At 41.3% G+C, this 144179-nt stretch overlaps 1 protein-coding gene across 1 annotated transcript; it reads right to left on the minus strand.

The window, feature by feature from the left end:
- Positions 1-8868: 8868 nt before the first annotated feature.
- Positions 8869-70691, minus strand: LOC117426498 (SH3 domain-binding protein 4-A-like). Its single transcript, XM_034044137.3, has 5 exons — positions 70594-70691; positions 34910-35113; positions 31932-34282; positions 19060-19248; positions 8869-18385 (listed from the first exon to the last, which is right to left on the minus strand). The coding sequence occupies exons 2-5, from the start codon at positions 35028-35030 to the stop codon at positions 18161-18163; spliced, it is 2886 nt and encodes a 961-aa protein (XP_033900028.1). The 5' UTR covers positions 35031-35113; positions 70594-70691; the 3' UTR covers positions 8869-18160.
- Positions 70692-144179: the final 73488 nt, after the last annotated feature.

Genomic DNA, 144179 nt, shown 5'->3' on the forward strand with positions numbered 1-144179 from the left:
CACTTTTTAAATATACGTGAAACACATACCCGTTTATATCCCGTGTACCAATCTATACACCAACATTAACACACGCAACATACAAATGCACACAGGGACGGGGCACATTGCCACAGTCAACCATGCAGAAGTAGCAGTTGCTTGAGTGGTCAGTGGGTTCCCGCCAAATTCTTGGGATAACGAACTTCATGGCTCTCTTTTCCCCTCTGTACCATCCTACAAAAATACATTTATTTCACCCATGACTAATGTGTAAGAGATTCTCGCATCATTTTTCATATATGATATATTTTTTCAATAACATTGAAAATTGTAAAACATTTTAAAATTAAAAACTTTTATAATTTTAAAAATTTTAACAAATTTTATAACATAAAATTCCGAGCAACAATTGTCCATCTTACCTTCCAGAGTTTTTTTGCAGTGCTCGCAGGTGAAATGAGGTGCCTGGGTTTGTCTTGATCCCGACAGGCATGCCGAAATATGCCTTGTAGGCCTCACACATCTTAGCAGATGCTTCCACGGAGTACTTTTTCGCTCTTGTCTTGATAAATTGGCCGCAGACATAGCAAAATGCGTCTGCCGGATGCTTGCAGCCTCTTGATGCCATCTCAGAAAAATGCAGATAAGTATCCACTTAGGCAGCTGGAGCTAAACTGAACTGGTGGGCTTAAGGCCCCTGTATTTATACTACTATTTATATTACTGGAAAGTTCTAGAAACTTCTAGAAGTTACTCCAAGTTTACTCAGCACTGAATCTATCTGGAATGTTCTGGAAAATAGGTACAATTTCAAAATATCACTGTCCTGGTCACAAAAGCAAAGTTTGTGGGGAATAATAGCTATTTTCTATACTTTTGAGGCATAAGCAATTAGGAAATAACACTTGTTACCCAGGAACAAAAAAAAAAAAATTGTTACATGGTGTAATTTTCATGGTGAGCTAGTCGGTGTGTTATGATGTGGTCCTCATTCTCTTCTTCGTTCGTTTGTTCATTAGTTCGTTCACTTAGTGGTCCTCTTGCCCAAACTGCATACAATAAGAGTGGTATGAAGCGCAATAGACAGTTCATGAGTGGTATTAAAAAGTGACGGGTAGTAAAAAAGGATGTCTTTGTTGTGCAATATATAGGGCGCTTAGACCACACACACTCACATACTTGTCCAGGCGCCAGCGTATTGTGTAATTGAACGCCAACTAAACAATAATTTAAAAAATGGATTCTGACTGCAGAATGTTTCCCAGTGAAGCAGGGTCTGTTATGCATGAGAGGGGCTTGGCTCTGTATCAGGCTGATTGTTGCAGTGTTGGACGGAGAGGAAAGGGCCGGCACAGGCACAGCTTGGATCTCTTGTATGGTCCATTGAAATCTGACATCAGAGGAAGTGCAGTTGGCAAATGAAATACATGAGGCTTTATGGTATTGAGAGAGGCCCTGCCCTGGGTGATGGTATCAGCGCTGATACTACTGTGAATAAGAGCCAGCTTTGAAATGATCCTTTTCTTAAAGAGGAAATGGTTTAAAATCACTTACCTTGTTATGAAGTTTGCAGTCGTTCTTGTTGCAATATCCATTGTGAATAGGGTGTAGGATGTCTCTTATATAAGCTAACACATCATGTGTAGAGTGTCTCTTATATAAGCTAACACATCATGTGTAGGGTGTCTCTTATATAAGCTAACACATCATGTGTAGAGTGTCTCATATAAGCTAACACATCATATGTAGGGTGTCTCTTATATAAGCTAACACATCATGTGTAGAGTGTCTCATATAAGCTAACACATCATGTGTAGGGTGTCTCTTATATAAGCTAACACTATCATGTTTAGGGTGTCTCTTACATAAGCTAACACATCATTTAAGATTTAACTACTATTAAACAACCTCTGGAGGACAAGTATTTTATATGTTCAATGCATGGGATGGGCTGTGTACAGTATGTTTCTATAATCATATTAGGGTCCCTGCAAAAGACTACACCCTTACAAAATGTCCCCATAGTAAAAGCATAGCAAAGTGTAATAAAGTAACACATTCCAGCAAATAAACAGCCTGCACTATGCATGTGGATTCTAGCAATTAAGATTTGACTATGGATTATTAAACAGCTGTGTGAGCTCACTGGAGTTAATTAAAAAGCTACCAGGAGCTTTCCTAAATCAGAGGTGTCAATCACTTGCATTAGGTTTAGCACCTGTTGTACTCAAACATGTATAAATGAACGAGGAGTTTTAAATCTAGTTTGCTTTTGATTAATTCATGTCTCATAAATCCTACTGGCATGTCTTACAAGTCCCACATGATATGCAGTTGTAACAATTGTACGCTCAGTAAAATAAGCAGGGATTATATGCTACTCCTGACTGTGGTTTTGAAACTTGTTCCTTTAGAGAAAAATAACCATTCAACTGGAATCGTGAAGATTGCAACCCACCAAGACTTACCACTGAGTCAGATTGTTTATAAAAAAGATCTGTGATGGTTCTTTGAGGGTAATTCAAAATGAATCAATGAATTACGTCATCATAGCCAACCATGCTCTTAAAAAAACAAAACAGTGACAATATTAAAATTTGAACACAAAATACCAAATTCTTTAAACTCCGTAAATTAGTTGACATATTATAAGAACATAAGGACATAAGAAAGTTTACAAATGAGAGGAGGCCATTCTGCCCATCTTGCTCGTTTGGTTGTTAGTAGCTTATTGATCCCAGAATCTCATTAAGCAGCTTCTTGAAGGATCCCAGGGTGTCAGCTTCAACAACATTACTGGGGAGTTGCTTCCAGACCTTTACAATTCTCTGTGTAAAAAAGTGCCTCCTATTTTCTGTTCTGAATGCCCCTTTATCTAATCTCCATTTGTGACCCCTGTTCCATGTTTCTTTTTTCAGGTCGAAAAAGTCCCCTGGGTCAACATTGTCAATACCTTTTAGAATTTTGAATGCTTGAATCAGATCACCGCGTAGTCTTCTTTGTTCAAGACTGAATAGATATGCATTCAGTCTTGCATATGAATGCATTAACTGACACCGCTGTCTTTGTCCTGGGATTTTAAAGATTATTTTGAATGTAACAGTTCTTATTTCAGAATGCAGATTACAATTCGGGCAGGTTAGTGAGCATCAGACTTCTCAGTGTGTGAGTGTGTGTCTCAGTCACTTCAAGTCATACAAAGAGCATTTCAAGTGGTTTGAACTTGCAACATGACGTTCTTGAAGAGCACACGACCTTAGCCCACTGCGCCACTGTGCATTGCAAGTGGAGCGATAAAGTGGAGCGAAGCGATCAAAAAAAGGCGCCAAGTTAGAAGCAAGAATTGTGTGAATCTTGGGCCCCAGCACCTTTCCAATTGTGCCTATTTGCTTGATGCTTGACAAGATTGGCCTAATTTCTTCTCCTAACTTGGACTTTTGTGTTTGATATCACCCCTTTAAACGTCTGTTGCATTTTTCTAACTTGTTTTTTTACATTGACAATGTTTTTGTTATAGATATCACTTCTTTTTTACTTCATCAAATAATAAATAAAGTGAGGGAAAGATATTCGAGAATGTGTATGGTAAATAGACAGACAAACATTACAAGAGAATAATAAGTAGAGTAATATAAGAGAAATGAGAAAAGATTTGAAAGTAAAATAATGGTAGAAGGGAGTTTTGGACAGTATTGAAAGTGTAAACATTATATTCTTATAGTTGCATGAGTGGTGAAAACAATATTTTGGTAGGTATTGATATATTGATATTTATGTAGGTACAAAACTACAATGTTATGAATGGTTCAAAGGGTACATATGCATGTCGGTGCTAAAGGGTAGTATACTAACACATTTTAATGCTGGAAAAAAACATTATTCTCCTTGATATAGTGGTGTTATGAACATAGGCTAAAGCATTTGTAAAGCATTAGATCTCTTCATAAAAGGTCGTATACATTTCGTTTATGGTTTGACTTCAATAAGTGCAAGCACCCATTTTCCAGTAGCACCCACAGCAAGAACAGACACATAGTGTCCTGAAGTAACACCCTGTCCTTGGTGTATGATAATGGAAGCTAATTGGTAATTCCTGTTGACCACAGTAATTGTGCTATTCTTGACAGCAGTAAACTTAGCATTGTGTCACTTTGTAACAGTCCCTTCTGGTTTGGTTTCCCAAAACATAAGTTGGACTGCAATCAGTCATCCTGCTGATTGAATAAGTTCACGTTTCATGATTGGAGAAGTTTTGCATTGCCTACATTTGCTACCAGAAATCATTGCCCATTTGTCATTTCTACAAATGAGTTCTTCCAAACACATGGAATCTGTACCAGGAGGTACATGTAGGGGATAAACATGCAACACCTCTTGGTTTGATGAGCAGTAGTTACATGTAGTACATAGAATGTCATGACTTATTGTGACTGAAACCATGCGAGATACTTCAGGACAAATTTCAGACAATTTGGTGAGAAACTCTGCAACATGTTGCTGCTCATCTCTATTGAAAGGTTCTCCTAAGAAGTGACAAATATCCACAGTAGTTAGCGATGCAGTGGATGGCAAGTGATCCTATTTGTGAATAAAGCTCCTGATAGCCTCTTGTTGACTGTGCTTTAATGAATCCTTCAGAGGTTGCAAGTGAAGAAGGCACTGCAATGTTGCATTTGCATAGCATGATGTGAAATTGGGGTTGCTCAAGCCTCTGAATGGATGTGTAAGTGCAAGTGTTCTCTTAGAAGATTGAGGCTTTTGCTGTTCCTGAACATTAATGATGGCTCAGTGAATGAAATGCGCATGAACTTTTACCTTGTGTCCCTTGTGCATGTTAGTCTCCTTCAAGCTTATCAACTTAGGACAATAAATCCCTCTTTCCCGATGGTACTCTTCAACTGCAGTTTGACATGCAGGTGGGGTCAAAGTTAATAAGGTGGATACCGCTTAAGGAAGTAACTGTGGAAAGTGCAACAAAACTTTGTCCATTGGAGAAAATGGAGTTACCACGATCCATCATAACTGCTTTTAGAGTCATCCCCTGGCATTTGTGAATGGTGATTGCATGAGCACCAATGACTGGGAACTGCTCTCGAACAATGTAGACTCTATCCATGATTTCAAACTTTGAGCATAAATGTAGAAAGGTATGGGTGACTCCATTGTTAAATTTGATGGTTATGGTTTTGAGCATACTTGTGTTTTCCATACAGCAGGAAACAGCAGGAAACAGCTGAGACCAGTGGCAATGTCAATGTTCTTGCAAATTTGCTTAATACAAATGAAAATGTGATACATTTACTACCAAACTAAATACAAATGCAAATATGTGACAAATGCTAAATGGACTTCAAATACTTTCCCATACAACAAATGTTAATTTATTAACATGAAATTGGCAGAGGCCTTTATCCAAGGTGACATACAAGGAAAACAGTTTATATAATAACAACATAAACACAGTAATCACGTAGTTCATAATAATTAACAGGTATGTACCAATATGGGAAGCAAGTTACATAAAACAGTGTTTCCCAATCTTGGTCCTGAGGAGCCAGTGTTTGCTGATTTGTGTTCCAACTGAGCTTTAAATTACAAATTTAACCCTCAGTTGAATGAATAAAATGTCTAATCAGAGCATTTGAATTATTTGTAGAAATTGCTGCTACACAGGCCTTAATTAACACTAATCTAGGACTACCTAATGTTAACTCAGGTAAAGTAGTCCAAGATTAGTGCTGATCAGGGTTTGTGAAAGCAGCCAAATGAGTTGGATATTTCAAGTTATTTCTAACATTGCATTAAGTCACTAATTGTTAGTTCAATTGGGGGATCAATTTAATAATTGAGAACTCAGTTGAAACACAAACAGACATAAATGATGAGATATATGTATATATTTATATATGTGTGTATTGCACAATTATTATGTGTACTTGTTTTGTTTGTTATGTTTAATAAACATGAAGTTCTCAAAAGTTTAGTTTGCATCTTTCAGGTTAATCAGCTTTACCAGCAATACTGAAAAGTCTCTCTACTTTATTATGAGCATTATTATTGAAAACTGTTTAAAATTGAAATATTTTTGAAGCTTTCCCATGATTTGAAATTCAAATGCAAATTCTTATATTTCAGAATATACAAATACCAAGTCAAATGCAAATAGTTCAGCACATTCCATTTAAATTATTATTATTTATTTTTTAGCAGACACCCTTATCCAGGGCAACTTACAATTGTCACAATTATATCACATTACGTTTACATACAATTACCAATTTATCCAGTTGTTTATACTGAATCTAGGTAAAATACCTTGCTCAAGGGTACAACAGCAGTGTCCCTCACCCGGGATTGAACTCACAACCCTCCGGTCAAGAGTCAGGTGTAATGAGGTATAAATACTGCTGTTTAGGAATAGAGCACTTTTTTTACTATACACACATTACATTTACATGCAAACGTTTCACACATCTGTGGTTTTACAGACGAGACTGAAGTTGGCTTTTAGCGCATAAATGTATTTGTCTACGTTGAAGAAGTAGCCTTGAATTTAACTGGTCAAATCACTTTAGGCCACCGATTTCTCTGCCGGTACCTGACAAGGGGCAACCCCTCTGCAAGCCCCTCTTGTATTTAGCCCGGGCCAACGTGGTTTACTGGGGAAGAACAGCGGGTAAATATGTCACATATGCCAATTGCTCAGCTTCTGATTCGCTCTTTATGTATCTACGTTGAATAAGTAGCATTGCATTTAACCGGTTAAATCATGTTGGATCGCTGATTTATCTGCAGGTACCCAGTGAGGGAGCCCCCCCTCTGTAAGCTACACCTGTATTTAGCCCGGCCCAATGAAGTTTGCTGGGGCAGAACAGCGGGTACACTTGCTACATGTGCCAATTGCTCAGCTTCTTATTCGCTTTATGTATCTAACGTTGGGCTGGGCTAAATACAAGTGGGGCTTACAGGAGGGTTGCCCCTCTTCAGGTACCTGCAGAGAAATCGGCAGCACAATGTGATCTGACCCGTTAAATGCAAGGCTGCTTATTCAACATAGATACATAAAGAGAGAATAAGAAGCTGAGCGATTGGCATATGTAGCAAGTGTACCCGCTGTTCTTCCCCAGTAAACCACGTTGGGCCGGGTAAATACAGGTGTAGCTTACAGAGGGGGTGCCCCTCGCTGGGTACCGGCAGAGCAATCAGCGGCCCAATGTGATTTAACCTGTTAAATGCAAGGCTACTTATTCAACATAGATACATAAAGCGAATAAGAAGCTGAGTGATTGGCATATGTGGCATATTTACCCGCTGTTCTTCCCCACTTTTGGCTGGGCTAAATACAAGTGGGGCTTGCAGAGTGGTTGCCCCTTGTCAGGTACCGGCGGAGAAATCAGCAGCCCAAAGTGATTTAACCCTTTAAATGCAAGGCTTTTTCCAGCAAAGAAGTTGTGCAATTGGCACATGTAGCAAGTGTACCCGCTGTTCTGCCCCAGTAAACCACGTTGGGCCGGGCTAAATACAAGTAGGGCTTGCAGAGGGGTTGCCCCTTGTCAGGTACCTGCAGAGAAATCAGTGGCCCAACGTGATTTAACCTGTTAAATGCAAGGCTACTTATTATACAGTGATAATATAAACATGTATTCATTTCTACATTTATTTATATAAAAATATTTCTTTTTAAATGTATTTATTCCTCTATGCATTTGTTTAAATCATGTATTTATTTCTACCAAATAAATTATTCCTTTATTTATTTTTATTTAAACGAGGAACTACAGTTTATCAGAGATCAGAGATTTAGACAAGGAAGCTACATGCCACTCTTGTGTGCAATTCCATTTTACGGTATCTATGAAACAAACAGGAAACTAGAAATTTTCAAACAGGAAATCGAAAAGCTGGATGTAAGCTTAAAAAGGAACGCATTTCAACAACTGCGCAGTGGCGCAGTGGGCTAAGGTTGTGTACTCTTCAAGCCCGTCATGTTGTAAGTTCAAGCCACGGTTTTTTTTTTTTTCTTTTCCCTGTTATATGTGCTGTTTTAAAACATAAATAATGTGTTTAATAAAAATGGAGTGGAAATCAAACCTCTTGCATACCCTGGTTTGTTTTGACTTTGACCAACATGTGGAATCACATGATTGGTAGATGTCCAGTTATTTAGCTTTTCTGTTTGAATAGTCGCTACACACCCTTTAAAAGCAGACGGAAGAGGAAGAAGAAGGAGAATAACAATTTTACCTTAGTTTGATGACTTATATCTCATTGTGTATAAGAGGTATGTACGTTTTTTCACATTTGAGGTAAGAAAGTTTCAGACTTTTGATACTGGTACAGATGGTAATTCTAAGTGATTTAGTTTTGCCGCTGCAACATGGTAAAAACAGCTAAACTCTTTGAGCTGTATAGAGACTCTCGGTAGTTTCAAACAAGTTTTTCTAACTTGTACGAGGAACTACCGTTCCTCTCAATCCATGGTTCAGTCTAATCAGTTTATGGTCCCAGGGTTTTCTGTCCTTGATAGAAGGTTAATTTAATGATTCAGAAATGTGCCTGAGTTGTATGGTACTAGTTTTGTAAAATTAACAGGTTTTCATTTGACAAAAATGGCACACTGTGAATTTTGGTGTAAAGACCTTGATAAATGGGGCTCATAGTGTGGACTACCTAAACACCAAGGTCTTTCTCTAGGTGAGAGTGTTCTAGTTCTATACCCCTCATTTGGTATTTGGATCCTACATTTATGGCTGACGTGTAACATTTACATTTGTCAAAATTGACATGACCAAGTCCTTTACAGGAGACTGTATTTACACAAATCATAATGTACCGTATTAATAGTACACGTGTAGTGCAAGCCAGTGAGTAAAGACACCAGTGAGGTTTGTATCAATGTATATTCAGAAAACACAAAAAACAAGCAAAATTCATACAATTTAAACAGCTGTAAATGTACATTTCAAAACAATAGGTGGGGTTTCCTGTTATACATACGAGTGCAATCATCTCCAGTCTCTTGTAGAAAATGTAACTGATTGTTATTTTTGTTCTCTGCAATTTGTACAAAAAAAGCTTTTAAACAGAAGTATCGGAAAGGCAGAATGTTATTTCTGTTTATATTATGGCACTGCTATCACAGGAATTGTAAAAAAGCCTAAAAAAGGTACAAAAAGCTTCAGTCCAAAAACATACAAATATGCCGTTGTAAAAAGCAGTTAATTGTCATGAACTATTCGATCATCTTCTTTCTAGAGAGAGTGTTCTTATGCAGGTAACTCCACCAGTAAAGAAAAATGGGAGGCAGATTTAAGAAATAATAATAATAATAAAAAAACACACAACAGACAAATCTTTGTACTGAAAAAGAAAATGGAGTTTTGTCTGACTGTTCTTTTTCGTGTTTTTCTTCATGTATATTACGAGCATCCGACAAGTATTTTTACTGATAAATAATTGCAGAATATCTGAGGGTAGTAGGATCCATTTTACCCCACTGCTCAATAAATATCTTGGATCCTCTGAACAGATAATTGCCCCTCTTCAAACATGTTTGATAATGAGCAACCCATCCCATATACCCTGAATAGAATCTACCAGTGATGCAGAAATACAATAAGAAACTTAACAGGTTCAATGACAAATGCTTTGACTAGAAGTCTTTTTCAGTGAAATTTGTAGTTAGGTATTAAGTAAATGGAATAAAACATGTTAATTAATTACTCAACACAACACAATGCAGTCTCTCGGTTTCCCTTGTTTGCACAATTATTGAGTATCAATCAATAGCAAATCTGACAGTGTGATTTAATATAGAACCTGCCATGATCAAACTAACTAAAACATTTAGATTTTGAAGTCATTATTTGTCTTACCTGTCTTTTATAATTTTGATATGAAATCATTTTTATTGAACTCTTTTAGAAATGTGTCATCTCTGGGGTGAATTGTGAGATTGTAGTCCTGGGCTAAATGTAATCTCTGATTAAACTCGATAAAGAAATACATATCCCAGTTTACACAGTGATAGCTCTTGAGGTTTAAGAAAGGTCACATGTACATCATGAATCAGTTGCATTTGCTATTTTTGCAACATGTTTTCATTGACAGTTTACGGCCTCGGTACGGTAGTACAGCATTACAAACGTCAGCACCCAGGATGATAGGAAAAGACTCTTTCAATTGACTTTTAAAAGACTCAATGTGGAAGTTAATTGCTATTGATTAGTATTGATTAGTACTCAATTGTAAATGTGGGGGAAGGTCAACTTTTCTTATTTCTTGTTTACCTAATGGGTGTTTATCCTTAAAGACCCATTAATCTGAATAGATATAACAAAGACTGCTCGTCAGAGCCTGTGACACAGTCATGCCCGCCCCAAGGGCATAAATAGACTGCATGCACAGATCTCAATATCATTTTTCCTTCAAGACTGCTGCAATCATAGACGCAGCGACCTTGAAGGTTAATTGTTACATTTCTATTTCTGGGAACCAGGGTTATGATAATAACCCAACCTATCAAGTATGAAATGTAACCATTACCTCATGGGTAGAAATACCAAAACTGTTGCAAGGCAATTATTGCAGACAACTGGAATGCCACAAGTTTGGCCAAGGCCACCTTGCATGTTAACATTAGGAACCCCAGCACAAGTAGCTGGAGCGAAAAATTTTGAGGGAGAACTCACCGCTATATTTATGCTGTAAGGGTCGACCCTGAGGCCGCCCTTAACACTCTTGTTCCAAAACCAGGGTTTTGTGGATCCACGACATTCATCCGATAGAACCATGGATATATTGTGAAAAGTGTTGAATTTAAATCAAGGGAAGTAATGTTAAAACTTTACAATGCATTAGTAAGACCTCACCTAGAATACTGTGTTCAGTTCTGGTCACCTCGTCACAAAAACAATATTGCTGCTCTAGAAAGAGTGCAAAGAAGAATGATCCCGTGTTTGAAAGGCATGTCATATGCAGATAGACTAAAAGAATTGAATCTATTTAGTCTTGAACAAAAAAGATTATGCGGTGATCTGATTCAAGCATTCAAAATTCTAAAATGTATTGACAATGTCGACCCAGGGGACTTTTTCAACCTGAAACAAGGACCAGGGTTCACAAATGGAGATTAGATAAAGGGGCATTCAGAACAGAAAATAGGAGACACTTTTTTACACAGAAAATTGTGAGGGTCTGGAACCAACTCCACAGTAATGTTGTTGAAGCTGACACCCTGGGATCCTTCAAAAAGCTGCTTGATGAGATTCTGGGATCAATAAGCTACTAACAACCAAATGAGCAAGATGGGCTGAATGGCCTCCTCTCGTTTGTAAACTTTCTTACTTTCTTTTAAAAGTATGCAGAGTAGCCCACACTACTGTATCGCAAATGTCCCTGACAGATGCGCCCTAGAACAAAGTCCACGAAATCGCCATGCCCCTGGTGGAATGGGCAGTGAGCTTTTCTGGAGGGGGCAAGTTGGCTCGCTCATAGGCAGTCTTAACTGTGTCTGTAATCCATTTTGACAGCTTCTGTTTAGACAAAGTTTTCCCATGGGACTTAGCCCCATAACAGATGAAAAACTGTTCAGACTGCCTCCAACTCTCAGTTCTGTCCACATAATTCGCTAAAGCCCGCACAGGACAAAGCGTATGGAGCTGTCTCTCCTTGTCAGCCTAGAAAGGAGGATCATGAAAAGCCTCAAGCTCCACCATCTGGTTAATGTGGAATGTCAAGATGTTTTTTTGGCAAAAAAGCAGGATTGGTGCAATGCATAACTTTTGCCCTGGCTTCTACAAAAATTAAGCAGACTTTTGCAATTGAAAATACTTGCATCTCACCCACCCGCTTAGCAGATGTGAAAGCCGCTTTCATAGACAAATATTTCAGCTCTGCTGAATGCAAGGGCTCAAAGGAGGTCTTCATAAGTGCTTCAAGCATCACATTAAGCCTCCAACGAGGGACAAAATCCTTCAGAGGCGGCCAAAGCTGCCGAGCACCCTTTAAAAATTGCCCCGCCAGGAAGTGAGCTCCTGGGGAGACTGAATCAATCTTAGTATGGCAAGCCAAAATGGCCAAATAGACCTTTGATGTAGAGGGGGGGTTCCCATCATCAAAGAGGTCCTGTAAAAATTGCAGTACTTGTACCCATGCTGGGAATGCGTGGTGATGCCGCTCTGGCATTCTTGAGAGGTCTGCTGCCCAGTTTATCACCCCAGGCAGGTGTACTGCTCGCAGAGAGAGGAGATGATCGTGCACCCATAGCAACAGCTTGCGGTCTACTCTATGGAGACTGGGGGACCTGGGGCCATCCTGGTGGTTTATAAAAGCCACCACAGTAGTGTTTTCAATCCGGGCAAACATGTGTCTCCCATGAACCTCCTGTAAAAATTTTGCAAGGCTAGAAACACTGCCTGCAGCTCCAAAATATTAATATGGAGCCCTTGCGAGAGGGCACATGTGCAAAAGACCCAAAGGAAGGGTCTGGGAAGCTGCTGCCATCAAGCCCAAGTTTCTGGAATGTCACTACTGTGTTGAGCTGAAAATGTTTTAGACAAGCGGCTATTCTCTGCACTCTGTCGTCTGACAGTGTGGACAGCATGGACGTGGAGACCAGGTGCACTCCTAAATAGGAGGCTGACTGTAAGGGTAAGAGCTGGCTCTTTGCACAATTCATGGACAGGCCCAACTGATGAAGGTGGTATGTGACAAGTTCCATGTGAGCCTGGTTTAATGGGGATGTGGAAATACGTGTCCTTTAAGTCCACGTGGTGAACCACTCGCCTGGCCTGACTGACTGCAACAGTTGTCGCATGGTCAACATTTTGAACCTCCATCGACTCAGATACAGGTTGACCTGTTTGAGGTCGAGGATTGGTTTGAGGCCGCCATCCCACTTGGGATGAAGAGGGTGTACCATGCAAATAGCCCGCTTTTGTAGCAGGGCTGTCACCTCCTGAGACAACACCATGGCTGGCCTCCCTGCTTCTGCCACACGTCCGCTCCAGCTCATCCAAAACTCCGCTGCTCGCCTGGTGTTCTCTCTGCCTCGCTTCTCCCACGCAACTCCACTACTCCCGATCACTGCTCGCATCCAGTTCAAGACTCTTGTACTAGCCTACAGATGCCTTGGCCAGATTGCACCCAGCTACCTCCAGACCTTCATCTCTCCCTACACCCCCACTCGACCTCTCCACTCCGCCTGCACTAGAAGACTGGCTCTACCTCCTTTATGCTCCCCTGCCTCCAGAGCCTGCTCCTTCTCCACCCTCGCTCCGCAGTGGTGGTATGACCTTCCTACAGATGTCAGGACTGCCCAGTCCCTGACCACATTTCGGCGCCTCCTCAAGACTCACCTCTTCAGAAAGCACCTGTAGAACTGTTTTTCCCCTGGGACACATCACCCTTCCTTAAATGCGCTTGACTTGCTCTTATCTGCCCCCTATTTTACTACATTTAATCCTGTACTTTAGAGTACTGTAATCTGTCAAGTGTTATTTAATCTGCAGTATTTTGTATTTAATTATATCCTGATGTAGCTATCACTGACACTGTTATCTGCTGTATTATTGAATCGTATTTTGTCACACTTGTACTTGCTTGAACCAAAGTCATTGTATTTTATCTTGCTCTTAATTGCATTATTACTTGTACTGTGATTCTTGAAATGTATTTGTTTACGACTGTAAGTCGCCCTGGATAAGGGCGTCTGCTAAGAAATAAATAATAATAATAATAATAATGGGTCTGTGACTAGAGTAGTAGTCACGCCCTGGTTTGAATTGCAGAGAATAGCCGGTCTGTACAGTAGTGCACACCCAGTTGTCTGTGGTGCTTTGGCACCAAAACTGTAGGTGACTCCCTGAAAATGTGCCGTGGGCCTGCGGCAGCAAATTGCAAGGGCTGTTGCTTAGCTTGAGGCTTAGCCTGAGGCTTTTGCCTGTGCCTGATGGTGGAACTTGTTAAAGTTCCCCAAAAGCACAGCTGCAGGACAGTTATGAAATCCCCCTCTGACTGTAGCAGCTGGCTGTGCCAGTCTCTGAGGCTGCTGGGGCCTTGGTCGCCAGTTTGGCACTGGTTTCCATACTGGAGGTGGCTGCATGGGAAGCAGGCGCACCAGCTCCTCCTGTGTGGACTCTCTTGTGCGTTGACAGCATTGTAGCATCTCATCTACCGCGGGTCCAAAAGTATGCCCAGGTGTAATCCAACAGCAATGCTTTACCTCCGTCAGCCACTCGTGCCTGGGAGAGATTCCTGCCCACTGCCTGTCTGTTCAGCTTAGAGATATGTTCTTATTAACAAGCCGCAGCTCATCTAACTGTTGCGGTGTGTGTCTGTGGTTCTGGGAGAGAGACCTAAGCAGACAGCTTTGGAAAGCTACCGAAATGCTGTTATAAATTACCCAGCCGTGCAGCGAACGCACCAGCTGAGTAAGCCCGCTTAAGGATCACCTCTGAGACCTGACACTGTTTATTGGGCAGGTAGCGTCTTTATAAAAGAGCGCTAACTTGGGTGTCTGCACCAAAGAAGCGATGGCCGCATCTACTGGAGGGAACTCAAGGCAGGGAAACAGACGGAGCTGTAGCCGGGTGACCCCAAGATGAGTGCACCTCGAAAAGAAAATCCGGGTGCAAGGGGGGGGGGGGGGGGGGGGGAAGTGTGAGAGGACGTAGGCTGGTCCTCAAAAATGGACTGTTTCCGTGTCTCATCAATAGGCCAAGGGACTTGTAATGCTTCAGTAGCTCTTTTAATCAGAAGCAGAAGCAGAAGCAGAAGCTGTGCCGACAGAGAGAAGGGTAACTCTGGATCACCCATCTCCTCAGAGGCGGCGATGGAAAGCAGATTGTCTTGTTGTGAGTCTGCGCTTGGTGCCCCTTGTTGCTCCAAGAGAACAGCGGGGGCTGGCAGAGCAGTGCGCTCATGCAACAACTCAGCCACTATTGTGCCTTGCTGAGAAACAGCTTCCCAGAGCTTGTCCAGCTTTCCAGAGTCCACTGATCTGAGACCAGTGACATTTTCTCCTCCTCTTTTTAGAAACAGGAGGAAGGAAGGGAGAGGCAGAGGATGACGAGGAAGACCGTGTCACTTGTTCAACAATCCTGCTCTCCCTTAGCACAGCGCCCTCAGAGAAGGATGCAGCCATCCCCTTAAAGGGATGATGATGGGGAGCCCTGTCCTGGTGGTACAGATGTGGACCGCTCCACGGAGCTGTGAGTCACCTGTTTCTCTAGCGTACGCTTAGAGGACACATAAAACTCAAAGAAACTGCGTTCTGCGAGTGCCTCCTTTGCATGCTCCGGTCCCAAACAGGAAGAGCACCTCTGGTCTTGAACCAGAGATGGTATCACTGTTTTGTACTACAATACCCCCTTTTTAACCAAGTCTGAACGGTGACGAACCGAGGTTGAACAGAGCAGACAGTAAAATGAACCAATCGGATCCCAGCTGCACCATGCCTGAACACTAGTGCTGCTGTAAAGTACCTTGTAAGGCACGGTTCAGTGAATGCTAGACTCGGTGGTGGTACCTTAGGTACGGTCTGGTTCGATGGTACACTCGGTACGGTACACCTGGTACAGCACAATTCGGGTACCCTGGTGCAGTAACGTCGTTCGCTGTTCGGTATGTATACCATGTCGGGAACGGAGCAGGTCTGTGACCCACAGTTACTGCAGAAGCAATATATAGGGATGCCCATCTATATAGCTTTTGGCAAACCAACACAGCCCTAAGACTGGGAAAAGCCCACTGTCAGAGCCCTGACAGCCTTCGCAACAGTACTGCAAGCAGAGACCAAGACGGCATGAAACACTGCAGGAAAAGACTGCAAGCAATCAGACCCGACGCAGAGCTCGCCTAGCAACTGTGTAGTGAATCAGAGTGGTAACCTCATTCGTTGTACAAAATTGTACCGGTGGGAACAGGGTAGGCTTGGGCCTACAATTACCAATTAAGCAGACTATAGGGGTGCCCACCTAAGCGCTTCTGGCAAACCGACACAATCCTAAGACTGGCAAAAGCCTGCTGTCAGAGCCGTGACAGCCTTCGCAATGGCACTACATGCAGAGACCAGGGCGGCAACGAAACACTACAGACAGCCAGACCCGAAGCAGAGCTGAGCCCAGCAACTGCTAGTGAATCGGAATGGTAACCTCGTTCGATGTACAGTGTACCGGCAGGAAAAGGAGCAGGTCTGGACCCACAGTTACCACAGGAGTGATTCATAGGGATGCCCACCTACATTGCTCTTGGTTAATCGAACAGTCCAAAAACTGAGGAAACCTATTATAATAGCCTTTTTACACTTGCACACCCGCGCCGAGCCATCATCGGTCATTTTGATCAATTTAAAATAAACGCAGCGGCGCCAAATTGAAGTAATACGGTAATCTTTTTTGTAATCTACCACTATTATCGCTGATAATAGTGCAGACCATGGGTCAAACCAATGTTCGTGTTGGGGTGCGTATTTTTATTTTTTTTAATCAATGTCGTCCTTCTGGAGTCCTCTGAATGCCTTTTAATTTGTTTGTTTTTTTAAACCGTTTAAATGCAAAACCATAACAAAACATGTATAAAGGTTTTTTTTTATTTCTTATTTGTCCTGCGGTTGCCTTTAATTACTTTTTCTGCCCATACTACTACTTTGTATATAATGTAGAATACGTGATTGTAAACATCTAACACTAGTACGTACAATACTCTTTCAAATAAACGTGTTATGATTTTGAATGTACGGTTCTTAGGGCGGTATTATTGTCATTGCTTGAGCCTGGCTCCACTTTCTTTACAAATTAAGCACTGGTGCTGCGGTCCCATATTTCTCAATTCCTGTGAAATCTTTTGGTAGACTTTATCATTTTGGACAGTATGACCTCGTGATCATTCAAAACAAATCCACACCACTCCTCTGTGCACCTGTGTCCACTGAATTTGACGTCACGTTCCACAGTACAGCTTCTACTTTGAACAGTAGTGCGAACACAAGCAGAATTAATGTGGCAACAAGACACTGTGGGGAAAAAACTGCAAGCAGTTTTAACACGAACCGCGGGTCTCGGTCGAACAGGTGCGCTACAATTTCTGTGAAAAGACAGAGAAAAAGACACACAGAAAAACTATTTTTCCCCACACAAAACAGTAAACTTGTTGTTATTATTATTATTATTGTTAATTATGCATAATTTTCATAATAAAAAACAACATTTTTATATTCAACTTCAACGAAGCTAGCAGTCTCAGAGAGAACACAAGTAGTCGACTTAAGGTATTCGATCCAGGGGAAGGGGCAACGGAGCCGCTGGCTTAGCGCGGAGCACAAGGCCACTGAGGGAATACCAAAAACCATGGCTGAGTGCACAATACGTGTAAATAGCAATTACTATAGTCATGTAATATAATTATAATCACATTAACAGTGTAATTACACAAGTGAATAAGCAGATAAAAGCATCTTCAGCAGTTATCTGTTTGTAGTCTCTCTCAATCAGGTCAGATGAAAGGAAAAATGATATTGAGATCTATGCCTGCGGTCTATGTATGCCCTCGGGGTCGGGCATGACTGCATTTGACGAGCAGTCTTTGTTATATCTATTCAGGTTATAGGGTCTTTAAGGATAAATACCCATTAGGTAATAGTTACATTTCAAACTTGATAGAGAACAACACATTAGTAAATAGATTAATTTAATATCTGTGGACAAATACCTCTTAAAGGTAATTACTCAAGTATCAGCACCCCCTAGTCTTCAATGTCACTGAGAAAGATTCCTCATCAGAACATCTGTCATTGAACAAAGTTATTTTTTTATTTCTAAACTTAGGACATTAGTTCATTTTATCCCTCCCAAAAATGTGTTTCTGCAACAGCAACCGACTAACAGGCTGGTTGAACAACATGGTGATTATTTATTCAGGGATACCAAGATATTTAGTAAGCAAGGGGGGGTCTGAGTGGAGTAAAGCGGACCATCTCCCGGTTCTGGACTTGTCCCAAATACTTCAAGGAGTGTGACCCCTGGGTATTTCACCATTGGGTACTCTGAGTATTTTGTTTAGTCAGTAGGATTTATTAGACAATGGTAGGAAAAAAAAATAGGAGGGGTAAAGAAAGGGTTTTAAAACGTTTGAAATAGTAAATGAATAGTGAACCCCTGGCAGAGTCTTTTCCGGGGTGTTAAATGGCGAAGTCGTCCTGCACAGCCGGGCTGAAGGCCGAAGCTCTCAGGACGTCCAGGCAGTTGACGAGGATCAGTGTGCCAGTCAGGTGCTTCCAGCGCTTGGTGATGGGGTTCTTCATCCTGTCCAGCCCCATATGGAGTTCCTGGAGCACATCGCGGTAGCTGTCCCCCATCTGGGCAGCCCAGGTCAGCAGGAAGTCATAGGCTGGCTTCCACATCGCCTGGGAGGGAGGGAGGCACACAAACAAAAAGATATTTTTCATTTCAAATATACACTCTTGTGGATCATGTATGCCAGTCCTTGCCAGAGCTGTAAATTAAATAATGAGGTGTCCTGGAAAAACGTAACTTATACCTCTGTGCAAAATAATGTTTCATTTGTTTGAAGTAACATTTCTTATTTACTATTACCTGTCAAATGCAAATTTCTGAACACTGAAATGTTTGTGGGTTCATTTATTTATTTATTTATTTCCCAGAAAACAGTATTGAATTGTAATATTAAGAAAAATTAGATGAATCTGAAATTGTGATATTTTTATTATTATTTTTTTGTAGCAGGTGATCAGTTTTAAGAAAGGAACAGTATACCGCCTTGACAGTATGCACAGATACGGACACTTAATCATTGATGTTAAAGAAAGTTTCATCACAGCTGGATATATGTAAAAATGTTACGTATAGATAGCACACCTACATTTTTTCGCTAGTTTTCTCAAAGCTTGTTGGGGGGGGGTTAGAATATATCTTGAGCTTTGCATTACTTCATGGAGCACATTGTGTTAACTCTACAAACTTTGCTGCGGTCACCCCTACGCTGTACATGCTATAAAACAGTTTATATTTTTCCTTTTCTGTAAATGCAGTTGGCTGGCTCCTCTCAGCTCAGACCTACCTCAGAGTCTAGCACTCCATTCTTGTCTCTGTGAGGAGCTTCGTAGGCATCCATCTGTTGCTTGGAGACCTTGGCCAGTTTCTCTGCCAGCTCCCTCCACCTCGCAGCCAGCTCCACAGCCGTGGTGAGCAGCACAAAGTCCTGGATGAGCCGGGCAACCAGGCCCTGGCAGTCTATCTTCAGCAAGGCCTGCGGGGAAGAGAGTGTGTACATTAGAAAATACCTTCAAGGGATCCAAAATCTATTGGTACTGGCAACACGGAGGCGTGCTTTGATTCAGGGAAGTCTCTGGGATCTGCTAGCAATGTTGTGTGAAGGAAGACTGCAAGGTCAGCTGCAGTGTTGGTTTCATTTTCAGACAATACTGAAGAGAGTTTGAATACAAAAAAGGGCAGCGGGATGGGAGAAGACAGGAGGATAATAAAGTTAACCATTACCAGCTGGCAGCACGCAAGAATCTAAGGAATTACAGGAATGACAGTGCAGGTATGTTCACAGGTGAGTGCCCTTTGCACCACATCTGAAGACAGGAAGCAGCTACAGTAGTGCAGCAATTGAAAAGGTGAGGGAGACACATTTTTTTTATTCTGAAATGAATTCATTGGATACCTGCCGATATGAGTAAGAGCAACGAGAATTCGGCACACCCCCTATTGACCAGCATTTGACTAGAGTAGGATTCAAATTCAAGCCTACCTTGCCTTGCCTTTTAACCCCCAGCATTATTCTTATTATCTACACTCAGGTTTTCAGCAGGCAAGCTCCCCTGGGGATCTCATTTATTTATGATTGCTTTTACAGTATCTTGCATGCTGATGCTGTCGCCGAATCGTCCGATGTGACACAAACCTGCATCTCAATGGGTAAACTAAATTGCTTGTACCAGTTGCCAGTACCAACCCAGTGAATGTGGCTCTGCCTTGTGTATTAGATTTAGCCGCTGTGACCAACCATGGGTTTCCCTGCAGCCAGTGCATAGCAGCTTTGCAGCAGCTTTGCTCGCCAGGGAGCCAGCAATGTTCTGCACAGCCGGGGCTCACCCCAGGTATTCATTAGAAACCTTTCTGATGAGATCCCAGCATGCTGTCTTGGACCCTGTTAGAAAGCAGCGCGACTGACTGACTACTGCTAAGAAACAGAGAGCTGTGCAAAAGCATGATGGCAGTGGTCAAAATGATGGTGGGACAAAACATAAGAATCTTTTTTTTTTTTTTTAATAAATTTAGTTGTTGCCAATTATTTGTATTATTTTCTCCCAGTTTAGAATGGCCAATTATTTATTATTTTTAAGCTCAGCTCACCGCTAACACCCCTACGCTGACTCGGGAGGGCGAAGAAAAACACACACTGTCCTCCGAAGCGTGTGCCGTCAGCCGACCGCTTTTTTTCACACTGCGAACTCACCATGCATCCACTCAAGAGCTACAGTGTCGGAGGACAACTCAGCTTTCGGGCAGCTTACAGGCAAGCCTGCAGGTGCCCGGCCAGACTACAGGGGTCGCTGGTGCGTGGTGAGCCGAGGACACCCTTGCCGACCTGCTTCAGAATGCACCTCTCGTTGCTGTTTCTGTTTGCTGAAACTACTTATCGAAGAAGGAATGCTCCAGAACATCACACTGGGAAATCTAGGCTGCTGTGGATGTGCTGATGCTGTACTACTATAAAAAAATACCTCTTTCTGAATCAGCTGAGCCAGTAATAAAAACCAAAAAGAAGCTAAAAATAATAACTTTGCATAAAGGCCTGCCTTTCTGGATGGGCCATGTTTCATGCCATCTGTCACGACTGACAGACGATTCATCTGATTCTCATACAAACCTCCATTCACAATGAGACACGGCGAGGCAGCACTGCAAGCAGAAGCTAACAGACAGCTTGATCCTCAGGTTCATAATTCAGCAAAATAAATCAAAGGACCGAACAGAGTAATATATAGAATACATTTATTGTATACATTGTACCAGAATGATGTTTAAGGGTAAGTCACTGGCTCTGGTAACAGTATTTCAAAATCATATTATGCAAAGTATTTGGTGACATTGACTGCTCATCATTTTTGTGATCAAATGACTGTCCAAGCAGGTAATATCGTAAAGAGTGAGTAGCCCATTTAATGGCAAACACTCCTTTTCGACTACGGAGTAGTTGCACTCCCGAGGTAGCATCTTTTTACTGAGATACAGTATTGGGTGTTCTACTCCGTCTACCTTTTGGGACAAGACTGCACCCAAACCCAGCATGAATCTCTTGGTGAAATCAGGTGTGATAAGGGTGATAAGGGTGGGGGCCTGGCACAGTTTATGCTTAATAGTATCAAACACCCCCTGACCTCAGCTGACCACTTAATTAAATATGGAGCACTCTTTTTGGTGAGGTCAACTAATGGGTTAATCACTGTGGCACTGTGGTAATAACCGGCTAATCCCAGTAGTGACCTCACCTGAGTCTTAGTTTTGGGGATCGCCGCGTTGACCAAAGCCTGAATTTTGGTGACCACGGGTCTTTTGCCATTAAAAATCCCAAATATTGAGTTTCTGTCTTGGCAAACGCACATTTTCTCAAGTTAGCTGTCAGCCGGGCTGCCCTTAGAGACTGAAGGACGGCTGTAACTCTAGCCAAATGCTCTCGCCAGGTGGAGCTGTAAATCACCACATCATCAATATACGCTGCTGCATATTCATGATGTGGGCGTAAAACCTGGTCCATCAGTCTCTGAAAGGCAGTGGGCTCACCATGTAGCCCAAATGGCGTGGTTTTAAAGTGAAACAGCCCATCTGGAGTTGAAAATGCGGTTTTCTCTCTAGAACTGCGGGTTAAAGGGATCTGCCAGTATCTCTTTGTCAGGTCCAGAGTCGAGATAAACTTCGCCTTTCCCAGTCTATCTAGAAGTTTGTCGACCCGAGGCATAGGGTATGCATCGAACTTGGCAATAGTGTTTACCTTCCGGAAGTCCACACAGAAGCGATTGGTGCCGTCTTTCTTGGTCATTATGACAATTAGACTGCGATCGGGCTGTCTAATTTCGTAATTCACCTTTCCCTACAGGGACCACTATGTCCACTGCAATGCGTTCAAAAGGAATGGAAATAATCGGCAGTGGAACCAAAGGGGCAGGGCGCACTCGACCCGGCGCTACTCGCTGGCAGTCTGGACATGTGGCTACATATTTCGACACATCAGTAAGAAGACCTACCCAATAGAATCGAGCCAATATCCACTCCCTTGTCTTGTCAGCTCCGAGGTGCCCCGCAAAAGGGATATCATGCGCCAGCCTCATGACCTCGGTCCGACAAGACGGGGGAACCAATAATTGTGTTACAGGCTGTCCTGTGCCCGCGGCTAGACTTATCCTATACAGTAATTGCCCCTTGATAATGAAGTGTGGATATACTAACGCGCCAGCGCCATCAACATCCTTACCTTCAATAGACCGGACCTGCCCCCAAGCGTGCTCTAGTGACGGGTCATTATGTTGGCCCCACACTATGTCTGCGCTTGAGTGCCACATGTCCGGTATATTGAGAGGGGCCGGAGTAACCTTGCCCTCTTGGTCACACTGCCTTCCGACTCCATTTGACTGACGTTTGTTACCATTCAAGCACTCTCCCACCAGACCCCAGCCTTGTCTCAGTGATGTGCCCTCCCATTTTGCGGTCCTTCTCTCTTTATTTGTTTTTCTAGGACGGAAAATAGGAGTAAACATTTCGGCTTGAAAAGGAAACACATCACCAATTCGTTCCTTTTTCTTTTTTTCTGCCACGTTTACGTGTGCGGCTGAGACTGCCATTATTTGCATTAATTATTTGAATTTTGGCCAGTGTCGGCACAGAATAACTGGATCTGGCAACCTTTCTGCCACCCCTACTACCATGTGACGTTTTATCGGTCCGACCAATAAGTATACTTTTAGTATGGGGTATGCCGGCGTGTCTCCATGGATACAGGAGATGGCCATCTGACCTCGTGGCCACCACGACACACCACCCAAGAGAGCTGATCTAATTAAGGTTTGCTCACACCCTGTGTCCACTAATGTGTGGGTTTTCACATTTCCTAAAACCACATCAATCTTACAAGGCCCCTCCCGACCATTTCCCCCGCGCTTACCTATCTAAAGTGCCACGCGGCCACGTCACACTCCATGGCAACGGGGCATGACCTGGCCAGATATCCCTGTTGGTTGCACCTAAAACAAGTTGGGGGGACAGAGGGGGCATTGGTTAAATATTTTTCCTGTTGCTGGTATGGCAACGGGGCAGGGGCAGCACCTCTACCCCAGCTGGGGGCCAGCCTTGGTCTCCATGAAGAGGAGGCAAGGGGGCCCATTGGGGTTGGAGGTCTGGATCCCGGTGGTGGTCATGGCGGAGGAGAGAGAGGAGGGGCTCGGCTGCTCCGAAGGGTGGTAACCAACAGTATCCCTGTCCGGGTAGAGACTAGGGAGTCCTCATAATCCTCTGCCTGTTTCACGACATCTTCCAGGGTGTGGGGGTTGTGGCGCTGTATCCAGGCTTGGGTACCAGCGCCGACCACATGGCAGAATTGCTCCACAACCACTGCTTCCCCCATTGCAGGTTGGTTTTCTTCTCGGGGGTCACCCAGTGTACCATGTGGTCACACAACTGCTCTGCAACCACCCTGGGGCGTGTCCCCAGGGATCTTCAGTACTCCCTGAACCGTACCCGGTGGGTCTCTGCCATAATGTTGAGGTGGTGGAGAATGGCCAGCTTGACCAGGTTGTAACTGGCAGTGTTGAGGTCGCTCATAACCTGGTAGGCTGCCTGAGCCTCCCCGATCAGACAGGGTCCCAGCTGGCTCGCCAGGAAACACGACCAGGTACGCCTCTGGGTCATCCTCCGCCGTCATCTTCATCGCCCGAGCCTTCAGTGCTGACAATGCTGGTGTTCCTGTAGGGGCTGGTGCTGTGGAAAACGCTAGCACTACCTGTTCAATGAGCTCAGTGTTGTGCTCCTCCCTCTTTCTCTCCTCTGTCTCCCGTCTACTGTCCAGCGCCTCCAGCAGCTCTGCTAGTGCGTTGCGGTCCATGATCCCATGTTCTGACACCACCTGTGACAAAGTGGCTGAGTGGCAGCAGGGGCAGGTGTGATGCAGTGCGTTAAAGTAGCAGACAGAGATAATTGTAATCCGGTTTGGAAATGTTTTATTTTGGAGATTTCAGGTCTGGCGACCAAACAATAATTCCCCGGCAATACACACCAATGTGTACAGCACGGGGTATATAACAAGAACAGACAGTCCCAAATAATAAACGATATCTGCCCCACAATAATACAAACACGGCCAGTCCTGGGTGCGTGCAGTAGTGCTCGTGGTGGGTGATACAAGTTTATATTTGTGACTGGTGCAGTGTTGTCCGGTTTAGTGCTGGCCCTTGGCGACAGCTCCAGACCTGTGTTAGCTGTCTAGTAACGTACAAGACAAGACAAGACAATTACAAACAAACAAAACACAACACTCACGGTTTTACTTTCTGTGGTTACTTTTACTGTCCTTCTTGGTTCTACTCACATTAAACCAAAGCGAAGGAACAGATTACAATTCTACATCCCTTTTTATGCTGTCACACATGACAACTCGGTAAATGAGTGCAACCAGCTCTCCAATCTGTGGCTGCCACGTCATTTCCCTTCCGGGTCAATGCGCTATTGCAACGGAGTCTCGCCCCCTTCCAGGCTGGCCGACTTCCCTTGAACCCTGGGAAAGAACTGTCAGACCAGCTCATCCAAGGAACTCTGTTCTCGCTGCTTAGCGCCTTCGCAGGTCGGGAGGGAGATTTACAACCAAGAATTATTGTATTTCTGTCACAATCCCTTAATTGGATCCTGATGTGTTACTAAATAACTGAAAGATCACAAACCATTACACATGAAGTTAACTTTCCACCAAAAGTGGAGGAAAGTTAACTTGAGTTCAACAACATTGCAGAGAAACCAACATTGCCCTGTTGTGATGATTGACATGAAAAGTATTCAAGACCATCTTCCTATTAGGGTGTAACAGTACACTGATGTCACAAACAATGTGTATCATGATATGCGGATAACGATACAATATGTATCATGATATGCAGGTCACGATACAATATGTATCACGATATGCAGGTCTCGATACAATGTGTATCACGATGTGCAGGTCATGACACAATATGTATCAAGATATGAATGTCACAAAAAAATACGTATCAATATATGCAGGTCACGATACAGGGTTAGAAACTAATAATATATTGGTACCTATTTAAACTTGCTAGTCCAGATGTAAACATCATTGCTAGTCCTGATGTTGGATTCAACAACAGTTGGGGTCCCTAAAAATAGGCTTACATTTTATTTTCCTAAAAAATAAACACTGTTATAAATTTAGATTAAAAATAAATAAATAACAAAGGCACCTTAGTAAATGCTCCTACAGATCGATCAATCAACTGTTTGCACCTCATTACTGAGCGATTATTATACTGTGTGCTGAGAAACTGTGAAGCGTGTCACCTTGCCGACCATGAAGCTCTGCCTGAAAGTGACACTGATGACACAAATACAATGTTTATTTCACTGTTCATTATATGTGCTGCTATTTACAAAAATGCTGGCTGGTTTGTGGAGTTCGGGGTTACAGCCTGTGAGTGATTAAATAACTATGAATTACTACCTACAATAATTAATGTACTCACGTACACATGCAGTCTTCACTAAAGTCCCAATTTAAAGACAGTACGTTTCACTGTAGCCCTCGGGATGAAATTGTTAGCTAGGTGGCTACATTTTTTTATTAGCAGTGGGAGAAAACTGCTTCAGCAAGTACAGTAGAATCTGCCAGATCTGACGGACGCTGAATCTATTAGGTTGGATACTAATGAGAGCACAACAAATACAATAGAAAAACAAGGGAAGCGCAGATCTTTTCCAGAAAGCTGGGAGGCTTTATATAAAACCTATTTCAATATGTGAAGGATCGCCTTCCGGTTTGTCAGAGCCGCCAGTAAATGTTTTACTTTTAAAACACTGCAATAACTGTTCTGATTGTGAAGCATCCACGCTATAATTTGACAGAATAGGTGATTTATTTGCACTGTGCGGGACCTTATTTTCCTCCATTGGTGCTTGAGCCCCAGAGCACTCACAGAATCCCCACTTATGCATCTATTATCAGCGATTAAAGCCTGGTTTTAAAACAAACTGATTATCGCTCACCAGTACTTTATTGGTATAAGAAAAGTGTGTTTTAGAAAAGTAATTTCAGCTTCCAATCTCTTAAAATATGCTGACGATAATGTAAACACCACCAAGCTACAGACAGCGAGTCCCAAACTTTAAAACGTGTTATTATTATTATTATTATTTGTTTATTTAGCAGACGCCTTTATCCAAGGCGACTTACAGAGACTCGGGTGTGTGAACTATGCATCAGCTGCAGAGTCACTTACAACTACGTCTCACCCGAAAGACGGAGCACAAGGAGGTTAAGTGACTTGCTCAGGGTCACACAATGAGTCAGTGGCTGAACCGGGATTTGAACCGGGGACCTTCTGGTTACAAGCCCTTTTCTTTAACCACTGGACCACACAGCCTCCTAACACTTTGTGTTACTGTTGTATTTATAGGTAAGAACTCAACTCTATTACGATTATATTGTGTTATTATGTTTTAAGCAACATATTACAATAATGTTCATTATGGTTATTGTTTATTTATTAGTTTTAAAATGTTTTGTAAAACGTGGCCTATTTTCTTATCTCGTTAGTACAAGCGGTCCCCTTTGCGAATGACATCTAAAGTATTTGTTTTTTTTTTCTTTTGTGGTGGGGGTCGCAACCCGGTATAAATCTCCACAGTTTTGTAAAATGACTTTACATTTCCTTCAATGATGCAACGTGTTTCAGTAAATTCAAATAGCCAATAAACTTTGCATCCCACGCAGAGGGAGAACTCAAATGTAAAACATCATAAAGTGAGGTTGGCATTGCAGGGGAGATGAAGGGAGGTTTCAATTCCGAGTGACTGTTTTGTAAGCATTATGAATGCTTGTTCACCACTGCATTTTTTAATGCAAGACTGTGAAAGTGAGACTATATCTGTACATTTGTTTTAAGTACTCGCCCAGGAGAACTACTGAGACACAGACATCAACTAGTCCTCGTCAGATTTAATTTGCCTCAGGCGATACAATATGTATCACAATATGCAGGTTACGATATATGTGATGGTCTTGATGGGCTACTTGTACGATGCATAATAAGATCAAATGATCATTTAGTGACAGACTATTTTATTTAAAAGACAAATATGAAATGAGACAAGTACAGTCGGCACAGCTTTATCGGGTTGTCCTGGGAGAAGGAAAAATATCCAGAATAATTGGCTGTCCCAATTAAACAAGAGGCACTTGAGATTACCTTAGTCACACTTTTTGGTTTCTTAATGAAAAGAAAAATAATGAAATCACACCACATCACATTATGATTAAATCTTAAATACATCATTATCACAAGGCGAGGCACCTACAATGTTGACACGCCAACTTTCTTTGCAACGGCAGCTTGAGAAATCACAGGAGACTCCTCCTTCTTCAAGAGTTCAAACGTGGGTTACGCAATTTAAGTCACAGGGTAATCACGTACTCACTGCACTGTGCTACGCGACCAGTCTTGCTCTGAAAAGCGATCTCTGTTCATCATTTGAAAATACTGTATCCCAATTAAACGACAAAAAAAGCAATGGGAAGAACCGTCTCCCAGAGCTGTATTCCATTTAAGCAGCAATCCCAATTATTAGTATCCAGATTAGGCGGCGCCGAATGTATACTTTATAAAACACACTCTTCGTTCAAGCTAAGATGAGCAATGTTGTGCTTTCGGGTCATAATACAAACAATATATTCCTCTATTATGATACAATGCATAGTGCAAAGAAAGCATGCACGATGAATTGATACACCCTGACTACCAACACTGTAAAAACTGTTATCAAATAAAACCCATTAAACAGAAACAAAACAAAAACAAACTGTCTGGGCATCCTGCATGGGTATCCAGTATACTGGACGAGCGTGCAGCTGATGAAACATCACATCATCCAAACTATCAACAAACACCACCCCCACCACAAGTTCAATATAAATACAGAGCGAGACCACAGCAAGTAAGCATGGATGCTACCATAAGGAAACTGTTTCACTGCAGCGAAATAAACCTGGCAGAGTGTTCTCCCATGTACCCAGCAGACAGGCAATTTGAAAATGGGGAAAAAATCAGTTTGCTTTGGGCAGCACACTTGGAAAGGGACACTGACACTAATAAGATTTATCTTTTCCTCCTTCCTTGATCATGTGGTCCAACAGTATACTGATAAATCTGTGTATCTTACAATCTTTTAAAAGTTAAAAAGGACCAGTGTCACTCTACTTATATTTAGACAACTGATTTGTCCAGAGAGAGAGAGAGAGAGAGATGTTGTATGGCTTTCTCCAGAAAACATAAATAAGCGTGATTCCCTCACTGGTACCATCCTCTGAGGCTGTCTGGTAAGCCAAACACTATTAAACTCAGGGCATAAGTGACAGAATTACTGAAGTTCCTGTATCAGGCAGAACCAAAGGCCCAACAAACAGTGCCCACATTTAAACCCTGCAGAGAACACAGCGGTCAGTCGAGGCATAATTGGAACATTCCCCAAACCTGCTTAGAAATATTATACGGCTGATCTTATACTGTACCTAGCAAGCAAAGCACAGTCTAATTACTAAGCAAACGGGACACTTGGAGGATGTTATTGAATCTGATAAACCCTACTTCAGAGTCCACAGTAATTTCCATAGAGGTAATTAAACACATAGATTGGATTTTTATTATTAAAGGTGTAGTGACATACTGTGATTAGAAGTTACATGCTGAAATTGAGGCTCTCCAGTTTTTAATATGTTATCAGTAGAACCAAAACCGTTTCGATACAAATTAACATTTTTGTTTTGCTTTGCAGAGCTACAGCAGAGCTTGGTAATTACATTAATAACCTCCTGCTGCTGCAGGTAGCAGTGTTTAAAAGTGACAGTCTCGGGGCTCCCGAGTGGCACATCCAGTAAAAGCACTCACTAGAGTGCAGGATGCGCTCTACAGCCTGGACGTCGCGAGTTCGAGTCCAGGCTATTCCACAGCCGACCGTGGACAGGAGCTTCTAGGGGGCGGCGCTCAATTGGCTGAGCGTCGCCCGGGGGGAGGGAGGGTTAGGTCGGCCAGGGTGTCCTCGGCTCACCGCGCACCAGCGACCCCTGTAGTCTGGACGGGCGCCTGCGGGCTTGCCTGTAAGCTGCCCAGAGTTGCGTTGTCCTCTGACGCTGTAGCTCTGAGGCGGCTGCACGACGAGTTTGCAGTGTGTAAAGAAGCGGGCGGCTGACGGCACGTGCTTCGGAGGACAGTGTGTGTTCATCTTCGCCCCTCCCGAGTCAGCGCAGGGGTGGTAACGGTGAGCTGAGCATAACAAAAATAATAATTGGGCATTTCAAATTGGGGAGAAAATAAAATTTAAAAAAAAAAGGGTCTCTTCACACAGGGGTTGTACCGACTGACTGGAGAATTGCTAACATAATACCGATTCACAAAAAGGGAGACAAAACCGAACTAGGTAACTACAGACCAATAAGCCTGACTTCTATTATATGTACTCTTATGTAAACTATAATAGGATCCAAAATGGAAAATTACCTATATGGTAACAGTATCCTGTGAGACAGTCAGCATGGTTTTAGGAAAGGGAGATCGTGTCTAACTAAACTGCTTGATTTTTTTGAGGATGCAACATCAACAATGGATAATTGCAAAGCATACATCATGGTTTATTTAGATTTCCAGAAAGCTTTTGACAAAGTCCTGCTTAAAAGATTAATTCTCAAACTGAATGCAGTAGGGATTCAAGGAAATGCATGCACATGGATTAGGGAGAGGTTAACATGTAGAAAACAGAAAGTACTGATTAGAGGAGAAACCTCAAAATGGAGCGAGGTAACCAGTGGTGTACCACAGGGATCAGTATTAGATCATCTGCTATTCCTAATCTACATTATGATTTAGATTCTGGTAATAGTAAGCAAACTTGTTAAATTTGCAGATGACACAAAAATAGGAGGCGTGGCAAAGACTGTTGCAGCAGCAAAGGTCATTCAAAATGATCGAGACAGCATTCGGAACTGGGCAGACACATGGCAAATGACATTTAATAGAGAAAAGTGTAAGGTACTGCATGCAGGCAATAAAAATGTGCATTATAAATATCATATGGGAGATACTGAAATTGAAGAAGGAATCTATGAAAAAGACCTAGGAGTTTATGTTGACTCAGAAATGTCTTCATCTATACAATGTGGGGAAGCTATAAAAAAGGCTGTGGCAGGGCGATTGCCCTGCACAGGTGGGAATTAGTGTTGGTATCATTTGTATGTGGAAATGGGTTTATTGTGTGTCTTTTTGGAGTTGATTTCTGTGATTAATTGATTGTTTACAGATGGGCGCTCGTTTGAGACTTTGCTCCCTGCTGGGTTTGGTTGAGAGGAGGGGCAGTGGATGATTGGCTGTGCCAGTCCTCAATCAGCAGGTGGGCGGGTCTCGACCGAGCGTCCGTCAGTTTAAAAACACCTGGTGGAGATCGCTCGGGGCGACTGCAACGCCATGCTACAGAGGAGAGCTGCGTATATTCGAGAGGAGAGAGTCCGCTCTGCAGGAACGACAGCTACTCAATCCTGAAACTGCAAGCGGTGCTTGTGAAGGCAATGCCCAGCCAAGGCCATATGAAGCAGCAGGAGTCGTTGTATGAATACCGGGTCACAAGTAGGTTAGTTTAGGGGATAGTGATTCCAAGGAATGTATAGCAAGTGTTACGTAGTAGCCGGTTCCTGGAGCGGGACGCCTCATTTATAAGGCAAGCGCTCGCCCTTTGTGACTCCTTTTTATTTGTAGTTTTTGTACTGTGTTTTATTTTGCCTTTTGTTCAGCTAGCTGTATGTGTCCTCTGTCCGTTACCATCGCTGGTAACGTCACATGACCCCTTTATTTTATTTTGTTTTGTATTAATAAATCCTGTGCGCCTGTGTTGGCGTTTAAACTCTACCTCCCATGTCTCTCTGTATTGCTTAAGCAGAAATTACCCACACATGTGACACGAGCACACTGTCACAAAGGCCAACAAGATGCTCGGATATATTGTGAAAATTGTTGAATTTCAATCAAGGGAAGTAATGTTAAAACTTTACAATGCATTAGTAAGAGTAGAATATTGTGTTTAGTTCTGGTCACCTCATTACAAAAAACATATTGCTGCTCTAGAAAGAGTGCAAAGAAGGGCGACCAGAATTACCCTGGGTTTAAAAGGCATGTTGTATGCAGACAGGCTAAAATAATTGAATCTATTCAGTCTTGAACAAAGAAGACTACGCGGTGATCTGATTCAAGCATTCAAAATTCTAAAAGGTATTGACAATGTCGACCCAGGGGACTTTTTCGACCTGAAAAAAGAAACAAGGACCAGGGGTCACAAATGGAGATTAGATAAAGGGGCATTCAGAACTGAAAATAGGAAGCACTTTTTTACACAGAGAACTGTGAGGGTCTGGAACCAACTCCCCAGTAATGTTGTTGAAGCTGACACCCTGGGATCCTTCAAGAATCTAACTTTCTTATGTTCTTATGTATCTGAAACACTCCCATCCCCCTTCCTTGCCTGAACTGACTTATATCAACCTCTCTCTTCCCTCTTGTCCTAAACTGCCAAAGCCTTTATGTCTAAGTTGGGCTAACAGGTTGTAATACTAGATGTGTATTTTGCAGAATGTATCTGGTTGCAACTGCATAGTGAAAACTGAGCACTTACTGTCATGAGGTACTTCTGGAAGGACTTCCTCTCTTTGTCGTCACCGTTGTTGCAATACTCCTTCAGCTTCTCCAGCACCGAGGCCACCTTTTCCGGCTCACTGTCTATATCAGTTCGGCAGAAAAATGACAGCGGCAGATTGTAGTAGCCCAGCGCATCGGCAAACGCCCTCCAGCTGCCAATGTTCTCCATCAGCATCGTCCTTACTGACGCATAGATGTACGTCAAGAACTTGCAAGGTTTCAAAATCTGATCCAGAAGCACTGTAGTTGTGAGATCAGACCCGAAAAAGCTAGGTTTGATTTTGCCGACCACCAGCACATTTTTGGCATGCACAAGTCCTATCTTGCCTTGATAGTACCCTATATACCACTCTTTGGTCCATAACTGTCCTTTCAATTTGATTTTCTCCTCACTAAGCAACGCAATCATATCTCCCTTCCTGTACTCCAAGAGGTACTGGTTCTTGTTTTGCCTCATCACGGTCTTGAGGAGCTTGCCGTACTTCAAACTAGTGATGCATCGGTCTTGGAACATCGGATATTTAGTTGTTACAGCGAGTGGAGACAGTAAAATCTTCTCTACCTCTTTCTTCTTGAGGAACCTCCTCTGCCCTGTGGTCTGTACCCCTGTTTTTGGCAGGGGTTGAGGCGTCTGTACGCAAAACTGCGCTAGGATGATTTCGTGGTCATCCTTCACTTGAACCCGGAGGGTGAAGTCCGATAGGTCATCCACGTTGCGGGACGTGATCATGTAAATCAATCGGCTCACTTTCCCCAGCTTCACCTGAAACCCCCGTACGATCCTGGTTTGCTCATTCTCTTTGACCTCGTAGTTGGACATATTGGAATACATTCCGATTTTCAAGTCCTGTGGCCTCCCAAGCACAAACTGGTGCTTCCCCCATAGCTGTAGGGCCACTGGAGGGGCACTGTGGGCCTGCTTCCCCACCTCGCTCACCATCAGGGTCTTGGGTGCACAGTCATGCCCAAAAATAGCCACCACGGTTTTGAAGGAGGGATGGATATGTTTAGGCCCATACACACCAAGAGTGACTTTCTTCACCACGTGATCCCATACCGTGGAGGGTTGCGTAAGGTTCTGTGCTTGAACGATCACCGCCACATACATGCAGGGCTCCAAGTTGTCTAGCTGCACCTGCACAGTGTCCCCACAGATGTATGCTTGGGGTATCGGGGAGTAAGGCCCTTCTTTGCAGTCACTCCTAACGCAGACAACATCGGCTGTGTTTCTGCTGTCCTTCTTCACCTCCACAGACACTTTCATTTCCAGGGTGATAAAGGTCTTGATCTCCATGTTGCTCAGCTTGATCTCCACCACCGGGCTCACTGTGGAGTACTTGTCACTGTTGAGCTCCAGCGGTGGGTCTAGCAGGGCTTTCATGGAGATCTGCTGAGTGTCTCCAGGAGCCACGTGGCCCTCAGGGATGTGAATACTGATGCTGGTGTCTGGTAGCTGGATGGCCCCACCACAGCTATCCAGTTTGCACACTATGTTTGTCTCCACCGGTTGCGTCTGACCCCAGCCTGGGTTCTGGCCGAGAGAGTCCAAGTCATGGCAAGATCTGGCAAGCTTCCGATGGTTCAACCAAGCTGCCCTAAAGTCCTCCCTGCTCTGGAATTGCTCTGGGGCCGGGGCTTTCAAACCGGAGAAGAACCCAGAGGAGGCCGGAGGGGCATTGGACTGGGCTTGGAGGATAGAGAGCTCTGAAAGGCTGTAGGAACGCTTGCTCCTGAAGAAAGGATTGTCCTGCCTCAGCGCCTGGCACACTTCCAGCTTTGGACTAGAGGGAGTGTTGTCAAAGATGCTGTTGCTGACACTGTTGGTAGTAGAGGAGATAGGGGAAAGGGAGTCAAAGAGAAGCAAGTCCACCGCTTTCAAACCCGTCTGCTCGCTGCTATTCTGATCAAGCGGTGGCTGCACAACCCCATTGAGAAAGGGGTTGGTGGAGGAGCAGTTCAGAAACGGATTGTTCTCATACATCTTGGTAGACTGCTTTGTGACGACCTCCGTCCACTCCCCAAGGAAGTCAAGTTCTTTGGCTCCCTCATTGGCACTGCGCCCGGGGTTGTCTATCATCCCGCTGTCACTGAGAGAGGAGTTGCGATGGCTGACCGGCAGGACGTAGGCAGCAGGAATGTAACCCATTTCGGTGTTGTTGTGGGCATACCACCAGTCTCCTCCGGAGGTGTCCAGCACGTATAGGTGGTCTCCCTTGCAGAACTTCAAAGTGGTGAAGCTGGTGGGGCAGTAGTCCTTGAGGGCAACAACTTCTCGTGCATCTACAAAGGAGGCAGACTTATCCAGGAGTAAGGCACTTGGAGAAGGCACTGCAATGAGAAGCAGCAGCAGCAGCATTTTTAAGAAACTTCTCAGAACTACAACAACTTATAATATTAATCTGCCTTTGCTCTTGCTTTAAAATATGGTTCCATGTCTCTAGTTTTGGTTACTTACTGACACCATGTCTACCTCTCACATTTCTCCAGTTTTAAGGTCACTACATTGGCTTTATTTTAAAGTGTTGCTCCTCACTTACAAGGCTATCCGTGGTTTCGGTCCTGCCTATTTGAATTGCTTATTCCTTACAAACTGGCCCACACTTTGAGATCTGCCAATAACAATCTCGTAATTCCAAGAGCTCAATTAAAAACGTATGGTGTGACGGCATGTAGTTTTCGAGCTCCTTCACTTTGGAACTCACGTCCAGGTTCTATTCAGAATACTGAGTCAATCAACATTTTTATACCTAAGCTTTAAACATTTTTAACTTTTATTTACAGCTCTTTTTATTGTGTTATATTTTTTGTAAAGTGCACTGGGATGAAACTGGTATATTATCTTATGCGATTTAAATTATTTACATTTTGTTTGCTTTTAGTACTTCTACTGCATAATGGCACTTTGGTTAGCTGCAGATTACCAAGCTGAAAGCCTAGCGAAGTAGAATCACTCACCTTTGACATCACTGAAGCTTGGCTCAGGCATCCCGTCACTCAAGTCAATGAGGGTCCCTTCTGATTTGCAGCGGGGGAGCACGTAGTTGTTATTCGTAGCACGGATTCTCTGAGCAGCCATATTGGATCCTTTCCAGTTGCAGTCCTATTATTCCACATCCATGTTATCAAGGACTAGGGATTATTGAGCTCTGCCCATTGTATCTAAAGAAATTAAATACACCAGTATGTTACAAACATATCCACTGCTACAAATTTAGAGAAATCACATACATTTTATCATAGCACATTAATTTCTGCCCTCTATAACCTACATGAGGATAGTTGGTCTTGATTAAGTAAAGCTGCACAACACCAATGCATAAAACAGCACAATCCACAGTTAAAAAAGACAACAGTGGCAACTTAAAGCATAAGTAGCAGGGTTCCGAAAAATATGTGTTGCAACAACTGTTTATATAACTTAACTGTCATTTTTCATTACCAAAATCACTGCAGGAAATGCGATTAAAAAAAAAAAAAAAACGTAAGTGCTCTGGCTTTTCTTTTCCGTACCACATCATGGATCGTTATTGCCGTGTTACCTATCTGACAATGTGGGCAATTATCTTTACACTATCAGTGCACTAGAAAAGACATTTTGAAAAGAGCTTTGGAACATACTTTAAAGGTATAAGTGTAAAATGTTGTCAGGATGTTAACAATGAAAAGAAAAATTACAGGTAAACTATTTAAACAGTTGTGGCAACACGTGGGCACATGTAACGCTATATTTTTCAGATCCCCACTACATAGTCTCTAAGTAAGTACATTTTCTGGTGTGTGAATTAAGTCATAATCCTGAAATACAAAGTGAATGTAATTTGAATAGTGATAATTTGCTTAAGAACGTGCTCTGCCGCTGACATTTAGGTTGGCTGTTGACTGAAAGACTCACTTGCTCATGACATATCTTGCCATGTATGTACCCAATCGCATCTTTAAATACACAAGAAAGAATTTGATACAGACACCAACAATGTGAATTTACAATTTACATTAACTGTAATGAATAAGGCTGCAATTCCTTCAAGGGTTTTTGGGGACATATAAACCATGAGAGAGCTAGCTAAAAACCTGACAATGAATCGGGCTCAAATCTTCCTCCTCATAAATTAAAGGAATATGAAATCTGGCTGTCATTTCGATCTGCTGACTTTGCCAGTCGGTTTGTACAGCTGTTCTGAGGAGAAGTGGATGAAGACATTTGTGTTTATTACATTTAAATGTCAGCCCAGTGTAAAACATACAAAAGTATGCCTAAGTTTCAAAATACTAAAAGAAATGTAATAAATTCTAAATCACAAACGTTTTCTCACATCTTTTTCAATGTCATTGAAAAAACATTTCTCACTGAATTTATTTTCTTTGAATAATTCTATATGTAGTACTATTGAGTGTTTAATATTTATAGATTAAACTGGCATTAGCCAGTATGTATAGTGTGTGACAAATGTATTTTCATATTCATGACATTATGGATTTTCCATTCAAATGCTGTACACACGCAGTCTTATATACAAATGCATGATGCAGTCAGTTATAAATTAGTGATGGAGGGCTTCTTATGATGGCTTTACTGATTGGATACAAACATTCCCAATATGTAAAAGCTTGATAGTTTAAACATGTTTAAAACTAAACGTTAACCTTTAGGATGTTAAACGGAATCCAACACCCCTAGTCAACACCTGTCCTGACTCTCTGGTCATTAATCCAATAGGAAGGACTTGCCAGGGACTTCATAGCTTGTGTTTAGAGCCAATAAATGGAGGAATGAAAGATTACTTGAATATATCAGCCTAGGAAGAAAGCAGGTATAATGCTTGAGAGAGGCCCAGGACAGACCTGCAGGCAGGGGGTGTTCTGGTCAGGATTGAGGTAGGTGTTCATCGTCCCCCTCTCTACTAAATAAATACATGCATTAAATAAATACATGCTTGTCTTGAATCTGTTACACTAGGTTTTGATACAAGCTTGATTTACCACAGTGTATAGGTAACAAGCCAGTACATAATGTAATAATTAAGTTTTGTTGCAGCTGTGATAACAGCCATTACAGCCTGCCTGCCCAGTCTCTTCAAAATGCTATTATGTGGTTTCTATGGTTCCAACCTTGCAGCAGAAATTTCATTTTGGGACAGGTTGTTCTGAAACAAATGCCCTGGCACCTCCCCCAGCACTCCAGTAAAGAAGAGTGCAAGAGAGAAAGAACTATTTACTAGGGAGAAAGTCACAATTAATAGGAGTTAAAACATTGAAGCATTATCAAAACTGCTTTCCTAAAAGGAAAATAAGAAATAAACAAATAAAATTGATGTAGGGCATATGTCGTTTCTGTCGTTTTTGTTTCAACCATTTATTTTGCCACTGGGCCTATTTGTTTTGTCTAGTTTTTTGAAAACATGCAGCTTCTTGTGTTGGAGTCTCTGTCCCCGTCACAAGCATATACACATTTTAACAATCTGCAGGACATTCGTAGGTGCATTTGCTGTGGGTATTAATTAAATACATATAGGGCCCTTTGTTTTTGGTTTACACTACATTTTTACAGAAAAATTCCCGGGTTTTACAAAAACTATTATTCGTTTTTTCCTGATTTTCACCAGAATTTTGGACCACTCAAGTGTATAAAAATAGATGATTATATTAAGAAAATACAATACATTACATTGGATAAATGTGTTTATGTTAATAATAAAATAGTCTATGTGTATATGCGATGCTGTTTGCTTAAAGTAAGGCAATGTAGAGGAAGCTATACACACACACACTCATGAACATGGTATCTGTATGTACTGTTAATGAATCTCACTGCCACCACATACACATTTCACACTTTACAGGTAGCGCGGATAGTTAACAGCTTTCAAAGCAATTACAGTTGATGTTAGTGAACTACTTTTCATGTTAAAATGGGTAGAAAAAGAAAAACGGTATAAACTGGCAATGCCTTCTCCAGACAATTGCGGCATCACTCTGTTTACATTCTGAAAAAATCAACCACACCGACTTCCCGTGCTGCTTTTTGCATCCTCAGTGTCCCGCCTGGCTCAGATGATGTGCAGAGTATTTTTTTTTTTTTAATTCGGCTACAGCCAAGACTGCAGGAGAACGAGCCTTGGAAAAGACACTTTAAAAAACTGCTGCAAGCCTGCACTACACATGACTTGGAATTTATAATGAAGCCCCTTATATCAGGCATCAGGCAGGGCTTCATAAGACTGGTAAATGTATTGAAATATATCATTGTAATGGATGTGTAAGGATTTTAAAACTCTTGCTTCCCTGACCTTGTAGCTCTTTGACTTGGCATGTGGCCTGAAATACACCCATGTTGGAGTGACTGGCTTTCATAACTCAAGAGTGCAGTTGTGACCTCAGAGGGAAGATAACCCCTTTGTTTCTGTTTAACACTAGAACCGCCGAGATTTCGGACTACATACAACCGTCGCACCCACAAAATTTGCGGCTCCATTTTAAAACGGCTTTGATATGAAAATGAAAAACAAACAATCGGATACAACTTAATATTTTTATTTATGAACATCACACATAACATTTTCAGAGCAGAAACACCATATTTACATTGAAAATTAAACTTTTTTGTTGAAACTGTCTGTAAACATTATGTGATTTTCCTGTGTTTAATGTAAACTCTAAAATAGGGGTCGGGAACCTTTTTACCTAGAAGAGCCAAACAAACAAATATTTTGAGAGAAATTTTTCAAAAGAGCCACAGCAAGGTTTACATTCGTGTATTAGAAATATTTGCGAATTTTTATGTAATAACAACAGCAGTATTGTAAGACTTGCGCTGGTTGTAGTTCTGGTAGTTATATACAACACCAGTAGGTGGTAATAACGCTGCATTTTTTTTCACTCTGTTTTGTTCACTGACATAGTGCTGGTTTCTAGCACTCCTAAGACACCACAAAAGTTGAGAAACAGGCATCATAAACAAGTGAATAACAATAAGTTCATTGCACCCTACTTACATTAATGAGATAAGTGCTTTGTAGTTGGGGTCGTAACTGGTGAGATTCAGCTTCATGCAGGCATTCAAGCTTTCATCCGTTAACCTTGAGCGCAGGTTGGTTTTGATGTTGTTCAGATGTGAGAAGGACTGCTCACGTGTGTATGTTGAGCCAAACATTGTCAGCACGGCAAAACTGACACAATGCATTGTGCTGAAAGTGGCTGGAAGTTCATTCCAGGTTTTCAGTTCGGAAAAAAAAGTGAAAAATTTTGACACCCACATATCCGACACCTTCAGTTCAGCAGCTTCCAGCTCAAAATCTCCAATGGAGATGCCAGGGATGATACTTAGGTTTTGTGCGTCCACTGCACACATGTGGATGAGTTATGACTTTGAACAAATCGGCATGTCTGAGGAAGTCCGCAAAACATGATTTGAATGACATCAGTAAATCAGGCGTGAAGGCTGCGAGCTGCCTGAGGTTGAAATGATGAGCGGGGTCCCTCGCTAAGCAATCCTCTCTGTATGCTCGCAATGTTACGAAGTGCAGGAGACAGACACTTTCAATGTCCCTGATAAACAGCTCCAGCTTTGTTTCAAATGCAAACACTGCCTGTTGCAGGGACAAGATTGTGTTTCCAAATTTGAAAGAACAGAAAATTACACTTGAGAGTCAGTGCAAGGACTTCATGAAATTATTAAAAAAAATGTCCAAGAGAGTGCTTTGAATGCGGCAACGCAGTTACAACTGAGAGCAGCACATGTAAAGAAAGAGACTTTTTGCTGAAGTGACTGTGTGTGACAGAAATATAATGAGTTCTGGTTGTAAATCTCCCTCCCGACCTGTGAGGGCCCTAAGTAGCGAAAGGGAAAGGCTTTCGGCGGGTTGTCCTGACAGTTCATTTCCTGGGTCGGAAAGTCAGTCAGCCTGGAAAAAAGCAAGATTCCGTTGCAGGAACGTATTGACCCGGAAGGTAAATGAGGTAGCAGCTGCAGGCAATACAGTCAGCTGTAATCGTTTACCAAGGGGTAAATAAAACAATAATTTTCCATACCGGATTACAAGTCTGTTTATAACTGCACTGCATCACCTCTGCACCTGCTCATAATCAGCAACCACTTTGCCACATTGTGTTAATGGAAAACTTTTTACAGCGAGAAAGAAAAATGTTTATCTCCAATAAACTAAGATGTATGTAGGCCCAGGAATATTTTATTCACCACTTAAACTCCAGATGTAAAAATGAAACCCCTTCCCAGGTACCAGATTTTGAAAATAATAATAATAATAATAATGTTTTCAAACCTGTAACTGCTATAAAATGTTAACATATTGTGAGAGTGTAGTCCTGGGGGAAAAGAAAACAGGACTACACCTCCCAGAAGGACATGGGCTGAAAAACCCTAAGTTAATTGTAAATTTAATTGGTTAATTGTTTTTAGTAATGATCCCCTGCACCTGGCTATCACTGTCAATTAGAGCCCGGTGCAGAGTATTTAAAGAAAGCAGCCAGTCTGTTTGGGGTTGCTGTGTGGAGAGCCCGTTTGCTAGGGTGTGCAAGCGTATGAAAAGGAAGGTACTGTGTGGAAGCCTTGTTGGGATTAGTGTTATTTGTTTAAAAACTGTTTGTTTTTGTTTGATTTTGGTTTTTGCAGGTAAGCAGCTTAGCTGTCCTGTTATATAGTTTAGGTTTCTGTTTTGTGTTTTAGTTTAGTGCTCAAGAAAAGAGCAAGGTGTTTGTTTTGTTTTTGTGTTTGTTTATTAAAAAATAGTGCGTCAGCGCTGTTAAAACCTTCAAATCCTGTGTCCTGGGACTTTTTTTTTAAAGGGGCAACGAACCCGAGTGGGTGCGGTTCTGTTACAATATGATAAATAAAACACAAATAAATGACTTAAACTGTGTTTTTCATTAACCCTTTATTCTGCTGTGTACTACATACCCATACTCAGTATAGAGATAAAAACTTTTTTTTTCAACAAAGAAAGCAAAAACGCTGCTGCTAATAATAATAATAATCGGTAAACAGTAATTATCAAATAAAAATCAAACAATATCAAAACGTGTGCCAGTATCGACTTGCTCTGTGCCATTTATTGAAATGTTCAATACAACAGAACCTGGGATTGCCTACGCAACCACTGCACATTTTTCTTTTGTCTTTTCTTTTGTTTTCATTTTCGTAGCAGACCCTGTACCTTTTTTACGGTGTCTGCTTCACTTGTGTCGGAGGGATAGTCACAAATGCGTGTACACAGCTACTTTGCGCAGGCATTGTGATGGATCTGGCTGCCGCATTGCCTGTACCCAGTGCTGTGTTTTGATAGTATTTCGTCACAGTACTGCCATTTCAAACTAAACAGCTTCCTGTTTGCAGCTGTAAAGTAGCTGCATGCTCTTCTGTTTGTACAGTTTATACTGTTCTTGGCTCCACATCCTCTTCATCATAATCGCTGAGTGATAAGTTAGCATCACTGTCGCTGGTATCGAAATCCTCCGAACTTCACTCCCGTTGCTTTCGCTAAAAACTATATAAACTATAAACAAGTAAAACTAATAATAAATAAAAAAATAATCATTTAAAACACATTATATATATATATATATATATATATATATATATATATATATAGACACATGTAAAAGCTGAATGGCTATATCTCAGCCTTCTAAAACACCCACAGCTACAGACTGGAATCGCTACATGACACGCAATTGGATACAAATGTCACTTGACCCTCCCCCGACTTTCACTGCACATTCCACAGTACTTGCACTGCCTTAGAGAAGGAAACCTGCAACGCTAGACTGAGAAACTGATCATAGAACAGAATGGGAAACTTGACTTACGTAGGTACGGCATGGTACTGTAAGTGGGTTTTCAATTGACGTACGTGCGTACGTCATGGTGTTGAAGTGGTTAAAAATATTTTTGTGATTGAATGTTTGTGTGCAAATTAAGTGTGCTAGCAGTGATGTCACAGACTGTTAAGAGTTTGTTTGTGTGTGTTTTATATTTTTAAGACACACGTGAATTTAAAAGTTACCTATAAATACAGATTACATGAAAAATTGGGGGTATATTTTAGTTAAAAGGACACTGAAATGCAGCAAAGGGATGCTGCATGCATTTGAGTGTCACATTTTCACTATTACTCGTTACCCTGTCTGTAATTATGGCTTGTCTTCAGAAGAGGAGAGTGCACATTACACTATGAAAATAGCATAAAATGAGTATAATTTGTGTAAATGTAATTCTGTTTAAAACAATTTACGGAACGTTTAAATGTGTTATTGAAGTGTACTGGTAATTCTGTAATGATTATAAGTGAAGCTAGACATGGTTTTATTTAGTTTTGATTGCATGATTCCAATGGACAACGCAAACACTCAAGTTTCACGGTGGGGTGCACATCTGTGTAAACAGGTGCAAAATCAAATGATGGAGGACTGGCATCATGGTAGGGATCAGTAATAAACACCCAGTCCCCTGCTGTTCTTGGCTCCACATCCTCTTCATCATCATCGCTGAGTGATAAGTCAGCATCACTGTCGTTGGTATCGAAATCCTCCAAACCAACTTCAAAATCTTCATCACTGAAGTGATTAAGAGATCGATTTTTGGTGCTGCCATTGAAAAGCAGAAGCACACTTTAGATTGACAATGGTGTAATTCTCAAATGCTTTATGCGTTTTTTTTTTTTTTTAAAGATAAGGAGCTGTTAACGTGTTTCTCTCATTATAGATACAGGTTAAAAAAAATAAATATGTGTATGTATGTATGTGTGTATATATAGGAGCTGCACACACAACAAATAGTGCCTACATTTTTTAAATCAGGAGGAATGGGCTCAGACTCCAGCTATGGGCGAGTGTGGTGCGTCTGTCTCCATCCTATACACACCCATGGGTGAAAGTGGCCAATGATCATTTTATCTGAAACGCCTGGGGTTAAATCAATCATTTGGCCAGTGGTCTGGGGTGATACATGCATTCTGAGCCATTTTAGACCACTTTCAGAACTTTCAAAATTGAACTTGACTTTGTAGAAAAAGAAATTCTGAAATGACTTCACTTATAACTTGTCATTTTACCAGATGGATCAACCTGACAATCACACATGAGGCTAGTTAACAAACATAGTTTTTGAAATGTTTCTCAAACCTTTTACATATAAGCCCAATTCACATAATATCAATTTTATAAAACCTCAGCTGCAAAATCATATGCAATACAGGGTTGTGGTAATGTGCCCCGCCCCTGTGTGCATTTGTGTGTTATGTGTTGTATGTTGCGTGTGGTGTGTTAAATGTTGGTGTATAGTCATTGGTACACGGGATATAAACGGGTCTGTGTTTCACGTGTATTTAAAAATGTAGATTTGTATTTAGGCACGAGGATGGCACATCACTTCACGTGCATTTAAAGTATGTAATATGTGAGCACAGGGTTGCACGTAATTCATTCACGTGCTGTGATTCAAGTGAATAATTAATTAGTAATTGAATCCCAGCACAACAGTATATATAGACACATTTTCATTCACTCGGGGTTGGGTGTTCGTGAGTGGAGAACGGGCGAGAGAGAGAGGAGAAAGAAAGAAAGAAAGAAAGAAAGAAAGAAACGTTTGTTTTGCTTCACTCATCGTATTATTATCTGTTTACTGTTTTAGTCCGTTTTTGTTCGTCTATTTATTTTGGCCTCAAGTGCCGTGTCCTGTTTTTGTGTTCTGTTTAAACCTTTTATTTTGTTAATATACGCTGAGTGCTACCATTTGCACTCATCTTCTCATCACCACCGTCTGTGTGTGTTTCTCTCTCTGGTCTGAGTTCCTCCGTGCAGCCAGCCTGTCACAAGGGTTCATGCAGTTTTTTCTGATACAAATTTCAAGGACTTTTCAAATACCTAATTTTAAGGATTGTGACAATTTGATAACTAATATCCAACTGTAAAAATAAAGTTTTTGCATTAACAGTTTATTTAACTGTATAATAAAAAAAAATCTAACATACTCACTGAGGTATGTTTCAGCATAACATTTTCACTATGTACTTACTGAGCATGCATTAGTTACAAATACATGCAAGTAGCACCACATGGCACAACCAGGACAAATGGCACCTCTGCACAGTGCTACATGTAAAACTCCCACATACAGTTTATTAAAGCAAGGTGTTAAACAAAGAAATGCAAGTACTGTTCTTTTGAAGGCAAGTATTCCCTAAGTAAGGCAGTACAAAATACTTGCCATGTCAGCAGCATTGTTTTACTGTATAAAAAAAGACTTAATTCTGATGCATATATATATATATATATATATATATATATATATATATATATATATATATGTTGTGAGGAAAGGGTAGTGTCGCCTTTAAGAAATGGCGGCGCTAGGGGAGAAACTACACAACCCAGAAATCCGAGTGCCAATTGATTGGGAGGGGTTTCTGGGTTTATAAGGAAGCAGGGCAGAACCATCGGGGCGATGTGTGATCGTGAGGAACACCGCCCTATTGTTCTGCAGAAAAGAAGCCTGCAAACTCCAGTGTGTTGGTAGAACATCGTAAGGTAAAGTGATCGTTTGTATTTAGAATATAGTTGAGTATTTAGTTTAAACGGAGCGCGATTTTCCTCTTGTTGAGGTAGCCTTTTGTTTTGGGAAAGTTTATTTATTTCTTTCGTCGTGTTGCTAGTCGAAGTTTATTTTTACTTCTCAGCAATTTAAAAGAGGCCCGCAGTGTTCCGCGCTGTGCGGTTGTGCGCCGTCACAACAGCAGGGTGTTTAAAAGAGGCCCGCGGTGTTCCGCGCTGTGCGGTTGTGCGCCGTCACAACAGCAGGGTGTTTAGTTTTATGCTTTACGACCAGGAGGTGTATTGGTTATTCACGCGCTGCAGAGACAGTGAATAATAACCAGAAAGAACGGAGTTATTAGACTGGAAGTGCAAGACATTGTTTATTGTAATACAGATACAAGACACATTGCATACGGTTTACACAGGAAAAGTGGACACTTGCTTTTAGTTGGGACACAATTTGCTTCCGTGGACGACCAGGAGTTGGCTGCAGGGGTTCCTTCCCCACAGCCCGGATATAACTTGTTCTATCTTTGTTCACTTCTCTGGACGTCTGGGGTCATCTCCATTGTGTTCCTCGGATTCTTCTTTAAAGGGGATCCATCCTGCGTTTACCTGTGTTCCAGGACAACTCCAGCAGAGGGAGCCTGTCTTGTACTTACCTGTGTTGCAGGACTACTCCAGCAGAGGGAGCCTGTCTTGCACTTACCTGTGTTACAGGACTACTCCAGCAGAGGGAGCCTGTCTTGCACTTACCTGTGTTACAGGACTACTCCAGCAGAGGGAGCCTGTCTTGGACTTACCTGTGTTACAGGACTACTCCAGCAGAAGGAGTCCATACTGTACTTACCTGTGATCCAGGACAGCTCTAAGGAAGAGAGCTGGCCCTGTTCTTACCTGTGGACTGACTCACTTCGGCGGAAGGAATCTCTGTACTACTCTCCTGTCTCCACGTCTACAGTGGCCAGTGTGGTTCGCTCCAGTGGACTCGGTCCCATCTAAGTGGATCGTGCACAGGCCAAAGCCTGTAGACATGTAGTAGTCTTGAAGTAGCTTAGAGAGGGTCGAAGAAGTGAGTTAGTCAGTGGCCCGTAAAGGCATTAGCCTTTGGCAGAAACTGCTGTATTGTGTAAATATTGTAAATAAAACATACTTGCCTGCAAACGTATCGAGTCTGTGCCAGTTGGTGGGAACGGGAAACCAGTGGTCAGCAGCACCACGCTACTGGATCGTTTACAATATATATATATATATATATATATATATATATATATATATATATATATATATATATATATATATAGGGCTTCTGATTTGCGGTTTTAACCGATAAAACCCGATAAAACACCCCCGATACAAAAAAAAATAAATCGGTGGATAGCCAATAAACACCGGAAAACACCGGAAAAACTGTGGAAATGGTTAGTCTATTCACGTTGACTTTACCATTTTCACATTTAAAAAAATAAAACCTACTACAAAAATAATAATAAATACATTTCCCTGTGCTGCTGGGCAATGTCCCGCCTTCCTGACTTGTATCTATCATTGATTAGTTCTGAATACTTTAAACCCACCCCAACTACTGAGTGACAGCACATTTCTATTGGAGACTCCGCTTGGGAGATTTAAAATGAGATTACAATCAAGATGGTGGCTTGTTAGCAGGATTTAAAGCTGTATTACAGTTACGGAGGATTTAAAACAGAATTGTGACGAAATGTACAAAAATGCCTACACACAAAAACCCCAGAAGAATGTGCCCATGACCATAGAGATTTCGTTGTGGAAGACAGCAAAGGAAACATCTTAAGTGTGCAAGTACTGTCGAGTTACTATACATATTTTGACACAAAAAAAAACAAAAAACGCTCAAGCATTTTGGAAAGTAACCAAAAACACAAATTTCATACAGTACATCAAAAACCAAAGCCCCCAAAAAAAAACGATTTACATAAAACTCAAAAATAGCTAAAAAATAAGCACCGAAAAATATAATTAATAAAACCTCAAAAAAAAAAAAAACCATATATATATATATATATATATATATATATATATATATATATACCCACCTGATCCCCAATTTTTAAAACATTTCTACATGAATCATAGGTATGGACCTGGAAGAGGTCATTTTGACAGGTTTCCGTCTACAGAGCACTTTCACCCATGCACACCTCAACCTTGCAGCTCCTCAACCTGTTTCTCTGACTCTTGACACACACACACACTTTCTTTTTATTGCCAGACTCTATTTCTAGAATAGGTCCTGACTTATTGGGCCATACAGTATTGTAGTTTATCTGTTAAATTACATGCTGTTAGTAACTGCAGCAAGACTAGGGAGTACTTTTATTTCTGTATGTGAAACATGAACTTTTGAACACTTGTAACTTTTCTTTTCAGCTTTCTTTTTTTTGTGCTCTGGGCGTCTTGCCAAAAAACGAGATGAGGATGAGGATTTTAGTTTTTTTTTTCTCTTTAAAGTTTTTTTTTTTTCTTGTGTTAAATTTCAAGGACAGGAAAGCCTGTCTTGATTTCAGTGAGTTGGATTTAGATGCAAAAACATTTTTGAATACATTTATGAATGCCAGTTCTTGCTTGCCAAGGTAAACAACATTTCTGCTCATCCAGTTGGACATCAATCCGGGTTTGACCAAAAGTTTTGAGTGTAACAGTGGCTCACAAGTGACTTTGAGAACACTCATGTTTTTGTGCTGACTTCGATAGACATCCTAGATTGCTGTAGCCAGTGCTGTTCCATATCGCCTTTTCTGTACTGAACAAAATACAGTTCCAGCAGTATAAGTTTTTTAATTGACAGCTACCAGTAAGCCACGGGTACCTTTCATAATTTGAATTTTGGAAGTGGTGAGTATATCCCTTCCCATCCTGTGTCAGTTCAGGTATTTGTGAGAAAGTTTTTCTTGAAAATTGTTTCGTTACCAAATCGACTACATTGTATCCGTTGTCTGATGACATTTATTTATTTTTTTTAATTTGTAAAAAGCAATTCTAAATATTACTTTGAAGTTTTCAATATAATTCTCAATAATGGTTTCTATAATAAGCAATGTTGTGTGAAATTCAGCTATTCTTACACCCTTACCCTGGCATTTATATATGTCCCGCCTCTGCTCACTAATGATTGGACAGCTGCCCTGGTTTTGCAGATCTTTGACTTTCCCATTGGTTAAACTCCAAATTATGTCCCGCCTCTGCTCACTCATGATTGGATACCTGCATAACAAGGGGCAGGTCACAGTAGGTTAAACCTACTAAGACCTTCAACTGTTTATGTCCTACCTGCTCACTTATGATTGGACTGCCGTGAAGAAAATGCAGTTCTATTGGTTGATTTTATTTTGTATACAATGAAATTCTGCACGATAGAAATCGGTGTGTTTAATCTGTTAATCGGAACAGCCCTAATTATATATATATTTACAAAAAAAAATATATATATATATTTAAATATATATTATATATAAACATACGTTTACATGCCCATTTTCATGCAGACACAGATACAAATGAATTAGGTGCTTCACAATCCTCCAACACAGCTTCTGATTCCTTAGATATTTTCCATAAATACAAACAAAAGCACTTTACTTGGACACCAGCCTCCGGACCTTTTCAAGCCTTAGATTTTTTTATTGATAAATGTGAACGAGAAATAAGCCAAATTAATTTTCAACAACACACTAATTGTTTAAACTTGACAACAGATGAATATCACGCCTTACAGAATATACAGAAATGTAATGACATCAAAATAAAACCTGCTGACAAAAGGAGGAGCTGTAGTAGTTTGGAAAAACGATCTATATATAGAAGAAGCATCTAAACAACTTTCTGACACTAACTTCTACACGAAAGTCCCAAATGATCTTACCCAACTGTTACAAACTACAGTCACATCTACTATCCATTCTGCCATCCAGAATAACTTATTACCAAAATCTGCGTCTAATCTTATTGTTGAAAACCCTCGCTGTAGCCGTTTTTATTTACTTCTTAAAATTCATAAGCCTACCAACCCAGGCCATCCTATTGTATCAGCATGTTCCTGCCCCACTGAAATAATTTCCAAGTTCGTTGATGATGTCTTCAGACCCACTGTGGAATCTCTACCTTCATACGTTAAAGACTCTAACCATTTTTTGCAAATAATAGATAAGTTTTCTTTAAATGGTAACAGTGAAAATATAACTTTCTTCTCAATGGATGTCAAAAGCCTCTACACAGTTATCCCCAACAGTGACGGTTTACAAGCACTAAAATACTTCCTTGATAAACGGACAGTAAAAGAACCTGCAACCGATATTCTTTTGCAACTAGCCCAACTCGTCCTTTCTTTGAATTGTTTCATGCCCTGATACTATCCATGATACTTTTACTTGCATTAGTAAAGGAATAGTATATTGCATTGGCTGCATCAAATGTAACAAGCTATATATCGGTGAAACAAAACGACGCTTGGCTGATCGCTTCGTGGAACATCTGAGAAGTATACGAATTAACACCTCTACCTTTCCTGTCGCCAGACATTTTAACAGAAATGACCACACTATAGAAGACATCACAATTTGTGGGATGGTTCAATGCTATGGCACTTATGCTGTCAGGGAACAAAAGGAATGTGAACTTATTTTCAAACTAGGCACTTTGGAGCCATTTAGAGCGAACATTCTATTCTGAGGTCATCATCATCATCATCATCATCATCATTCTGGAAGTGCTGTACTGTTGGTTCATTCATTTTTTTACTTCTAATTAATGAAAGGTGGTTCTAAATTCTTTTATATAAAGTGGTTCCAGTCTCTCCAACATATTTGATTTCATCACATTTTTCACAGGCTATTCCATAAACATTGCTATTTTTACAGTAGGTATTAGTTTTTAGTGGATATATTAATATATACTGTATATATTATTTATTTCTTAGCAGACGCCCTTATCCAGGGTGACTTACAATTACAAGATATCACATTATTTTTTACATACAATTACCCATTCATACAGTTGGGTTTTTACTGGAGCAATCTAGGTAAAGTACCTTGCTCAAAGGTACAGCAGCAGTGTCCCCTACCTGGGATTGAACCCACAACCCTCTGGTTTTTTAAAAAATGTACACAAAAAGTTTAAAAGATTAAAAAATCTTTTATTTTCAGGTCGTTTTGGGCAAAAGGCCTTCTTCAGCTGTTTAAAAAGAAAAGTAAACAGCGCAGTAAACTTGTTGTTATTCAAGGATTGTAATTATACAAAAATTCTGTGGATGATGTCATGATTATTAGAATAGAATGTTCATTCCCAGAGGTTCCAAAGTTCCCAGTGCTGTAGGTATTTGTACTCCACTTTCCAATGATTTGCATTGTGTGCCTCACACATATCTGCATAGGGTGGTACAAACCTCAATCATCTGCCATAAAGAATAAGAATACTGTACCTAAAAAGATATGTAAATAGATGCGTGTAAGCCATACAAATAGAATGCAACAATACAAGAAAACCCTAGAGTTTCTTTATGTCTTCATTTGGTAGATCTGTAGAACAAATATGATTACACTTACATACAATACAGTTTTTTAGTTAGTTTTTTGGGGGGGGGTGGCGGAGTGTCCCACCCCTATGTATTATTATTTGTATTTTTGTTTGCGGCACGGATAAAAGCGCTGCGTCTTTTATTATATTTAAAAACCCCGTGAGGATGCATGGCTGATCAGCTACTGATTATTTAACTAGCTGACAGTCATGCATCCTTACCAAACGCATGCAGACTCTGGCCGAGGGATAATAAGATAATTAACAACTAGTTAATCCCTCGGCCAGAGTATATAAACCTGCAGCTCTCTGCACTCGAGGTTGGGTGTACAGAGGAGAGTACGGGGAGCGGAGTGAGCGAGCAACATTTAAAAAATCAGTAGCTGATCAGCCATGCATCCTCACAGGGTTTTTAAATATAATAAAAGACGCAGCGCTTTTATCCGCGCCGCAAATAAAAATACAAATAATAATACATAGAGGCGGGACACTCCGCCACAGGGGGTTATTTTGCTGTTTTTTCCCCCCTCTTTCCTACCTCATCTCTTCCTATCTCGCTAGCTAAACTGTCCTGAGGATCACAACTTTCAGGCTCACTGTCTTGGTCGGCAAATAGAAGACCAGCAGCCTGCAGTGCAGTGTGTTTTTTTGTCATTCTAAAAATAAAAAAGAAAATAAACAAGAGGAGTAATTCAAGACATAAATATACAGCACTGCCAGGGCAAACTTATTTTCTTCAGACATGTTTGAGGGAGTTTGAACCTGTGGAAGTTTCCCGTGTCACTCAATCTAATAAGCTGCCAGCTATGCCCTTCCACACATATTTAAATAATATTTGACTTTATTGTAAATCAATCAGAAAAAAACATGTAAACATTACTTCAACTAATTTAGCCGTAAGCATTTTTTTTAGCAGTAAGCATTTTACAAGCTCTCATTAACAGCAATGTACATCCAAAAAGAATGACATACTATATATTTATATATAGGTTTATAAAAATCCTTTTAGATTGAATTAAGTAAATATCAGAAACTAACCTCAGAGTAGAGAGATGCTGATGGACTGTACGGAAAACTAGTCCTATACTTCACAGCGCAAGCACCGCCTCCTTCTGTTTTGTTTGGCTGTCAACAACATCACTTTCATATGTGATTTCCTAAAAGAAACCTGAATGACAGCATATATTAAATAATAGACCAATCGAAAGCAGAAGTTGTGGTGCTTATTGTGGTGATGTAATGTTTTCAAGTTTCTTGTTGTTTTAGCCAATAGCTTCTGTTTAGTAACGGTACAGCGATATGTCGCAAATTCTCACCACTGGCACAGAGTCGCTGGCATTCAAAGTGTTAAGTGTACAAAAATGTACCCGCCACTGTGGCGTATAAGTGTGAAATTTACCCGCCACAAACCAAATTAACCCGCGTTTGGCGGGTGGGCTGGTGTTAATTTCGATTCCTGCAATTGTGTTTATAGTTTTCTCCATTTTGGAAGACTTCGATATTATTGATATTGAAATACGTGCACGATATCGATATACAATTTTCATAGCGTTGCCCATCCCTAATATATAAAATCAGAGGTCGGCACAGGTACCCGAAAATCCGGGTAAAACCCTGGTTTTAAATTACCCGACGCTACCCGGGTCTCTTTTTACAACCCGGTTTTCGATTTATTAATTTGAGAATTTAAAGAATATGTAAAAAATATGACAATACACCTGTAAGCGCGGGACTCTGGCCAGCGTAAGAGACCATATTAAAACAAGCTTTTGCATGAAGCCTTTTCTTAACTGACAGGATATCAGTGTTTTACAGAAAACAATAACACAGCGAGCGGCAAGTACACCTCAATAATAATAGCAGCAGTGTGGAGTAGTGGTTAGGGCTCTGGAGTCTGGACCGGAGGGTTGTGGATTCAATCCCCAGTGGGGGACACTGCTGTTGTACCCTTGAGCAAGGTACTTTACCTAGATTGCTCCAGTAAGAAAAACCCAACTGTATAAATGGGTAATTGTATGTAAAATAATGTATAATGTATATTATGTATAATGTGAAATAATGTATAATGTGATATCTTGTAACAATTGTAAGTCGCCCTGGACAAGGGCGTCTGCTAAGAAATAAATAATAATAATAATAATAAATAATAACTGTGGCAACTATTCTCAGGAACTAAATCGTTAACATAACTAAAGGGCTCTACAGTGTGACTAATTTGGTCGCATATATGACTAAAAATTTGCTTGCGTGAACGTAAATTTTTATTTAGACACACATGAAATTTCTAAAACGTGATCTTTTTTTTTTTTAGCCAACAGTATAAAACATAAAAAAAACAGATAAAACTCTCATAGCTCAATTGCAATGTACTCTGGGAATGTAGTTTATTGTTGTCCACTGCGCACTGTTAATTACACATTAAAAACTACAAATCCCATACCCTGCCAATTTCACTGATTTATCAGTGTGATGGCTACTCGTTTCCAGACAGTTTGAAAACTTATCAAACCAAGATGAGGAAAATTACAGATTATTTCATGTGATTGGAGAAGTTTCAAAAGAAAAATGATGAATAAAATTCAGATATCAGGGCATGAAGTTAAGGTCATGAAGAGCAAGGCAATGTTGCTTTCATTGGGCGTTCAGGGGCACCAAAGCAGTTCTAGGGGGCAAAAATGCAAAACATAAATCCAACCCAAGGGCACCATTCATAAAACAGCAAAAACAAACACAGAGAGCCTATTATGTTGAATAAATTTGAATTCAAACAAACACAAATCAATGTTTTCTGAGAGATTCATACTAATTGTTACAAAAATAAAATATAGGTCACTTTTCCATTGTAAAAATAAAATGGTATAAAAATATTCAATTTAAAAACAAATTTTCATAATGAAAAAATACAAAGGGTAATTTGGCAAAAAATAAATATTCAGGGTATTTTTTTTATTAAACTCCGTCACACACCACTGACTAATAGATAGATTAGAGGCTTTGATACAGCCTTAGTGATACAACTGCACAAATAAGCAATGTCAGTGAAGAGAAAGTTAAAAAAAGATAGCATTTCAGACAAGCTGAAGATTTACTCATGGCTGGAGTTTAATAATGATAGTGGTCAAATCAGTTGTTCGATCTGCAGTGTCTGCACAGCTGTAGTTTGCTGACCGCTGTTTCAAAACCTGTACAAACAACTCGGCTTTGAAAAAAAAAAAAATAGAAATAGAAACTTCGTCAGGCAATGGAGAGTGCTCAGCATCACAATGATGAACAGCTGGATGTACATAATGTTAGATGTTTACATTTGAGAGACTTCATATAGTTTCACAGTTCTTGAACGGCCACTTTCAGACCCAGGGAAATGTGCTGCTCTGTGGGGATTTCAACGCCAGGACAGGCTCAGAGCCTGACTGTATTAGCACACAGGGTAACAGCCATGTATTTGGACAGACCCCTCTGTACCTCAGACCCACCACAATACAGAGAAACAACCCTGACCGTGCTGTAAACATGAATGGGAGAGAGTTAGTGCATCTGTCAAGCCCTGGGTCTGTACATCGTTAATGGCAGGATAAAAGGGGACTCTTTAGGGAGGTTCACTTACTGCTCAGCTCTTGGGACAAGTGTAGTTGACTATGCCATCACTGACATGGACCCCTCCTCTATCAACGCATTCACTGTCAGGCCACAAACCCCCCTGTCAGACCACAGCCAAATCACTGTGTTCCTTGAAAAGAATTGGACAACCCAGGAACACGCACACACAGCCCTGTAAGCTGTACAACTTAAACCAGACATACAGATGGGCAGCAAACAGCACAGACGAATTTACCAAAGCAATTAGTTCCACCAAAATCACTAACCTTATTAATATTTTCAATATAACACAATACCAACATAACAAGACAGGCGTAAATCTGGCCGTTGAATGCATAAATGAAATATTCCAAAAAGCAGCAATTAAGGCAAACCTAAAAAAAAAAAATCAGAAACCCAAATCCAAAGTAAAATGGTTTGATGATGAATGCAAAACTACTAGGAAAAAACTAAGACAATTATCTAATCAGAAACATCAGCAACCACACAACCCAGATTTTCGTCTGCAGTACTGTGAAAACTTGAAACAATATAAACACATCAAACCAAAAACAAAAAAAATCACATGCACAAAACTCTCACCGAAATTGAAGAATCCATCGATCAAAATCAGTTCTGGGAAATGTGGAATAATTTAAACACAACAAAACCGTAGGAATTGGCTATTCAAAATGGAACTATTTGGAAAGAATACTTTGAAAAAAGATTTAAAATTGGAACAAAAATGAATTCAGGAAAAATTTAAAATGCTTGAGTCACCAATTAAAAATGACCAAAACCCACTAGACACCCCAATCACCCTGCAATAGTTAACAGAGAAGCTCCAAACACTTAAATGCAGAAAACCCTGCGGCCCTGACAGCATCAGAACTGAGATGCTCAAATACAGCAGCCCTGAGCTGCAGAAGGCCTTGCTTAAATTATTCAACCTGGTACTGAATTCAGGCTGTTTCCCTGACATCTGGAATCAAGGGCTTGTATCCCCAATTTACAAGAATGGAGACAAATTCGACCCCAACAACTACCAGGGCATCTGTGTGAGCAGTAACCTGGGGAAGGTGTTCTGCAGTATTCTAAACACCAGGATACTGGCCTTTCTTACCGAACACAACGTCCTGAGTAAGAGTCAGATTGGGTTTCTACCAAAACACAGCACTACTGACCATATTTACACCCTACACACCCTTATTAATAAACACGTCCACCATAAACATAAGGGCAACGTTTTTGCATGCTTCATTGATTTTTAAAAAGCATATGATTCTATTTGGCACGAGGGTTTACATTATAAAATTCTCCAAAGCGGAGTAAGGGGTAAAGTTTATGTTATAAATCAATGTATTCGGAAAAAAAGTGCAGAATAAAAATTGACAACAAAAGAACAGAGTTCTTCTCACAGGGGCGTGGAGTGAGACAGGGCTGCAGCCTGAGTCCAACACTGTTCAATATATACATCAATGAGTTAGCGGTGATGTTGAAACAGCCTACAGCTCCTGGCCTCACTATACATGACATGGAAGTCAATTTCCTGCTCTATGCAGATCACCTGGTCCTGCTGTCACCCTCAGAACAGGTGCTGCAACAGAAAATGACTCTGCTAGAGCAGTTCTGTCAGACCTGGGCCCTAGCAGTGAATTTGAAACAAAATCATGATCTTCCAAAAAAAGGCCAGATCTCAGGAAAACAGATACCACTTTACTCTAGGCAACACCGGCCTAGAACACACACTGAATTACAGTTACCTCAGACTAACAATCAATGCCTCAGGGAGCTTTGGCCTCGCAGTGAATGCATTAAAAGAAAAAGCTCACAGAGCTTTCTATGCCATCAAAAGAAGGCTATATAAAATAAATCTACCCATTAGAATCTGGTCCAAAATTTTTGACAGCGTCATCCAGCCCATTGCGTTATATGGAAGTGAGGTATGGGGTCCACTCAGCCAGCAGAACTACACAAAATGGGACAAGCATCCTGCAGAAACTCTGTATGTAGAATCCAGAGGAAAACACCGAATCATGCATGCAGGGCTGAATTAGGCCGTTACTACTGCTCATCCATATTAAACAGAAACGACACCCTTGCAGAGTATCTCATCACTGTCAGAGTGGCGCACCCAGTAAAGGCACTCCGTGTGGAGTGCAGGATGCGCCCTATAGCCTAGAGATCACAGGTTCGAATTGTCATTGCCGACAGTGACAGGGGGTTCCTAGGGGGCGGCGCACAATTGGCCGAGCGCCACCCAAGTAGGGAGGGATAAGGTCAGCAGGGGAATCCAAGGTTCACCACGCACCAGCAACCCCTGTGTTTGATAGTCTGCAGTGGAGCCATTCAGATCTGTGCTGTCCTCCAGCACTATAGGTCTGGTGGCTTTGCTGTGGATCCACAGTGTGAAAAATGGCGGATTGGCAGGAACACATTTCGAAGGACGCATGTATAAGCCTCTGTTTCCCGAGTCACCAGGGGGTTGCAGCAGTGAAACAGGATAAAAACAATAATTGGGCATTCCAAATTGGGGAGAAAACTGAGGTAAAAATGAAAAAAAGGCAGAACTACTGAGAATGTATTACACAAAAATAAATGAACAGAAATCGATGCACTTCTCAAGATTGTGTTTCATTCACTATTATGTTATCTCTCCTACTTGTTTCATAATGCAGGGAGCTACTACTTGAACCACATATCTACTTGCTCAGTTTTGGGTTTTTTTGGAGTAAGAATTTGAGCAACACTAATACTTATCAACCAATTTGTGTTCATTTTTAGCGTAGGTGTTTTGGGGGGGGGGGGGGGGGGGGAATAACAGCAAATTACAAAACAGCAATGGTCATTGGAATGTCTATATAAATAAGCCATTTATATACACTGAAGATATGAAAGGAGTTAGAATGTGTATTGCACCATTGCATTTTAAAGTATTGCAAGTTTAAGACCATTCTGTCTAATCTCGTCTTTCTGCAGTACTGTACTTGACAACTGTAAGTTCACATTATTAATGGTCCAAGCAAAGTTGCTGTGGATCCCTATTGTTATTGTTAAGATTATTAGGCTTCCAAGCTGGCAACAGCTCTTGTAAATTACTGTGTGTGTGGGACTGAGTAGGAACTGCTTTCTGGATTTCAAATAAAAAATATTGGACTGTATTTAAGAATTACAACTAACTGAATTGCCTTAAAGCTGTGGACTGTGTATAAAAATACTTCGAGATCTCCGATGGCAGCTGAGATATCGCGGGAGTTGGAGGACATTAAGAAGCACGAGTGCAGGCAAGCGCAGCACGCAAAGTGCAGCGTGGTAAGTGCAGAGTTTATCTGCGTCTTGTAAGCAGTTTTGAAGCAGTACCATATGTACGACTGTTACCAAAGTAAAATTTTTAATTATTTTTTTTTTCACAGGAATTTCAAAGGTTGAAGGCTACAACTGTTTTACTGATTTTTTATATATATATATATATATATATATATATATATATATATATATATATATATATATGTTAAGCCAACTATTAGAAGTGGCTATAAGTCAACTTTAACTATTTTTCCTCTAAAAGACTTTATATATTTTAATTTATTAATTCCTGAACTTTCACAAAAGACACCCCTGTTGGTATGATATGAAGGTTGGTGGAGATTGCGTGGAACTATTTTCGCTCATACCACAAAATCTTTGAACCAAGTACTAAAAATTAAGCATGTATACACAAGAAACTTGTATTATATTTATTTGCTGTTAAAGCTTACCTTCATAAATGTTTTAATACTTTGTGAGCATGAGCATGAGCAACTACGTTTTCTGAAAACTAATTCCGATATCAAAAGTCATGTAAACACAGTTTTCGGAAAATGCATCGGAATATTCCTTGGGTCAGTTTTCGGAAAACAGCACCTAGAAATTTCCGATTCAATTCCGAAAACGAACCAAATGTATATCATGTAAACGCACTTTTCGGAAAACTTATAGTGTACTGCACATGTGCAAACTTTGACCTTCATTCCTGCACGTGGTTTTAGAAAACAGAGAAAATAATAATATGTAGTCAGTCTGCATGGATCCATTTGCTCCGTTGAATCTGATTTTGTCATATACTTGTGCTTGCTAGAACCAAAGTAATTGTATTTTATCTTGCTCTTAATTGTATTAATACTTGTACTGTGATTCTAGAAATGTATTTTTGTTTACGACTGTAAGTCGCCCTGGATAAGGGCGTCTGCTAAGAAATAAATAATAATAATAATAATAATAATAATAATAATAATAATAATAATAATAATAATAAAGTTAGGGATAAGGTAATATTTGTCCATATGTATTTTTTTAATAGCCCATACTGAAGCAGCACATGTTTTCCAGCTTTAAAATTACGTGATAATTTAAAATAATGTCTGCAAAAGAAACTGGTAATATAGAACAGGATGAGCTGTTGGAAAGGCTGATTGCACATTGTGGGGAATCTGAAAAGAGGTATAGGATAGTAATCTTTGAATTTAAGTCCTGACACTTCGATAAAGCACTTGTTATTGGATTGGTCTCCATTCTATCGCAGAGAAAATGTCCGGTCTGTTCAAATCGTACTTAGGGTACTACAGTACTTTGCATGCGAAAATATCCTGCTTTTTCCGAAAACTTCAATCCATGTTGTGACAGGGTGGCTGAGTCGTCTGACGTCAGGCCAGAAGCAGGAAAGGAAAAATACTGACACCAGGGACTGCAGTTAAAATAAAGAAAGACGCGGTGGAGCCGCAGTTTTATTTACAAATAACAAAAATAAATAAAAGGTTTGAACAAAAAGAAACTTGCTCACAGAGCGAAAATAAAACAGGTAAACACAACAAAATCACAAGCACAAAATAAATGAAACAACACAGGTCAGGCTGGGCAGATTGCCTTCACTGTTCCTATGTCTATTCTTTTAAGTTTCAGTTTTCGCTCTCCTCCTCACTCTCTACGCTCCTCTCGTACACCAACCCTGAACATGGAGAGCTGCAGGCTTTTTATACAGGTGACCATCTCCCGATTAGCAACAAATTAAATCACCTAATCAATTCGGGAGATGGCCACCTTCTGCACGAGTTTACTAATTACCGTGTGGATGGGGCTTCCCATCCCCGCTACTAAATAATAACAAACAAACGGCTACGCCGTCACATCTATAAACAAAACAATAACAAAATATGTGGCGCTTCGCCGTCATATAAATACACTAACTAAATTATAATACAATAATAATAATAATAATAATAATAATAATAATAATAATAATAATCAAATACAAAATAACACAGGGGCGGAGGGGGACCCCGTTCTAAAAATAAATAAACAAAACAATGTACAGGGCACCTCGCCCTGTTACACAAGTATACAGTTGATTTCTAATTAGACTTTCTATCGTTAATCATGTAAACACAGAAAAGTGACGTTTTAAGAAAATCAGTTTTCTGATTCAGTTTTCCGAAAATATTAGTTTTTGGGAAACACTTTGCACCACAGGAGCCGCTGCACAGTGTCCACCGAGCACCGCATGCACCGGGTACTGTGAGCACTACGTGCGGTATATATATATATATATATATAGACACACACACACACACACACACAAGGAAAGTCTGTCATTTGTGAGAGAGGATAGGCTATAAGAATTCACTTTCTTGTTACGGAAACAACGTTTCCTGTAAAGTTATTTATTATAGGTGACAAAACATGGCATTTTTACATTCTTTACGAGTTTTATTTTATATTTGCTCACCTTTCAGTGCGTCCTAATAATGTTTTTATTTGGTTGAATAATCCTTAAACTTTGATTTGGTTGAATATGTTACTTTCTTTAAAGAAATGTGTTAATCCTGATGAAAATGACTTAACACAAATGTTATCATTAATTTGAATCTAATAATTGAAAGTATTTCTACCCACAAAATAAAATACTCAACCTTAACATCAAAAATACAAATACTTAGTGATAAAATGTATGATATTATTATTATTATTATTATTATTATTATTATTATTATTATTATTAATAATAATAAAAAGTCTTAATAATCTATTGAGTTAAAGTTAAGTATGATGCAAGCAAAAATGCTGATGTACATTTTAAAAATATTTAAATTATTATTGATTAGACATTATGCAAGCAAGATATTTCAGTTTTTTTATTTTTCTTAAAAATATTTCCCAACATAAAACCAATGTCACCTTACAATAATTGATTTTGAGTTTCAGTGTTTTAAAATAAAATATCAAACAGAACGAAATTTCAATGTACCATTTGTAATTCAGTAATATGAGAGAATTGGTCAGGGGTCTGAATACTTTTGCAAGGCATTGTATATATAATAAACATAAGCACATCTTATGGTCTCAGGTTGACTCATGTAAACGGAACTTGTCAAACAGTAAGAATGCTCATATTTGAATAGTCTTTCAAAATTCAGAGGGAATTTGCGATTAAAAACGCTGTACCCAATTTAATTAGTGGTGACAGCGGGTCCCTTCTCCTGTACAGTGCAATGGGTTTCATTTATTACTCAGGACAGCTCGTATGTATCTTAAAAAAGGGTGGCAGGAGGGTGACTTCATACTGATTTCAAGTCCCAACTCGGAATGGTAGACTGCATTAACCTTCTACTGTCTGAACTCACATTCAATTGATTGACAGTCATTATGCTTGTAGACAAAATGTTGAGTCTATATCTAAAAGATTAACCTTCAGCAACTGAACAAAATGTTGGCAAAATGTAAATGTTTATTTTCCATCAGGCTCAAATCCACCTGGATCTGAGCTGCTTTGAGCTTGTTTGAAGAATCCCAAGTACTAGCACTGAAGAACTTCCTTGTTCCATTCAAATCACGTGACACAGTGACCTTTCAACTCTACTTGCTCCACATACTATTCATTTATATGCAAAAAATCCATAAAGTCACAAAATTATTGAGTGTTTACAAGATACTGCATTGTGCTCCGAATATTCTTTCAATAACATACATGATTGAGGGGAATTCTGAGACCCAGGACTGGGTGCAGTAGGGCTGCTGAGAGCTTCTCACATAAACTCTGTAAACATGGCAGCTATACAATGTACTGTAATCCCAGTAAAACTGACGAGCCAGGGAAATAAACAGAAGGTTTTAAGCTTCACAAGCAAGGTTATAGACTGTGACTCACCACACAGAAAACAGGTTCAAATAAATTAAAAAATCTGTCCTTTTAAGAGAAGTGCGTACTGTAGTTTGGAGGATTAAAGCAATGTTTTAATGCAGTGGCGATGGATTAACAGAATGTCTCACAGGAAACCAGTGGAAAGCGTGTGGGCAGGACAGAGCAGGGGGCTGCTGTACTGTATTGCTGCTCTACACTCTTGCTGCCTGTGTTTATCGAAGCTGGGGGAGCCGACCCCAAAACAGGAAGTGGCTCACAAAAGTGGAAAGGAAATGCCTGGTGACGGGGAACCCCAGCCAGATTGGAGCTCTTTATAGTGGCTTCATTGTGATTAAAAGGATGCTACCCCCTCCCCTTTTGATCTAAATTTGGATTCAAGATCTGAAATACCGCAGGCAGAGGCCAACATTCCCTGCTCTTTTAGCCTAAAAATCTGATTATTTTTAGTTTATATATGAAATTGATGCATATGAAGAGTAAGGGACTACAGACTGCAGTCAGGCACAGTGAAACGTATTATTTTGAGTCACTAACAAAATAATTTCAGTAAATCTTACATAATATGTATGCCATTATTTTGTTCTAGGCCTCACATTTTACTATGTAAAAAGAAGCACACACTGTGCTTCACATGTATGATTTTGTTACGGTATTTTTTAATTAAGCTATGCGTGTGGGTGTACTGATTATTGCTGTGTTACTCACTTAGAACCATTGTATATCTGTAGTTGAATAATATTATATAAAGTATTCAGCAGCTGCAGAATACAGGTCCACAACCAGGACTCTGGTATAATCTACTACTCTCACAGCAGAGAGACAGGGAGGGGGAGAGGGAGCCCCAGTCCTGACTGAGCACCGCCCGCCTCTCTCCCATTCTGTCCTGTGCCTCTCTCAAGCAGAGACTGACAAATTGTGTCAAATTCTGTGGTGCTTTTCAGGGAGTGAAACCTGTGAACTAAAAAGTCAGATTCAAACTCCATTTGATGACTTACCCTGTACATGAATAAAAATAAATTGCAGCAAAAACACTGAATGGGCAAAATAAACAGAAACCTTGTCCATCTATAGCACACACACACACTTGTGTAAATGGGATGTCCCTCACATGACTGATTATTTTATATACGACATCCCGAGGTGCATTATTCCATAATATATAAATCTGCATCTCCCTGTCGCTGTCATTCACAATGGGGGAAAATAAGACAGCAGGCCTAACAGACACTGACAGACAGATAGACCTTCTGTATCCAGGACATCATGAATTCCTACTGATTCACAAGGAACAGTATTATGTCTCAGTATTATGTAGCCATCCAGGCTGGTGATAACAGAAGCATATGAATGTATCTCTCCAGAACACCTTGCAGACTTGTCACGTCATATCAGTGTGGTCCTGGCTGCCCTGCTGACAGTGTGACGGCAGGTGTTTGTACAGCACAGAAGGCATTAACAGTAAGCTGTTTTGTAATGTTGCAGATAGAGCAGGTCCATGGAGATATAACATCTCTGTGAACTTCCTTTTGGCAGTCGCATTGTAGACAGAGCATGACAGATAGCGAACAGACAATTGCAAGGCAAAACAGCCGAGGTGACTATAACAAGTGCACACTTTTCTAGCACTTAAAATATACTGTGTCTCAAATTGTTTATGTATCTCAAGCAAAAAAAAAGTGACTGCATTTTACAAAAGTAAGAGAAAGAGAAAAAAAATAGAAACACATGACATATGACTGTCAACGAGATGTATGGTCAAGATGGGCAGGCAGGATGGCACTGATTCTACGACAAACAGCTCACAAGATGTTCAATTGTACTGGAAGATTATGTGACTGTTCCTCAATGAATACCACAATGAATTTCTTCATAGCAAATGTCCCGCGTCCAGATGCATAAGAAGAAAGTCCCGATATTTACACATTTTGCTCTTCGTGCGGCTGACACATCTGCTTATCACTAACTTACCGGTATACAAAGGTAAGAACGCTTCATTGTGTCTATGTTTACTGTCCTGCTGGTTGTATGGTGTTGAGTTGAGGGGATACGTCTATTAGTATATGATAAGAGTGTTTTTTGTGTATGACCCCTTTCATGTGTATGATGCACATAACACCACCCACACGATGGCGATTGAAAAGCGCATATTTCTGCAGTTCTGTTGTGTGAACTGTGCAGAACTTCAGAAATCTGCTCTACAAGAACGTACTCATTAATTTCTGTACTGCCGTTAAAGCGGCAGGGGTCGTATTTGTTTTTCCACGGCTGTAAAACAAATCCTCAATATTTTTGGAAGGTCGTAAATGGCTGTTTTTTAGTCGAGAATTACGACGGTACACCCCTTATCTGGAGCACTGTTTACAGGTGTTTTAGTTTGTTGCATCACATATTTCATTGTGAGGCCATTTCTGTTAAGTACTGTAATGAAGTCCCACTAACATAGTAAGGTGTATTCCTGGTTTTAATTGGACTGTTCCAGCCAAGAAATCTCAATCACGTAGTCTGTATTTATTCAATACCAATTTGAGTATTTATTTCAGCTTGTTGTGCCCAATTATACCTGACCTTTTTTTTCTCTTTATTGAATTTAGTAGTTACATTTTATGTGATTACTTTTGGAACACTAATAGAGATACTGACTTGGCAGAATTCTCTGTTTATCAAGGGAGCCTCTCTGCCTATAGCCTGCTCTAGATGAGGGAGCACCCTTTCTCTCAGGGGAGTGGAAGCATCTCAGTCCCCATGCCTCAAACCTCTAGACGAGGGAGCACCCTTTCTCTCAGGGGAGAGGAAGCATCTCAGTCTCCATGCCTCAAACCTCTAGACGAGGGAGCACCCTTTCTCTTAGTGGGGTGAGCAGTTCAATCATGCCCTTGGCTGGTGGAACCATCCTCTTTTTACATGCTTCACTCCCCCATTGGTGTTCTTATAGACTGTTAGAGCTTAAAAGCTTAGAGCCCCATTACTATGCCAACTGATGACAGAGGAGTTCTTTGGATTGCTGCTGTGCCTTGCGATGAAGGCATTTTCAGTAAAAGGCAAGCATAGCTGTCTTGTTATTCCCAGGAAGTACAAATACACCATGACTAGGGCCCTGTGAAAAATCACAATTTCACGGGCTGCGCGGAAATTGTGAAATTAGCCCAATAATGTGATTTTTACAATATTATTAAGAAATAAAAATAAGTTCATAATTATTTGTATTTCATACAAAAAAAAAATCACATTAACGAAACTGCTCTGATATGTGCCTGCGTGTAATATTCGCCATGCACACCATGTGACTATATGCAATCTAAGCGGGAAATTAAAATACTACACACTGTAAATAAGAAAATGGATGTCTCTAAAAAGACTAAAAATGTGTCTGCAGTAGATCACGTAAAGCAGTATCCAGCAGGAGTTTACACAGCAATTGAGGTAAGCTCTTCTGTACGTCCTGCAACGTTACTGTAGATCACTACTGAACTCGTCTGTTGACAGCAATTATTCACCGAAAGAGAAAGGCAGAAATCCAGCGCAGTACTGTGAGTGCTTTACTTGCAAAGAAACAAAAAACGGTGACTTCCATATTCCAAAAGTCCACTTACTATTTTTTGACCTGACAGAGGCGTTTTGAAAAACCAAAAGATACAAAATTCTTCAGACTGAGTGTAGCAAATGGTGGAGTGATTCCTTCATCAGCCCAGCTGAGACGAGAGTACTTACTTAAAGCTGCCGAGTATCACGAGCAGGAGATTATGGAATTGGTAAAACAGTCTGGTTGCTTGTCTGTGGTCACTGACGAGTTGACTGATGCATAAGATCAGTATGGGTTACACATTGTAATTGTTTTGCAAGACCTAAATGGTGAACATGCACCTGACGTACTAGAACTGAACGCTGTCCTTGCATATACACTTTAACTACAGGCTGTTAATTACAACACCGTTTCACAAGCTATTGTAAAGTGCTTGAATAGCTTTGATATTAATTTTGATGTCAGTGCATTTATCTGTATATTTGCTGTTTAAAAAAAAAATAATAATAATCTGTACACGTAATTTATAACATAGTTCCGAGCACATTCTGCGAAATACGATATTTACATGTGACACTGCCGTGAATTTTAAAGAAAATTTCCATGATTTTCACAGGGCCTTAACCATCGACACACTTAAGAGCACGTCTGATGTGTTGGCGTGACTGAGAAAACAGAAGACCCCATTTAAGGGTCAACAGCTTGTGCCTTCTGCTTACAAATGAAGGCTAATATTTAACATTAATTAATTGAAAAAGGCTACAAAATGTACTGGTTTAAAATGGTGGCCCTTACAAGGTGAAAGCTTGGGGAAGAATCGCTTTCTCCAGGATTGCATTTTATATTATAATTCTTGCTTATACTCCATCAATTTGAATTTAAACTTCTGATCGTGAAAATACATAGAACCTACACAGAAGTGTTGTGATGTTGTGTAAATAAAACATTTCAGTACTGTATGAATTATTAAATGCGTACTTGGCTGAAGCAACGAAGTTAGACAAAAATTTGTAAACAGAACCACAAGTTTGCTTGAAAAGAAAGGACTGGTTCACTGCTGCCTGCCAGGCACCTCACAGTCATAGAAAGTTCCACTGTCATCACACGCTGTTTGCTGAGAAACAATGGGGCCATTTGTGGTACATTGAATAAATGAGCCAAGTTGTTAATGTTCAGCAGCTTGCCAAGACTGATGTAGTGCCACCTCCTTATTTCTGTACACACACGCAAACACACACACACACACACACTGCAATACAACCTCAGCTCAACAGGAAGAAGAAGAAGAAGAAGAAGAAGAAGAAGAAGAAGACGACGACGAAATTAAAGTTGCAAGTATATTTTTGGAATCAAAGTGCATACAATTCTTTTCTCTTATTAAATTACTTCCTGCTCTAATAACAAATGCAACATGTTTAATCAGTTCTTAAGACACTGGGTATTGAAGAAACCGTTCAATCAGTGTCTCCTCAAGTTCACTGCACTGAGCTATGCTTATAAATAGTTAGCACATTTCACTTCAAAGCAAATAGGCCCTACTTGTTCCTTACTGGTCTTATAAACATTTTTATAGTCCACCTGGGAACTGCAGGGGGTCCCACAAGCATTGTACACTATTAAAGGAAGTCTTAGCAGGAAGAGGAGGGCGGGGTACATTGTTTTGATCCAAGGGGCAGGGGTTGTGTACAGCATTGTTATTTTAAATAGACTGCCCATAATTTGAATACCAATTCAAACAGCCCCTCGTTACATTTAAATAACCGACATGGACTGCCAATATCTGTTTTAACCGTAGTTGTTTCTCTTTAAATTATTACATTTACAAAGGTTTATGTTTACTCATTTCACAATATGATTGGGCAAAGACTTCAAGCGCAACCACCTTCTCACACTGTGGTTGTCTGATTTTTTTTGGATCGACATTATGTTTCCATCAACAAGACGAACAAATTTCAAGCGAACTTTCAAAATTTCACCCAAAAATATACTTGACCTTTATCATACAAAAACAGGTTTCCATTAAACTGGATTCATAATGACGTCACAAGCTTAAAAAATGGTTATGGCAAACATTTTCTTGATCTGAACAAAAAAAAAAGTTTGACATTTACATCCATTTTCTTCTATTTGCTCACTAGACTAGCGTATAAACTCTAGAAAATAACCAACCTCGCTGTGCATTCTGGTTATATAATGTGTTGCTGAACTGAAAATAGACCAGAAGGAACGACATGTTTCAGGTCGTCAACTGCCCACAGCCACCCGGGCTGATGATGAAGAAAGACTTGAGTACGCCCTGTTGTAACAAATGAAAGACTAATGGAAAGTAACACGCAGTGTTCATCCTCTGGGCATCTACTGTAGTTCTCAATAATAGCTCGTCAGTCGAATAACTGTATTTAATCATTAGACCGACTGAATCGTTTATATTTATTTTTATTTATTTATTTTAATGAAATGCCGCGGCAAATGTCTAATTGTCTGAGATCTGATGTCAATTAAAGACATTAAAATAATATTGTTTGAATGTGTAAAAAACATTTTCTACAGAACGAAATCTAAACTTTTTATAAGAAAATGTTTTATTCTATATCAAATTGTCGTTCATATTTTAAAGGAAAAGACAAACTTTATGCTGTCAATTAATGATTCATTAACATTGCTGTGATAAATTAGTTTTGGCACTGTGTTCTTCTTGAGTTTCAGGTTAACTGGGTGACTAACACGTTTGAACTTAACTGTGATTATTGTCTCTTGCTGATATTGAATGATCTCTCATTCAAACTACGCAACTGGTCAAAAATGTGTATTGTATTACTGCAATATGAATCAAATAAAACATGGTTGCATTTTATTCGGGACTCGTCAGACTTTTCATATTTTTTGAAGTTGTACTGTTTCCCTCATATGTAATTGAAGTAATTGTTTATTTTATATTATAATTGAATGTTGTAATACTAACGGACATGATATATTACGTGCTATGAGGTCAGTATTTTCTAGTGTCCGCCAACATGACTGTGTCGACACCCGCATATGAGTGTTATTTAAGTTGAATCACTGTAATTGTCCGGTGCTCCTCAACAAGTTTTTTTTTTTATATTACAATATATATATATATATATATTGTAGCGATCCTGGTTCACGCAGGCAGGCACACCCTCCCCTGCCAGCCTCAATTCCGCCCCGGACTTGATAACACTATGTAACACAATTTTTGTTCCTGGGTAGTAAGTGTTATTTCCTAATTGCTTATGCCTCAAAAGTATAGAAAATGGCTATTATTCCCCACAAACTTTGCTTTTGTGACCAGGACAGTGATATTTTGAAATTTACCTATTTCCAATGAGAAAACGGGCGAATTTGTGTCTTTTCGTTCACATAAAGTCAGAAGAAAACAACATATGAATCCAAATTAACATGTATTTATACTAAAGTAATACAAAAATGACTACGAAAGATTTAGAAGTGAGTAGTTTTTCGAGATTTATGATTATACTGTAAATCACTTTCACGAAATCAGCCCCCAAATATAGTCTCCCATCATGTTCTCGTTATACTGTCCTTGGTAGCGGCGTTCAAAGTCCAGTATATCCTGGTGGAAGCGCTCACCTTGCTCCTCCGAGTACGCTCCCATGTTCTCCTTGAATTTATCAAGATGAGCATCAAGGATATGGACTTTGAGGGACATCCTACAGCCCATTGTGCCGTAGTTCTTCACCAGAGTCTCAACCAGCTCCACATAGTTTTCGGCCTTGTGATTGCCCAGGAAGCCCCGAACCACTGCGACAAAGCTGTTCCAAGCCGCTTTCTCCTTACTAGTGAGCTTCTTGGGGAATTCATTGCACTCCATGATCTTCTTTAACAGTGGTCTGACGAAGACACCGGCTTTAACCTTTGCCTCAGACAGCTTAGGGAAGAAGTCTTGAAGGTACTTGAAGGCTGACGACTCCTTATCTAGAGCTCTGACATATTGTTTCATAAGGCCCAATTTGATGTGCAGTGGTGGCATCAGCACCTTCCGGGGGTCCACCAGTGGCTCCCACTTGACGTTGTTCCTCCCCACAGAGAACTCGGTCCGCTTGGAAGGGTCCACCATGCAGAAGTAGCAGTTGCTTGAGTGGTCAGTGGGTTCCCGCCAAATTCTTGGGATAGCGAACTTCATGGCTCTCTTTTCCCCTCTGTACCATCCTACAAAAATACATTTATTTCACCCATGACTAATGTGTAAGAGATTCTCGCAACATTTTTCATATATATTTTTTCAATAACATTGAAAATTGTAAAACATTTTAAAATTAAAAACTTTTACAATTTTAAAAATTAACAAATTTTATAGCATAAAATTCCGAGCAACAATTGTCCATCTTACCTTCCAGAGTTTTTTTGCAGTGCTCGCAGGTGAAATGAGGTGCCCAGGGTTTGTCTTGATCCACGACAGGCATGCCGAAATATGCCTTGTAGGTCTCACACATCTTAGCAGATGCTTCCACGGAGTACTTTTTCGCTCTTGTCTTGATAAATTGGCCGCAGACATAGCAAAATGTGACTGCCGGATGCTTGCAGCCTCTTGATGCCATCTCAGAAAAATGCAGATATGTATCCACTTAGGCAGCTGGAACTAAACTGAACTGGTGGGCTTAAGGCCCCTGTATTTATACAACTATTTATATTACTGGAAAGTTCTAGAAAGTTCTAGAAGTTACTCCAAGTTTACTCAGCACTGAATCTATCTGGAATGTTCTGGAAAATAGGTAAATTTCAAAATATCACTGTCCTGGTCACAAAAGCAAAGTTTGTGGGGAATAATAGCCATTTTCTATACTTTTGAGGCATAAGGAATTAGGAAATAACACTTACTACCCAGGAACCAAAAAAAAATAATTTGTTACACAGTGTAACCAGGCTGCAGTCCGACGAGTGAGTGCTGGGGTACCTGCGGCTACTTCTGACACCAATGCTGTGATCTCGGTTCCCGCAGGCAGGGCACATCACACAGGGCGAGGCAATCCACACACAGGCGGTGGGCGGACGCGAAACCAGGACCTCTCGCACCGAAGCATAGGGCCGATACCGCTGTACCAGAGCCGACTCCCTTGCAAGGAGCGTATATCGGGCTTATGTCTCTGTGTGTGATTACGTCACCTACCAGCCCTGCTGCTGCCTTCCCCCGTGCACGGTACACTAGTGGGGAGCAATTACATCTGTGGCCAAAAGTTTCCCAGCACTACATAATTAACCAATGGTGCTTCAAAGTCGAATATAACCTGCTGAACAATGCTACGTTAACATATTGAATTACTACTTTGTAGTTTTCCATGTGACTGAAAAAAGTATGCGCTAGCTCATAAAATTCGCTCGGAAAGTATTTCCATTGCATTTGTGCGCATCATTTATCGTACAGGATACATTTTTATCCACCCCTATCAAACGTATTTTGATTTATTTATTTTGATTTTATTTATTTATTGTTCCCGCGCATGTTAGTTATCGAGCTTGTTTTTTTTTTGTTTGTTTGTTTGTTTGCTTGTTTTACGCATGAGTTTTAGCGCATAAAAAAGTTGAATGGAAACACTATTGATGAGATGGTTCGTGGTGGTTAGTGCTTGCTAATGAATACAAGTCAACACCAATGGATTTACAAACACGGTCAACAAGATAAAGAAGCGAGGGATTGGAATGTCCTATCAATTATAACGGGAATGAATCACTAACCGTCCTCTAAAAGTAACTCTCAAAAAAAAAAAAAAAAACTTGAAAGAAAATTCCAGCAGAAACCAATACTGTATGTTGCTACTTTCTGTGGAGCATATATCAAACGGAGCGGTCTGACCGACTCAAAAAGGAATGGAATGTACTACTAACAGTTATGAGTCAAACACATTTTGTTTCTGTTTTTCTTTGAAGTCAAATACTTTTGTACTTGTTTTAAAATGAAAATAAAAATTAGCTTTACTAAAAGAACAGTCATCCACGGCAAAAGATATTGAAGTTGGCTGCAAAAAAAATCCAAAGCTAGCTCCAACAACACATTCTCTCGAAATATAGTATATTATTAAATGCGAACAGGTTGAAAACTAAACAGAAACTGTTCCTGTCCATCAAACATAAAACACTGCCGTTTACAGCGCTACAGTGTATATCTGTAGCAAAAGGAACCTTCATATTCAACCATGGCAGAACACAAATGTATTAAAACTGAGCTTCAGGTACTATTCATCACACAGACAGTTCAAAAGCAAACTGCACACTTAAGACATTTGTGTGACTTACCCGTGCAAATGTGGATGAACTCGTTTACACTAGATGTTCCTCAGTAGGTACTATTCCTTTGTCAGTTTTCACTGTGCTGGTGAAAGATGAGGTTACTGGTGATGTCATCGTGTGAGGGAGGGGCTGGAGCCAGCAGCCCCGCTGATGTCACTCAACCGCGCTGTTCAGATTACTTCCAGCATTCCAGCAAATTGCGCACTAAGAGTCACACGTGTTTAAAGAATCTGTACATTTATGTGCAGCCCTTCAGTGATATTTGCTATTTCTTTCTCTTTGTAACTTTAAGGAGAGTGCGTTGTATAATTAAAAAAACAAATCCACATTCATCGACCTTTTCAGTGTTGTATTAGAACAAGTTATTACTCAAGTCATCTGTGGTTTGAAGCAGTGGTGTAGTCGAGGGTATATGCAGGTAAACGGGGTTTACCCACTTTTAATTTGGGCAGTATAGCGTTTACCCACTTCTCATATAAGGGATACAGAGTTTACTCGCTTCTACTGACAGTCATTGCGCTTTAAAAAATCGTTTCTTTTATTTGCAGAACCATAACACCTCCAAATAACGTATATCATTATTAAAGGAGGCAACCTCAGTAACCTTCCTCAAGGGAATATTTTACAAGAAAACACTCGACCCGCTGCAGAATAAAGTTGTTCAAAAAGGGGGGAAGGGGGGCATCCCTCTGTCTCTCTCTGGTCATTCAGCAGACACCCACAATTGACGTAGCAGGTAACTAACAAATCCCCCCCTGTACAGTGCTGAATAACAACTATTTGGGTGGGGGGGACATTATTTATTTTTTTGGAAGAGAGATTTTTTTTTTCTTTAGTTTGTGCTATTTACAAAACCCAAATCATTCTTCAAACAGTGTTGTCACTGTCCCTGTGGAACTGAGTGCCGGAAATGCATTTAATGGCTTTCATTTTTGCCCCTGATGTCCTCCAACCCCCCCCCCCCAAAAAAAAAAACGTAAACAAAATCTAAGTTCCTACCATGCAGCTGCCTGGCCTTGAGCACTAAACAGGGGAGTATACTCACTTTTTTATTTACCACTTCACCACTGGTTTGAAGCCTGTCAAGTTGTAATAGAAATTACAGTTAACAGGTCCTGTACCATAAATTGACATACGAAACTACAGCTCAGTGCCTATCATTTAAACCACTTACTTGCAATAAGGGATCATAGCTTTCACCTGGATTCACCTCGTCAGTCTATTTCATGGAAAGAGCAGGTGTTCCTAATGTTTTGTACACTCAGTGTATATGCTAATGTAAGTATAGTTTGCAGTAGGTTGTCTCCTAAAGAGATCAAAGATTAACTCCAAGCATGCATTGCGTATTGACAGTACCACAGTTTTGAGCTTTCTTGATGTTTTAAGATTGGAGCATGTGGCGACGTCCTAATAAACCCCATATAGATATGGAATCCAACTGAGCAGTTTGTATAACAACAGTAAATGTTTTACAGTTAACTGATCACATACAGGTTTAAATGAACTCTGCAGGGTAGCTGACAGATAAAGACATGGGGGACGACGAACCATTAATGCCTGCTTCAGGGAATTTGAAACAAACACTATGGACTTAAACCGTTCTTGCCGGCTGTAGATAACCACTTTTGAATTTCCTTCAGCCTCTCGCATTGTACATGTTTACCTTTACACCACTTGTTTTCTAAAATTTCAACCCCCAAATGAAAAAAAGAAAATTTCAAAAATGTAAGCGGCATACTGTACACATTTGAGAAAGGACAGGTTTTTAAATTGGCCCTAAAACTGAAATAAATTAATATGTAAATTGAACATGATTCATACATTTTATCCTACAGACTGATGCCGCTGACATAGTAAGATTAGGGACGGATCTTTCCCAGGAGGTAGAGGGAGTAGGGCATTTAGTATTGTACATTAGCAGGGAGCTGTTTGCGTAAGAGACTCAGAGACCAGGTATGCTGTAATCGAGAAAGAAATGCATAACCGCCATAAAAGAACAAAATTAACCAAAAGCAAACTTCTGTGCGCCTTCCTGTGTGTGTGGACCCGTCCGCATGCATACAGTTTTTGTAAAATGCCCCAAACAAACGGCGACCTCGCAGGGGCCCCAATTCTGCTGGGGGCCCTATGTTATGTTTTTGCGTAATTTGCATATAAGTTAGTCTGGCACTGACCCCGCCACACACAGATATATTAAACACATGCTAGACCAGCAAAATGGTATTTAAAAAAGTAAGAGCCAGCGCCATCTTGTGATCTGCAATTTTGTATTGCTGGCAATAAATAGTTGTGCACTAGATGGTGCTGCTGCTTACTATTTATTTATTTATTTATTTAGACGCTCTTATCCAGGGCGACTTACAATCGTAAGCAAATACATTTCAAGTGTTACAATACAAGTAATACAATAAGAGCAAGAAATCCAATAACTTTTGTTCAAGCAAAGTACAAGTGTGACAAACCACAATTCAATAATACAGCAGATAATAGTGATAGTTACATCAGGATATGATTAAATAGTGATAGTTACATCAGGATGTGATTAAATACAAAGTACTACAGGTTAAACACTTGGCAGATTACAGTATTCTGAAGTACAGGATTAAATGCAGTAAAATAGGGGGCAGATAAGAGCAAAATAAAGCACATTTAAATGAAGGGTGATAGTGTCCCAGGATACAAACAGAGGAGTTCTACAGGTTCTGTTTGAAGAGGTGAGTCTTAAGGAGGTGCCGGAATGTGGTCAGGGACTGGGCAGTCCTGACATCTGTAGGAAGGTCATTCCACCACTGCGGAGCAAGGGTGGAGAAGGAGCGGGCTCTGGAGGCAGGGGAGCGTAGCGGAGGTAGAGCTAGTCTTCTAGTGCAGGCGGAGCGGAGAGGTCGAGTGGGGGTGTAGGGAGAGATGAGGGTCTGGAGGTAGCTGGGTGCAGTCTGGTCAAGGCATCTGTAGGCTAGTACAAGAGTCTTGAACTGGATGCGAGCAGTGATCGGGAGCCAGTGGAGCGAGCGGAGTAGTGGAGTAGCGTGGGCGAAGTGAGGCAGAGAGAACACCAGGCGGGCAGCAGAGTTCTGGATGAGCTGGAGCGGACGGGTGGCAGATGCAGGGAGGCCAGCCAGGAGGGAGTTGCAGTAGTCTAGGCGGGAGAGTACCAGGGCCTGGACCAGGAGCTGGGTAGCATAGTTGGTGAGGAAGGGTCGGATTCTTCGGATGTTGCTCAGGAAGAATCGGCAAGTACGTGCCAGAATGGAGATGTGCTGGGAATAAGAGAGGCAGGGGTCTATTGTAATGGAAAGACACTTTGGCTGATTTAACCTACCTATTATATAAGTATATGGCACTTATACGGGTCAATAGAATAACACTGGTCAATATAATAACACACAGACAAAGATTTATCGATCACTCGTGGGAACTAGAAGACTTATGGCTGTGTCTTTTCTGAAATCAAATAGGTGGATCCACAGACTTGTATTTTGTGCATGTTGCTGCTACCTGGCCAAAAATAATGATGATGCAAATTCAGGAATGGAAATCAAGAATGTAAACACAATCACCAGGCTTCCGAGTTACCCAAAGCTGTTTATAATTCCAAAAAGGTACTAAAAGGTCCAATAATTGTGTACCTGGTCAATATTGTAATATCTGTGTGTTCATTCTGCTTAGGTCATTATTTACCAGGCTTAATGTCCTTTTCAACCGCTGTGTCTAAATTATCGAAGCAGGAAAAGCAAAACCACATAAAAGGATATTAAACAGGTAAGATATTAAATATTAGGAACATGAAGATTGTATAAAGTACCCTTTAAGTAGAATATGTTCTTTCCTTCAATGGAAAGGTAAGGCCCTATTGATGACTACAGTTAAATGCCACTGTCCCACAAGACATGTTTACATATAGCTGATGTGTAGCAGTGCTCCTGGTCTCTCCTGGGGTGTTTATGTCAGGGTTGTTGATCTTTGCCAAGTCTGTGTGAATTGCCCCTGGGATTACAGAACAGTGAGGGATAAATGCAGGAAAGGTTGTTTGAAAACAAAAGGAGCACAGAACATCAATCGTCATCTGTGTAGTTTAACATTTCTTCTGGAGAAACACGCTTTCCTGAGCCATAACTTCAAACGCTCGATCATAAACACTGAACTATAAGAAGACAAATATTTTGGCTTCAGCCTTCAGACACATGCATTAGTACTATGAGTTTGGCAGTTTTGTGTTACCATGTTTATACACAAGTACAGTGTTTGAGAATGAGGTGTGATATAGTCTAGATATAGGCTTTAGCCATTTTTGGCAGTGCATTCCAGTACAGGGAATACAGGGCAAGGACTAGGGTTTGTTGATTCCGATATTGGCTTTTTAGCAAGTGCTCCTTACTTTAGCAAGGTCTAAAAACCTCTACATTCATTTGTGTTTAATTTTGTAGCATTCCTCCTTAATCTGTTCCAGGTGGGATATGTGTTTAAGCATTTCGTCTTTTTAAGGCACAGTCGTTCTGTCGGAATTCCACTACCATCAGATTTCACCTGTTTTTGACCTGTTTTGTTTTTTCACCTGCTCTTTTCAAAATGTCCTCTCTAGTGCACTGATAGTGTAAGGATTATTGCCCATATTGTCAAACAGGTATACAGCAGTAACGATCCACGATGCGGTACGGAACAGAAAAGCCAGAGCATCGTTCTTCCTGCAGTGATCTCTACCCCAGTGCATTTGAGCGGCCATGAAACAGCTTTGAAACAGATTTTAAAGTTATAAGTGTAAAAGGTTATCAGGATGACAACAATGAAAATAAAAATTACAGGTACATTATTTAAACAGTTGTAGTAACACGTGGGGAGGCATAACGCTATATTTTTCAGAACCCAGCTACTTACTTTTTAACCTCACGATTAACAGGATTCACGGTTCCATGATTTATTATGGTTATTCTGAAAAGTAAACAACAAAAACATACCATATGTGAAGTATAAAAAAGAAGCTTACAGTTAGCTAAATATTTACAGTATGAAGCAGTTCTTGTATCTAATATCTTCCTCTGGTATATTCTACAGATGTACACAATAGAATCTGTTTTCTGTCAATCCTGACACATCAACTTCAGAGGAAGCTCAAATTGTATTAGAAATTAAGCGCAAGCAATACCTTCCTAGAACAGTGTTTCAAAGAAAAGCAGTGCTTGACGCAAACCTCCGAATAGCAGCGTGCATTCTTACCGAATGACTCAGCACTGTTTTTTCATGTGGAAAAAGTACTGTAATTGTTTTATCATTCATGTCTGGACAAGTTGAGCTTCATGGTACTTAATCAATTCGCCAGTTTTCTTTTTTAAATTAAATAGATTTATGTAGTTTAATATCAGTTAACCCTTGAATTCCCAAATGACATTGAATCTAATTCCATGCTGGTATCTCACCCTTTTTAAAATGTCTTGGTGCTGGTTTGTTTATTGTACACTGACTGGCCAATGAAGATAAACTTAGAAAACCCTCAAATCTACATATATGCAAATGTATGTGGTCATGTGGCACGTCATGTCATCCACTAGACTTATATGCACTGTGAGAGTTGTTCAATTATTTCACCACAACCATAATAAAGCAGAACCCACAGGGAAAATATTGAAATATGTCTGATTTTGTCGCTCTCTTTGTTTCTCCCCTAGTCATTTTAGGAGAAAGGCATATATCAGATTTAAGACAAATGAGAAGGATACTTCAGAGACGTGAAAGAGACATGGATGACAAGGACCTCAGTGACTCAGGGGGGCTGCTAGTGGGTGACTGTGTGACGAATCACCCTTCATAATGCTGGTCATTATATTGCACCTGAAACCAGTGCACAACCAGACGCTGTCAAGAGTGTTTCTGTGCTGATAAGATGGACCAATATTACTACCAAGGGAAAGAAACATGTTATTTTTATTATAGGAAAAAAACAGTCTTGAAAAAAGCATATTTTGCAGTGTAAAAATGCAATATAAAATTGGGTCAGCAATTGCTTATCTGGTACCATAGCATAACCATTAACCAGTCCCCCTGCATCTAGTAGATGTAAGAAATACATCTGTGAGAAATACCTCAAAGAACAAATGTGGAACCTCTCACATCAGCTAGGTTAATGGTGTACCAGAGGACCTTGGAGGTTAGACGTAATCCTAAAAGCTACGTTGAGAGCACACAGGTACATTAAACAATTTTACATCCATTAGGAGTAGAGAGTTGCACAGGGACAGGTTAGCAGTTGCACTGGTGTTCCAGCTGTACTTAGAGAGATGTGTATTAAGACCACAGAAGTACTTTAAACTTTTTTCAAAGTCACCAGGATTTGCCGGCTGCAGCAGAAAATGATACAAAGTGAGTTTAAAACAAGAATAATAAATTCGATAGCAGGGGTATTTCACACACACGCCAAGTTGCTCTTTCTCTGAGTACCAAAGAACAACAAGTGCTTTCTCAGAACAAAATGAATATGGCCAGAGGTTAAGCACATTATTAAATATGGTCTAATATAATAAAGCTGCTGGTCGTGTCCAGAGAGGGAACAGTGCGCTCCTTCATAATCTTGCACTCAGTTTCAGTGAGAACATCAGCAGAGTTTCCCTGGTTGCCATGGTGACCGCAGAGTGGTTCCGCTCCTGCCTGATCAGTATGCTGCTCAAATGCCACTTAACACAGCGAGTTTCAATCTGCACAATAAAAATACATGATCAGTCTTATCAGTGAAAGGGTGTTGTATAAATTAGGGGACAGCTGTCAAATAGAGTTTTGTTAAACTTTTTTGTTTGTTTTTTTGCCACTTTTCTGATATACAGGATCAGGGTGTCTCATAAGTCAAGCATCCCAGGCAATATCGGGACCGACAACGCTGGCTCTTTATTCACTATCTGACATACACATCAAAGAAACATGAAATATTGAAAACAGAGAATTGGTTAAAGGCTCTTGTACAGGAAAATAAATCACTTTTACAGTTTACCATCAATGTGGACTAACAAATCGTTTAGGACTGTTTTAAGGATTTTTAAGGACTGATAAAGAGAGAAAGAATCAAAGCTGTAAATCTCCCTCCCGACCACAGAGGGCGCTGTGTATGGTTGGTAGTACACTTCCCCATAGATGGGTCACTCAATGGTGGGTGGAAACCAGAAGTCGGCCATCTTGGAGGAAGCGCATAGCTGCATGTACCTGAAACAATTCCCATGCAATCAGCTGCGGGCCAGGCAGCGATTGGTTACACCGGGGCGCCGGGCTGATTGCAGGGAGGAGTTGGGCAGCACAAAGGGGATGCAGCTACATGACTATGGCCTCTTGTGCTGGAAACGTAACTGATGGCCGGTGCTTTGTCTGTTTATTTTGTGTTACATGTTTGTCCCGGATTTTGAAGAGCACACTTTCGTGCACGGGATGTAGATTGGGGATTATTGTTTTGTTTTGTTTTGGGTTTGCAAGCCTGTCGTGTACCCCCTGATACCATCGCTGGTAGGAGCGGCCTAAAAAATTAATATGGCTTAAAAAAATGTCCTTAACAAAAAAAACGTATCTTTTAAATCACCCCTGTTGACTGTGTGCACCACACATTAAAATGATCTAATAGCACGTTTACACTTAAATTTCAGACCTGAGCAGATTTAGAGTTGATTGGATTCAAAGATTCTTATCATTTGAGCCACTCATTTACACTTGTGCAGTGCTCTAAACCCACTCTGAACCTCTATGCACACGCATAGCCCCTAAACTAAAGACCTCAGACTTCATATCTCCATGGCACCCTGTGACAGCGAATAAATCCTAGTCAACAATCTCCCTCCTGACCTGTGAGGGTGCTGTGTAGCAGGAACAGTGTGCCTGGATGGTGTTGACTGGATGGTTTGGCAGTTAATTCCAGGGTCAGCCAGAAGCCGGGCATCCAGGAAGGGGCGGAGTGACAATGCAGAAGTCATGGCCCTTATGCAGTACATGAAGTGTCAGTCATGGATTTGAGGAGACATGATTGAACTATCTAGCCAGGGGGCATGACTGAAGGTATAATAGGGGATGTGACAATGTAATCTGTTCCTTTTATTGTGGTTATCAAAAAGGAAACAGACTTGAGAATCGTATCGTGAGTGTTAAGTGTTTTGTTTGTTTGTTGCTAACTGTCTGTGTTTGTCGTTGTTATATGGCTAACACGAACCCGGGAGCTGTCACTACCAGCCAGTACCAAATCCGTACTACACTGCACCACTGTCACTATTATTGCCTTGCACCACACCTGCACTAAGAGCACGCACTATCAGGAGAAGTGACTATGTCTGTGTTGTGTGTTATTCTTGTGATATTATTTTGGGACTGAACCCAAAAATAAAATAACCGTTTTGAACCATGAACTTTGTATCTGTCATTGTTTGGAGCACTTGCATCACCTGTACACATGCGCACTGCAAACCACTCGTTCACACGTGGTGTCAGAAAAAGGAACGTTGCAACGCTGACCACGCTGTTGCAAGTGCTGGAGCAAAGACAGGAGACGGAGGAGAGACAGAAGGAGTAGAGATACACGGCACTGATTGAGAGGATCGGGCTCGGAGCCACACCCTAAGTACCAGTAGGACCCGTGATGGTGCCCCCTAAGCACGGGCGCAGAAGATGACGGCGGAGGATGACCCGGAGGCGTACTTAGTTGCCTTCGAGCGGTTGGCCACCACCACATTATGGCCAAATGTATACTGGTCCAGTCAGCTGGGCCCCTGTCTAATCCCAGGGCCCAGGCAGTGTACCAGGCCATCTCTAATGAGGAGGCAAGCTAGTACGACCTGGTCAAGCAAGCCATCCTCCAGCGCCTGAATATCACAGGGGAAACACACGAGGTGAGGTTCCGGGAATACCAAATACTTTGTTAACTTATTCATATACATGACTAACTGTCCTAAAACATGTATCGAATATTTATTATTCAAATCTAAAGGAATACGCAAATGTTGTTCTACATAAACAAGGCTTGTAATCACAATAACCACATATATTCTACCTTGCTTCTCTCAAGACAATGGTTTAATTCCAATCATAACCTCTAGATGGCAGTATAATACCACAAGTTCTATATAGATATATTTTAAGCCAGTTTGCTATCGCTGTGAAGCTCGGACACTCCAGCTTTTCTATCCATTCCTGCAATTTGTTGTCACTCTGAGGGATTCTCGGGAGTTACCCTCCTGCCTCAACCTTTTGTCTAGCTATATCAACTGACATTCTTCAATTTCAAATCTAACCCCCTGCCCCTCACCTCCCCACCTCCCCTCCTCCCCTTTGAGGGCCTGGTCATGAAGCCACGCACTTATCTTCCCTGCGACATCTTCCTGTTGCCAGATTCGTGCTTCCTCACTGGCTCAGCTCCTCCAAACTGACCAACCTCATCAAAGCACTTTATTCAACTTTCAAAGTCATCATTTCATCAATATGAGCCGCCAGTCAGATACGGAAACCATGTCCTACGACTATCAACGTTTCAGTCAAAGTGTCCTCCTACTCTGCAATAGACAATACACTCATAGACTGCTCACAACCAAATCAATAGGTTTTGCAGCAGCCTCAGAGCAACGCAGTCTTCATCCTCTGCAGCAGACCACCAGACTCTACCGATGGCAGTCCACCGTTCACTATTACAGATAACCGCTTCAGCAAATCTCTGCTCTCTACAGCAGGCCACTGCACACTATTGACAGCACTCCATTGTTTACTTTCTCAGATCTCTGCACTGTTCAGCAGATCCCGTCCTCTACTGTTAATTGCTCCTCACTAACAGATCTCTGCTCCCTCTTCAGATCTCTCACTATTGCAGCATGCAAAAGTTGCTTTAGTCTACAGTTTAAATCTGTAACTGCACTTCTCCAGAGCTTCCAACGCTCCAGCTTTCCTCCAATATGCAGATCGTGGCAGCATTCCGCAATCAAGGCTAATGCTAATCCCCATCTAATCAAAAATATGGGGTGCTTGACTTTCTCAGCAATCTATTCATATGTCCACACATCCTCTCAAATATTACAGCATTAATACATGGTGAGAGACGTGGTACGAGACTGGAAATCTGTCTTGATTATAAGTTAAGGAGTTCCACTACTAGGAGAATGACTGGAGGTGTGAAACCCAAATCTCTGAATGTGAGTTCACCTTTTCCATTCCAAGCAGACATGATAGTAGCAAACCGCTAATCGATCCCGTATTAACTAACATATAGGATGGTCGACATCTCATCTCTGCCCTCGTTTCCAGAAAATGTAGCACAAAGGGTGCTGAGCTTCCCCAGCAGTCAATTACACATGTTCGTTCAGTTCCAGCTCCCCTTCTGCCTCTACTTTCGGTATCCAAGTTCTGTCAGTTGGTCCCGTCTGCTTCCCCAACCCCCCTCCAGACTCCCCAGGTTCACCAGCTGTTATTTGACTGAATCCTACTCTCAGTAACCTCCTTCAATCTGCTCAGTATTTCATGTCTGCAGCCCTCGCCCCTTCTTCGAGATCTTCATGTTCTACAGCTTGGTCATTGTTTTCAACCTTCTGTGCCCAGAATCGGATTCATCCTATTCCTTCAATCAAAACTAGGTCCTGGCGTTCATCGTCATCCATACCAGCAGTTTGACTGACCCTCCGTGGGATTCTTAAGAGCTTTCCCTCTTCCTCACCTTCCCGCCTGTCTATATCAATGGACATCCTCCATTTGCTAATTCTACTCTTAGGAATGGCTACTTCATCTGCATCTCAGCCTTCTTCGGTCTCCTCAAAAGCTCTGAATTCACAGTTTCTTCTGCTTCTAGTTTCCCCGTGGCCGGTATTCGTTTCTGTGACCTTTCTTCTATTTCAGATGCTTACTTCATCATTCAGCTGCATACCTCCAAGACGGATCAATTTCAGCGTGGTCAGTTCATTTAGCTGTCAAGTAGAGTCTCCTATCTGCCCATTCTTTTCAACGTCAAGGTATCTCCCCAATAAGAAACCCTGCCCCCCCCCCCTCGGACCCTCTGTTCATTGATTCCTCTCGCTCCTATCATCACCCGCCACTGGTTCTCAACCCACCTCCAGTGCAGGCCTCCCTCCTCGACTCTACCCCCTCCCCCATCATTCTCTATAGGCACAGCCACCTCTGCCACGAGGACCAACATTAATCACAGCCAGATCATGAATGTGGGGAGCTGGTCCTCTTCTGTGGTGGATTCTTACATTCATTCATCCTCCTCTCATATAGTTGTTGCTCATTTTAAAATCGCTAGTATGCCCGGAGTGGGGGCTTCCTGTCCGCCGGGGCCACCAGAGGTTTTCCCCTAATCAGCCTCAATGGGGGGTTTTACTCTCCACTGAGCAGCAGGTATACACATAATCACTTCCTACTAACTAAATCACTAACCATCCCTCTGTTTGTCCCGTTTTGTCCTTCTGGTCTTTTGTTTATGTTATGCGCTGGCATGTGCTGTCTTTTGTTAGTATGTGGTGTGGGAGATTTCGTGAGGTGCCAGGGGTCCATCCTTTGGGGGGCAAGTGAGTCTCAATTCCCCGACCTCAGAGCTAGGCATCCGCCTCCCTTACCTTCAGGGGGGTACTCACCATGTGAGTAAGAGCGGACCCCCGGCCACACTCTGTCCTGTCGCAGCTCCTGCGCTTATCTTAACTCACTCGAGGCTCTGTTCCTTCCTTTCAGGACGTGGCCACTCGTGCTCGAGTCCCATACTAACCTCTATGCTTTGTCCTTATTTCAGGTCCCAGGCAGCGTGAAGTCTTGGCCAATCAGTGGTTTAACGAGTGCCCCTTTAGTCTCAGATGCTGGGTACCTCTCTCATCTCCTTTCGTGTCCCGGTCTACCGGAACTGACTTCCTCCTGAGGGGCGGGCCCCGAGTCATAACCCTCATATGTGTTTTCGGTCACTGGGTCCTTTGCCCCTGAGATGTGTCGGCATCGTCGCCCTCAGTCAGTGACCACTCTTCTATCCTGTCTTCGGTTGCTGGGTCCTCTGCCCCTGGTATATGTGTCAGCATCGTCGCCCTCAGTCAGTGACCACTTTCTATCCTACTTACTGCTCCTTTCTGCCCTATCCTTACACCCCCTAGCTCACGCCCCTTGAAATAACAATTGATACAGGCAGTGGCGGAGAATGTCACAGGCCCCATAGCAAAAACAAAATTCAGGCCCCATAACTATAATATTGAGTAAATATGTGTACCTACCAAGCCTTAGTTAAAACGCCTGTCTTCTGCATTTCATGGCAGTGAAATCGTCCACAATCTTGTCTGTGTTCAATTTTCTTGCGTGTTCTTGTTCTATGCTCAACAAGGCTAGTCCCGATAGTCTTTCTTGACACATGGTACTTCTCGGCAGTGGCAACAGTGACAGGAATAAATAAAAACAAAAAACATGCTGTGCAGACGTCAGGCAAAGAAGACGACAAGGTAGTGTTTTCAACAATGAGGAGATGGGTTATCTCTTTGACTGAAGTAAGTTTCTGAATGTTATCCTTTAGTGATGCTGGAAACATAGCATTTGACTTGGAAATGATGGCGATATGTCACTGCTATACGTTTTGTGGAACTCTTCTGCTTTGGCAAAGAGCTCATCATCTGGCATAGAAACCAGGGTCTGTGGTTATAGAATTCCAAATCTTCGCTTAAATTGTGAAATTGTCGTTTCACTTTTCAGACTTTTGTTTGAATTTGCAGTCAGTGCCCTATTTTAATGCAATGGAAACCGTAGTCTCCCAATGCATTCTAAAAGTCGTTGCGATAGGCTGTCAGTGTTTCAGCGGCACTTTGAATCAGTTCTGCAGCTTTCATTAGATCAAATGTTTCTCGTTGTAACATTTTAGAGACACAATTCACAGTTTCTAAAGTGTTACACTGCAGGACTACAAGAAAAACAAACTGGAAACACTCAAGCTTTTTAAGCCACAGCGCTTCAGAGTCATCTTTATTTCTTGGCAGAAGAATGATACTCGCCAGTGCTTTCAGTATGTCCACGTAGCGAAAGCGTAAGGCTATCAGAGACTCAGGTGCACCCCTGACTCACTCGTGAAAGAGGAAAGAATTACCCCAGCGTTTAACACAAAACACTTCATGGATGTTCACAACTGCATCATTTAGAACCAAATTCAGATTGTGTGCTGCACAATGTACATAAAGCGCATTCATCTCTTTTGCTCGATTCGAGCTTAGTTGTACACCTCTGTAAATGCCACTCATTGCTGCTGCTCCATCAAAACCTTCCCCGACATTTATTTAATTCCAAACCTTTGCTTTCTATGCACTTTAGAGTTTCAGATTCAATTCCTGAAGTGCTTTTGTTGTATTGCAATAATGGACGCGAAACAGTGTTTGCAATCTTAAACACGTTGCTGGTTTATTTTGGCTGTTTACAGTATCCTCTCTCCCATCAGTCGCCTCGTCACATCTGTTTCCCCAACCACTCTCACTTACGACATCCCTGCAAGCACGACACACATTCACAACATCCGGCAACATGTAACCTAGCAACCACACAGCATTGACTGATTTCCAAAACACAACAAACAGAGCAGTAAATGGAACATCAAACAAATGTAACATTTTCCCCCCTTTCCCACCAAGTTCAGGTATGGAATGAAGTCTCAAAGTCCCGTAAATGCAGAGGACGTTGGCGGACTCTTGGAGGATGTTGCACTGGTCCTGCTGGTTCAGGACCTACTATGTCAGTACCATCGCTGAAACTGGTGGGACAGAAGGAGGCTCCCAGCTGGCTGAATGACTGGGTCTCTGACTGGGTTTCAGGTGCCAGTACTTTCCTCATCCTACTGGCGTGCCACCGGGAGCCATCCTGGAGCAGATAGGTTGCTGGTCCCAGCTGTCGGCTAACACAAAGTGGTGGAGACCAGAAGGATTGCAGCTTGTTACCTCTGTGAGGCCGCTTAACTCGAACCCAGTCCAGAGGATGTATTGTAGGTGGCTTTGTCCTGTGCCTTTTGTCGAACCTCTGTTTCATTCGCTGTTGGCTCCATTGGATGACAGTGCATGCAGTAGGTGGAGTAGGAACAGTCCCCGGGGGTCGGAGCCTGTCCAATGGAAGTTGCAATTCACGTCCTGTCATCAACCGTGCTGGTGAGACCCCTGTGGTTGTGCTGAGTGGCCCTGTAGTGCATAAGTGTCTGCAGTAAGGCTGTTTGAAAGGCACAGCCTTGAGCTAGATGTGCTTGGATACCATTTTTGAGTGTTTGATTAAATCGTTCCACCCCCCCCCCCATTAGATTGGGGGTGGTAGACTGCTGTACGAATGTGTTTGATGCCATTGGTGCTGAGGGAACTAGAGAATTCATCAGAGATGAACTGTGGACCATTATCTGTAGTGATGACCCGTGGCAAACCCCAGCGTGCAATCAGTGTGTCCAGTATGTGGACTATAGTCTGGGAGGTGACTGTCCCAGTAGGGACGACCTCAGGCCATTTAGAATGCAGGTCATAGACAACCACTAAATAGCGTTGATGATGGGGAACACCATGTATTTCACCACAAATGTCCAGCTGCAGATGTTCCCAGGGGTGAGATGGCCAGGTAACTGGCTGCAACGGCAGTGGGGCAGGGAGTCCCGACTTGCCGCTGACCAAACAGGCCATACAGTCTTTGAACAGAATCTCGATATCATGGTCAATGCCGGGCCACCACACCAGGTCCCCGGCAGCATTGTTTAAACTTGACGATGCCCAGGTAACCCTCATGTGCCATATTCAGCACCCGTGCACGTAGAGCACTTGGCACCACTGTGCCACACAAAAATCGTTCCAGCAGGACAGCTTGTCCTTAATCCTGGAAAATGGTTGCAGTTCACCAGATACCTGCAGTGGCAATCCGTCTGTAATATAGGAATGTAGAGTGCGGAGGATAGGGTCCTCCTGCAATGCCTGCTGGAGCTCTTGGAGGGACACCATGTCCTGCAGGGGTCCGTGAAACATCTGAATCAGGTCTTGCTCGGCATCTTCTGATTGTGATCCCTGCTCAGGCGCTATAACTGATCTGCATAAGAGGTCAGCCACTGCATTATCTCGCCCCGGGGTGAACTGGAGCTGGAAATTGTACTGCTGTAGCCGATCTGACCATCTGTACAATCTGAGTGGTCTGCGTCCCGTGCCCGAAGTAGACATCAGAGCTGTGAGTGCTTGGTGATCTGTTCTGAGAGTAAACGCCCGGCCATACAGGTACATGTGCCAGCATTCACATGCCCAGACGCAAGCTAGTGCTTCTCTTTCTCCCACCAAGTATTTTTGTTCTGTGGAGTTCAAAGCACGGGAAGCAAAGGCTATAGGTATCTCCACACCCTCTTGTATCTGGGATAAAACAGCCCCCACTGCCATGGCCGATGCGTCACATGTGACCAAAGTGGTGCTAAGGAGGTCAAAATGAGCCAGAATAGGGGCTGTGGTGAGCTGGTTTTTAAGCATGTGCACAGCTGCTTGGCAGGCCGGGATCCAGTCCCAGCCCAGGGGGCCTCCTTCTTCAGAAGCTGCCGTAGCGGTGAAGTGGTGTCAGAGTACTGTGGCAAGAACCGTAAATAATAAGCTGTCATTCCCAAGAATGAGGCGAGCTGAGAAGCAGATTTAGGCTCAGGAACGCCTAAATCTGCTTTAGGACTACATTGGACTGGAGGGGACAAATCCCATGGGCCGAGAGACTAAAACCCACAAACTCAATCTCGGACACAGCGAAAAGACATTTGTCACCATTCAGCGTTAGGTTGTGCTGGGTGAGTGTTTGGAACACTTGAAGCAGGCGCTTGTCATGAACTGCAGTGTTGGGACCATGCACCACAATGTAATCTAAGTAAAAGGACACACCTGGAATGCCGGCAAAGATAGATGACATAATTTTTTGAAAACAGCTGGGTGCAGAGCTCAGTCCAAACGGCATGCGTGTGTAACGGAAAACCCCAGTGTGTGTGACAAATGCTGTGAGATCCCTGCTGGTTGGAGAAAGGGGAACCTGGAGGTAGCCTTGGCGTAAATCCAATTTACTGAAGACAGTGGAACCGTAGAAGTGGGTCGTGAGCTCTTCGGCTGTAGGTAGCGGATATTTGTCAGGGATGATTTCTTTATTTACAGCGCGCAAATCCACACAAACTCTGATTCCCCCTGATTTTTTTTCGCTATTACAAGATTGGAGATCTGGGGGGATGCGTTATGGCTCTATAATCCCAGCGTCCAGCAGGAGTTGCAGTTCTGTTGAGACCTGGTCCCGCAAGGCAAGTGGGATGCGGTGCAGAGGCTGGATGACCGGTTCTGTTGAGACCGGTGTCCAAGAGAATGCCCAAACCACCAAAAAGTGCAGGCCATTGTTGCTGCCAGGGAGAGGAGACTTGCAATATTTCTGTGCCACTGTAATCTGTCAAGGAAAATCCAAGGCTGGTAAACAAGTCAAGGTCCATTAAGTTGGCCCCAGTTCTTGTAATGTAGAATGTGAATGTAGGCACATGCCTGGTGCCATAGCGTACCGACAGCTCCAGTGTACCCAGAACATCAATTCTGGCATGTCCGTATCCGCTGAGGGCAGTGGAGAAGTGTTGCCGGGGCAGGCTGGAAAAATACTGCCTGTATGTGTCAACGCTTAAGAGAGAAACCTTGGCCCCAGTGTCCAAGAGCAGAGGAATGCACTTGTCATTGAGATATATATATATCACATGTTTTAAAACGTGATGGGGTTAAGAGCACAGTATGAATGGTAGCCAGAGCTGAGAACAAGGTCTGGGACTGATCAGATGCTGAAACTGAGGTGGAGTGACACCACCTGGCAAAGTGATTCAATTTGCTGCAATTTCTGCACCGTTGGCCCCGGGCAGGGCAGTCAGTGGCTCTAGACTTGTGCCTGGTGGACCCACAGTTCCTACAACGTGGCCTAGAACGTGCAGGGCGGTGCTGCGCTTGTTGAACTGCGAGGGCTGAAGTGTCTAATGGGTTAAGAGGCTGCAGCATTTTCTGAACTGCACAGTCTGTAGCTGTAGCACATGAGGATGTCCCAGTCAGTTTCTGTGCAGTGATAAAAGCTGCTTCTACTTGAGTGGCAATTTTTTGTGTTTGAGTCAGTGTTAAATCATCAGCCTCCAATAATAAGCTCTCTCTCACTTGTGTACTGGAAGTCTTTTCAATAAGCTGGTCTCCAAGTATCTCATCGTGCAGTGCACCGAATTTACAAGGCAGTGCTAATTCTCTTAATGCAGATATATACTGAAGTATGGACTCACCAGGCTGTTGGCTCCATTGTCGGAATTTAAACCGGCGGAGGAGGACGCTCTGAGCGGCTCCCAAATGTGCAGCGAGAACCCCGACTGCTTCATCATAAGTCGAGGCAGGACCCAGTGTCAGGAAAACGCGCTGTCCCTCTGTGCCCAGACAGTGTATCAGTATAGCACACTTACGCGGGTTGGCCACGTCTTCCAAGCCCATAGCAAGCAGGTATTTATTAAACGAGTCCAGCCAGCGAGCCCATGGAACCGGCGGTTCGCCAGGCAGAGCCAAAAAGGGAGGCGGTGGAGTAAACGAAAATCTGCGTCGTCAATGTTGTATTGCAATAATGGACGCGAAACAGTGTTTGCAATCTTAAACATGTTGCTGGTTTATTTTGGCTGTTTACAGTATCCTCTCTCCCATCAGTCGCCTCGTCACATCTGTTTCCCCAACCACTCTCACTTACGACATCCCTGCAAGCACGACACACATTCACAACATCCGGCAACACGTAACCTAGCAACCACACAGTATTGACTGATTTCCAAAACACAACAGAGCAGTAAACAGAACAACAAACAAACGTAACAGCTTTGATTCTGAATTTCAACAAAACCTAAAAACGTTCATTTATCTTTACAGCAGTTGGTCTGTCATTTTCATATTCAACACTGACGTAGCGAAAAATTTGGCTCATTTGGTCAACCTTACTAATGTCTTTAGTTGTATCCATTATAATTGAAAAGCATGATGCTTGTTTTATTTCATTGACAATATCGTTTTCAGTACTTTTAGACATAATCTCAATAACTTTGTTTTGAATTCTGGGGCTTAGGTATTTAATTGTGTTGCTTGGTAATTGTATGAGCTGTTTCAGCACTGGATCGTACTCAGTAAGAGCTCAATTACAGACAGGTAATTACCTGAATTTCCATCGGCGAGAGTCTCCCTGTGTCCTCTAAAAGGCAAGCTGCACGTAGTTAAAGTTAAGGTCACATTAACTACTCACTTCAGAACTTGTCTCCAAAAGTTCTGTTATTTCTGTATTTCCTGTTCATTGTGTACATCCAATGTATACAACACATGCATCTTTATGCGTTTGAGAAGTTTTGTGTGCCTGTAGTTTGGTTGATAACCCTTTCCAATTACGGATTCTTTTTGCCCAAGCAGGCTCAATTTGCTACGGTCCCCAATTAACCAACAGGACTCACAGTATACAGAATCAAGTTCAGGTGAATAACAGCCATGTTATACGGAATCGGACAGCTGCTTTTGTTGTACGATTATAATAATGTTCTGAAAAGCATCTCCCACCTTGCTCTTCATCCCATGGGAAAGGTCCTTTCAGGTGACATGATCCACGATCTATTATAAACCACTTCACTTGGTGATCGCTAACATTAGTAGGAAAGTTAGTCCTATCTGTTGGATAGTCCGCTCCTTTAGGTAAGTTATCAATCACAACTTCAGCACTGTCATTTTCTACTAGTACTCTTTCAACTGTTGCTTGTTCGTCATTCTGTTTGCACGTCGTTTTTTTTTTCATAGCCACTTGCAGTTGTATCGGGCCTTGACTGTTCCATATCCCTCGTCGCTTCGTTTTGTGTTTCGGTGCTGTCACATCCATGTTTTTTCTCTTCAGAGCTCCACTTTGGTGGTGATACTGAGACATATTGCCTACTGCCTGTCTGTTTCGAATTACTGAAATGATTCCGTCAATACTGTTGGTTCCTTAACCGAAGTTAATACAGTCCTACTGATGCTGATTGGCCTTTTTCCAGTTTCTTGATTTTATTCACCAGAACTGTGTGTGTTGGTTTATTTATTTATTTATTTATTTATTTATTTATTTATGTATTTACCGGAGATTTCGCTTGGCACCGGCATGATCACCCTCCCCCCCCCCCCCCCCCCAGCGTTCCTGTACTTCCAGATTTAGGACTACACCACTGCTCATGATATGGTTACGTAACATCAGCAATGAGTTTTGCAGAATAAAAAACAGTGTTCTATGATGTTGAGCATTTTATGATTAAAGAACTGTGCAGTATAAAATGTAATTATGAACTGTTTTTGCCGCCCTCTTCAATCTGCTGTGCCCTTCAATCTGCTGCACTAGGTAGCCGCCTGTTCTGCCTATATGGTTGCGCCGGCCCTGACTGCAGATTCCCACCCCCAGTACAACTTCCCTGGAGAAATTAAAAATCTTGAGGAATCAATTGTCACATATCCATCAAGAACATCTTGCAAACTTATCTTGCCAAATCAGTGCTTGGTTCAAATTCTTTGTCCAAAACCTATATATATATATATATATATATTTATATAGCCGACACTGCAGCTTAACAAAATACGAACATAAACTCATAGGCTAGAGAAGTTTAGCCTATGAGTTGAAGTATATGAAGTATAGCTTATGGGTTTTGTCAGTAAATATTGACAGATTTTAAAACGCCTCCGGCTGCATGTCTGAAAAGGGCCCGTCTTAAAAAAACAGATCTTGATTACTCCTGTAGCACACACTGAGGTACCTCTAGATTTCACCCCCTCGTACATTTATAATATCAACAGTCTGCATTTTGCAGGAAAGCCAGTGGACAGCTAAGTGTACACTCATAAAACTGCTGCCAAAAGTATTTAGAATGTGGCAATACAGCCCAACCTGCATTACAAAAACTCAAACCACACTCCCGCCAGTCTCCAGATATAAGGAAATGTGCAAATCAAGTACCATACAATGCCATCTGCAGATCTATCCTTCAATGTTAATATTAATCATTGAGATCTAAAGTTTATCTAAAACCAAGTATCAAGTTTAGAATTTATTTATTTATTTATTTATTTATTTATTAAAATTTAGGATTGAGACATAATTTGAATATATATATATATATATATATATATATATATATATATATATATATATATATATATATATATATATGAACTTAATTTAGATCTTTTATTTAACATCATGCAATCAAAGAAACTACAAAATTATATTGTAAATGTCTACTGGAAGCCACAATAATAGTACAGTATTTTGTGTTAGATTTCAATATGTCAATTTTTTTAATTTGTGTCTGTTTATGGAAAACTACAAAGCGGTATGTAATTCAATATGTTAACATAGCATTATTCAGCAGGTTTCATTCGACTTTATGAAGCAAATTTAGTAAAATCTATTGGGTGATGCTAAACCTTTGACCATAGCTGTATATTGAGTTAGTTTTAGGTTTTGGAAGTGCATCTTTTTATAATATTGACTGTATGTTTTGTATTTAGTACTGTATAAAACTTAATGTAGCACACTTTTACATTTCCACATAGCAACATGCTCCATATATTTCTTAATACCTACCACTAATTAGAGATATTACCTTTGTTGCCAAGGGCAGCATGTTGGTAACCTTTTTCAGTCTTTGGCAGCTGCATTGGAATGTCGTCAAAGGGGTGTAGAGCAGCAGTCAGGACAGCAATGATTTAACATCTGCAAGGTGTTTTATTTGTTCTGGAGGGACCAGTGACCATTCCTTACCAGTGACCACATACTCTTCTCATCAGTTCTGAGAACCTACTTGAAGAATTATTACAAGTTAAACGTGTAATAGTTACTTTCTGAACACTTGTTAACTACTTGAATGGCAATGTTAATACTGTATTATAAGTCACAACCCCATTGGAAACTGTAGAAGTAACTACACTTATAATTTAGATCTATTGTTAATATACAGGTAAAACAAAAAAAAAAAAACTTTTCTAATCCTCACCAGCCTTTATTTAATGCATCATTGAAAAGAGGGATCAAGAGAATACCAGGAAGTGGCAGATTATGATGTCACCATTTTGTATTTGACTTTGCGGTTTCAGAGTGTTGCCTCAGGTATCATTTTTGAACATGGTGAATTGCTGCCTTCTTTAAATAATGTAACATTTAGATTTGAGAAAGTAAACAGAGCTACGAGGCGCTGTCAGAGCTTTTTGAATTGCTCCCCTGCAAGCCGGTTAATAACTATCCTGTTTAAACAATTCACGCTTTATCTGCACAAAGTGAATACATGACCCTGGTGCAGATAAGCTGTACATTTTTAAAGGACACAGTCTGGCAAAAGATAAACGTAGCTCAAAGATTAACCACCACTGTATTCAACTGTATTTCTAACAGGACAATAAGAAACCAGAAGTTTATATGTAATAGGTGTATTCATTTTAAATTCAATTTTTTGCCTCTCATTATCCCTGCAGGGTTAATATAGTGGAGGCAGTGATGTGTACATCCGTATATCTGGAAAATCACTTATCCAATTGTAATTTGGTACAGCAATTACTTAGCTTAAGGTATCTTGATTTTTAGATTTTGGGGTATATGGGATTGTCCATCTATCCTTACATGTGTCCAGGGGTTCATTTGTAAACTAAAAGGAACCAGATCTTATCAGTAAAGAAGAGGGACAGCATTTCTTTTTCAAGACCTAATGTACTGATTTCGATTTACAGTAGCTTCCTATATATGCTTGTAAGTTTCGTGACTTATTGTTGGTGTCGGTAGCTGCATGCTGACCTTTGAGTAGCCTTGTTTTAACATAATCTTCAAGCCAACTATTCTGATCAACAAGAGTGACCACACTGTTGTTGTTAAGACTGCTAGTTTTTTGACGTTTTCACTGTTTGGTTTGTAAAAAAAAAAACTAAAACATTCTCAGCACAATAAAAGGGGGTAAAGAGCAGCTAGCTTCAAATGACATCTTAACAACCTTTGAATGATGTTTATATACATTCTGTGCAGTTCAGCGTACTGTCGCTCAAATATTGAGTTTTGTTGGGTTTTTTTTGTATGCCCTGGGAAAATGATTTGAGCTGTGTTGAAAAGTCCATCTCCTTCTCAAAGTTTGAAACTTCTAATTTGCACATTCCTATTCTAATAATGCTATTTCCATGGTTACCAGTAGCATCCCTTGACCACTCTGTTTTAAAAATCTGATTCTGTCAGTAATTCCTGTATCTGATCTCACAAGTACAGTGTAGGCTAGACAGTACATGACATGGTATAAATACAATGTTCGTGATAGCACTAATAACATTGACACGTCTAAGACTGTGGTGCCCCTTTGTTTATTATTTATTTTATATTATGATTTATGTTTATATTACGGCAAAGCGCCGCTTATTTGTTATTGTTTTTGCATTTTAAAAACCTTGTGAGGATGCGTGAATGATCAGCTACTGATTATTAGTTTTGAGAAGGAACATGGTATTCCAAAAAAAAAAAAAAAAAAAATAACATCTAATTTGCTTATGTAATGTCCATCAATATATAGTCATGTGTAAGGGTTTATCAGACCTTCTTGGTTTGAGGGACCAGTGCCCTTCAACAACTTCAAATAAATCTTATTCAATTGTATTAGTCAACATTTTCCTTATCTATTCCTGTGGCAAAGTGGTGATTGAATGGAGTGCAGTGCAGAGCAAATATAAAACAGACAGACAATGATTTCCAGGTGTGAGGGTGTTTATTGATTTAATTAACAATGTCCAGAGCCTTATGGCAAACACCTGTAAATAATAATGTTGGAGTGATACAGCGGCGTGTATCACTCAGTATTTATAATTCCCCGGGTTTGACCCGTAACCAAAAAGTCCAGTTTTACACAACAACACTAAACACAAAACACAAACACAGTTCTTAGTGATAGTGAATACGTGCAAGAGGTATAACACAGTTCTCCGTGAAATGCAGGGGTGAAAGTGATGTCCGGGTTTATGCTGGCTTTCGCTACAGCTCCAGTCCAGATCGTGCAACTGGTAGTCTATTAAAAACAGACGACAGTTAACAAAACACTAACAAACACAAGACAAAACTCATGGTTCACGAAACAGCACACAGTTTCCTTGTAGGTTTTCAACACTAACCATTTACCAAGGAACCGATCACGTCAGCTATGACCTCTATTTATATCCTTGCTCATGACCCCTAGGTTAACAAGTGCATCCGCTCCTCCAATCCTCAGATGCCACATCGTTTACTGTCTGGGTCATTTAGTTTGGATATCGTAGCTGCGTCCCTTTGCTAAATGACCAACTTAAACATACCCTACGGAATAAATTGTCGTGCCATTTAGTTAAGGGTACTCTGTTCCCGTTACACAGTGCCCTCACAGGTCGAGAGGGAGATCTAACACAAAGAATCATTCGATCTCTGTCACAATTCCTTATTCCTGAGTTTATACTGTAGGCCAGGGGTTTTCAATTTTTTTTGAAACTGTACCCCTTCTATCTGGAGGTTTTAGCTCAAGTACCGCTTTACAATTTTCGCTCAACTGAACGGTAGCTCAGTTGCAATAAAATGGAGAATAATGTGATGAATCCCTCCCCCCAGCTGTGGGTGCAGCGTCAGGCACCTCCCACTCTGGATCGGGCGGTCGCATTGGCTGAGCAGTACCAGGCAGCGGAACCTATGCCAGCTAGGCTGCCTGGGAGGAATACTATTGGATCACCCCTCTACTGGCCCCAGATATGGTGAAGCGACTGGGGGGAAGGGGTAGACAGGCTAAAACATGCACTTGGAAATAAAAATAAGAAACAAACAAATAAAACTGGGCACCTGTGCAGTGTTTCAAGTACATCTTTCTGTCTCCTGTGTCAGTGAATACCCACACCCTTCTACAGGCCTTTATAGTATTTATTTTTTTTTTTTTTTGCGTGTGATAGGTGAATAAAATATATTGAACTCCACCATTCTATTCATTTTGAGGTCTGATAAACCTCTAGGCATGACTATATTGTAGCGATCCTGAGGGGAGGGGAGCGAATCAGGATAGTGTAGAGGGTGTGTGTGTGTGCAGGGGTTGCATGGTGGTATATGTGTGCAGGGGTTGCATGGTGTTGTGTGCGTGCAAGGTTTGCATGGCGGTGTGTGTGTGCAAGGGTTGTATGGTGGTGTGTGCATGCAGGGGTTGCATGGTGGTGGCATGCAGGGGTTGCATGGTGGGTGTATGCGTGCAGTGGTTGCATGGTGGTGTGTGCGTGCAGGGGTTGCATGGTGGTATGTGCATGCAGCGGTTGCATGGTGGTGGTGTGTGCTTGCAGGGGTTGCACGGTGGTGTATGCATGCAAGGGCTGCATGGTGGTGGTGGTTTTTGTGTGCAGGGGTTGCTTGGTGGTGGTGTGTGTATGCAGGGGTTGCATGGTGGTGTCTGTGTGCAAGGGTTGCATGGTGTTGGGTGCCTGCAAGGGCTGCATGGTGGTGGTGTGTGCAGGGGTTGCATGGTGGTGGTGTGTGTGTGCAGGGTTTGCATGGTGGTATGTGCGTGTAGGGGTTGCATGGTGGAGTGTGCGTGCAAGGGTTACATGGTGGTGTGTGCGTGTAGGGGTTGCATGGTGGTGTGTTTTCATGGCACACATTGGGCCCTTATCAAGTGCAGCAACGTTTGAATGCCACAGGATATCTGAACATCATTGCCAATCAGATGCGTCCCTTCATGGCAGCAGTGTATCAATCTGCTGATGGATTTTTTTCAGCAGGATAATGCCCCATGCCACAAGGCTAGGAATGTCCAGGAATGGTTCCATGAACATGACAGTGAATTCAGCTTAAGACAGTGAATTCAGCTTAAGGCAGTGGCCTGCCCAGTCACCAGATCTCAATCCAATTGAGTATCTGTGGGATGAGATGGAACAAGCTATTCGGAGTAGAGATCCACTACCAGCCAACTTGACACAACTGTGGGAAGCATTGTCAGCATGGGCCAGCATCAATATTAGGAAGGTGTTCCTAATGTTTTGTACACTCAGTGTATATATATATATATATATATATATATATATATATATATATATATATATATATATATATATATATATACAGACGTGCTCAAATTTGTTGGTACCCTTACAGCTCATTGAAATAATGCTTCATTCCTCCTGAAAAGTGATGAAATTAAAAGCTATTTTATCATGTATACTTGCATGCCTTTGGTATGTCATAGAATAAAGCAGAGAAGCTGTGAAAAGAGATGAATTATGCTTATTCTACAAAGATATTCTAAAATGGCCTGGACACATTTGTTGGTACCCCTTAGAAAAGATAATAAATAATTGGATTATAGTGATATTTCAAACTAATTAGTTTCTTTAATTAGTATCACACATGTCTCCAATCTTGTAATCAGTCATTCAGCCTATTTAAATGGAGAAAAGTAGTCACTGTGCTGTTTGGTATCATTGTGTGCACCACACTGAACATGGACCAGAGAAAGCAAAGGAGAGAGTTGTCTGAGGAGATCAGAAAGAAAATAATAGACAAGCATGGTAAAGGTAAAGGCTACAAGACCATCCCCAAGCAGCTTGATTTTCCTGTGACAACAGTTGCAAATATTATTAAGAAGTTTAAGGTCCATGGAACTGTAGCCAACCTCCCTGGGCGCGGCCGCAATAGGAAAATCGACCCCAGATTGAACAGAAGGATAGTGCGAATGGTAGAAAAAGAACCAAGGATAACTGGCAAAGAGATACAAGCTGAATTCCAAGGTGAAGGTACGTCAGTTTCTGATCGCACCATCCGTCGCTTTTTGAGAGAAAGTGGGCTCCATGGAAGAAGACCCAGGAGGACTCCACTTTTGGCAGAAAAACATAAAAAAGCCAGACTGGAATTTGCTAAAATGCATATTGACAAGCCACAATCCTTCTGGGAGAATGTCCTTTGGACAGATTAGTCAAAACTGGAGCTTTTTGGCAAGTCACATCAGCTCGATGTTCACAGATGAAAAAATGAAGCTTTCAAAGAAAAGAACACCATACCTACAGTGAAACATGGAGGTGGCTTGGTTATGTTTTGGGGCTGCTTTGCTGCGCCTGGCACAGGGTGCCTTGAATCTGTGCAGGGCACAATGAAATCTCAAGACTATCAAGGCATTCTGGAGCGAAACGTACTGCCCAGTGTCAGAAAGCTCTGTCTCAGTCGCAGGTCATGGGTCCTCCAACAGGATAATGACCCAAAACACACAGCTAAAAGCACCCAAGAATGGATAAGAACAAAACATTGGACTATTCTGAAGTGGCCTTCTATGAGTCCTGATCTGAATCCTACCGAACATCTATGGAAAGAGCTGAAACTTGCAGTCTGGAGAAGGCACCCATCAAACCTGAGACAGCTGGAGCAGTTTGCTCAGGAAGAGTGGGCCAAACTACCTGTTAACAGGTGCAGAAGTCTCAATGAGAGCTACAGAAAACGTTTGATTGCAGTGATTGCCTCTAAAGGTTGTGCAACAAAATATTAGGTTAGCGGTCCCATCATTTTTGTCCATGCCATTTTCATTTGTTTTATTATTTACAATATTATGTTGAATAAAAAACTCAAAAGCAAAGTCTGATTTCTATTAAATATGGAATAAACAATGGCGGATGCAAATTACTTTTGTCAGTTTCAAGTTATTTCAGAGAAAATTGTGCATTCTTCGTTTTTTGTGGAGGGGTACCAACAAATTTGAGCCTGGTTATATATATATATTACTTATTTGCCCTTCTAACATTTTACCTCAGTACATTTTCATAGTAATTTTGCAGTTTTCCCTTGCTTTTCACCATGGTTTTACTATGCAATTACTATAGTGTACAATGGTTTGCCATGTTTGTTTTTATTTTTTATATGCTTTACCATATCTCTTTCGTTTTACAGTGCTTACCTGTGCTTCACCATGCTTTCACTATGCTTTATTACACTTTGCTATGCTTTTACTAGGGTAAGCTTTTATAAGGGTCCAAGTGAAGAAATATATCCTTTATTTGTTTTGGTTCCAGAAGCATTCTAATGCATTACCACAGGCTAGAAAAAGATGACAACTTTGCTGATGGATGTTTCATAATACACAAATCTAGGCCAGGATGATTTTTCCCTCTGCATTTTAATTGCTCGGTTGAATATCAGCTGCTTGTTGCCATAGATATCTGATCGCTCGCATGTGAGTCAGGAAATTCATAAACATGCAAGCTGAGAGAGAATGTTTTAAGAAAGGCAGAAAGGAAATGTGTTTCTTGCTACAAAATACATCTGAACTGGCACTGTCCCTTATCCTAGAGTCGCTTTGCACGGTTTGCATGGTGGAAAGGGACTGAGGTCTTCATTTTTGTATTTTATTGGATTTTAGAGGCATATGACAGCACAGGAAAATGCATATATATTAAGGTCTGGGCTAGATGAATAAACATCCAATGACCTGACTCCCACCCCCACCTGCAAACCCTGCCTCAGCACACAGGACCCCACCAGACTGGTTATACAAAGCAGGTTTTACACTTTAATAATTCTAACAATGTGTTTTCAAACACATACACACACATTATACCAAGTAAATGCCATATCGAAAAATAGGCTTATTGGGCTCCCGAGTGGCACGTCTGGTAAAGGCACTCCGAGTGGAGTGCTGGATTTGCCCTATAGCCTGGAGGTTCGCGTCCAGGCTATTGTATTTTCTAGATATGCCAGATTGGTAGAAAATAATAAAATAATTGGTGATTACTAAATTTTTTTTAAAAAAGAAAAGAAAAATAGGCTTATTGCAACAGTTAAAACACACACACAGGTTATACAAAGAAAATGTTATATAGAAAATAAAGCTTATTGCACGAAAGTTCAGTCTGTATCTGGTGTGACCTTCTTTGTGTTTATCACAGCTTTTAGATCACTTGTCATAGCATACTCACTGATTCATCCAAGTGTTGGCCTGTCTTCTCAATAGCTCTTGTAGACTTGTAGGCCCAGATATTCAAAGCGATGCGCAATCCCCTCACAAAATTTGTTGTGCAAAGTTGGAAAATAGCAGTTTTATGCTCAATTTGCAAATGTGTTTGTGCCTCGTAAAACCACCTGCGCATTCAACACCAATACAGCAGAAATGCACAAGAGCTACGCGTGACTGTGCAGAATTGGAATACTACACGACAAAAGACTGTTAACAATACCCTGCCTAGCAGCTGTCATAGGTGTACAGTACATACCAATATTCTTCAGACGAGTCTACACTCAAATGTAACCTGCAAATGGAATGCAGAATCAAAGCTCAACACACATCGGTAGCATTGACACCCCCGAAGTTGCATGTCCACCCCCACAAATATATAAATAAACTACTAAATAGAGAAATGAAACAGTGGACCACAGTGTAGGCTATACAACATATAACTTAAATAAAAATATATTGTAGCGACTTGCTAATTGTTGTCAACATGAAGGAGACGGACAAAATATCTCTGTAGCATCAAACTCCATTCTTTATTTTACAGAAACGCGCCTGTCAGCCGGTGTTATGAGTAGTTCCGACCCGTGCTCCTTACAGTATACATAAACATATTTCCAGAAGTGTGGACTGTAAAACAAACCCACAATGTTGAAAACACTACTCTATTTGGAAGCCCCAAAGACGGGAATCTCAGCATGGAGCCGGCCAAGAACACTGCCTGTGGATGCAGTCTACACATGTATCTCTTACTCAGACTGCTGCTGAAAGACCCTTCCAACTGCCCCCCACTCACCATGCCCCCTGCTCCTACCACACCTGTATGGCATAGTCAGATTGTGGGTGTCAAAGTATGCTTCTAATATCAATGAGAAATAAATAATAATACTTTAAATAAAAAGTCAGCTGTGTCCTTATACCTGAGTGTGGAATTACCGGGTGAGTGACATGAAAAGGAAAGGGAGCCTTTGGAGAATGCAACTACAGGGATATTTTATGGACTGAGCCCTTGGGCACTGCGGCCCTTTGCCACTGTTGCTGAGGATAGGGCACTTAGCTAAACGCATGTAATGGAAACATTCTGCGCATTGAGTACATGTTACCTTTTCTAATTAAATTTTTTTTTGACTTTCTTGTTTTCTGTTACAGTTTTCTGTCTGGACTGATCTGATTTTTGTAAAGTGTTTTTTGTAAGAACTGTAAGTCATCCTGGATAAGAGCATCTGTTATAAGAAAATACATAAATACATTAACAACAACAATAATGAATAATATTAATAATCCAGCTGGAATCACCTGTTCTTTGATAGCATATATATATATATATATATATATATATATATATATATATATATATGGCTCCCTGTTAAAAATGCAGTCTTGTCTGCCATCAGTTCCCCTGCATCCTGATAAAACGTGCAAAACATGGATTTTCTTTTTTTAACATTGTCAAACTTAAGCCAGGGGAAATATTTTAGACACTGTTGGTTGAAATTTGTATTTTACAACTGTGAACACGCTGTAACTAACTTTAAGTTCCCTGTTCGCTTTCATCTTCTGACATACCTGCATTGCTCATTTCTTGTAAAGATGACTACTTATATGAATTTGTTATTTTCCTCATCTTGGTTTGACAAACTGTCTGGAAACGAGTAGCCATCGCACTAAATCAGTGAAATTGGTGGGGTATGGCATTTGTAGTTTTTAATGTGTGATTAACAGTGGGCAGTGGACACCAATAAACTACATTCAGAGAATATATTATGATTAAGCAATGAGTTTAGATCCGACTGTGAGTTTTTTTTTTCTTTTGTTTTATACTTCTCATCTGAAAATATAAATCACGTTTATTGTTTATGGTCAACCTTTAGGAATTTCTAGTCGCACACGTGTGCCTAAATTAAAATGTACGTTCGCACCAGCATTTTGTTAGTCTCATATACAGAAACTGACTTTGCATCTCCGCTTAGTGAAAGACTGAAAGACTGAGATTTGCATCGCAACTGAAAAAAAGCAAGCCACAGATGCTTAAATGCAGTGGTAGTCATGACAGTAAAATACTATACTGTAATGTCATTTTAATTCATAGGCCATTACATGTAACACCACACGGCAGTTAAACTAGGCACCTTCACGAGACGATCGCTTCTCAAGTATACTGTAGTAAAATAGGATTCTGCAGCCTTGAGTAAGCATAATCGTGATCATATAACAAGTGGCTTACACACAAGGACGTTTTGATTGTTTTGATGTATTGTCCATGCTGTGCTGTGCAGTGGGGTAGTGATCTGGGGTAAGTGCTGGCTCAGTGGCTGCAGCTCCCGATCTCCTCAGTCCTCCTCTGCAGTAGACAAACAAAGAACACAAACAATAACAAACACACATATAGTTCTGGCTGTAAATCACGTCTCAGCACAAGGGGGCTTGGTACTGACATAGCTGCTTCCCCTTTGTTCCACAAAACTCCTCGCTGCAATCAACCTGGTGCCATGGTTTCTTCAATCGCTGTCTGCCCCTTAGCTGATTGCAAGGGTCCTTTGCGCTCCCCCTAATATGGTCACCTTCCAGTTTCTGCCTACCGTCGAGGCTGCCCATCTAGGAGGAAGCATGCCACCAACCTTACACAGCGCCTTTTTTGGTCAGGAGGAAGATTTACAGCTCAAATTCCTTCGCTCTCTGTCACAGGCTGCCAATACCGGCGTCATGTGATCATGTCTTCTACTTCTTGTTAAAACCCTGGCAGCAGCGTTTTGCACAATCCGCAGTCAAGATAATACCTGGGAATACCAGAAAACAGAGCATTGCAATAATCCAGTCTGGATGTTATGAAAGCATGCATCAGTCTCTCTGCATCTTCCATGGAAAGGAAGCGTCTTAGTTTAGCGATATTTCTTAAATGAAAAAAAGGCATTTTAGTTATTTCTGTAATAAATCAAAAATGACCCAGGTTTCTCAATTCAGACCTCGACTTAAATGAGAAGCTGTCAACTGCAAGAACATCTGAATTTGTATTTTTTTTTTATCCCAATAGCATTACCTCTGTTTTATCAGAGTTTAACAATAAATAGTTTTTTGACATCCATTGCTTAATGTTACAGTATATAAAGTTATATTTACTATCCAACCTTGCCTCTCTTATTATTTGACTGACTCATATATTAAATATGTACTGCAGACTCAGTTAATAGTCGAAAATGAAATGCCCCTCAGGAAGACTATTGTTACCTCCAGGGTGGCTTCAGGCATTATAGCCCCCTGTGGGTAACAATAGTCTTCCATCTGGTCAGTAATTTTCCACTATAGTCCTCCTCTCCAGTCCATACTTACTATATATATATATATATATATATATATATTTATATATATATATATATATATATATATATATATATATATATATATATATATATATACAGACATGCTCAAATTTGTTGGTACCCTTACAGCTCATTGAAATAATGCTTCATTCCTCCTGAAAAGTGATTAAATTAAAAGCTATTTTATCATGTATACTTGCATGCCTTTGGTATGTCATAGAATAAAGAAAAGAGCTGTGAAAAGAGATGAATTATTGCTTATTCTACAAAGGTATTCTAAAATGGCCTGGACACATTTGTTGGTACCCCTTAGAAAAGATAATAAATAATTGGATTATAGTGATATTTCAAACTAATTAGTTTCTTTAATTAGTATCACACATGTCTCCAATCTTGTAATCAGTCATTCAGCCTATTTAAATGGAGAAAAGTAGTCACTGTGCTGTTTGGTATCATTGTGTGCACCACACTGAACATGGACCAGAGAAAGCAAAGGAGAGAGTTGTCTGAGGAGATCAGAAAGAAAATAATAGACAAGCATGGTAAAGGTAAAGGCTACAAGACCATCTCCAAGCAGCTTGATGTTCCTGTGACAACAGTTGCAAATATTATTAAGAAGTTTAAGGTCCATGGAACTGTAGCCAACCTCCCTGGGCGCGGCCGCAAGAGTAAAATCGACCCCAGAGTGAACAGAAGGATAGTGCAAATGGTAGAAAAAGAACCAAGGATAACTGCCAAAGAGATACAAGCTGAACTCCAAGGTGAAGGTACATCAGTTTCTGATCGCACCATCCGTCGCTTTTTGAGCGAAAGTGGGCTCCATGGAAGAAGACCCAGGAGGACTCCACTTTTGAAACAAAAACATAAAAAGCCAGACTGGAATTTGCTAAAATGCATATTGACAAGCCACAATCCTTCTGGGAGAATGTCCTTTGGACAGATGAGTCAAAACTGGAGCTTTTTGGCAAGTCACATCAGCTCTATGTTCACAGACGAAAAAATGAAGCTTTCAAAGAAAAGAACACCATACCTACAGTGAAACATGGAGGAGGCTCGTTTATGTTTTGGGGCTGCTTTGCTGCGCCTGGCACAGGGTGCCTTGAATCTGTGCAGGGCACAATGAAATCTCAAGACTATCAAGGCATTCTGGAGTGAAACGTACTGCCCAGTGTCAGAAAGCTCTGTCTCAGTCGCAGGTCATGGGTCCTCCAACAGGATAATGACCCAAAACACACAGCTAAAAGCACCCAAGAATGGATAAGAACAAAACATTGGACTATTCTGAAGTGGCCTTCTATGAGTCCTGATCTGAATCCTATCGAACATCTATGGAAAGAGCTGAAACTTGCAGTCTGGAGAAGGCACCCATCAAACCTGAGACAGCTGGAGCAGTTTGCTCAGGAAGAGTGGGCCAAACTACCTGTTAACAGGTGCAGAAGTCTCATTGAGAGCTACAGAAAACGTTTGATTGCAGTGATTGCCTCTAAAGGTTGTGCAACAAAATATTAGGTTAGCGGTCCCATCATTTTTGTCCATGCCATTTTCATTTGTTTTATTATTTACAATATTATGTTGAATAAAAAATCAAAAGCAAAGTCTGATTTCTATTAAATATGGAATAAACAATGGTGGATGCCAATTACCTTTGTCAGTTTCAAGTTATTTCAGAGAAAATTGTGCATTCTTCGTTTTTTGTGGAGGGGTACCAACAAATTTGAGCACGTCTGTATATATTGCATGCCACACAAGGGAAATTAAAACTGATAGAAGACGGATGAATACTTTCAGGCACCACTGTATTCTTAAATCATAGAAATACTGTATTTAAATGATATTTTGTTTGCCCAGTGGTGAGAAGCAGTGAATAAATCTCAATGCAAACTTGCAGTGTTGACATGCTTCCCCTAAACCTCATTACACTATTTTTTCTTTCACATTTAACCAGTCATGTGACCGCACACAGTGACAAAATACTTGGTAAATCTGTGTTTCTAAACAAGTGTATTGCTGGCAGTCAGAAAGGCCAGTCCAGAGCATTCTTCTCCATTGCCTAGTAACCTGTCAGTGCACGTCCTTCTGTGATTTGAATAGAGGCGCTGCTATTGTTCCTCATTGACTTTCCACTGTTACACGGCAAATTAAGCGTTTCAAACAGAGATGATGCATTTGCAGGCAGTGGTTATTCAAAGATATTGTACAATGAAACTGAATACATTCAACTCATATCCATACAAGCTCTGCTGGGTGGAATCTTCCTTGTCAGTGATTTCTTACAGCCGGGTAGAGCGATATAAAGACATGTCTGTCCGCTTTGCTGGGGGAGCCTGGCTCATTCAGCACAGCAGACAGACAGACAGACAGCATGTTGGTCTCTCCTCTGAAGATCTAAATGTATCTGTGTCAACAGCTTTTAAAACTGAATACTCATCGCCATTACTGAGGGATGGTTAAGGACTTCAGGCCACTAGATATTCAGCATTTTTCTTAATGATTTTAAAAGGTGAAAAGCATGGTTATTACTAGGGAAACAGTTATTTAAAAAACATCTAAATTTTACTAACTCTGTATTATGTTATGGTGTTAATGAACATGAACAGGCTGCAGTGTTTACAGTGGAAACTCATCATTTAGCGTTGCTGTCTGCTGTGTTATAAGTATGGGTAACAGGCAGTGTTGTCTGATACACTGCCATTACGGATTCTCTCGCCTGCCAGTAAGATGAGACGAGGTTAAAAGCTCTAAAACCACAAGTTCAAACCAGCCCAGATCTTTTGCATTGTGGTTAAGACGCTCGCTTGCGGTGCATGAAGTCGGTGGTTCACGTCCAGCCTCCGCCCTGTTACATATGCCTGCAATCATTTTGTCAGAAAATGAAATGGCAAACATGTTTATTTTTATTTTTTTCTGGAGACATATACTTGGAGTCATAGTCTGAAAAAATGAAAAGTTCTGAATTATTTTTCCTACGCAAAAATACACATTAAACATAATGTGTGCATCTTTCATACAGGAAAATGTGAGATCTGTGAAGTGATAGCCATGCATATTAGATACGATTTACTGGAATTATTTTATTAGCTACACAAACTTTAACCCTTTCATGGATAAAAACGATCTTCTAGTCTTTAGTTCAGAGCCTCATATTTATTGTGTGTCCAAAACTACTTCAAATTTTGTTTTTAGCTATCAATATTCATACATGAAATATTAATTGGTGTTGATGTTCAGAGAAAATATCTACAGCAATTTATTCAGCCTCATTCCCTAGCTGATGTTCCAGGATATGTAAATACAAATCTTAAAACAGACACTATTATGTAGAGAAAGATACCGCAGGCAGCAATGATAAGCAAAGTGTTTTTTCTAAAGACTACAAGCATGTCAGTAACCCTTTACCCAGATATATGTATCATGTTAAAGCTATATTACAGCATGTTATTTCCATGGTTAAACCATTAACTAGTTCCCAATGGTTAACCACAGCCAAACCATGTTCAACTCACACACATTGTCACTGACAAGAGTTTCAGAAAATAGTTGTATCTCAACCAGTCAATACCAGGAAACAGTCACCAATGGTATCATGGTTTATTTAATGTTTGAGAAGGATGCGGACATATCTTCCCAGCAACACACAGATAATAGCATAATAAAAATGCTTTGTGTGAGCTTGGAGATACAAAGCACACTTCAGTCTGTGTTTATTGTATCAGTACTATATCTTGATTATACTCCAGGGTAAAATAGTTATATTCTCATGAGGGTAATTACAGATAAGCTTTTAATCCATTAATTACTTACTGTAAGATATACCACAGATACATTGCTGTTAGGTCCAACTGTATTTCACTGCAAATTGTTCTATAAAATATGACTTGTTTTGATGAGGCCTGAACACAGTGCCCTCTTTACTATTATATGAAGTGTGTTTTTATAAAGAGGTTGGAATGAGCCCCATGAGATGTCTCCATGGCAACCATCTTGCTTGTGAAGACTGCCAGTAAATGGTATAAAGCTTCTAAATGTTGTCAGTTGTGGAACAAAAACACTTATGCCACAATGCTTGTGGAGGGACAACCAGTTGACTATAGCTTTTGCAACTTAACTGCTTAATTTAAACCTTGTCCTTCTCTCTGGATTGTATTCTGCGTCACCACCTCTGACCCTCAGGATGAATAAACAGGAGCCACAAACCAAGTGAGCAAGTTCAGATATTTTATTTGACATACACACGTCACTCAAAATCATTTGGCAGGCATAGTACGTCAAAATCAGCATTTAACAATTTGATGTAAGCAACGCTAAATTTATATTTACATATATATATATATATATATATATATATATATATATATATATACAGACGTGCTCAAATTTGTTGGTACCCTTACAGCTCATTGAAATAATGCTTCATTCCTCCAGAAAAGTGATGAAATTAAAAGCTATTTTATCATGTATACTTGCATGCCTTTGGTATGTCATAGAATAAAGCAAAGAAGCTGTGAAAAGAGATGAATTATTGCTTATTCTACAAAGATATTCTAAAATGGCCTGGACACATTTGTTGGTACCCCTTAGAAAAGATAATAAATAATTGGATTATCGTGATATTTCAAACTAATTAGTTTCTTTAATTAGTATCACACATGTCTCCAATCTTGTAATCAGTCATTCAGCCTATTTAAATGGAGAAAAGTAGTCACTGTGCTGTTTGGTATCATTGTGTGCACTACACTGAACATGGACCAGAGAAAGCAAAGGAGAGAGTTGTCTGAGGAGATCAGAAAGAAAATAATAGACAAGCATGGTAAAGGTAAAGGCTACAAGACCATCTCTAAGCAGCTTGATGTTCCTGTGACAACAGTTGCAAATATTATTAAGAAGTTTAAGGTCCATGGAACTGTAGCCAACCTCCCTGGGCGCGGCCGCAAGAGTAAAATCGACCCCAGAGTGAACAGAAGGATAGTGCGAATGGTAGAAAAAGAACCAAGGATAACTGCCAAAGAGATACAAGCTGAACTCCAAGGTGAAGGTACATCAGTTTCTGATCGCACCATCCGTCGCTTTTTGAGCGAAAGTGTGCTCCGTGGAAGAAGACCCAGGAGGACTCCACTTTTGAAAGAAAAACATAAAAAGTCAGACTGGAATTTGCTAAAATGCATATTGACAAGCCACAATCCTTCTGGGAGAATGTCCTTTGGACAGATGAGTCAAAACTGGAGCTTTTTGGCAAGTCACATCAGCTCTATGTTCACAGACGAAAAAATGAAGCTTTCAAAGAAAAGAACACCATACCTACAGTGAAACATGGAGGAGGCTCGTTTATGTTTTGGGGCTGCTTTGCTGCGCCTGGCACAGGGTGCCTTGAATCTGTGCAGGGCACAATGAAATCTCAAGACTATCAAGGCATTCTGGGGCGAAACGTACTGCCCAGTGTCAGAAAGCTCTGTCTCAGTCACAGGTCATAGGTCCTCCAACAGGATAATGACCCAAAACACACAGCTAAAAGCACCCAAGAATGGATAAGAACAAAACATTGGACTATTCTGAAGTGGCCTTCTATGAGTCCTGATCTGAATCCTATCGAACATCTATGGAAAGAGCTGAAACTTGCAGTTTGGAGAAGGCACCCATCAAACCTGAGACAGCTGGAGCAGTTTGTTCTGGAAGAGTGGGCCAAACTACCTGTTAACAGGTGCAGAAGTCTCATTGAGAGCTACAGAAAACGTTTGATTGCAGTGATTGCCTCTGAAGGTTGTGCAACAAAAAATTAGGTTAGCGGTCCCATCATTTTTGTCCATGCCATTTTCATTTGTTTTATTATTTACAATATTATGTTGAATAAAAAATCAAAAGCAAAGTCTGATTTCTATTAAATATGGAATAAACAATGGTGGATGCCAATTACTTTTGTCAGTTTCAAGTTGTATATATGTCTGTATATATATATATATATATATATATATATATATATATATTGTATATACAGGTATAATACTAATACATTTCTATAAGTCTATCAAGCAAGCAATGAATCAGAATCAATCTATAGTTAGGGTCTGTTTTTTGGGTTTTATTAATTGTATTTTTCGGTGCTTATTTTTAGCTATTTTCGAGTTTTATGTAAATCGTTTTTATTCGGTTACTTTCCAAAATGCTTGAGCGTTTTGTGTGTGTGTGTGTGTCCAAATATGTATAGTAGTAACTCGACAGTACTTGCACACTTAAGCTGTACCTTCTTTCCTTTGCTGTCTTCCACAACGAAATCCATACGGTCACGGGCACATTCTTCAGGGGGTTTTGTGTGTAGGCATTTTTGTACATTTCGCCACAATTCTGTTTTAAGTCCTCCATGTCTTAACTGTAAATCCCACTAACAAGCCTCCACCCTGACTGTAATCTCGTTTTAAATCTCCCAAGCGGAGTCTCCACTAGAAATGTAGGAATGTGCTGTCACTCAGTAGTTGGGGCGGGTTTAACGTATTCAGAACTAATCAATGATAGATACAGGTCAGGAAGGTGGGGCACTGGCCAGCAGCACAGGGAAATGTATTTATTATTATTTTTGTAGTAGGTTTTATTTTTTAAATGTGAAAAGGGTAAAGTCAACGTGAATAGATTAACCATTTCCGCAGTTTCTAATGTGTTTTCTGGTGTTTATTGGCTGTCCACCGATTTGATTTTTTTTGTATCAGGGGTGTTTTATCGGGTTTTATCAGTTAAAACCGAAAATCAGAAGCCCTATCTATAGTCTATAGTCTATGCTGAAATATCAAGTATATGTAATACTAATACATTGCTATAAGTCTATCAGGCAAACGCACCAATTCAAAGTCAGTATTTAACTGTTGGATGTAAACATTGGTAACACATCCTGACATAAGTAGGTATCTGTAATAATACTTAAACTAGAAAGCAGCGCCCTCAGCGGCAATAATAACTTCAAGCTCCTTCTCAACTTATTATAAAATACTATAAAACACTATCTAAAATATATCTTAAATAAGAGCAGTATACTAAATCCATTGACAACAGGACAAGCCTGCCACTCACGGAGCACAATGGGCGGGTACTGTAACACGGAAGCTCGCAGTCCAGTCCTGAGCACACAAGGGGAACGGGAGACTTTAATCCAAAACCAAGGACCACTTGGAGCTCTCAGTCCAGCAGGGGGCTGTCACCCATAGAGAGTACTGTAATCCATGAAATCTCCCAATGTAGAATCGGCTGTAACTCCTCCGTGGTCCTCAGTCCCGGGTGCCTGTAGAGAATCAAATAACAAAGTCCCAAATTACCACACGTAACAGCAACATTAAAGCATAGCGTTAAGCCATTCTTTGAATCACAATTGGAAGGGTTTTCATACAATCCATGCATATTTTGAGCATAAACAATTGCTGTATCGCCTCTGTAACCTCCTGCTTTATAAGCGAACCTTCCCTGGCACGTCCAACAGAAACGAAAGTTAAACGCTTCTAACAGTAACTTTAAATCACTGTTTACACAAATGTAAAAGCCTTTACTGCGTAGCAATAGTCTGTTTCTCCTTTCACTCAGAGTTTCGTCCTGAGTCTGCTGTGCCTGGCTTCCCAGTTCCCTTCTCCAGTCTCCGGCTTCTCGTCCCGCTGCAGCCTTGTTTCTCGTTTCAGCGCCTCTCCCTCTTGTACCAGCTTCACTGGCTCTAGAGTGTAGAATGTCTGTTTCCCTTTAAATTTGAAGACGACCACCAACATTGCTATTGGATATGCCCGCCTATTGCGTAGGTATTACTAAGCTCTTTATATCAGAGCTGCCGATAGGCCCCTTCCTGGAATGACGCACTCGGTCCTGCCCACCGAGGGATTAAAACCGTCATCCTGAGGAAGCCATTTCTCTTTTTGCTTCTCAAGACAGTACGGTAAGACCTCTGTGTTTAGCTCAGCGTGTTGATAGGAAAGAGCATCTTGAGTCGACTGCAGTTCCCCTGCATTCGTGCTGAAAGGTGGCTTGCCGCTTTCCTGGAATCAGCGACTCCAAAATTTGAGTTCCTTTTTCTGTCCTTCAGCAGCCTGCTTGCTTGCGTTGCAGGCTGTCTTCTTTGTTACTGTCTGTCATGTGTGAGAGACTGCCTTTGCAGTACTATTCACGCGTGTGTGTGTTTTTTTCCTTTCTAAAAACTACACTCTTGGGAGAATACAGTTCCTCCACGGGGCTAGGCCTTGCCGCATCCACGCTGTTGAGTGATTCCACCAGCCGCTGTCTGGCAGCTGGATTGGGCCTTGTTTGTTTGGCTGCCGCTGCGCATCCCCCATCTCTGTATTGGACTGCATGACTCATCTTGTCTGGGTCATGCTGTGGATTAGCTGCAGCTCAGTTGTTAACAACAGCCAACCAGCCGCGTGTTCCTCCACCGGGCTCTGTTTACATACACTCCGCCGTAGAGTTGACCTCGCTGGCTGCGTAGGCCCACCCACCTCGGTGAGTTGGGCCTCCACAGCAACCAACAGTGTGTTCTCCCCCAACATCGTGTTTTTTGCTGTTTGCTTTTCAGCTCGTCCGCCGCAGCTTCAACCCTTGTGTCTCCCTGGTGTATGCTACGCGCTGACCAGGTGTGTGACCACGCGGTTAGGGTAGGTACTGTTGCATAGCTGCCCCCCGGTGCTTCGGTACCTCGGTGCACGCTTAGCCCTCAGTACTTCGGTACCTCGGTGTGCACGGTGCTCATTGCAGACGGTGCACACGGTGCTTAGTGCAAATGGTGCTTGGTGCACACGGTGCACGCGGTGCACGCGGTGCCTAGTGCATGCAGTGTTCGGTGCACTCGGTGCACACGATACATGGTGCAATCTGTGCCTGATTACACGGTGCTCGGTACAACCAGTGCACACGATGCTCAGTGCACATGGTGCTCAGTGCACACGGTGCACTCGGTACATGCGGTGTTCGGTGCACGCTGTAGACACAGTCGGTACAGAACACTCCACCGCAATGACGAGAAAGGCCGGGTTTCATGCCTGCACGTCCTGCAGGGCCAAAATCCCTCAGGAGGACAGGTATACACTGTGTGTGAGGTGCTTGGGCATCCAGCACACCACCTTGGCCCTCGGGAGAGAGGTAGCCTGTAGCATCTGTGAGGCTTTTCAGCCCTGAGTGAAGGAAAACCGGTTGGAAAGGGCCACAAGGGTGAGTTCCGCATCCCCTGCTGGACCCCCTGCTGGACATTCCCCATGCACAGGCCCCCCCTAGTCGCGCCCCATCTCTGCAAGCGAGATGGGTGAAGTGATCCAAATAGGCCAGGGACATTATGTACCTGAAGGCTCAGATGGCCCAGGTCCTGGAGCTCCTGTCTAAACACACACCTGCTGCTCCAGCCACATTCCCAGCTCCAATGCTGCCCCAAATACCGTACCCTCTCTCCGGGGATATCAGGTTGAACGAGAAGAGGCGTCCCAGCTGGCACAGGAGGACATGCTCTCTATAGCGGCCTCCTAGGACGGGCCTCCTTTTCCTCTGGCATGGAAGTAGGAGGGGAGCCTGAGCCCCGTGCCGAGGTGGAACCCGGCTTCGAGGTTGCCTCGGAAGCCAGTGTACCACCACTGTCTAGCTCGACCTCGGCACTTATGGGGCACGCTGCAGCATTCTAGCAAGTCCCCTGGACGCCAGTGGCAGAACCACGCTGGTCGGTATTCCGGACGCAGGCAACAGCTTCTCACCCTCAGAAACTCCTGGCCTTCCCGGACTTGATGGAGGAGGCCTTCCGGGACTTCATGGAGGAGAACCCTCCTGGGATCGTCCGGTCTCAGCTCCAAGTATGCTGAAGCAGGCCGCAGAGCTTGCCTCCTTGGAAGGCGCGGAGAAACAGGGCCTGGTGGGGTTTCCCCCAGTAGACTCCACCTACTCTTTCGTTAATTAAAACCCTCCTTTTCCAAGTGCAAATTAACTCCTGATAAATTGACAATTATCACAGGTTTCCTTTTAAATTCCCACGCAAACAAAATAAATACTCGCAAGAAGCACTGCTCGTTAAGATATTAACATTATTTCGTAAATCAACAATCACAACGCAATAGACATAATGACCGCTTGAAAATGCCCAAATCAGTGCTACATACCGCTTTGTTGATGGACACTGGAGTTTGCAAAGGCATTTGGTTTACAGCAAATATAAATATATTTTATTAAAATATTATGCAAAAGATACGTTCGGTTAAATTGTTTAAAATAATTAATTCAGTCTTTGGAGGTTTGACGTAATTCTAGGGTTTAGGCTCAGCCCTCTACGCTAACCTTATTGGCTACCCAATACTATTTAGACCAAGTCTACCTTTCACTAAAAGTTCTGCAAGTCTTTCTCCATCACCTCCTTTGCAAATGTATCTCCTTTCTGGGGGTCGGTGGTCCTCCATCACCCGGCCTTGGTTAACCTCTGACCTTGTCAGAGATCATTCAACTGATGGTGGCTCCTGCTGAACCAGAAGACGAGATCCTGGGCCAAACAGTCTAATCATCCGACAGTATATTTCATACTGCATATAGCAATGCTGTGCCTTGATCTCTGAATTTATACATAACTGAGCTACTGGACTGTTCAAAAAGACATTTTACGTAGACAAATAATATGATATTTTTTCTATAAAACTGTCAGTGGTGGCATGTTTAGAAATGCTACCCATGATGTAAGTTATAGCATAATTTACCTTTCTATGGTTTCTATGGTTTGTTTGGTCGCCCTTAGTAACTGCCAAGACCAATGCTTGTCAATCATGTGTCAACATCTGCAGACTATTCGCTCAATGACCAGGTGCTGTTCCTTGGTTATTACATGCCTGTATATATTTCTTGATATTCACTGGAATTATGTTCTCAGAAATCCCTGCTGGCCATCTATTCAGTTGCTTCTCAATTTAGTTCTGACTGGAAACACTTGAAGCCAATGAGAGTAGCTCTAGTTCCGCCAAGTAGAACTGCTCTCAGTAACTGCTGTTAGTATCCACAGTCGGAAAAGCTCTCTGCATTACACTGCTTTAATGGGTCCAGTAACCTTGAGAAACAAACAGGTTTGCCAGGGACACTGGTTTGCATTGAAAGGCATCAAAGATATTTTTTTCCTATTTGTTCAAGAGTGTTGCAGTATATGTTATTTACCATTTGTTTTAGATAATGCATACAGTCTGGGAAACGCGGAGAAGTAGTTTGGTCAATCAAAGCTGCCATATGCTGGCACACCACTGGCCTCAGGGCAGTGTAGCAAATTGTTTCTGTTCCCAGTGCTTCAGCTGCCACCTCTGTGAACTTTTCCACTTACAGTATTCATTATTCTGTGGGGAAAAACAGTGCTAGCCTTCCATTCTGAACTTAACCTTCCATTTCAAGAGTAAGTAGCTTCAAATTGCTATTTTACTGACCTCTTCTCTTTTATGATGCTTGGATTTGTTCTCATTGCAGTTACTCACATAGTCTGTGCTTTGACTATGAGTTCAAGAGCTGCTCTTCAGTTCTATTTGGCTCCTATAGACATAATGTAGGCTAGATCAGCCAGTGTCTTTATTAGTAAGAGCTGGTGCTATCTAGTGTCAGCAAAATAGAAGTAAACTTGAGCCAAAGGGGCAGATCGCTACTATCTGTAGATGGCATTGGCTCTTACTTCTATAAGACACTTTGGCTGATCAATAGCAGGCACCTTGAACTAAAGTTAAGCTCCTACACTCAAGTGAAAGCAACACAGGCATATAAAAAAATAACAGTATTCTGCTTTGACAAGCTGCAGAGGCTCGCAGATTTAAACACAGGTGCTGCCACTAGGGTACCAGCAATGGTAGCCCTAGTGTGAGATTTGATTAAGAAAAACAACAAAATAAAGATAAAAATAAAAGTTTGCCCACAAATGGCGCGCGCTAGTCCCACTAAAAGGAACGTCCCGCTCTAGGAACCTACTACACTACTAACCCTCACTGTACTGGAATTAACTGACCAACTGACCAACTGACTGGAGTCTTGGCATCCTCATGGCGACTCCTGCCTCTTCAAACGGCCTCGGCTGAGCAATGCCTTCACGAGCACCATCTTGGGTTTCGTGTAGTAGTTCTCTTCATGGAGCGGACGCTCTCCTCCTCGATGTCAACAGGACTCCCCCGTCACAATTATCCATCCTTTTCTGTTTTTTTGTTGTTGTAATTTGTTCTTATTAAACAGTGAAGCAGAATGGTATCAGTGTTGTGATGCCAAGGACTATAAAACGCTCCTTCTCCTGCTGTGCCATGGTAAAAATGGCAGCGTTATGAAACTGTTGCAGTAAAATCCAAGTTAAAGAGGAAGTGCCTTTTAAATGACATGTTCTTCATTTTTTTCACTGCCACTTGCCTTTTTATGGTGTTTGCCATCATTCTTGGAATTACTGTGTTTTTAAAAAATAGTTTCCATAAGTATGTGTTAAATTGCCAGCCAAAGACATAAAATAATAAATTGTATTGTAAGAAAGATGATTTCCAAAATATGTTTGATACATTTATAAGGATTATAGCTGAAACAGACAAGTATACACATATATATACAGTTGTAGTCAAAAGTTTACATACCTCAATGGAAATTTATAATTTCTAGAAATTTCTCGAAAACAAATAATTATAGGAAAAATCTTTTGTAGCAAAATTTTGATTTTGTGGATGAGAAAAAAAAGTCACAATTATTTATTTCAGCAATTTTATATAAATATATGTAAGGTATAAACCATGACGGGCGATGCGGTTCCCGTGACATAATACCACACCTGGGATGGTGATAAGGCCCGAGGCGTCAGAAGTGGTATACAGTATATTGTTGGAACCGCATCAAACTCGAGGACAAATCACAAACTGATGACACTGAGGAAGGCAGGAGAGGCGGCGCTGAAGCCGGATTTTGAGGTGAGTGTGTGTCTTCATTATATGCGAGGCACTGTTTTCATGCTTTTGGACCTCAAAATATGTTTTTGTTAGTTGTCGCATCCAAATCATGCCAGATTAAGTTGACGATCGAATCAGACTTTACACACCAATTCAGGGGACAGTGCCTCAGTTTCCCACAGACACTTCTAATCCAGACCGGTAATTCGGGGGTGGTGTCTGGCCTTGTCTTTACCTGCTTTTCTAAAAGATTTCATGACTGACAGGAATATGTTCTTGTTGGTATTAAACTCGCTGTCAGCAGAAATGTTAAAACTTTTACTGTTACAATATTTATTTAGTCCAGCTCAGCGTTATAAAACTGGAGACTGAATTCCCGTTCCCCAGTTGAACTTCTTGCACTGGCACAAAATTCCCTTTTGAGGTTGAGATTTTTTTGACTTATTTCCTTAAAATGAATGACCATATTTTTTTTTTCAGGTGGACTGCTGTCTTGACTCAGAAAGTTAGTGTTGTACCAGTTATCTGTTTTCATCCCCAAATATATTCAAGGAAATAGGTGAATGTCCCTCATGTTTGGCAGTGGTTTTATAACTAATAACAAATAAAATGGCAGTTTGTCATGGAATTTAGAATGCAGTGGTGCGTAGTGATTTATTCAGTGTGAAGTGACTCATTAGTATGCAAGCCATGGTATACGCTATATACGCATAGTCATGTGATGCTGTTTAACCAATCAGAGGTTGTTATTTTTCCAAACCGTGTTTTATATATATATATACTGTATACATACAGTGCCCTCCATAAGTATTGGGACAGTGAAGTCAAAATTGCTATTTTTGCTGTACACTCAAGCAATATGAAAATACAAGTAAAAGATTAATATGAGGCAAAAGTACAAAAGTAACCTTTTATTTCTGGTGGTTTCAAGGCATACATGTTTTACCAACTAAGAATAACAGCACTTTCAGAGTTCCATCCCCCCTTAAGTATTGGGACAATTCAACTTAAAGTAAATATAAGAAGTATAAAAGCTAGTATTTAGTCGCAAATCCCTTGCATGCAATAACAGCAGTGAGTCTGCGACCCATTGACATCACCAAACTCTTGGTATCATCTTTTGAGATGCTTTGCCAAGCCTGTGCTGCAGCCATTTTCAGCTGTTGCTTGTTTTGGGGAGTTTCTGACTTCAGTCTCCTCTTCAGCAAGTGAAATGCATGTTCAATCGGATTTAAATCAGGAGATTGACTTGACCAGTCTAAAACTTTCCACTTTTTTCCCCTGATGAACTCCTTGGTTGCATTGGCAGTGTGTTTTGGGTAATTGTCCTGTTGCATTGTGAAGCGCCGCCTAATGACTCTGGTGGCATTTTCTTGTACATTGGTAGCCAAGATGCTTCTGTACACTTCTGAAGTCATTCTGCTGCTGCCATCATTCGTTACATCATCAATAAAGATGAGTGAGCCCATTCCAGAGGCAGCCATGCATGCCCATGCCATGACACTACCTCCACCATGCTTCACAGATGAGGTGGTATGCTTTGGATCATCTGCAGTTACTTTTTTTCTCCACACTTTCGCCTTCCCATCACTTTGATAAAGGTTAATCTTCGTCTCATCTGTCCATAAAACTCTGGCCTTTCTGTTTTTGGTGCTGATCAGAGGTTTGCATCTTGCAGTGTAGCCTTTGTAATTCTGCTGCCGAAGTCTTCTGCGAACGGTAGATTGTGACACTTTCACCCCAGCATTCTGGAGGTTGTTGGTGATTTCACTGACACTTATTTTAGGGTTGTTTTTCACAGCTCTGGTCATTTTTCTGTCATCAACTGCTGTTGTTTTCCTTAGCCGACCTGGTCGTTGTCGATTGCTGAAGACACCAGTGGTTTCTTTCTTTTTCAAGACATTCCAAACTGTTGATTTGGCTATGCCCAACTTTTGTGCTATGGTTCTAATTGAGTTCCTCTTTTCTTTTAGCATCCAAATCGCTTGCTTTTCTTTCATAGACAGCTCCCTAGTCTTCATGTTGGATTATGCCTACTGACACCAATCGCAGACTCCAAAGGCAAAAGCAAAGGATAGAACTGAGATTACACATTCACAGTTCTTTTATGTGTGAACAATCAATGCAACAGGAAACACCTGATCAATTAGAAACACCGGTGAGCCAAATGTCCCAATACTTATGCTCACATAAAATGGGGAGATGGAACTCTGAAAGTGCTGTTATTCTTAGTTGGTAAAACATATATGTGTTGAAACAGCCAGAAATAAAAGGAGGCATTTTGTACTTTTGCCTCATATTCATCTTTTAATCGTATTTTCATATTGCTTGAGTGTACAGCAAAAATAGCAATTTTGACTTCACTGTCCTAATACTTATGGAGGGCTCCCTTGAGAAAGATATGTACAACATATCGAAACGTTGGGCAGCTGGCTCTTTGAACTAATATATATATATACAGTACAGTTCCTATAGAAAGTCTACACCCCCTTGAACTTTTTTACATTTTGCTGTGTCAGTGCCTCAGAGTTTCATACATTTAAATGAGGATTTTTTTCCACTTATCTACACACCATGCTCCACACTGTTAAGGGGAAAAAGTTTTTATTGAGAAAAAAATTATATGTTAAAAATACAAAACTGAAAGATCATAATTGGATAAGTCTCCACCCCCCTGAGATAATACTTGGTGGAAGCACCTTTGGTAGCATTTACAGCTGTGAGTCTGTTGGGATAGGCCTCTACCAACTTTGCACACCTAGATTTGGCAATATTTGACCATTCTTCTTTACAAAACTGTTCAAGCTCTGTCAAGTTCCTTGGGGAGCGTTGATGGACAACAATCTTCAAGTCATGCCACAAATTTTCGATTGGATTTAGGTCGGGGCTCTGACTGGGCCACTTAAGGACATTTACCTTTTTGTTCCTTAGCCACTCCAGTGCAGCTTTGGCTGTGTGCTTTGGGTCGTTGTCATGCTGAAAGGTGAACTTCCGTCCCAGTTTCAGCTTTCTTACAGAGGGCAGCAGGTTTTCTTCAAAGACTTCTCTGTACTTTGCTCCATTCATTTTCCCTTCTATCCTGACAAGTGCCTCAGTGCCTCAGTCCCTGCCGATGAGAAACATCCCCATAACATGATGCTGCCACCACCATGCTTCACAGTAAGGATGGTGTTCTTTGGGTGATGCGCTGTGTTGGGTTTGCACCAAACATGACGCTTTGCATTTAGGCCAAAAATTTCCATTTTAGTTTCGTCAGACCACACAACTTTTTGCCACATGGCTACAGAATCTCCTGAGTGTTTTTTTGCAAACTTCAAATGGGATTCAAGGTGGGCTTTCTTGAGTAATGGCTTCCTTCTTGCCACCTTACCATACAGGCCAGATTTGTGGAGTGCTTGGGATATTGTTGTCACATGCACACTTTGACCAGTCTTGGCCATAAAAGCCTGTAGCTCTTGCAAAGTTGCCATTGGCCTCTTGGTAGCCCTCTGATCAGTCTCCTTCTTGCTCGGTCATCCAGTTTGGAGGGACGGTCTGATCTAGGCAGGGTCTTGGTGGTTCCATACACCTTCCACTTCTTAATAATCGTCTTGACCGTGCTCCAAGGGATATTCAATGCCTGATATTTTTCCATCCCCTGATCTGTGCCTTTCAACAACTTTGTCCTGGAATTCTTTTGAAAGCGCCTTGGTGCTCATGGTTGAGTCTTTGCTTTGAAATGCACTACCCAACAGAGGGAACCTACAGGAACTGCTGAATTTATCCTGAAATCATGTGAATTGCTAAAATTTAGCACAGGTGGAGACCACTTAACTTGGTGTGTGATTTTGAAGGCGATTGGTTACACCTGAGCTAATTTAGCATTTCTATTACAAGGGGGTGGACACTTATCCAACCAAGCTATTTCAGTTTTTATTTTTAATTAATTTTCTACAAATTTCTAGAATATTTTTTACACTTGGAAGTTGTGGGGTAGGATGTGTAGATAAATGAAAAAAATATATATCTAAATGCATTTTTAATTCCAGGCTATAAGGCAACAAAAGGTGAACATTTTGAAAGGGTGTGTAGACTTTCTATAGGCACTGTAAATATACAGTATATATATATTTTAAAATAACAATACCTAAAAAGATTAAAAGACCAGCATTTTTTGATAGTTATATAAAAAAAAATCCCTCTCAGGAGGAGCAGTTCAGTCTTTTTTTCAGACAGGGTTCTTCAAATACTTGCTTATCAAAGGATATATTATGTTTATCCCTGCCTTTTCAATGTAACATTTACTACGTTGATTTATTGGAATCAAGTCCTGTAACATTTCACGGAAATTAGCTTCCACTTTTCATGAAAAGCAATGCAGACATGGTTTATTGCCCTCTCTCCCCCATTCTTTCTTTCTTTAAGTTAGTCCTGTTGATTTCCACTGGCAGCATTGAACTGGGATTGCCAGTGACCTATTGGACATGGTGCTAAACTTCAGTCAGCAGATAAACTCATGTAGGCAGAACTGTCAATGAAATATACTGCTGTACGTGGCATTCGCTGGTAGAAGCACTAGACAGATCAAATCAATCTAGCTTGGTTTACTTTTTCAGTTGAAAAGTACTTAGCACTCATTATTACACCAAATAAGCCAGACCAGCTTATACTTACACACATGAAAAACCTGTCCTGCATTTTCAGTGCGGTCTTTATATATTTGAATTGCAAAGATGCTTACAAATGAACACAAAAGTTTTTCCTTTTTGAAATAAATAATTGTGACTGTTTTTCTATTTAACATAATTCATGATCTCTTAATGTATTCTAAGTCAATCAAGGCTGAGGGTCCAGTCTTATCATTTCAGATATGAATGAGGGAAAGATCAAGGCAATTGAGGATTTTAATTATTTAACAATGATGACGCTTTCCCTGCAGCAGATTTTAAAAACGACCAAATAACAAAAACTAGGATAATGGTGCTATGAAGATTATATTTAGTGCTAACACTGCATAAATGTTTTGTAATGAAAACACACTTCATTTAGAAAGAAATTAGAAACACATTTTGACAAGAAGTCTTGCCAATATTTGATTTAAAATTATGGTTCACAGTTAATTTTTAAATTTTGGAACATATTTTAATGCCTGATTATTTTACCCCCAATTTTCTAACCAACTTAGAGTGTCCGGTTATTTGTTTCCCTCACCACAGCAATTCCACACACAACTCAGGAGACCTGAAGGTTCAGAGGGTGTCCTTCGATCCCATGACTGAGCCAGCTTCCTCTTCTACACCCAGGGACTGAATGTTAGCAAGCTACCAGTCTATGGAGGACAAAGGCCAGACCTGCAGGTGTCCGGCCAAGCTCACTAGGCACCTGGCCGGTAGAGTCCACTGTACCATAATGAGGAGAAACAGTTCCTTCTAGTTTTGCCTCCCTAGGCCAATGCGACCCTCCCTCCTTACGTGCTTTTTTACTACTTTATTCTGCACCGTACAGAAAGCATGTTTTCCTTGTTGAAGTTTTTATTTCTACTTTCAAAGGTAAGCCCAACATATATCTGAAGTGTAAAGCAATGTGTACCCTGTATCAATGCTGAACATCAATCTCTACCTCTAAATAGCACTTTAGTTCCGTTGTATATTTATAGATCTTATAGTTTCCTCCAGAATGTTTTCTTTTTTCTTGTTCAGGTCTGTGTGAGTATGCTATATTACAGTTTTTCTCGATTGCTAAGTCAATGTGAATGAAACTATGGTTCACATGACCAACACCATAACCTAACCGAGCAGAACAGTATACATTTTTGCAAAACTATAAGTCATTTATGGTTGCTTTCACACAAAATGCAAATGACAAGTACAGTTTTGCAAAGGAGTAAACACAAATCTCTACACAAAAATCAATTGGGTAAGTCTTGTCAAACAAGATTAGATCATGTGTTCACAGCAGATAGCACTTACTATGAATCTCTACTGCACATGTGCAAATCCTCATTGCTCAATTGTTCAATCAACAATCAGTCCATAATCACATATAAAAGAGGGTCACCAGTGAGTTGGTGTTGGCGAGAAATGGAGCAAGTCAGAAGGCAAAGACAAAGGACAGAAAGAGGGGAACCACAACCAGGAGCCCATAGAGGAAGAGGGGTTTGCATGCGCGGTGGTATAGCAGCTTAAAGGGGAAGATGCAGAACAGATGTTTCCAATAACATACGTGCCACTATCGTTGACCATGTGATAAATCATGGCCTTTTAATGCGAGAGGCTGGGCAGAGGGTGCAACCCAATCTAAGCAGGTCAACTGTGGCATCAATAATTAGAATATTCAGAAATGAGAATAGGTAAGTGACCATATATTACTTCATTGTATTACAGTACTATATGATATACATGTAAGGAGTTTTTCCATCATCCTCCTTGACTATCAAAATTTCATTATATCTATTTATAGAATTGAAAGACAACCCCGCTCTGGTGGCCGAGGAAGAGTCTTCAATGCTGAACAGGAGGCTGCCATTGTAGATATGGTGGTTGCAAACAACTCAATGTGTTTGAGGGAGATCCAGACTACAATTAAACAAGACTATGACATTTTTCAGATAGTATTATTATTATTATTATTATTTATTTCTTAGCAGACGCCCTTATCCAGGGCGACTTACAATCGTAGGCAAAAACATTTCAAGCGTTACAATACAAGTAATACAATAAGAGCAAGAAATACAATAACTTTTGTTCAGTAAAGTACAAGTTTGACAAACCACAATTCAATAATACAGCAGGTAATAGTGATAGTTACATCAGGATATGATTAAATAGTGATAGTTACATCAGGATGTGATTAAATACAAAGTACTACAGGTTAAAAACTTGGCAGATTACAGTATTCTGAAATACAGGATTAAATGCAGTAAAATAGGGGCTGATAAGAGCAAAATAAAGCACATTTACATGAAGGGTGATAGTGTCCCAGGATACAAACAGAGGAGTTCTACAGGTGCTCTTTGAAGAGGTGAGTCTTAAGGAGGCGCCGGAATGTGGTCAGAGACTGGGCAGTCCTGACATCTGTAGGAAGGTCATTCCACCACTGTGGAGCAAGGGTGGAGAAGGAGCGGGCTTTGGAGGCAGGGGAGCGTAGCGGTGGTAGAGCTAGTCTTCTAGTGCAGGCGGAGCGGAGAGGTCGAGTGGGGGTGTAGGGAGAGATGAGGGTCTGGAGGTAGCTGGGTGCAGACTGGTCAAGGCATCTGTAGGCTAGTACAAGAGTCTTGAACTGGATGCAAGCGGTGATCGGGAGCCAGTGGAGCGAGCGGAGTAGTGGAGTAGCGTGGGCGAAGCGAGGCAGAGAGAACACTAGGCGGGCAGCAGAGTTCTGGATGAGCTGGAGTGGACGGGTGGCGGACGCAGGGAGGCCAGCCAGGAGGGAGTTGCAGTAGTCTAGGCGGGAGAGTACCAGGGCCTGGACCAGGAGCTGGGTAGCATAGTTGGTGAGGAAGGGTCGGATTCTTCGGATGTTGCTCAGGAAGAATCGGCAAGTGCGTGCCAGAGTGGAGATTTGCTGGGAATAAGAGAGGCAGGGGTCCAGGGTGATTCCAAGGTTCTTAGCTGAGGAAGAGGGAGAGAGTGTGGTAGATTCCAGAGGAACAGAGCTGGAGAGATCAGAGGAGGGGGAGGAGGAGGGAAAGAAAAGGAGGTCAGATTTAGAGAGGTTGAGTTTGAGGTGATGCAAGTGCATCCAGGAGGAAATAGCAGACAGACAGGTAGAGATACGGGAGGAGATGGTGGAGTCAGAGGTGGGGAAGGAGAGGAAAATCTGAGCATCATCAGCATAGAAATGGTATGAGAAACCATAGGATGCGATGAGGGGGCCCAGGGAGCGGGTGTAGAGAGAGAACAGGAGAGGACCCAAGACTGACCCTTGGGGGACTCCAGTTAAGAGAGGGTGAGGTGTGGAGGTTGCTCCACGCCAGGTTACCTGGTAAGTGCGGTTGGAGAGGTAGGAGGAGAACCAGGCCAGAGCAGTGCCAGAGATCCCCAGGTCAGCAAGAGATGATAGTAGAATAGAGTGATCAACAGTGTCAAAGGCAGCAGAGAGGTCAAGGAGAATTAGGACAGAGGAGAGAGAGGCAGCTCGGGCACATTTAAGTGAGTTGGTGACAGACAGGAGGGCGGTTTCAGTAGAGTGAGCAGAGCGGAAGCCAGATTGGAGAGGGTCAAGCAGAGAGTGGTTGGACAGGAAAGCAGAGAGCTGGCGGTGTACAGTCCGCTCGAGGGTTTTAGAGAGGAAGGGTAGGAGGGAGACAGGACGGTAGCTCTGGAGGGAGGTGGGGTCGAGGGTAGGTTTTTTGAGGAGGGGAGTGATCGAGGCTTTTTTGAAGGCAGAGGGGAAGATACCAGAAAGTAGAGAGGTGTTGAGGAGGGAGGAGATGAAGGGGAGTAGAGCAGGAGCAGCAGCTTGAAAGAGGTGAGTGGGGAGGGGGTCCAAGGCACACGTGGTGGGTTTGTGACCCTGGAGCAGGGAGGAGAGGTCAGAGTCTGAGAGGGGCAAGAAGGTGGAGAAGGAGGGTGAGTTAGTAGGGGTTGCAGTGGGTGTAGGAGTTGGAGCGGGAGGGGGTGTGGGGGAGGGAGAGGTGTTAAAGAGTTTGCAGATATCTGAAATTTTAGAAGAGAAGAAGGAGGCAAAGTCACCAGGGGAGATAGAGGAGGGAGGAGGAGGGGGGGAGGGTTAAGGAGGGAGGAGAAGGTAGAGAATAGTTTACGTGGGTTGTTAGTGGAGGCTTGGATTACAGATTGGAAATAAGCACATTTAGCAGAGGAGAGAGTAGAGGAGAAGGAGGAGAGGAGAGTGCGGTAAAGGTCTAGGGCAGCAGGGAGTTTGGTTCTCTTCCATTTCTTTTCAGCAGATCGCAGTGTGATTCTTGCCGAGCGGAGCGCAGAGGAGAGCCAGGGATGGGGAGGGGGGGGGGCGAGCAGGACGGGAGGTGAGGGGACAGAGGGAGTCGAGGGAGGAGGTGAGTGAGCAGAAGAGGGTGGAGGTAGCAGAGTCTACGGAGAGTTGTGAAAAGGAGTCGATAGGAGGGAGGTGAGAGAGAGCAGTGGAGGCAAGGACAGAGGGGGAGAGAGAGCGCAGGTTACGGCGAGAGGTGACAGTGGGGGTAGGAGGAGCAGGGAGAGGGGGGAGAGACAGAGAAAAAGAGATGAAATAGTGATCAGAGAGGTCCAGGGGGGTGACAGAGAGGGTGGAGGGGCAGCAGGCCCTGGAGAAGGTGAGGTCCAGTTGACGGCCAGCTTTGTGGGTAGGAGGGGATGGAGAGAGACAGAAGTCGAAGGAGTGCAGGAGAGGGAGGAATCCAGCAGAGTGGCTGGGGTTGGAGAGATGGATGTTGAAGTCACCCAACAGGACAGTCGGGGTAGACAGGGAGGGGAGGGAGGAGAGTAGATAGTCGAGTTCATCCAGAAAGTGAGTGAGAGGCCCAGGGGGGCGGTACAGAACAATGAGCAGGAGTTGACAGGGAAAGGTTAGTTGGACTGCATGAAATTCAAAGGTACTGACAGAGAGTGAGATGAGATCGGAGGGGACAGAAAAGAGTAAGGAGGGAGAGAGGAGAAGACCCGTCCCACCTCCCCGTCCAGTGAGACGCGGGGTATGGGACAGGACGTAGAGAGAGGACAGGGCAGCAGGAGTAACAGTGTTATCAGGGGACAGCCAGGTTTCAGTGAGAGCAAGGAAATCGAGCGAGAGGTGGGAGGCAAAGGCAGCGATGAAATCAGCTTTGTTAGCAGAAGAGTGACAGTTCCAGAGTGCACCAGAGAGTGTGCGGGAGGGGGGGAGAGGCAGAGAAATGAGGTTAGAGGGGTTGGAGGAGCAGCAGCGGAGGGAGGGCAGAGGACGAGGATGGGAGGACAGAACAGGGATGTGAGAGACAGTCATAGCAGGACAAAAGGCACAGTGGGAGCAGTAGGGTGGAGGGTACAGACCTGACTAGTAGAGAGCTTCTTCTAGAGCCCCGTTAGGTTTGGATCTATTGGAACAGCGTCTCAGTGCAGGCCTCCCCTCGCTGGACTCCCACAGCTAGACTCCCGGCTCTTTTGTTGAGGCTCTTCTGTTGGCTGGCGCTTCTGGCTGGCGCTAAAATAGGCTGCTTAATATGAAAAAACAACTGCGTGGAAACCAATCAGATAGCAAAACAACTTCTATTCAATTAAACCACTCACCTGGTACTAATCACACACCAACTCAGCTAATTCAAACACCACCTTACAGAGTTACCAAATGTAGTTAATTAAAGATTACTTGAAGCAGGAGCTAGCCTATCTGCCTCAGTCCCTGGTTCCTGTAGACTGATCACTATTATATGCACACCCTAGATGGGTTCCACCTCACTTTGCAAGGGGACTGGCACAACTGCTAACTGCTCTATTGACAATACTTTTACACACTTCAAAGGGGATCACACCACTGCAGGAGGCTGTGTGGAGACCAATCCAAATGCAAACCACCCTCCCTGAGAAGTTACAAATTGCAAATCACCTTAATATTCAAATAACCACACTACCTGGTTTAAAATCACATACACACACTCCTCCCTAAATTGAAACACCAACTAATAAAAATAATACTTAAATAGTTAATTACAAATTAGTAGGAGCAGGACCAATTACCTATCTTGCCTCAGATTTCTGGTTACCTGTAGACTCCCACAGTAGACTCCCACAGCTAGTACATAGTGTTAGTCTGGCAACTATTGACCGAGTCTTGAAACGACACCAACTAAGGATGGAACAGCTATACAGGGTACCTTTTGAAAGGAACAGTGAAAGCGTGAAGGAGATTAGGTTCCAGTATGTACAGGTAAGGGTTCATCACAGTAATGTATTTCCTTACAATATTTCATTGCAGACAGTTGGAATGGCTACCCATGTTCATTTTGTGTTTCTCTCAGAGAATAATGGAGCTTGAGGCAAATGTGTTGCCACATGTCTTCATATACGTGGATGAAGCGGGATTCAATTTGTCCAAAGTGAGGAGGAACATCATCGGTCACAGAGCCACAGTCAATGTGGCAGGCCAAAGAGGTGGGAATATTACCATGTGTGCAGCCATCTCAAGAGAAGGTGTTCTTTCCCACATCCCCACTGTTGGACCATACAATGCAGCACAACTAATTGCATTCCTCGATATCTTGCACAATAGAATTGTACCCCCTGAAGAGAGAGAGCTGATGAGGCCTGATATGCCAGACTTTGTGGTTATATGGGACAATGTAGCATTCCACCACTCTCGTCTAGTAAAAGAGTGGTTTGAAGCCCACCCACGCATGTCCGTGCAATTCCTCCCTTCATACTCGCCTTTTCTTAACCCCATTTCAGCCTGGCGATGGAAGGTGTATGACAACCATCCATATGACCAAATGTCACTTCTCGATATCATGAATGTGGGTTGTCTGGCAATCTCCGCAGAAGATTGCCAAGGATGGCTCCGACATGCCAGGAGGTTTTTCTCTCGCTGCGAGGGAAAATATTCAATGTGATGTGGATGAGAATATGTGGCCTGACAGACAGCAAAGAATGGATTACGTAAATGAACAATTACACTGAGCTTTTTGTTGTTGCTTTTTTATGTAATATTCTTTTTTTGTCGTAACTACCAGCTTGGTCTATCTTCAGTGGACTTGATTTATGTTTACTGTAAAGTATTTCCAGCATCATTCGATGTATCAGGAACATTACTGCAACTGAATAAAGTAACATCTTTTGTCACAGTATGTTTTGCTGTTGAGTGAAATTCTTTCTACTTTGGTCTTCTTGTTATAAGTCATCTCAGAGAACATTAATACAGCTCATGCTGTGGTTAAATGTTTACTTACCATTTACGCTTATTTTACCAACAAGCAGACCATAGACAAAGAGAGCATGTACTCAGGGTTGACCATGTTATATTGATGCTCATAGTTAGTATTTATTGTGCCATTGTAAAATGGCTGCGTGACAGAAATATAATGAGTTTTGGTTGTAAATCTCCCTCCCGACCTGTGAGGGCACTAAGCAGCGAAAGGGAAAGACTTTGGACGGGCTGGCCTGACAGTTCTTTTCCTGGGACGGGAAGTCGGTCAGTCTGGAAAAAGGCGAGACTCTGTTGCAGGAACGTATTGACCCGGAAGGTAAATGATGTAGCAGCTGCAGACAGTAAAGACAGCTGCAATCACTTACCAAGGGGTCATGCGTAATGGCATAAAGGGGCCAGAGAATCGTAAATCTTTTCCTTCGCTTAGTTTCAGAGCAGATACGAAACTGGAAGGACCGGGAGAGATCCCCTGTGAATTATTGGGAGCAGTATTTGTGAGTGTTTTGTTTGTTTTTGTCGCTGTTAGTAATTGTCTTTTGTTTTGTAAATTCACTAGACGGCTAACATGTCTTCGGAGCTGTGGCCTTGGGCCAGCACTACCCGGAACAACACTGCACTACAGTCACTGTTTAAATTGTTATCACCCACCACCAACACTACTGCATGCACCCGGACTGGTGTATTGTATTGTATTGTGGGGCGGATAACGTGTACTATTATTTGGTTTGCAAAACCAGTTATTATTGTTTCCTGCTGTGCTCTACACATTGGTGTGTATTGCCGGGGGATTATTGTTTGGTCACCAGACCTGGATACAATTAAAAACTGTTCCAAACTAGATTATACTGGTGTCAGAACACGGGATTATGGATCACGCAGCACTTACAGCACTGCTGGAAGCACTGGACAGCAGACGGGAGGCTACGGAGAGACAGAGAGAGGAGTGGTACACAGCACTGGTGGAGAAAATCGGTCTGGCGATCCAGACCACAGTACCACCGGTACCTGTGATGATGGCCCTGAAGGCGAGGGCACTGAAAATGATGGTGGAGGACGACACTGAGGCTTACCTGGTCGCTTTCGAGTGGCTGGCTACCACCGCGTCATGCCCCAGGATGTACTGGGCAAGCCAGCTGGGATCCTGCCTGATCGGGGAGGCTCATGCAGCATATCAGGCCATGACAGACACCGAAGCCGTCAACTACGACTTGGTAAAGTGAGCCATCCTTCGGCGTCTCAACATCACGGGGGAAACTCGCAGGGTATGATTTTGGGAGTACCGAAGATCCCCAGATACACACCCCAGGGTGGTTGCGCAAAATGGGTGAAGCTATAGCAATGGAGCAATTCTGCCATGTGGTCGGCGCCGAAACCCAGGTATGGATACGGCGCCACAACCTCACCACCCTGGAGGCAGCAATAAAGCTGGTGGAAGATTTTGAGGACTCCCTGGTCTCAGCCCACACCAACCTGGCCACAGCTCCCATCCACTGGAGCAGTGGCACACCACCTCCTCTCTCTGCTCCATCTACAGCACCGGGACCGAGACCTCCTAGATCTCTGGCCCCTATGGGCAACCTTGCCTCCTCTTCATGGAGAACAAGGTTGGCCCCCAGCTGGGGTAGAAATGTTGCCCCTGCCCCATTGTCATACCAGCAATGGGACAAATATTTAACCATTGTTCCCTCTGTCCCCCCAACTTGTTTTAGGTGCAACCAACAGGGACATCTGGCCAGGTCATGCCCTACTGCCATGGAGTGTGACGTGTAATTGGGCACCTGAGATAGGTAAGCGCGGGGAAAATGGTCGAAAGGGGCCTTGTATGATTGATGTGGTTTTAGGCAATGTGAAAACCCACCCATTAGTGGACACAGGATGTGAGCAAACCTTAATTAGAACAGCTCTGTTGGGCGGTGTGTCATGGCGGCCACGAGGTCAGATGGCCATCTCCTATATCCGTGGAGACACGGCAGCATACCCCACACTAAAAGTATATTTAGGACCGATAAAATGTCACCTGGTGGTAGGGGTGGCGGAAAGGTTGCCACATCCAGTTATTCTGGGCCGAGACTGGCCAAAATTTAAAGAATTAATGCAAATAATGGCAGTCTCAACCGCACACATAAACGTGGCAGAAGAAAAGAAAAGGGAAAGGATTGGTGATGTGTTTCCTTTTCAAGCCAAAATGTTTTCTCCTATTTTCTGTCCTAGAGAAACAAATAAAAGAAGAAGGACCGCAAAATGGGAGGGAGCATCACTGAGACTAGGCTGGGGTCTGGTGGGAAAGTGCTTGAATGGTAACAAACGCCAGTCAAAAGTAGTCGAAATGCAGTGTGACCAAGAGGGCGAGGTTACTGGGCCATCCAGGGCAGATGCTACTCCTGCCCCTCTCAATATACTGGACATGTGGTAGGTCTGGTCTATTGAAGGTAAGGATGTTGATGGCGCTGGGGCACTAGTATATCCACACTTCAGTATCAAGGGGCAATTACCGTATAGGGTAAATTAGCCGCAGGCACAGGACAGCCTGTAACACAATTACTAGTTCCCCAGTCTTGTTGGACCGAGGTCATGAGGCTGGCGCATGATATCCCTTTTGCGGGGCACCTCAGAGCAGACAAGACAAGGGAGCGGATATTGACTCGACTCTATGGGGTAGATCTTCATACTTATGTGTCGAAATATGTAGCCACATGTCCAGACTGCCAGCGAGTAGCACTGGATCGAGTGCGCCCCGCCCCTTTAGTTCCACTGCTGATTATTTCCACTCCTTTTGAATGCATTACAATGGACATAGTGGGTCCTTTGCTACCTTCTGACTCTGAGTATATGCATATATTAGTAGTGGTAGATTATGCAACGCAATACCCAGAGGCAGTTCCATTGAGGTCCACTAGTGCCGCTGCAATAGCCACTGAGTTAGTACAGATTATGGCTAGAGGAGTGATCCCCAAAAAGATCTTGACTGATGATGGAACCAATTTTCTGTCTAACACGTTACAGCAGGTATATAAAATATTAAAAATACGTCCCATCAGGACGTCTGTTTATCATCCACAGACGGATGGTTTGGTGGAACGTTTTAATCAGACCTTGAAGTCGATGCTGAGACGGTTTGTAACGCAAGAGCAAAAGCATTGGGCATCGCTTCTTCCCTACCTCCTTTTTGCAGTGAGAGGTGCTGCAGAGTTCGACAGGGTTCTCCCCCTTCGAGCTCTTGTACGGCCGACAGCCTTGCGGCATTCTCGATCTGTTCGGAGAGGGGTGGAAGGAGCACAAAGGCTCGTCCAAAAATGTAGTGAAGCATGTGGTCCTACTATGAGAGCGCCTAGATTTGGTCGGTCATTTGGCCCAGGACAACCTCAGATCGGCTCAGCACCAGCAACAGCAGCATTACAACAAAAATGCATTAATTCGAACCTTTCAACCAGAAGTCAAGGTAATGCTGCTACTTCCCTCATCAGAATTGAAATTGTGTGCTAAATGGTAGGGGCCGTATGAAGTGACTCAGGCTATAGGGAAGGTGAATTATGAAATTAAACAGATTGATTGCCGCAATGAATGTGAAATTTATCATGTCAATTTACTAAAGCCCTGGCACACAAAGGAGGTCTTGTTTATAGCCCCAGGCAATATAGAGGATGATTTAGGCCCCTGTCCAGAGACTAGCACAAAAATAATTTCGATGGGGGAACAGTTGGTTCCAGATCAGCAACAGGAGCTGCGTAAGCTTATTGAGGAGTTCAGCGATGTTTTTTCTGACTTGCCCGGCAGAACTAATTTGGTTGAATAAGACATTATCTCTCCACCAGGTGTCACTGTGCAGGAGAGACCTTACCAGATCCCAGAAAGTTGACAAAGTGGCGTTCGCAAAGAGGTATGGGACATGCTCGAGCTTGGGGTGATTGAACCTTCCAGGAGCTAGTGGTGCAGTCCTATTGTCATAGTGGCCAAGAAAGACGGCACCAACCGCACTTTTCTGGATATGGTCTATAAGGGTGCTTGAACTGTTATAAAGACTTTGCAATGTTGTGTAAAAATAGATATAGTTGTCCCTAATGTTCACTGTGCTTTAATGATAAGGTATGACTTGTTTAATTTAGTAAAGCCACAAAATGATGCTATAGTGTGACGGGGTACGCTATAGTGTGATTAATAGAGAATCAAACAGAACACACATAATAGGAGATGAAATGAGTAGGGAATGAAACAGCATGAGCATGCAGATTGTATAAAGTAGCCCTGTGAATCATTCTACTTATCATCCCTTTATGTAAAAAGAATTCTAGAGAAAACAACATATCTACGCACGTTTTACCATATCACATACACAGAACTAACACATGCGTTGGGGAAATGTTGTGTTATGTGTTTCCATCATGATATACAATACTAGTACTATATAGAACCACATAGATCAAATAGAAGTGTTTTAAATAGTATCAGTGATGACTACCCTCATAAAATGTATTTGTTGTAAATGAGTAAATTGGATTGCAGTAAAGACAGCGTAACACATTGCACAATTAACAGGTTCTTTTATGTTTTAATTAACAAGATCATTAAATTCTGAATAAATTAATTTGAATCAAAGGCATGCTAATCAATCCATGTATTACCTCTTATTAGCACTAGCAGCACTATCACTGCCACCCCCACCCCCCTTAAAGGAGGGCTATTCACTGTTTTTTATTCATGTTCATAGATTTTCTGAGCAGTCAGACAGTAGGATAAGGTGGAATTTAGACTTTCCCCAAGTAAATGAAAAATGGAACACATATGCAAAACCAGCGTGGAGCTCAGGGTCTGGGGATAAGAGAAGAAAAATCCAAAAGCATTTTTGTCTTCTGAAAACAAAAAACATCAAGCCGTTATTCATTGTGGAAGTAATCAATACCACAAAAAGCAGTCCTTTTCTTTTAAAAATCGTGCTGTGCTCCCAACATGCACTGCGGTTTCAAGACAGAGGGCTGGGTTTGCACTTTTAAAAACAGTAAGTGCAATAAAACAGTTGTTTAAAACAAGAGTAGGCCTACATTGACAAATGTAATTCATATGAATCTCTCTAAGCCAGCAGAATAAGAAGGTGCAAGTTTTAAAAACCTTTTGCTAATCTCACTGGCATAACAACTTTTGTTTCCCAACACTATGGATCAACTGGTTTGAAGTACAGAAAGGTACATTTTGCTTTATGGTCCTCTGGACAAAACTGAAAGAGAAGACATCACTTGAAACAATACAAGGCCTGTGAAGTATTATTCTAGAGAGTAGGGTGTGCAGAAGAGCGATTACTGTAAGTTTCAATGCATACTGTAAGTTTCAATGCATGCTGTAAGTTTCAATGCATGCTGTAAGTTTCAATGCATACTGTAAGTTTCAATGCATGCTGTAAGTTTCAATGCATGCTGTAAGTTTCAATGCATACTGTAAGTTTCAATGCATACTGTAAGTTTCAATGCATGCTGTAAGTTTCAATGCATGCTGTAAGTTTCAATGCATGCTGTAAGTTTCAATGCATACTGTAAGTTTCAATGTTTTTTTGTTAAAGTCTTTGATTGTTAATGGTTCTTAGGTGTTGGGATAGAACAATGCTTTTTTTTCAATGCAATTCGATTTTTAATAGCTTGCATCCTCTTGTTGCCTTGTTATGTGTGCATCAGTAAATATAATGGACTACATTCTTAAAGCTACTCCAGTTTGTCATTTGCACATTTCTTTTTTCAGACACACCCAATACAGTTACCAAACCAGAAATAAACAACTAAGACTTTCTTATTCATTTTAGACGTTTATGGTGTTTTTTTCCATTCAGAAAACTGTGCTGATAACGATTTGGAGAAAACAGATTTGAGAATCCAGCCCAGTGTGTGCAATTTTACAAGAGTCATTGAAAATACCAAAACAAATATGATCTATCAGTGAACGTATTCCTGTAGTAAGCACCCTCTAGTGGACAGCAGTGTATTACTGTAGTAAGCACTCTCTAGTGGACAGCAGTGTATTACTGTAGTAAGCACTCTCTAGTGGACAGCAGTGTATTACTGTAGTAGCACCCTCTAGTGCACAGCAGTGTATTCCTGTAGTAAGCACCCTCTAGTGGACAGCAGTGTATTGCCAGCAACACAACAGGAAACTCTGGGGTATATTTAATTGATCTTAACAGGCTCAAATAAAGGGCCCAACAACTCTCACACCCTACAGAGCATGCTGGTCTCCTTTGTGTATTTCTGTACACATATAAAGGAAGGGTTATATTTGAAATATGAATGAATTGAAGATCAGTTCCTGGACTGGGGTGAAAGCACAGTGTTTGAAATATGAATGAAGATCAGTTCCTGGACTCGGGTGAAAGCCCAATGTTTGATTGCAATAAGAACACTCAGAATAAGTGCAGACTTTGTAAAGAGGTAAAGAAGCAGCAGCAGAAGGAAAATCAAACCTGAAGCTGCTTGCTCTTTAAACACATTATTATTATACTTTATTAGTCGTGTATTGATTTAAAACCCCTGCTAAACGCAGGGTTGTAACCCTTATCCAATGTACTGTAAGTAGCACACTGTAATCCCACAGGGTTTATGTAAGATGCTGTTAAACTGCGCCCTGATTATGTGATTATGCAAGTAATGTAATCTACCCTGAGGCTGTGTACCACACTGAGGCAAGAGCTGTCCTCCAGCTCTCCTTATTAGTGCTTGGTTTTTCTGTAATGAAGAGCCATCTCAAGTATTGCTTGTGACTGTCTGCAAGCCCAGAGAGCTGGAATTCATTATCCGTTGTGGGAAACTGAAAGGACTTGTTCAGGAGGCAGTCTGAGATTACTGCTGGCAGTACCAGATACTCTGCCTGGCCACTTTATTAGTATTAGAACCTAATATCGGGTTGGGCCACTGTTTGCCCTGATCACAGCCTTGACATGACGTGGCATGGACCACATGGTGCTGGAAGGGGTCTCAAGGGTCATTAATATTTCATACAATTGTGCAGAGAAGTAGGAAGAGGTGGTTATGAATGCATGTGGCAAAGTGGTGAGTGAATACAGGTGAGTGCAGTGCAGAGTGGATACAAAACAGACAGACAATGATTTCCAGGTGCAAGGGTGTTTATTGATTTAATTAACAATTTTCAGAGCCTTATGGCGAACACCTATAAATAATAATGTTGGAGTGATACAGCGGCGTGTATCACTCGGTATTTGTAATTCCCCGGGTTTGACCCGTAACCAAAAAGTCCAGTTTTACACACTAACACTAAACACAAAACACAAACACAGTTCTTAGTGACAGTGAATACGTGCAAGTGGTGTAATACAGTTCTCCGTGAAATGCAGGGGTGAAAGTGATGTCCAGGTTTATGCTGGCTTTCGCTAAGGCTCTGGATCGTGCAACTGGTAGTCTATTAAAAACAGACGACAGTTAACAAAACACAAACAAACACAAGACAAAACTCACGGTTCACGAAACAGCACGCAGACTCCTTGTAGGTTTTCAACACTAACCATTTACCAAGGAACAGATCACGTATGCCAAGTCCCCTATTTATATCCTCGCTCATGACCCCTAGGTTAACAACGCATCCGCTCCTCCAATCCTCAGATGCCACACTGTTTCCTAAATGACCAACTTCCACCTACCCTATGGAATAAATTGTCATGCCATTTAATTAAGGGTACTCTATTCCCGTTACACAGTGTCCTCACAGGTCGAGAGGGAGATCTAAAACCAGGCATCATTCGATCTCTGTCACAATGCACCATTCAAGTTCATCCCAAACATGCTCGATTAGATTGAGATCTGGGGATTGTGGTGGTCATGGAAGATGTCTGTAGCCTGTCATGCTCCTCAAAGCATTCATGCACAATTCCAGCATGGTGGATAGGTGCGTTATCATGTTAGCCATCACCATCAGGGTGCAAGTGCAGCAATGTTGGGTGGACTTGCTCTGTAACAGTACTTAACTATGGCAAACATGACGCCTTCCAGAGTATTCAAGGGATCCAGGGGCTGGTCAGACAGGACCTAATAAAGTGGCCAGGCAGGGTTTACTTTACAGAGTCACCAGATTGAGGCAGCGCCGCTAAGTTTTAATACTCATAGTTTCATGCAGAATATTATAAGTTCCCTTTCTCATGTAACCTAATCTTCATTTTAAGAAGTGCTCCTACCTCTTGCTTTTTTCCAGTGCTAGATTTTCTTGGACAATACTAATAGACCCCTGAAACTTGCCTTTTTAATTGACACAAATGTGTTTAATTTGCACAAAACAAAGTCACCTTCACTAGTCCTGTATGATTAAAACCACTTCTTTATTACTAAATTCAATGACAAACGTCTTTTGAATTATAAGTCACATCACCATTGGAACCTATCAGCAGCAACTACGCTTATAATGTTGCTGAAAGTGTAGATCTCAAATTCAGCATGTCAATGACAAAGAATTTTAAACATTTAAACCAAAACAGATTCTGTATAAACAGATTATATATGTTAATATTAGTTTTTTGTCTGTTTTGTAATCATATCTAATGATTTATGATATGCGTCCTGAGCCAAAGGCACTAATGAAAGTCAAGGTCAAGGCCATTTTAAATTTGATTCACAGTTGATGATACGATGCAGCAGCAGGCATCTACCGTCTGACAGAAGCCTGTTAGAGCTGGAAGCTGATTTGCTGATGGTACTGAATCTTTTTCTATTCCTATCTAATTAATTATTTATTTGATTTATCGTCTTACTATTGGTCAATATATCATAGGAATTCCAAATTATTGTTTTCTTGAGAATCTTGTTTGTTTACACAATTGAACTGTAATATGTACTGCAGAACATGAATACTGAAATTGAAGGCTACTGCCTGAATAGTTTTTGGTGGCACTGTAGGAGTAAATGGCAGATGAATCTTTTACTAGCAATGCTTTAGCACCACCTAGTGGCACCACAGTGATATGTTGTAGCCTCACACAGTTAAGTAGTCAAGGTACACGAAGAGCTTCAGAAAATCTTGAGCTAATGCTTCTGAAAAAAAACCCATGCCGGAATTTTACTGTCTGATTTCCTTTATTGTTGTCTAACACATAAACCGTGAATTACTGAAGGCAATGCATTAGCTACTTCAGCTAATAAGAGTTACGGAAATTGTTTAAGCCTTGATGTGTGCTTCTTCAAAGGGACACCAGTGATAATTTGTTGCTAGTGCCATTTAGTATTATAATTATTTTTATGTATTTCTTAGCAGACACCCTTATCCAGGGCAACTTACAATTGTTACAAGATATCAGAGTATTTTTACATATAATTACATAATTTTTTTACACATTATTTTTACATACAATTACCCATTTATACAGTTGGGTTTTTGCTGGAGCAATCTAGATAAAGTACCTTGCTCAAGGGTACAGCAGCAGTGTCCCCCACCTGGGATTGAACCCACGACACTCCGGTCAACAGTCCACATTCCTAACCACTTCTCCACACTGCTGCCCATTTAGAAATATGCAGAACTCTAAAATGTTATACAGATAGACAGCTGGATTGGCAGACCAACAGCCTATATATACCTTGAGATTCTGAAACTTTACATAGCTTGTGTTGAAGAAGGTCTTTGGTAAGTGTCATCACTATTGGACAAGCTGTTCTGTAGATGCATTCAAATGATATACAGAATAACAGACACAGACGAAAAGGCTTAATACACCAGAGATTATGATAGACGATGTAACTTGTGCTTAAAGAAAGTCCATCGCAATTAGAAAGGTGGTTCATCAATAATTCTAAAGAAACTAGTTCTTAAAGATTTAGAAGGGCAAAAAGGACCACATTCCCTCACAGTGGAAACACTGTATGCTTCACATTATACTTGGAAAGGTTGAAGTGCTGAAGTGCTTTTTAAAAATATGGGGACCAAGGCTAATAACCGTTAATGTAAAATGATTTCAAACATATTAATTCAATGATGTTTTTTTTTTTTTTGTTATATTGTTATGCACTTTTTGTAATCAATCATAAATTATATTTTTGAAAAATGTTAATAAATATAACACCGTGTAACAAATTTTTTATTTTTTTTGTTCCTGGGTAGTAAGTGTTATTTCCTAATTGCTTATGCCTCAAAAGTATAGAAAATGGCTATTATTCCCCACGAACTTTGCTTTTGTGACCAGGACAGTGATATTTTGAAATTTACCTATTTTCCAGAACATTCCAGATAGATTCAGTGCTGAGTAAACTTGGAGTAACTTCTAGAACTTTCTAGAACTTTCCAGTAATATAAATAGTAGTATAAATACAGGGGCCTTAAGCCCACCAGTTCAGTTTAGTTCCAGCTGCCTAAGTGGATACATATCTGCATTTTTCTGAGATGGCATCAAGGTCATAGGAGACTTCAAAATGGTGGCATTCCTGATGGGTCTCCAAGGCGGTTTTACCAAGTTTCCCTGCTATCTTTGCCTTTGGGACAGCAGGGACACCAAGGCGCACTACCACAGGCAGGACTGGCCACAGCGGACCGAGTTCTCTGTGGGGAGGAACAACGTCAAGTGGGAGCCACTGGTGGACCCCCGGAAGGTGCTGATGCCACCACTGCACATCAAATTGGGCCTTATGAAACAATTTGTCAGAGCTCTAGATAAGGAGTCGGCAGCCTTCAAGTACCTTCAAGACTTCTTCCCTAAGCTGTCTGAGGCAAAGGTCAAAGCCGGTGTCTTCGTCGGACCACAGATAAAGAAGATCCTGGAGTGCAATGAATTCCCCAAGAAGCTCACTAGTAAGGAGAAAGCGGCTTGGAACAACTTTGTCGCAGTGGTTCGGGGCTTCCTGGGCAATCACAAGGCCGAAAACTATGTGGAGCTGGTTGAGACTGGTGAAGAACTACGGCACAATGGGCTGTAGGATTTCCCTCAAAGTCCATATCCTTGATGCTTATCTTGATAAATTCAAGGAGAACATGGGAGCGTACTCGGAGGAGCAAGGCAAGCGCTTCCACCAGGATATACTGGACTTTGAATGCCGCTACCAAGGACAGTATAACGAGAACATGATGGGAGACTACATTTGGGGTCTGATTCGTGAAAGTGATTTACAGTATAATTGTAAATCTCGAAAAACTACTCACTTCTAAATCTTTTGTAGTCATTTTTGTATTACTATAGTATAAATACATGTTCATTTGGATTCATATGTTGTTTTTTTCTGACTTTATGTGAATGAAAAGACACAAATTCGCCCGTTTTCTCATTGGAAATAGGTAAATTTCAAAATATCACTGTCCTGGTCACAAAAGCAAAGTTTGTGGGGAATAATAGCCATTTTCTATACTTTTGAGGCATAAGCAATTAGGAAATAACACTTACTACCCAGGAACAAAAATTGTGTTACATAGTGTAATTAAATCAGAAAATTGTTTTTCTAAATATGGCATACAGTATTCCAGCCTCCTCTACATCTTCCTGTGTGGATATGCATCACTGCCGGGGTTAATAAGAGGAAAGAAAATTGGCCTCCTTTAAAGAGAGATCAGCGATAATGTTGTCTGTGCAAATAAGAGATAAAGGGAGACCAGCGATAATGTTGTCTGTGCAAATAAGAGATAAAGGGAGACCAGCGATAATGTTGTCTGTGCAAATAAGAGATAAAGGGAGACCAGCGATAATGTTGTCTGCGCTAATAAGAGATAAAGGAAGACCAGTAATGTTGCCTGTGCTAATAAGAGACAAAAACATTATTGTAAAGCCCTGGTTAGCACTCCTTTAAAGATGCGTGCACTGATAATATTGCTTTAGCTAATAAGAGGTATGGAAATTAATTTAAAATCATTGGTAAGTGTGCTTTTCAGAGGGGGGGAGGGCAGAGATGCACATGGTAATAAGAGGTAGGGAAATGGGTTTCAATGCCTTGGTTAGCCCCCCTGTAAAGCAGGATGGGTGATCTTGTTGATAGAGCTAATAATAATAATATTTTAAGCCCTGTTTAGCGCTCTTTTAGGCACTATGTTAAAGAGTTGCTCTTTACATGTCAAGTCAACTTGAGTCGTTGAGCCTCAATGACAAACAAATACAGTATACTTGTCATGGAGGTGTCTCTTTATTGTCAGTGAAAAGTAGTCTGGTAAAGGGCACTGGATATTAGTCACTGGGTACTGGAGGATAATGACTAGAATTGGAAAGAAGCTGTCACCTTCCATCATTCCTAATGACGTTGGGGTCTGAACTGAGCCCTGCAGATCATTCGTTTCTGAGGAACGAGAGTGCTCTGATATTGTATTAGAAAGCTGCTATTGAAAAAGCACTGTCAGTGACTTTAAATACAACACAGCCCCCTTCACTCACACCCATTACTGCACACAGCCCCCTTCACTCCCATCTATTACTGCACACAGCCCCCTTCACTCACACCCATTACTGCACACAGCCCCCTTCACTCCCATCCATTACTGCACACAGCCCCCTTCACTCCCATCCATTACTGCACACAGCCCCCTTCACTCCCATCCATTACTGCACACAGCCCCCTTCACTCACACCCATTACTGCACACAGCCCCCTTCACTCACACCCATTACTGTGCCAGAAGTTAATCCTGGGAATACCAAACACCTAAGGAAAGATAAAGAATTGAATTAGAACTCACCTGTGTGCAATCCCCAGTGGTGAGGTAACGGACTGCAGTACGTCTTCAAAACCCAAAAGATCATTTGCAAATGAACATTTGTTTTGTTTGAGAGTTGGATTAGCCAACCTCAGATATTAGATAGATCTGAAGAAGTATAGCTAGGGCCCCGATGAGTGGGCTAGGCTTTTTGTTTTCTTGTCATTGTACACCACTTCAGCTAGACATCCTTATAAACAGAGCAACCTAGCTCACTATATAAAGATCTTCATCATCATTATCTTCAGCCTTTTTCAATCCACTGCTGGATGAAGGCCTCCCCAAGATTCTTCCACGAAAGCCTGTCTGCTGCATCCCTCATCCACATTGCTCCAACATGTTCCCTAATTTCATCTTGCCATCTTCCTGGAGTTCTTCTTCTTGGTCACTTTATATCTCTTGGGATACAGTCTAGTATCTCCTTGGTTCAGCGATGGTCTGTTCTTCTTGGTACATGTCCAGACAACTGCCATTTCAGTTTTTTTGCTGTAATAATAACATTGCATACTTTTGTTTGTGCTCTTATCCATTTCCTCCTTTTCCTGTCTCTTCTTGTTATTCCCAGCATGGATCTTTCCATACTCCGTTGAGTTGTTGTAATTTGAGTAATTTTTGCATTGAGGGTCCAGGTTTCACATCCGTAAGTTAGCACTGGCAGCACGCATTGGTTGAAGACTTTCCTCTTGAGGCATAAGGGCAATTTCCCTTTCAGAACCATGCTTACTCTTCCAAAGGCACTCCAGCCCATTTTTGCTCTTCTGCTGATTTTGCACATTTGGTTCTCCGTTGCCGAAACTAACTGTCCTAAGTATATGTAGTTATTGACTTCTTCAAGCTTGATCCCATTGACTTCAATTGCCTGTGGAGTGGTATATTTATTGAACATGACTTGAGTCTTCTTCAGGTTCAGATGACGAAGACGAGACAGAAAAAATCACAACCCGAGGAAGATGTTCCAGATGTTCTACCGTAAGAAGTGAAACATGTTATCAAACATATGAAGACAGGAAAGGTACCCGGAAAAGACAGCATAATGATTGACATCATGAAAGGAGGAGGTGAAGAACTGACAAAAATATTGTCGCGTATTTTTAACAGATAGTATTAAACAAGAGAAAGTGCCAAATGACTGGAACAACGCATCAGTGATACTTTTACATAAGAAAGGAGATAAAGAAGACCTCAAGAACTACAGACCTATTAGCTTACTTCCTATAATCTACACAATTTTTACCAAGATACTCGCCAACAGACTTCAAGATAAATTTCACTCAGCACAATCAAATGAACTAGCAGGATTCAGGAGTGGATTTAGTACAATGGATCATCTTCAAGTTAACAGCAGGTGATTCAAACCAGCAACGAGTATGAACTACCAATTTGCTTGAGATTCATCGAATATGAAAAAGCCTTTGACTCTGTTTACACAAGATCTGTATTAAGCTCTCTGAAAAAAAGGAATTGAGAAAACGTATAGAGACTTGATCAGCACCATATACAAGAATACAACATCCACAGTAAGACTCCATAAAAACAGTGACAACATTGTCAATACTTTTTAGAATTTTGAATGCTTGAATCAGATCACTGCATAGTCTTCATTGTTCAAGACTGAATAGATTCAATTCTTTTAGCCTGTCTGCATACGACATGCCTTTTAAACCCGGGATAATTCTGGTCGCTCTTCTTTGCACTCTTTCTAGAGCAGCAATATCCTTTTTGTAACAAGGTGACCAGAACTGAACACAATATTCTAGGTGATGTATTACTAATGCATTGTAAAGTTTTAACATTACTTCCCTTGATTTAAATTCAACACTTTTCACAATATATCCGAGCATCTTGATGGCCATTTTTATAGCTTTCCCACATTGTCTAGATTTAGAAGACATTTCTGAGTCAACATATTTGTATTGCCTGCGTGCAGTACCTTACACTTTTCTCTATTAAATATAATTTGCCATGTGTCATAACATTGCGATCAGAGAGAGTGAGAGATCTGCTTTCCACAACCATTCAATTAAAATATAATGTGGTATTTTGCTGTACTAATATAACAAACTATGGGTTATTACTTTATATCAATTATTACGTTATGCACGAATGTAAGAATTGGCTTTCTGTAGTGGTGTACTTTTTTCTTTCAAATAGCATATATCTATAATTGTTTGCACGATATATTTTAATAGCAAATGTATATCTTCCACACTATTACATTTTTGTTACAGGATACATTAGTTTATCTCTAATGTAATTACAGTTTTCATTTACGTCCCAAATTCTGTGCCGCTTTGCTTTTCAGATAACGTTCCCAAATTCACTTTTCTCATTTAAATGTCATTTGCCATGTGTCTGCCCAGTTCTGAATGCTGTCTAGATCATTTTGAATGACCATTGCTGCTGCAACAGTGTTTGCCACTCCTCCTATTTTTGTGTCGTCTGCAAATTTAACAAGTTTGCTTACTATACCAGAATCTAAATCATAATGTAGATTAGGAATAGCAGATGATCTAATACTGATCCCTGTGGTACACCACTGTTTACCTTGCTCCATTTTGAGGTTTCTCCTCTAATCAGTACTTTCTGTTTTCAACATGTTAACCACTCCTTAATCCATATGCATGCATTTCCTTGAATCCCTACTGCATTCAGAAATAATATACCAAGCTAAAGAGAGATACTTCTAAAAGTAATCTAACTATGTTTTACATCTGAATTTAATTATTTGTCTGACGAAATAAAAGGAATATTTTTACATTGGCAGGTACTAAAAGTGATAATTCCTCGAATATGATAACAGATAAACTGCCCGTATTGCTTTTAAACGTGCACAAAATAGATCTAATGAGTCCTGCTTTCAATACGCTCTACACACAGCTTCACGGGGCTGTTTTCAGTTGCCAATCTGAACTGTGTAATAAATAAAACCTTACCTTACACCAAATACAGAACACATCGTTCAGTGTGTGTGTGTGTGTAGAGAGATTTATATATATAATATATATATATATATATATATATATATATATATATATATATATATATATATATATATATATATATATATATTACACACTGATGCAGAAAAGAAACGCGACACTCTGGTCTAATGGATTTAATCAAATACTTTAAATATAGATATCGCACAAAATCACAGAAAATGTGAACAATATTACAGATCAAAGAATCAGTATAAAACGTGACACACTGTCAAAAGCAAAACATTACTTAAACAAAGTTAGCAGTGGGTATGACCTCCCTGAGCATTAACAAAATCCTGGCAGCATTGACGCATACACCTGATCAGCCTCTGGATAGACTGCTGTGGGATGTTCTACCATTCTTTCTGTGCGGTTGTCTTTACGCGATTACGCAGATGGAGTAGTCGGATGTGAAGGTCCTGGGCTGGTGTGGTGACCCTCTGCCTTCCAGGATGTGGCCTGTCCCTCACAGAGCCGGTTTCATGGTTTCTCTGGACTAGTCTGCTGATTGAAGCAGAATATCTCATTCTCCAGGCAACTTCTCTCACAGACAGGCCACCTTCAATCATGCCGATAGCAACCAAGCAATCTTCAACACTCAAGCAAGGCATGGTCATATCTTTTGCTGTTCTTGCGTTAATTAAAATCATGTCTTTTCGAATGGCTATTTATACAGATTCTTAATCAACTCATTTTGACAATTTTAACTCAACTCAAATACTCCACCTTAACTCTGCACCCTTATGTGTATGTTTCCTGTCAAACTTGACATCACATATGACATCGGCAATGACATCATAAAGCAAATGACAAATTCTCCCTGAAGACTGGCCATATGGACACAACACGTCACTATACATCATAATTGGCTTCCAGCATAACAGTATGTTAGCAAGCATTCATAGTCAACTGTAAAGTTTGAAAGAAGAATGGTTATTCACAGTGCAAACATACACATACTGCAGAAAAAGCAGTGACTCCTTTTGCCATGTGAAACAGTGCAGTTAATATAAGAAAGCCAATGTTGCAGATTCCAGATACAGAAAATATTGTTTGTATGAATACTGCTGATAGCATTTGGGAAAAATATGACTTGTTTAACATTAGCTCTAGTAATACATGGAAGTTCCCTAATTAATTATATTGCACTTCTGTATTCTGAGTTTATTGATTTTACTTAGAACATTAGTGAAATAATTAGCTTGACAGCAAACATTGTGGGAATGCTAATGCAATTAGTGAACATGTTACCAATCACAAGGACTATGATTTCCCAGTGTTATGACCAGTCTTTGGGGAGAATTTGTCATGTGCTTAGTGAAGTAATTGCTGATGTCATTGATGATGTCATATGTGATGTCAAGTGTGACAGGAAATATACACATAAGGTTGCAGGGTAAGGTTACATTTCCTAACCTTTTGGACTTTTGCAACCAAACCTTAATGTTACTTTAACAAAGTTTTTGCCATTGAATTTCCATTGTTTTGCAGAAGGCATCCTGGAAAACCAAACAACCACATCTGCCACATAATGCAGTGATAAACACAACCTGAGACACTAAATAACATATAAGAAAGAGACACACACCAAGGATGTAAGGTTTTTATAAAAAGTCAGATTTAGCGAAGCCAAATCAAATGTGAAAAATGTTAATCCCTGCCCTTGAGGCTAAAGAGGAGGGGACAGCAACGACTGTACCTGAGGCTGGAGAGGAGGGGACAGCAACGACTGTACCTGAGGCTGGAGAGGAGGGGACAGCAACGACTGTACCTGAGGCTGGAGAGGAGGGGACAGCAACGACTGTACCTGAGGCTGGAGAGGAGGGGACAGCAACGACTGTACCTGAGGCTGGAGAGGAGGGGACAGCAATGACTGTACCTGAGGCTGAAGAGGAGGGGACAACTTTTAACTGCAGTACTGAGGGCAGTTATTCTTCACGTTGTGTGGCTCTGTCCACTCACGCTAGAAAGATCACGTACGAATCATGCAGGTTTTTAGACAGTCTGATGCGTTGTGGGCATTGCGCATCATTACATTGAAA

This window comes from Acipenser ruthenus, chromosome 11, assembly GCF_902713425.1.
Source record: "Acipenser ruthenus chromosome 11, fAciRut3.2 maternal haplotype, whole genome shotgun sequence".
In the NCBI taxonomy this organism is placed as follows: Eukaryota; Metazoa; Chordata; class Actinopteri; order Acipenseriformes; family Acipenseridae; genus Acipenser; species Acipenser ruthenus.

Excerpts from the sequence above, each read along its gene's own strand:
- LOC117426498 (XM_034044137.3), bottom strand. The coding sequence starts at position 35,030 with ATGGCTGCTCAGAGAATCCGTGCTACGAATAACAACTACGTGCTCCCC. Across the intron at positions 34,283-34,909 it reads AAGCTTCAGTGATGTCAAAG|TGCCTTCTCCAAGTGCCTTA; the intron begins GTGAGTGATTCT and ends TTCTCATTGCAG. Across the intron at positions 18,386-19,059 it reads ATGGAGTGCTAGACTCTGAG|GCGATGTGGAAGCCAGCCTA; the intron begins GTAGGTCTGAGC and ends CCTCCCTCCCAG.